Source organism: Myxocyprinus asiaticus, chromosome 15 (genome assembly GCF_019703515.2).
Source record: "Myxocyprinus asiaticus isolate MX2 ecotype Aquarium Trade chromosome 15, UBuf_Myxa_2, whole genome shotgun sequence".
NCBI classification, from domain to species: domain Eukaryota; kingdom Metazoa; phylum Chordata; class Actinopteri; order Cypriniformes; family Catostomidae; genus Myxocyprinus; species Myxocyprinus asiaticus.
Window position 1 is genome coordinate 18,756,367 of NC_059358.1, and position 144,179 is coordinate 18,900,545.

The 144,179-nt window shown below is 37.8% G+C and overlaps 7 protein-coding genes across 22 annotated transcripts in view; 5 read left to right on the top strand and 2 right to left on the bottom strand.

The window, feature by feature from the left end:
* Positions 1-647: 647 nt before the first annotated feature.
* LOC127452837 (uncharacterized) lies at positions 648-2,911 on the bottom strand. Its single transcript, XM_051718620.1, has 2 exons — positions 2,440-2,911; positions 648-842 (listed from the first exon to the last, which is right to left on the bottom strand). Exons 1-2 carry the CDS (start codon positions 2,896-2,898, stop codon positions 648-650), a joined length of 654 nt encoding a protein of 217 aa, XP_051574580.1. The 5' UTR covers positions 2,899-2,911.
* Positions 2,912-11,369: 8,458 nt separating this feature from the next.
* On the top strand, positions 11,370-32,800 carry LOC127452817 (PHD finger protein 20-like protein 1). 10 transcript variants are annotated; one of them, XM_051718567.1, is made up of 24 exons: positions 11,370-11,494; positions 12,468-12,613; positions 12,904-13,072; positions 16,966-17,061; positions 17,702-17,786; positions 18,341-18,429; positions 18,903-19,074; positions 19,672-19,806; positions 20,739-20,803; positions 20,895-21,123; positions 21,319-21,453; positions 24,110-24,292; positions 24,490-24,549; positions 24,714-25,022; positions 25,130-25,315; positions 25,401-25,460; positions 25,545-25,646; positions 25,726-25,869; positions 27,889-28,073; positions 29,404-29,503; positions 29,654-29,849; positions 30,135-30,390; positions 30,763-30,928; positions 31,445-32,800. In XM_051718567.1, the coding sequence occupies exons 2-24, from the start codon at positions 12,531-12,533 to the stop codon at positions 31,585-31,587; spliced, it is 3,348 nt and encodes a 1,115-aa protein (XP_051574527.1). In that variant the 5' UTR covers positions 11,370-11,494; positions 12,468-12,530; the 3' UTR covers positions 31,588-32,800. The 10 variants fall into 10 exon arrangements, with proteins under 10 accessions (XP_051574527.1, XP_051574530.1, XP_051574532.1 ...); XM_051718570.1 differs by having other exon boundaries at positions 25,404-25,460; XM_051718572.1 differs by having other exon boundaries at positions 24,714-25,004.
* Positions 32,801-33,248: 448 nt separating this feature from the next.
* LOC127452811 (thyroglobulin-like) lies at positions 33,249-80,609 on the top strand. The gene is made up of 48 exons (XM_051718547.1): positions 33,249-33,333; positions 33,534-33,642; positions 34,026-34,123; positions 34,415-34,603; positions 34,771-34,930; positions 36,316-36,422; positions 36,746-36,889; positions 37,091-37,273; positions 37,721-38,764; positions 39,572-40,165; positions 40,651-40,884; positions 41,352-41,489; positions 41,827-41,904; positions 42,441-42,541; positions 42,644-42,764; positions 42,841-43,044; positions 43,307-43,510; positions 43,670-43,815; positions 44,189-44,345; positions 44,667-44,831; positions 45,231-45,380; positions 46,416-46,580; positions 48,852-48,974; positions 49,098-49,213; positions 49,601-49,709; positions 50,653-50,850; positions 51,375-51,545; positions 53,200-53,286; positions 53,763-53,846; positions 54,024-54,161; positions 54,285-54,458; positions 58,496-58,607; positions 58,695-58,774; positions 58,951-59,094; positions 59,286-59,351; positions 59,626-59,760; positions 61,727-61,891; positions 62,200-62,407; positions 62,556-62,643; positions 65,493-65,631; positions 67,331-67,527; positions 74,848-75,012; positions 75,120-75,287; positions 75,989-76,176; positions 78,268-78,375; positions 79,484-79,624; positions 79,877-80,070; positions 80,322-80,609. Exons 1-48 carry the CDS (start codon positions 33,249-33,251, stop codon positions 80,456-80,458), a joined length of 8,211 nt encoding a protein of 2,736 aa, XP_051574507.1. The 3' UTR covers positions 80,459-80,609.
* On the bottom strand, positions 67,610-74,370 carry LOC127452832 (src-like-adapter). The gene is made up of 7 exons (XM_051718614.1): positions 74,079-74,370; positions 73,041-73,140; positions 72,324-72,410; positions 72,112-72,209; positions 70,286-70,417; positions 70,044-70,173; positions 67,610-69,840 (listed from the first exon to the last, which is right to left on the bottom strand). The coding sequence occupies exons 1-7, from the start codon at positions 74,155-74,157 to the stop codon at positions 69,606-69,608; spliced, it is 861 nt and encodes a 286-aa protein (XP_051574574.1). The 5' UTR covers positions 74,158-74,370; the 3' UTR covers positions 67,610-69,605.
* Positions 80,610-82,000: 1,391 nt separating the features above from the next.
* LOC127452830 (CCN family member 4-like) lies at positions 82,001-87,478 on the top strand. Its single transcript, XM_051718607.1, has 5 exons — positions 82,001-82,151; positions 83,889-84,165; positions 85,116-85,373; positions 85,521-85,714; positions 85,923-87,478. Exons 1-5 carry the CDS (start codon positions 82,104-82,106, stop codon positions 86,220-86,222), a joined length of 1,077 nt encoding a protein of 358 aa, XP_051574567.1. The 5' UTR covers positions 82,001-82,103; the 3' UTR covers positions 86,223-87,478.
* A 1,919-nt stretch (positions 87,479-89,397) lies between these two features.
* Positions 89,398-124,274, top strand: LOC127452841 (protein tyrosine phosphatase type IVA 3-like). Of its 6 annotated transcripts, XM_051718627.1 has the most exons (8): positions 89,408-89,476; positions 93,111-93,167; positions 93,312-93,622; positions 105,772-106,413; positions 106,645-106,737; positions 113,221-113,351; positions 120,315-120,389; positions 121,149-124,274. In XM_051718627.1, the coding sequence occupies exons 4-8, from the start codon at positions 106,309-106,311 to the stop codon at positions 121,264-121,266; spliced, it is 522 nt and encodes a 173-aa protein (XP_051574587.1). In that variant the 5' UTR covers positions 89,408-89,476; positions 93,111-93,167; positions 93,312-93,622; positions 105,772-106,308; the 3' UTR covers positions 121,267-124,274. The 6 variants fall into 6 exon arrangements, with proteins under 6 accessions (XP_051574586.1, XP_051574587.1, XP_051574588.1 ...); XM_051718626.1 differs by lacking the exon at positions 93,111-93,167 and having other exon boundaries at positions 89,398-89,476; XM_051718630.1 differs by lacking the exons at positions 89,408-89,476; positions 93,111-93,167; positions 93,312-93,622 and adding an exon at positions 104,932-105,128 and having other exon boundaries at positions 121,149-121,246; positions 123,386-124,274.
* A 9,392-nt stretch (positions 124,275-133,666) lies between these two features.
* The window catches only part of LOC127452825 (casein kinase II subunit alpha-like), a 14,697-nt gene continuing 4,184 nt past the window's right edge, over positions 133,667-144,179 (top strand). The window contains exons 1-12 of one of the 2 annotated variants that reach the window (XM_051718594.1): positions 133,667-133,746; positions 135,260-135,341; positions 135,426-135,504; positions 136,679-136,807; positions 138,374-138,485; positions 138,590-138,691; positions 138,906-138,956; positions 139,042-139,101; positions 139,367-139,450; positions 139,616-139,726; positions 139,839-139,940; positions 140,154-140,254. In XM_051718594.1, the coding sequence (XP_051574554.1) occupies positions 136,707-136,807; positions 138,374-138,485; positions 138,590-138,691; positions 138,906-138,956; positions 139,042-139,101; positions 139,367-139,450; positions 139,616-139,726; positions 139,839-139,940; positions 140,154-140,254 (824 nt within the window). In that variant the 5' untranslated portion in view covers positions 133,667-133,746; positions 135,260-135,341; positions 135,426-135,504; positions 136,679-136,706. Of the gene's footprint in view, positions 133,747-135,259; positions 135,342-135,425; positions 135,505-136,678; positions 136,808-138,373; positions 138,486-138,589; positions 138,713-138,905; positions 138,957-139,041; positions 139,102-139,366; positions 139,451-139,615; positions 139,727-139,838; positions 139,941-140,153; positions 140,255-144,179 lie in introns of those variants that run through there. The other variant, XM_051718595.1, reaches the window with a different exon arrangement.

The window sequence follows — 144,179 nt, forward strand, 5'->3', positions numbered from 1 at the left end:
TAACTAATAGCTGAGCCGCTGGAGCAACTTTTTTAATTTGAGAAGCCAATATTTCTTTGGTCTTTAGATGATTTCATTTAATTGAAATTGAAAGAAACTCCCTGAAATACAATTATTCGTTTAACTAATTTTTACTTTCTTAGTAGGTAACTTGGCTATAACTGGCACAACTTACCCCACTTTCCCCTGATCTATTAGAGTGTATCATTTTATGAAGTTTGTTGTCTAACAAATATTTAAGACTTTTATTAAAGTAACACCCAAGTGTGCAATTCAAAGTTGAAGTAACGTAACAGAAAGTAAAGATGTGACCTTTCTGTTGCATAAATGGCAGGATGTGGTGTGGCACTCTGAATTAAAGGTGCTAAAGGAAATACATGCAATTTGACACAGTTTCATGAGAAAGTTTCAGAATATTATTATTTTTTTTCTTAGTCAAAGTCATGCTGTACAAAAGTTTCAGTCAGCAATGCAAATACAAAAAAGACCAGGTAGACAAATTTCACACTTAAGGTTTTTAATAGCTGTAGATAAATTGTTTTGGCATGTCGAATTGGAGAATAAGAAGCACATTTTTAAATGTGAGGTTTGTGAACATGAAGGGGCATTTAAAAAGTCTTTATTTAATGCTGCTTTATTTAGAGCTGTTAAGATGAAGTTCTGTCTTGATCCACAATAAATGAGGGGCTGTCTGGAGGGGGTGTTGGGCTATTTCCAAAATCCTCCATTTCCAATTGTTCATCATCAGGTTCTTTGGTTCTTGTTGATGTGTAGTGCCACCTCTTAATTCCCATCCATATTAGGGGCAGGGAGATCAGGAGCAGTATGCACAGTCCCGCTATCTGAGGCAAAATGGTTGCATTATGTTTATAGGAACACATAATAATAACTTGAGTCCATTTAGTTTCTTTTTATTAAAGGTGAAGTATGCGATTTCTGCGACTCTAGTCACCAAATGGATTTGCAAAAATAATGACCGTGACTGAAAGCTAAGGTAACTGCTTGATGCCTCACTGCCCAGTTAGTCAATGACTTCAAAGGCAGCGATTTGCATATTAATGCACCTCGTAGCAACAGCTGTTTCAGACAGTCCATAACATCATGCCTAATAACCAAAAACTACTTCTAGTGAGCTTTAGACATACCCAAGCAAATATTTAGAAAACTAAAAGGATTAGTTCTTGCTAGAAGTGGAGTCATTAATTGAAAAATAGGAAAAACTGGACATTTGTTACTGCTTTCACCTGCTCCATCAGACACCAGTTTGAATAACTATCAAACTGCACATGGAGGATTTTGGGATAACAAAGTCAGTTAAGTCTTGATCTATGTTGACTTCAAAAGCTGACCAGATCAAGTATCTCAGAAGATAGGCTGTTATGCAAATTATGGGTTCAGACGCGCTTCGATGCCTTCCTTTTTCTGTATACAGTCTCCAAAGGCAGCAATTTTCAGCTTTTAGATGCAGCCAATGACTGTATTCAGGCAGGTTTCCTGAACACTCCCTCTATCTGCCATTGGTTTGTCAAATAGATAGTCCCACCCCAAATGTTGGTTACATTGGTTAAGCCAATGTCTCTAAGTTTCTTTTATTTTCAAACAAACAGACTATTATTTTGATAGCACCACATAGCCACAGTGTTTATGCTTTTAAGGAGAATCAGCCTATGATTTGTATTTTAACATCGAAACATGTTCACCCAAAAATGAAAATTCTCTCATCATTTACTCACACTCATGTCATCCCAGATGTGTATGAATTTCTTTCTTCTTCAGTACAGTAGAATATCTCAGCTCTGTAGGTCCATACAATGCAAGTGAATGATGACAAGAACTTTGAAGGTTCAAAAAGGATATAAAAGGCAGAATAAAAGTAATCCAAAAATGATGGTGTGGGTGAGAAACAGATCAACATTCAAGTCCTGTTTTACTGTAAATCTCCACTTAATACACATTCTCGTGTGAAAGTGACTTTCACATTCAGCCACCTATTGGTTGGGGCTGGTCAAAGGAGATTTATATTGAAAAAGGACTTTAATGTTGATCTGTTTCTCTCACTCACCTATCATATCACTTTTGAAGGCATGGATTTAACTACTGTAGTCATATGGATTAATGTTATGCTGCTTTTATGTCCTTTTGGACCTTCTGAGTTCTGGACACCATTCACTTGCATTGTATGGACCAACAGAGCTTCTAAAACTCTTTATTTGTGTTCTGTAGAAGAAAGTCGTATACATCTGGCATGGCATGAGAGTGGGTAAATGATGAGAGAGTTGCAGGAACACAGTTGACTCACAAATACAAATTAATATTGCCCACTAACTTCATTTACAGAATACTGGTTTAATTGTACCATTAATTACAACAAAAGCATCATAATTGTAGCACCCTCATCAGCAACAATACATCATAAATTCTGCATCATGATTCACTCACCTGAGAATTATTTCGATAGCTAAAAAATGCCATTTGTTTTTCTGTGATGTTATCAGGTTTATTCAGTGGCTTACACCATGTTGTTGAAGCGGATATGTCAGTGTGAACCGTCAGTCCTTCCCATGAAGTTTTTGCACAGGCAAAGTATTGTCCATCAAAGAACAGCAGCATGATCCAAAGAAGGGCTGGAGTGAGACAAACTGCTGCACAGTGCAAACAGCTTGAATATTTGCATTGTGAGCTTTGGATATAAAACAAGAGTGCAAAGGAAAATAGAGCAGGAATGACAAAATACGCAGCTGAGAACACCAGATTCAGCTTTGGATTACAAGGGCATGCAAAATCTATCTCCACAAGTTGTTCAAGTCCCAGCATCACAAAGCCAATAATAAAATTTGAATATAAAGGACTCTTATTCACCATGTGTTTCAAGTTAGCAATCCATTTCTTTTTGGTCATTTTAAGCGTTGATATGGATGAATGGTATACACGCTATAAAACTCTAAATTGATTACGGAGTAATTTTTTTGCTGTGAGGGCAAAGATGCAGATGACACATATATGCCTCTTTCACACATACATATTTATCTGAGTGAGGCAAGGTTTCTGTGTGATGGTGACATATATTCTGCGGTTATGTCATTTAGATATCTGAATCTCTAAAACAGTTTCTAAACATGGCACAGTAGTAACTTTAATGGCACTTTTATGGACAGCTCTGTAAATATAAATGAGTAGCATAACTGGGAAACTTGAAAACTGATTGTGTCATGGCACAGATAATACAATGTTTCTTTACAAAAAGTCAAACAGAGCAATATGTAACTCCACAGAACGTGTTATGGGTTCTTGTGGGCCGAGTTAAGGGCTTGTAATTCTCAATCACTCTATCAGTATAGGAAAAAAAAAATCTTTATCCAATATTTATTTAGCAATAGCTGGAACAGTTGAGAGATTGAGAAATATATAAACACACACACACACACACATACATACACACACACACACACACACACACACACACACACACACACACACACACACACACACATATATATATATATATATATATATATATATATATATATATATTAATTACACACATATACACACACACTCACTGAGCACTTTAGGACCCTAATAAAGTGCCCAATGTGGTCTTCTGCTGTTGTAGCCCATCCACCACAAGGTTTGATGTGTTGTGCATTCCGAGATACTATTCTGCTCACTACAATTGTACAGAGGGGTTATCCGAGTTACTGTAGCCTTTCTGTAATCTCGAACCACTCTAGCCATTCTCTGTTGACCTCTCTCATCAAGGCGTTTCCATCCGCAGAACTGCTGCTCACTGGATGTTTTTTGTTTTTGGCACCATTCTGAGTAAACTCTTGAGACTTTTGTGCTTGAAAATCCCAGAAGATCAGCAGTTACAGGAATAATCAAACCAGCCCATTTGGCACCAACAATCATGCCATGGTTGAAATCACTGAGATACATTTTTTTTCCCCCATTCTGATGGTTGATGTGAACATTAACTGAAGCTCCTGTTCTGTTTCTGCATGATTTTATGAATTGCACTGCTGCAACACGATTGGCTGATTGGATAATCGCATGAATAAGTAGATGAACAGGTGTACCTAATAAAGTGGTCAGTGTATATATACAGTAATACAGTATACAGTATGCTATATATTCGTGGGGAAATGGGCGGAGCCAAAAGACTCTCATGTCAGGAGAGTTGTCACAGGAAGCAGGTAAGCAGCGGCTTATATACTCCTGCTTGTGGGCTGTTTTTTTTTTGTTTTTTTTTTATCCTGTCTTTCTATGCTCCATTCGATGAAGCAGTTTATAGCACGAAGTTACTGCCGCAAACTGGCTGCTCCTGCACTTTAAAAAATGTGAAAGGGCTCTCTACTTGCTCATATGTTCTCTTATCTAAACTTTCCACCCAGAAAGCAGTGCCAGCTGCCTCTGCGAACGGGCGCCGTTCCGGCTTCATTTCATAGAATTCAATTTTATTTGAAAGCGAAAGAAACCAAGATTAACTATTCAATCCAACCACCATTTCAACCCCCAGCATTTTTAATCAGGTTCTGCCGCAAAGGTTATGCCTTTTCAGCCTCATTACCACGCCACAGCTTGTTTAGGGGGTGTGCTTTATTCAGCGATTGTTCCTCATCTTCTAACATGAATAGCACGATTGTTTCTCCCTCCAAAGTGCCCTTCGGAGCGTGATTTATTTCATTCTGAACACAGGGGCAACACAGAACTCCCTTCAATCGACCGATAATCTAATGACAAATTATTTTCAAACCAACTCAGACATTTTAACGCAAGCTCGCTGCCACGCAGCACTGGATCTGACCATTCCACAGCACATTGCAGTTATACACGGACTTTGTCAGAACAGAAACGAGCCGAATGTGGCTCCTCAAGAGGCGGATCATGCGCCGCGTAATCATCCTGCAACGTGTCTCTGAATTATTGACATATATTGACGTATATTGTACAGCAGGGGGCAGGCATACTCCTAAGGAGCGAATGACAAGTCCATTTCTCCTGCATATCTGCATGCAGTACAGAGCCAAAGCTCTTATTTCTCAGATCGTTTTATGCTGTTTTTCACATTGTTTATTAAGATGTACTGTGTTTCCCAGCAATTATCTCCTGCATTTCTGTATGCAGTGCAGAGCTGCAACTCAATGCATTCCTGTTGCTATGCAATGCATTTCCTATGCAAGAAGTATATTGTACTACATGTGACAGTTATACTCCTAAAGTGCGAATGGCCTAAAGTGAATCCTTCAATGATGATTGCAAGTCCATGCGTATCTGTATGCAGTACAGAGCCAAAGCTCTTATTTCTCAGATAATTTTATGCTATTTTGTCACATTGTTTATGAAGATGTACTGTATTCCTTAGCACATTTTTTCCTAAAGTTTCACCTAAATATAATTATTTTGTCTTTTCTACAGCAACACATGAAATTGTGCCTTCCGCAGGGTCTCACCAATATTACTTCCAGCAGGTCTCTGTGAGAGCCCATTTAAATTCCTGTCATTGGATTGTATGCAGGTTTACCTCTCACTTTCTCTATCTAGGTGTCTTTCCAAGACTTCACCATTACCTACCGAGGAGCCAAAGATGGCAACCATTTTAGTTAAGAAAGCACAACTGCGGTGCTTCTGCCTTCGGCTCAAAACATCCCTAAGCAGCACAAATGTGCTGTCCACGTGCCACAACTGCAGTGTCTTTTGGGTCATGCAACAAACCCCCACAACACCACAAAGCAGTGCAAAATTGCTGTACAGGTGCCGCAACTGCGGTGTCCTTTGGACCATGCGACAGACTTCCACCACACCGCAATCATGTTTCCTCTTAAGACTCGAGGGGCACGGGGCCTGGGTAGCTCAGTGATAAAAGATGCTGGCTATCACCCCTGGAGTTCACTAGTTCGAATCCCAGGGCATGCTGAGTGACTCCAGCTAGGTCTCCTAAGCAACCAAATTGGCCCGGTTGCTAGGGAGGGTAGAGTCACATGGGGTAACCTCCTCGTGGTCGCTATAATGTGGTATGTTCTCGGTGGGGCGCGTGGATGCCGCGGTGGATGGCGTGAAGCCTCCACACGTGCTATGTCTCCGTCGCAACGCGCTCAACAAGCCACGTGATAAGATGTGTGGGTTGATGGTCTCAGACACGGAGGCAACTGGGATTCATCCTCCGCCACCTGGATTGAGGTGAATCACTACATGACCATGATGACTTAAAAGCGCACTGGGAATTGGGCATTCCAAATTGGGTGAAAAAAATAAAATAAAAAATAAAGACTCTAGGGGCACAGCTCATAAATGTATACCCATCAAACCGCTATTCAGCAAGGTTCTTTATTCTGCGCCACCCACCATTCAAATGCAGTGTGGGCCCTCCTGTTCGAACGCTATGGAGGCTTTCCCATCGAATTGCAGTGTGGGCTCTCCCGTTCGAATGCAGTGTGAACCTCAGCGCATTGGTCGCAGGCTCTCACAGGGTGGGCTCTCCCATTTGAATGCAGTGTGAGATTTCACATCATTCATTCCATGGGCTCTCCCGTCCGAAACGCAGTATGAGCTCTCCTGTTCGAGTGTAGTGGTGGTGCAGTAATCTTAATAGCATTTTAGATTTTCCCATTAACCGTGGCATTGGCATTTCCTTTGCTCATGGTCTAAATGAGCCCGACACACAATAAGGTGTGCCTAAATGTGATAAACTATGTGTGCCCTATTTGATACTGCAGCCACAGTGCCCCACCAGATAATTTGCTGCAGCGCCCACCCACGCTTGTTACTGCCGCAGCATTGCCCGCATACTCTCAATTATGCCACAGCATCACCCCTTTTGCATTTTGATACTGCCGCAGCAGTGCCCTGCCATGACAAACGTAATAAAGTTGTATTCTTAACTAATATCTCCTAAGATGATTCGCTTATGTTTTCCTCTTTTGTAAGTCACTTTGGATAAAAGCGTCTGCCAAATGAATAAATGTAAATGTAATATTTGCTCCCTCTACAGGTAAGTACAAACTAACCTTTGCTTCCCTTACTGGTGTTGATGATTCTAATGAAGTCTTTTGTGCCCTACTTAATACTGCAGCAACAGTGCCCCACCATGACAAATGTAATAAAGTTGTATTCTTAACTAAATATTTGCTTTCCTCAAAGCTGCATATGAACATAATTGACATGTTTTCCATAACTAACATTTTGCTTCCCTTACAGACGTATATAAAGGTAATAAATTTACGTATTCCTAACTAACCATTTGCTCCACTACAGGTAAGTACAAACTAACCTTTGCTTCCATTACAGGTGTTAATAAATCTAATGAAGTCTTTTGTGCCCTACTCGATACTACAGCAACAGTGCCCCACCCATACCAATTGTGTTTACACAGTTGTTAATATTTTCTCCACAGGCGCTGTCAATGTCTAAGTTCCATATTTTCATAGAAGTGCATCTACAGCAATGGAAGCACAGCAGCGCTCCCACAGGAGCTCCTTCACTATGCCCCCAAATACTCAATCCACTGCCACTGCGGTGCTTTAATCTCTGCTTCCACAGAAGGCCCACTTTACTCTACTGCCGCAGCAGCTTTTTTACCATGCTTCCGCCTAAGCCTTTTTTTTTTTCTTCGCTTCTCGTCTGCTGCAGCTAGCATTACAGGAGATAGCGGTCACCACCTCCTCTTCTCAAAGCACCATATTTCCCTATCTATGGGTAGTCTATTGAGTGAGGCTACCCCCACAAACAAGCCCCGTTCCTCTCGTTCTCATTTTCCCCGTTCGATTGCTTGCTGGGCTAACCCGTTCGAATGCCTTGAGCGCTCTCTCTCTCTCTATAGAGCAGTCTCCCATTCGAATCGCAGTGTGAGCCCTCCCTTTCGAACACAGTGCGAGCCAACTCTCATTCTCATCTTCCCCGTTCGACTGCTTGCTGGGCTTACCCGTTCAAATGCTGTGAGCTAAACCTCTCTTTTAGAACAGTCTCCCGACTGAATCGCAGTGTGAGACCTCCCTTTCGAATGCAGCATGAGCCAGCTCTCATTTTAACCTTCCTTGTTCGCATACTGTGAGCCCACCCACTTTTATGAGGAGTGGTGGTCTCTCGGTCGAATCGCAGCATAGCCCTCTCGACCAGCAATCGTACAAGAGCGCACCTTCAAACAAATGCTTAAAGCACTCCCTCTGTACAAATTTTTTGGGGGAAAACAATTCAGAAGCATCCGCCAAGCCAATTTACCAAGTAGAATTGTTGCTGACTTGCTGTCCTAAATACTTCCTGTCATGGTACTGTTCTTTCATCTTAATGCCTTTTTGGGGGTAATCAGGAGTCTAGTCTCGAGCTCCAAGCCCTCCAGTATACAGACAGCAAGCCAAATACGTTTACTGCTTCAACACAAGATTACATTAACATACGAACTACTGAAATGACCATTTCCCTCATGTTTGTAAAATAGAAACACTGAGATAAAGACACAAGATTTTTCTCTATTACAAGTGACATTATTTTATGGTTTTGTTGCACAAAGTTTGTTTTAAATGACTATACATAGATCATGACATTACATTTGTCATACTATTGATTATCATTAGCCACATGTAACAGAACGATCAGTAAACAATATTTAATCAATATTTATTTTATGGGTGTTATCCAATCTGTTCTGGTCAAGGCAAGACATAACAGGAGAAAACATCCAGAATAATTTGCATTGCTCATAGGTTTCTCAAACTTTTATTTTGCTAACAAGCGTTTACCTATACTTAAGATAATTATTCTAAGCTCTTAAGACAGCAATACACCTACATCACACAATTTGCCAAATAGTACATTTTCTGCTCAAAACCACAATTTTGTTTATTAAATACCAACTCTACATTTCTACTCTACATCAAAATGTAAAAAAAAACTTTCTCTGCATACACTACATTTCCAAAAAGTCTGATCTGACAAAACTGTACGACTCCAAAGTTTTTAAAGCTGAGAGGATGAACAGACCTCTCTAGGGGATGTCTTTCCAAATAGGCAAACTCAGCCAATCTGGAGTCAGGTAAAATTAAGATTCAATCAACAGTTTTGTATTTGACTTAGTTTAAATAAAATATGTAGCAATATAAACAAGGCTCAAGAGTTTAAAGACATCACACTTGAAAATTGTGGAGACAGTATCTTTTGCATGTCTTATCTGCTTCTGCTTTTAGAATGACTCTGAAAGATGGCACTAAGTGGCTCGTCCACAAATGAAATCACAACGGTATCTCATCTTAGACCATTGTTGTTGATGCACGTCATATGCGCAATAATTGGGAGGAAAGTATTTCAGCTACACTGATATGAATGCAACATACTGTAGATGAAAGGCAATATTTATTGATATAAATAAATTTGATCATACATACATCATTTTATTAATACCTGATGCTTTCCCTCAGTATCTTCAATATCTTATTAATTTAGAATTATAAAGTTAGTCTTTTTTTTTTTTTTTTTTACAGATTGTTGAGATGAAACATTTTGGTGGGAGCAAAACCATGTCTGATTTTGTAAAGGCTGGAGGAACGAACTACAAACTTATCTTTGATAACTGCCATGATGCTTCTGGCCGCATGATGGAAGATTAAATTAATTTCAATGTAAATGTGTTGCATGTTGTGAATAGATCATAATTTATTAATTTGACAGTACATTGTAAATTGTGATATTTACTGTATGTTGCTTAAATAACCATGTATCATTTTTGTTTTAATGTGTTATATAAATTTTTTCCCAATTTTAAAAAGGATATATTGATATCTTTCCTAGTTTTTAAATCCAATAACCTTAATGCTACAATTTGTAAATAAAGTTGCTAAAATGTGGATGACAGAGATTAATGCATCCTTCCTTTCATTTGTAAGTCCTAACACTCTGCATTACAGTTTTTCTGAATTGCTAAAACACTAAAGCCCATTCTCTGAACCAAATGCTCAGTGACCTAAACCCATTTGTCGAATCAATCACTCTTTTGGCAAAACCTTAAACAAGTTCAGGTAGTTAGACACCATTTGCAAATCTCATCCACTCTTTTAGCAAAACTCTAAACACATTCTCACTCACTAAAACACATTTCGCACTGTGATGCACTTGTGTTGCAAAAGTTAAACACTACAACACAGTTGTCATCGTTTACACACAACTCAAAATTGTTCACATTTGTTTGTAATGATGTGATCAAACCAATTGTACAAAATACATGAAGTACAAAGACTTGATGCTGAGGCAGAATTAATCTCTTATTGACTGATTTTGCAGTTGCACAACATTTTTGAGTGTACTGTAATGTGTTTTTCATTTAGAGTCTTCTTTGGGGTTTTGCAGTTGGGCTACTGTATTTTTACAGTATGCAAGTGCTGAATATACAGACATTCGATACTGTATTACTTGCAGTACTTACAGTAAACAATATATTCATTGTACTAAGTTGTGATTAGTGCAGTTTTTCTGAATTGCTTAAACACTAAACCCCATTCTCTGAACCAAATGCTCAGGGGCCTAAACCCATTTGTCGAATCAATCACTCTTTTTGCAAAACTCAACACATTCTCAGTTACTAAAACACATTCTGCACTGTGAAAAACGGTAAACACGGGCAGCAAAAGTTAAGCACAACTACAATACAGTTGTCGTCGTTTACACACACCTCATTCTTTGGGGTTTTGCAGTTAGACTACTCTGTTTTTACAGTATGCAAGTGCTGAATATACAGACATTCAGTGCTGTATTGCAGTGCTTACAGTATACCATATATATTCACTGTACTACTGTAAGTTGTGATAACTATACTTTTTTTGACAGTAATTGCAAAATGCGCTTACTATATACGATTAAAAAAAAAATGCCTGGGATTGTGTTCTCCATTTTCTGATATAGTGTTATTGAATGCTCTGTAGTGTTTATATATTGACTTGCTTGTATGATCTGAAAGCATTGTTTGATTTTGAGCACAGATTAAATGGTTTTGAGGCGATTGTTTGATTTTGCCAGAAGAGTTAGGGGTTTTGTGAATGTAGTTTCAAGATTTGGTTTTGTGTTTAAAGTTGTGAGAAAATGGGTGAAGGATTCAAGAAATGTGAAAAACTGTAATACAAACTGCTGTGCAATAGAAATTTAGAGCTTCACTTGTATTGAACCAGGAATAGTTCTATAATCATGATATATATATATATATATATATATATATATATATATATATATATATATATATATATATATATATATATAATCACATACAGTGTGGATATTCCATATATACAACATACTAATGATTTGTTGTATAATATTTCCCTACTCCCAGTATTACCAAGTGTTGCTCACTGCAGAGCAATACAACAGCATCTGATTGGTCAGTCTGCGAAGCGCGTTCTTGTTTGTGCGTCGCGTGCGTGCGCGCGCTCGTGTAGTTTGGGTAAAAGTAACTGAGCTGGAATGAACATAAAACACTATAGGAATTAATTGCTAACCTCTCAATGAATTTGCTAAGGTAAATCTCACATGTAACTCGAATAGCGGATGTCAACAAGCAGTTGTCATTTTTCGAGTCGTCTTCCCAAAAAAAATTAAACTGGCCTGTCATTTTTTTTTTGTTTTGGAAAAATAGTTTTATCCCCTCGGAACGGTTTAGCTAGTCAGCTGGTACAGCATTAGCTGGTTGGCTAGCTCCACTGTGCTAACTGGACATTTAGAGGTTTGGCGTGACGTTTTTTTATCTTTGAGATTTTTTAAACGTTGTGGTGTCTTATTTATATTCGCCATCTTCGTAGTTTTTTTTTTTTTAGTTTTTTTAAACGTGGCAATTATTTATGAGCAGCAGAAAAAAGAGAAGAATCTCGTTCTCCAGAACTTAGCATTAGCGTACTATGATAATCCAGTGAAGAGTCAGTTATCCTGTATTTTTAATGTTATCTTTCTTTTTATTTTTCAATTTCGTGTCTGGTACTTTTAGAGGCTTTCAGTTTTCGTTAGAGGCTAACCAAATCTTAATAGAACGTTTTAAATAGTGTGCCAGGCTACCAGAAGTGGAGTATAGTAGCTGGTTAGCGGAGTTAGCCAGTCAGCTACTGTCCACCCTGCGAGCCTTTCAATATATTTTTATATATTTGCTTTGCTATTGTTTGTTGTTGACTGTATTACTTCCTGGCAAGTGTGCAAGTTTTAAGAACATATGTTAAATTTGCTGGCTGAATGTACCAAAATACTGTGGGTTAGCCAAATGCCTTGTTTAAGCTACAACTTGCCAGCTGGTTCATCTTACATGCAGCTGTACATGTTTTTGATACATTTACATATCCTGACCATGCAAATGCAATGCATGATTAAACAGACAAAGTCTGTTTGTGTTAGTATAAAGTTCTGTGTGTCCAATTCTTGTCCATGCAGGTCCTGTAGTTTTTTTTTTTATTATTATTTGCCTCCACATGTTATTTGACTTGTCTATCATTTATTTCCATTTATAGGTGCGTCCACAGGACGAGAGTGCATTTGTGTCTTGAGAGAGACCTGGGAAGAGCACCCTCAAAATGAGCAAGAAACCTCCAAATCGACCGGGGATCGCTTTTGAAGTTGGAGCCAGGGTAGAGGCCCAAGACTACCTACAGAAATGGTACAGATTTATTTTGAAAAACCATTTATAAAATGTAAGCTACAATAACTGCTGCTATCATATTTGTGTCACACAACCAATGGTTTTAGAATATCACTAATTTTATATACTCGCATGATGAATCTGTTCATGTTTATTAGTGTGTCTGTGGCCGCTTTATTGCCCTCAAGATAGTTGTTTAATGAACCTTAATCAAAGTGCATACGTATGTTCTGTGAATGTTCAGTGCTTTTGTTGTGGTGTTTGGTCCAGTTGTTCATTCATCCAAAATTCATGTTAAATGATTGCAGGTACCCTTCACGAATTGAGAAGATTGATTATGATGAGGGAAAGATGCTTGTGCATTTTGATCGTTGGAGTCATCGGTACGATGAATGGATTCTCTGGGACAGCAAGAGACTTCGGCCATTAGAGAGACCAGCACTCCGCAAAGAGGGTGTCAAAGAAGAAGAGATGTCTGTATGTTTGCAGTACTTCCTTTATACAGATCTGTTAATGAACACATAATTACAGTATGTAAGATGTATTTCTTTGTAGTCTGTAGTCTAAATAGTCTAAAACAGTGGTTCTCAACTGGTTTTGCTTCGGGACCCAGATTTTACACTGGACATCAGGTGGTGACCTACCATAGTAAAAAACGTAACCTGTATTTAATATATCCTGGGTTGGATTTTCTTTTATCTTACATCGTACGTTATACATTCAAGTATAAGGGCATGTATCAAGTGAAATTTTGTTGTTGATGTCAACAACAGATACAAGAAGTTTTCTCTCCCCCCCTTTTAAAAATTGAAGAGACTATTTATATAAGCCGATTATATTTATTATCCAGTTTATTTCCTATTTTCAAACATAATTCCAACAGAACATATATAACACAGGAGGAACACTTAATAATTTGTCCCCAAGTTTTGGAGGTCCAGAATTTAAAGCCCTTTATGTACTTGCCCTTATATTTACAGTAGGGATTCGCGGTATACCAGTACTAACGAAATATCGTGATACCAAAAAATTTAAAACGGTATGATATCATCATCTTTTTAATTTCGGTACCATATTAAAATATGCTGCCATTAGCGTAATGTAATGTGAGAGGTTTGAGATGAAATCAAAGACCATTTGAAAATAATAATAAAAAAGCCTCTATATGGCCAAGTGTGATTAAACAGCAGAAGGGTGTCATTTAATGAAATAATATACAGTCACATGCGCTACATGCCACAGTATGAATAAGAGGTGCCTCTCTGCCCTGTCATCTCCTTCACACACAGGCACGCACACAAACACTCACACAAATGCAACACACACTACTAATGCTTGATTTTCATGCAGTGTGTCCAATAGTATCCATCTTCTGCAGAGCCACAGATTAGTGTGTTGAGTGTATAAACAGCTGTGAACTCTCAAATTAACTCTTTCTCTGTTGCAGCTTGGAGATTTCAGCTCCTGAATCGTGGGAAGCTTGATATAACGAACCCTTCACAAACAGGAAGAACTTCAAAGATCTTTCAAAATAAAATTCCCGCTGAAATGAGAGCTATTCAACTGATTGCGTGAAATTGAAGACATTACGACAGAAAAATATTACTACTGTATAAAAGTGTAATATTCAAAGCAGTCACAATAATACTCATAGTAGCAATAATATAATATTAAATGGTTATATTATTAATATTATTATCTGTAAGCAATATCACATAAGCAAGTGTACAAAACATTGATAAAATGTCTGTACAAGAACATTCAGTATACAAAGAACTCCAGACAACATGAGTTGTGGAAAATCAGATGTGATCTAGGAGCTTTATACAGTTTTATTCCATTCGTGCCATTGAAGAGATGGTAAGTCTATCCCTCAAAGCCTTGTTTTAATTTCCATTAAAAATCAAAGATGGCGCTATCGTGAATAAGGTCTATATAAAACAGAACTGGATCGCTAATGATGTTATAACAGTGAAGCCACTGCGCCGCCATATTGCTATTCCCAAACATTCCAGTGTCCCTATTGACTTAATAGGAAATCATCTCATTTCAGCGAGTAAACATTAGTCATTCAGTCATGATTTTATATCTGAAATCTGCATGTACATCCCTACAATGCAGACTTCCAACACATGTAAATATTTATTAATGTCGGGAATTTTTCCTGTTTCTTGAAAGCCTGAACGAGTTATGTTTATCTGTATCAAACAGTATCCACCTCTAACAAACTTAATCGGTGAACAGATAAGCTGAATGTAAACAAGTTCACTGAAACTGAGGTAAGATACAAACAGACATTTTCAGACTTATTTATTGTGAACATTGAAGTGTTTGTTCAGCGTTACTTGTTTTTCTGTTTTCATCAAAAAGTGCCTTGTTCTCGCGGTCACTTGAATAAGAACGCGCTCTCTCCCTCTTTCACGGGCACGCAGAGAGGGAGACACGCAAAGCTGGTTAAAATTAAACTGATACACTAGGTTTAAATGGAGCTACAGGGAGCACTTCAACATGAAAACAAGCAAATCCCAGGCATTTAAGGCTATTTAGAAATCCCAGTCGGACTTTTTTTAAAGTCCCTTTCTGGGATAAGGACGTATTGTCACCCTAGACAAGCAGATATTACAGCTTTTCCTACTTACATTACAACTTGTGGACAATTTTGTCGCTTCCTTTGGTGATTGTTGTGCTGCACTGTTAGACTGAACACTGGGGCAGGTGAATGCTCTGACATCACGAGATTCACAATCCACGTATATCTTCTCCATCGTAACGAATATTATCCATAACGAGCAAATTAAACATGATTGTCACTAGAGGTCGAATTGCAGCTGTTGTATCTATAGGTCAGAGATGGAGAAACGGGGGTGTTTTCGCCTGTCAGTCATTGATGATCTATGAGAGTTTGGGCATATCAGTTAAACACTTCTGGTGGCTTCACCTCCTGCAGGCAGTTTACCGTTGTGTCAGCGATCCAGTTCTATATATATATATATATATATATATATATATATATATATATATATATATATATATATATATATATATACACACTGTTGTGCTCAAAAGTTTGCATACCCTGGCAGAAATTGTGAAATTTTGGCATTGATTTTGAAAATATGACTGATCATGCAAAAAAAAAAACTGTCTTTTATTTAAGGATATGAAAATACCAGAAAAAACCACACCGTCTTTTTCCAGAGCAGCCTGAATTTCTCCTGAGGTTACCTGTGGGTTTTTCTTTGTATCCCGAACAATTCTTCTGGCAGTTGTGGCTGAAATCTTTCTTAGTCTACCTGACCTTGGCTTGGTATCAAGAGATCCCCGAATTTTCCACTTATTAATAAGTGATTGAACAGTACTGACTGGTATTTTCAAGGCTTTGGATAACTTTTTATATCCTTTTCCATCTTTATAAAATTCCATTTCCTTGTTAGGCAGGTCTATTGACAGTTCTTTTCTGCTCCCCATGGCTCAGTATCTAGCCTGCTCAGTGCATCCACGTGAGAGCTAACAAACTCATACTTTATACACAGACACTAATTGCAATTTAAAAAGCCACAGGTGTGGGAAATTAACCTTTAATTGCCATTTAAACCTGTGTGTGTCACCTTGTGTGTCTGTAACAAGGCCAAACATTCAAGGGTATGTACACTTTTGATCAGGGCCATTTGGGTGATTTCTGTTATCATTATGATTTAAAAAGGAGTCAAACAATTATGTGATAATAAATGTCTTCATATGATCACTATCCTTAAATAAAAGACAGTTTTTTTTTTTTGCATGATCAGTCATATTTTCAAAATCAATGCCAAAATTTCACAGTTTCTGCCAGGGTATGCAAACTTTTGAGCACAACTGTATATCAGTGGTCACATCAGTTTTGAGGTCTGCGCTTTGCAAAATCGAGGGAAGCCTGGTTGTTGCGCGCGCGTGCGACAGCAGAGCAGATCACTAGCACAAGCTGGTTCTGTTACGCTCACGCAAATGCATTAATCCACCTAAAATATATCGCAGTGCAGATGTGAAGCCTTCAGCTGAGCGTGAGATTATCATAAAATTTGCATCAGCAGCCGTAAATTTCACTTGGGCTGCCGCAGAAGAGAATTTCAATGGGAGAACCATGGCATTGTTCTTTCCCTGCTATCTGCGACCCACCGGTTGAGAAACACTGGTCTAAAATGTCTAGGATGGCTTCACTAGAATGAGAAATTCAGGGAACTTTGTTGGCTGCCAGTGATGCTTGTATAACTTTTTCAGTTTAGTAAAATAAAGTTTTCAGCCACACAAATGAAATAAAAGAAAATCTCGTTAACCACTTGTTAATGAGATGAATGATTGATTAATTCTTGTCTTGCAAACATTTCTGCCAGGAGAGACTCAGCGAGATGAGAGCATCTCGCCTTCGTGAGCTCCCTGGAAGTTCAGAGAGTACAGAGGACCAAAAAGACTTATCCCAGCAGAGACAAGTACATACCTCAGTTGCCTGTCTACCTTGATATGGCTCTCTTAACTGGTTGTCTCATCATTGTTTGGTTTTTTTCCCTATCCACATAGGCAAAACCTTATAATGTTCTGTTGGGGATCAACCAACCAGTCATTTTCAAAATGTATTTATTTTGAAACCTTTGTAAAGAGGTGTACAACACGGTCTGTAGAGCCTTTATTGCATGCTCTACAATTACACCTTATGTCCCGTGTTGTTACACTTATTTAGAGATGGCTTTCCTTTGTACTACACAGATCTTAAGAAAACAAAATAGAAAACTATCATTGAAATGTAATGCGAACCATGCAATGGTTTGATAACACAATTAAGAATCTGTAAATGAAGTTATTCTAATGTGGTGTACTTGAATTGGATTTTAATTTGTATTTTTGGGGTTGTTTAACTGCTGTAATCAGCTTTATAGGTTTTTAATGAAATAATCAGAGTTTTGCCTCATGTTCATCACAGTTTGTTCTGCTCTAACCATTCACTTCTATGATCACAGCCATAGCTTCAATATAAGCTTTTTTTTTTTTTTTTTTTTTTTACTGTTGATCACTGATGAAAGCTTATTCATTATACTTAATTGCTTTTCTGTTTTGTTTATTTCACACCTGTAGGAATTGAGAGATGGTGAGGAAGTGCTTGCTCGATGGACAGATTGCCGCTATTACCCTGCCAAGATTGAAAGTATCAACAAGGAAGGTATGATACATCATGCACCATAATCCTCAGCCACGCCTGCCCTCTATGCATACTTCTGCTGTTTAGTATCTATTTTACAAGAAAAAATGGAGTTGAAGGATGAGGTGTTACAGTTTATTATATGATTAAATTAATCTGACACCAGATTGGCCTGCGTGACTGTATTGATTATTCCAAATAGATGAGGAAAAGTTTTCTTCTCAAATACTATATTGGAAAGGATTGCATTTACCCAAAGCATAGATCTGGCTGGAAGCCTGAAAAAATCTTGTTCAAAATAATCAGAGCTGCTATATAAAATAACTCTGCATTCATACACAACTACATAATAGCAACTGAAGTAGAAAATGTCAAAATGTGCACTGTTAGTTTGACATATTTCCAGAGGTAAAGGTAGAAGTAAAAAAAAAAAAAAAAATACAAACATCCTTCATCTTAAAAACAAAACACAAATCCATCAAAAAAAATTCTGATTACAGAATATAATTCAAATAATAAAATTTGGTGGAGATGATTTGCTGTATATTTTTGTTATTTATTTATTTTTGCTGTAGGCACTTACACTGTACAGTTTTATGATGGAGTCATACGCTGTGTGAAAAGAATCCATATCAAGTCCATGCCTGAAGATGCAAAAGGACAAGTAAGTTTTTCAAGGGTTTTCTGAGTCTCAGAGACTTTACAGGGTCCACTTCTGTTCCTTTTATTTATCAGATAGGCTGTCTGAAGTTCCATAGAATGTTCTAGACATGCATTGCTACACAGCATTGTAACTATTGTATGACCTGCAGCAATCAAATCTTAACATGCTATAGAGTTGAGTGTATATTTAAGTATGGCACCTTGACCTCTTCCTCTCTTTCAGAAGGTAAAATGCATGGGGTCAATCCTGAATAATATTTGAAGACACAAGCAGCTGGTCCACACAGCTTACAGTTGCTTGATGCCAGTCAGGCAGCCCAGGGATGCCAAATCACTTTATTCTACCTCCTCAGTTCCCTTTACTACATTAATAATAGCTTGAAAAGCTATTTTTTGCATGCTAGCCATGGCCAGCTGTTTGTTTGTGTCCAATCATTGTCAGTTGTGACTGATAGTGTATTGTTATTGTTCAAGCAGGACTGGATTGCTCTGGTGAAGGCAGCCACAGCTGCAGCTAAGAGTAAAGGAGGGAGCCGGCCTCGCACAAGCGCCAACAGCAACAAGGACAGAGAGGACAGGAAGGAACAGCGGTCGGATGAAGAGCTTGATAACGAGGAGGATGAGGATTCTGAATCAGAGAAACTCGGTAATTGATTTGTTAGGATTTTTTGCTCTTTCCTTTTAAGCAGAAAAAACTCCCCAGAAGATTAATGGATAAGGAATTGGGAGTATCTTCTGTATTGGTGCTGCCCTCCCTGTAAGTAGAACTGCTTATAACAAAAGGCATTAAATCCCTGTATTCACATTTTTCTCAATATGTTGATGGACAGCCCTGTGTTTGCATTTACTGTATATCTTTTATTGGGGTCACTGATAGAGTGCAGGTCTTCCAGCAAATCTTTACAAAAATCTAGAAAGTGTAGCACGTCGCACATACTTTTGCTTCTAACAAAAGTCTTGAGGCAGTTATGAATCTTCAGCAATCTAGAAAGTTAAACTGACACAGAAACTGTTCCTTTGCGCCTGCTTGATGAATTTTAGTTTCTGGACAGGTCTGTCTTACGTGGTGATGTTCTTGCCTACTGATCTGTATTGAGTTACAATTTCCTACATTAACCTGTACATTTAATCAAGTGGTTGAAGACTTCTCTTAAATCATTACTTAAATCAGCACAATGTCCACCTTGAGCAGTTTCATAACTTTGTGAGCCATATTAATCATGTGTCTGTTTCTTGCTTTAAGCAGCAGACCTGGAGTCAGAAGAAGAGGACAGTAAACCAGCTGCTAAGGATGTTGAATCTACTGCGATGAAGAGGAGAAGCAAAAGACAAGGCAACATGTGTAGCAGGAAAAGGACTCGCCTTAGCAAAGGGACAGGTAAGCGTTGGCAAAATGTAACTACTCACAGCAAGGGTGTGTTTCTAAATTTTATGACAAGAAATGGGTTACTAACAGGGTCGGATTTGAGAGACTATATTTATCAATAGATATCAAATGTATTCTATTATTATTATTATTGATTGATTTATATTTGGTTTTCATAGGATATGTTGCACATAAATAGAACAGATCGACCCATCCTATGACCCAGTGACTGATGTTATTGACGACTCATTGAAATTGTTATAATACACAAAGTACAACCTCATTTACTCTTGGGTGCTTATCTTTATGCAGTTGGATGATAAATAGGCGAATAGCAATAATGAAAATATCTTGCCTTTAAGTAAATGGTCATCATAGAAGAACACTGGGATCCAGTTGATCAACAGTGTTTTTTGTGCAAACCTTCCTTCACATGCCACTTAGGCAATGCCTAGTCTTCTGCATTCTGCGCTGCGTCTAGCTTTTTTGTAGCACAAGGTCATGTTTGATGTGAACAGCCCATTTGTCTTTCTTCGATCCTCTTTGATCTAGATAATTAGATTGTGTCCAATCAAGCTACTGTATTTTTGTCCAAATTTATCATTCAGTTAGGAGAAGCTAACTGAATTAGGCAGAAGCCAACACTTAACAGATTTTTTGGCAAGCCTACTTCCCTAAAAACCATTGCATTGCAGATCATTGTAATAGTAATACATCCATATTTGTTTTGAAAAGACGTTTTTATTTGCTTTTGTACAATAAGCAATTTTGGTACTGTGTTGGCTCGCCACTTGTCCAATGTAAAATCTCTGTGTTGAAGCAAAACCATTTGAGCACCACAGTTTAATAGCACTGATCTTGAGTCATCATGCCTGTTATATTTCCAATATACTGTGACATCGATTCTAATGTTTTGTGTGCATTTTTCTTTTCTAATCATCCAGGATGTCCTGACACTGAGTCTGAAAGCAAAACGGAGCCAAAAGAGCTTCCAGTGACCACACAGCAGGTACAGATGAAACTGACATACCATGATTAATGTCGTGATTATTAGCACATCGCCTAGTAAACTGTGTCTTCTTTACCTTTCCACTCCTCAGAAAATGTCAGGAGAAGCTAGTCTAGCAGAGGAGAGACCCCAGTCTGCCAGTGACCAGAGAGCCCCAGCACCCCTTTCTACTCCTGCTCCTTCCCCGTGCAAGTCTCGCTCCAGGAGGTTTAAGCATGACTCGGGAGAGTCCACTTCCAGCAGTCAGAACATAACCACAGCTCCTGAACCCAGTCCTTCACCCAGCTCGACACAAACCCTCCCAGACAGCGCACACACTGGTGGGTCACCTGGGGTTTAGATAATCTCTGTTAAGTGTTTGTATGGTTTGAATGTGTTTGGAGCCGTCAGCAGAAGTGAAGTTATAATTAAACTTGTAAAACATATGAAGATATTTCATATTCATATACTGTAAATCTAAAGATATCTATGTAATATAAAACACATGTTACAGAAATATGTCTGTCTTTGTGTAGCCCCTCTCAACTCCCCCCAGAGAAGGAGACGATCTCAGCGTTTAGTGACAAGCTCTGACCAGACCTCCCCTAACTCACCGCACATGAGGGATTCCATCTCCCACCCTCCACCCACAGACAGCTCTCAGAAAACTAGTGAGGACACAAGCTTACATAAGTGGAGTTTTGCTTCAGGTTTTTTTTCTATGTTCAGTCTTTGTTTTGAAACTTTGTGGCAGTAGTAGAGCACTTCATACTCAGGGAAGTTAGATGCATACACTACTGTTCAAAACTTTTGAAACACTTGACTAAAATGTTTCTCATGATCTTAAAAATCTTTTGATCTGAGGGCATATGCTTTAATGTTTGAAATTAGTTTTGTAGACAAAAATATAATTGTGCCAACATATTAATTTATTTCATTATAAAACTACAATTTAATTAAAAAAAAAAGTTTTTGAAATCGATGACTTGGACCAAATAATAAAGAAAAGCAGCCAATAAGTGCCCAACATAGATGGGAATTCCTTCAATACTGTTTAAAAAGCATCCCAGGGTGATACCTCAAGAAGTTGAGAAAATATCAAGAGTACATGTCTGCAAATTCTAGGCAAAGGGTGACTACTTTGAAGATGCTAAAACAGTTTTGATTTATTTTGGATTTTGTTTAGTCACAACATAATTCCCATAGTTCCATTTATGTTATTCCATAGTTTTGATGACTTTACTATTATTCTAAAATGTGAAGAAAAAAAAATATATATATATATATATACAGGTGCATCTCAATAAATTAGAATGTCGTGGAAAAGTTCATTTATTTCAGTAATTCAACTCAAATTGTGAAACTCGTGTATTAAATAAATTCAATGCACACAGACTGAAGTAGTTTAAGTCTTTGGTTCTTTTAATTGTGATGATTTTGGCTCACATTTAACAAAAACCCACCAATTCACTATCTCAAAAAATTAGAATATGGTGACATGCCAATCAGCTAATCAACTCAAAACACCTGCAAAGGTTTCCTGAGCCTTCAAAATGGTCTCTCAGTTTGGTTCACTAGGCTACACAATCATGGGGAAGACTGCTGATCTGACAGTTGTCCAGAAGACAATCATTGACACCCTTCACAAGGAGGGTGAGCCACAAACATTCATTGCCAAAGAAGCTGGCTGTTCACAGAGTGCTGTATCCAAGCATGTTAACAGAAAGTTGAGTGGAAGGAAAAAGTGTGGAAGAAAAAGATGCACAACCAACCGAGAGAACCGCAGCCTTACGATTGTCCAGCAAAATCGATTCAAGAATTTGGGTGAACTTCACAAGGAATGGACTGAGGCTGGGGTCAAGGCATCAAGAGCCACCACACACAGACACTACAGTTGTCGTATTCCTCTTGTTAAGCCACTCCTGAACCACAGACAACGTCAGAGGCATCTTACCTGGGCTAAGGAGAAGAAGAACTGGACTGTTGCCCAGTGGTCCAAAGTCCTCTTTTCAGATGAGAGCAAGTTTTGTATTTCATTTGGAAACCAAGGTCCTAGAGTCTGGAGGAAGGGTGGAGAAGCTCATAGCCCAAGTTGCTTGAAGTCCAGTGTTAAGTTTCCACAGTCTGTGATGATTTGAGGTACAATGTCATCTGCTGGTGTTGGTCCATTGTGTTTTTTGAAAACCAAAGTCACTGCACCCATTTACCAAGAAATTTTGGAGCACTTCATGCTTCCTTCTGCTGACCAGCTTTTTAAAGATGCTGATTTCATTTTCCAGCAGGATTTGGCACCTGCCCACACTGCCAAAAGCACCAAAAGTTGGTTAAATGACCATGGTGTTGATGTGCTTGACTGGCCAGCAAACTCACCAGACCTGAACCCCATAGAGAATCTATGGGGTATTGTCAAGAGGAAAATGAGAAACAAGAGACCAAAAAATGCAGATGAGCTGAAGGCCACTGTCAAAGAAACCTGGGCTTCCATACCACCTCAGCAGTGCCACAAACTGATCACCTCCATGCCACGCTGAATTGAGGCAGTAATTAAAGCAAAAAGGAGCCCCTACCAAGTATTGAGTACATATACAGTAAATGAACATACTTTCCAGAAGGCCAACAATTCACTAAAAATGTTTTTTTTGTTGGTCTTATGATGTATTCTAATTTTTTGAGATAGTGAATTGGTGGGTTTTTGTTAAATGTGAGCCAAAATCATCACAATTAAAAGAACCAAAGACTTAAACTACTTCAGTCTGTGTGCATTGAATTTATTTAATACACGAGTTTCACAATTTGAGTTGAATTACTGAAATAAATGAACTTTTCCACGACATTCTAATTTATTGAGATGCACCTGTATATATATATATATAATAAAGAATAAGTGTTTCAAAACTTTTGACCAGTAGTGTACATACTGCATATTTTCATTAGCAACAGTATATAATTTTGTTTTATACAATTATAGCATCGTATTGTTTTTTTTTGTTTTTTTTTACTGGGCATAATATTTTGGGCAGAAAGTGGACTCAGGCCAGCCTGAATCCTCTCTGTAAACATGGTTTGTATATTCTGGTATTAATATAGAGCCACAAACACTACCATCCTGGGTAAAAGGGTTTGCATTAGTGCAATTTAGAATAAAACCAAGGGTTTCATAAGCTGGAAATGCAATCTGATGTTCCAAATTTGCTCAAATCTTTCATATGTTTTATAAAGTATTTAAGTCAACCTCCTTTTTGAGTTTGCTTAATAATAGGTCAGTTTTCTGGTCTCTATCCCTGTCCTATCAAATTTGAATCAGACATGTTAAAATGCTCACTTTAGATGAAGACTGCTGCACTGCAGTCAAAACAGAAGCTTCTTCACAAAAGCCAGTTTCAGGAAGCACATCATCAGCCCCACCCGCTGGCAGTGCTCATTCACCAATCGCTGAGAAGGACAAGATGACTGACATGTTGCCTAGTAATCAAACAGCACTTGGAGAGAACTCTCCTTCTATAGTGATAGGTATGTTGATTGTGTAACCATACTAACGATGTGAAGCTTTTCCATGAAGGACCCTTTTGGGTTTAGTTGATTCAGTAAACATACCAAGTTACCAACATAAAGTACATAACACTTACCAGGATAGCAAAATACTGTATCAACAGCAGATTTTTAACTAATGTTTATTTAAATTCTATTTAATTTTATTTTATGTCCAGCTGCTGGTCAGAAACTTCCTTCCAGGATGCCTAAAACCAACAAACATACCAGAGAGCCAAGTATGAATCGTTGCCTGTCTTCCATTCACCTGATTCAGATGTTGCATTTTAAAATTGACAAAATAATTTTTTTTTTGTGCCATCTACATGTCTTTTGAAGCTACAAGCATCAATATCTTTATATAAAATGAATGTGCAAGCTTTTTCTTCTCTTCCTTCCTCAGTTATAAATACCAAGAAGTCTGATGACCCCACTGCTCCCAATGAGTCTCTAATAGATCTGGACCATAATAAATTTAAGTGTAAAGTCCCTGGCTGCTCTAAAGCATTCCGGAAAGCAAAGCTGCTGGACTATCACCTGAAGTACTATCATAACACAGAAAAGGAAATGGATGGCAAGGTCTGCTCACCAGAGAGGATGGGCCGCACCAGGGCCACATCTGCTTCCATGCCTACAAGCACCCTGTCCGATACCCCAGAAAACAAGAGACGCAGGACCGTCTCCACTTCTTCCTGTAGGTTTCCCTATGGATGTATGTTTGTGCTTTTATCAGAATAATTTCAATCAAATGGCTGTGAAATTTTGAGCAACTTGTTACACAAACAGAATTACAGAGTGCTCTTCTATGTTGCATTTCAGCTCTGTCGTCTCAGGGCTTCATGCTTCAAATGGACAGCACTGGCTATGTGCGGCCTCCTAAGTTTTGTAAAAAGAAACGTTCTTCTGCCTCTATCAGTTCAGACAGTACAGAGGTGTCTCTACCACCTCCACCCTTTGATAACCACCATGACAGGTTTCTCAAGAAGGACAAGCACCTAGATGCAGGTGAGTTAATTCTGCTGATTGGAAAGATGGTGGATGGAGTAACCTTACATTGTACTTTACCTGCTCTAATGGTTTATGTTCTCAGCAGGACTATGTATAAAGACAGAGCGAAAATTCAAACTAGAGGAAAAATGTCAGTTGTTTGGTGAGTTTAATGAACGTGTTTTCTCAAAGTTCCATTTCCTTAACCAGAAAGTTGCCATATCTTGAATTTCTTTCTCTTCCATAGCGAAAAAGAGAGATAAAGACAGGCGGGACAGAAAAGAGAAGGACCTTTTCAGAATTAAACAGAAGAAAAAGAAAAAAAAGAAGAAGAAATCGAAACAACACTGTAAGTTCTTTTTTCTGGTCCCTTGTGTATTTGCTCCAATGAATTGAGATGGTGATTGTTTTCTCAACTGTGTGCTCAGGTTATTCAGACCTGGAAGAGATGTCATTGGCTTACCTGGATAGACAGTCTTCCCCGCTACATCATTCTTCCTCCAGTGCCTTTTCAAAGCACAGCACCTTCCAATACCCTCGTGCCATACTGTCTGTCGACCTTACTGGGGAGAGTGAGTCAGCAGTCCTCTCAATATGATTAAAGGTGCTGTGAGCGAGTTTAGCCGTTCTGGAACTTCCACCAGATCAGCCACTGAATTAGCCACGCCCCCTCTTTCCAAAACCTGCACTCCAAAGACGCGCGCGCACAGACATACTAGTGACTAGGGATGTCCCGATACCATGCTCATGTACTGGTACTTGTACTCATAAAAATGCTCCTATACCAAAAAACAATTTCATCTGACGTATGAATGTCATTACTTAAACATTCAGCCTACTAACTAAAATCACATCATGTCCTAGTGAGATTAACCTCAAAAGCTGTGATTTAATTAGATAAATATATAGTTTGTATGCAATTCAAATTGAGCGCTTGTGAATGTGTGGAGACAGTGTTGTGCTGACGCCGGCTGCTCATACCTTTTAAGGCTCCTCCAAGGCTCATACAGGGAAAACACCATCATGAGCGTCACACACACTGTTTGTAGCAGATGACAGTAAACGGAGTGCAAATTCACGTTGTAGCGCGAGGCACATTGAGAGTGCATACTTATTTCATTATATAGCAGCCTTTTGCAGTTGTAATAATCACTTGGAATCACGTAACGACAGGCTTTTCCAGAGAGGGAATCTGCCGTCATAACCTCAGAGCTCCTTGGTCAAAACAACACAGAAACACTTCAAAATAAAAGCTCAGTCAAAATAAAAGCTACATTTATAGGAAGTATGACAGAAATATATCACTACTGTAAAGTTATGTAATATTCACTGTAATACTACTACTAATAAATCAGTAGTAATTATATTATACTGGAGCATTATCTTACATCTGTGAATTCTGTTATGCAGCACTTTATTTGACACAATATATTCATCCAATGTTGTATTTTGGTTTGTGCTGTGAGGTTCTGTATATAAGCACTTTATTTGATAAAAAAATAATACACTTATGTTAAAAATTTATTATATTTTCATTTGATTTAAGTGTGGGGTGGGGTGCTCGAGTGTTATGTCATCTGATGGGAGGCAGGCTTCTGTCAAACTCCCCCCCGCCCCCCCAGAGCCGCCACTGGTGCTAGAGGAAAATATTCAAAGATATAGCGCTGAAAGATCAGTACTATCTACGCCCCAGAGCGCTTGCTGTGTACACAGCTCCGTTTTGTCGCGCTGCTAACCTAAAGTATAGAAACGGTGAGATGGGGCAACCGTTGTCATGATGTGTTGCGGCCCAGATGGAACAGATCTGGGGTCCTGACCACGGTCCACTAATTGGTGACCACCTTCAGTATCTGCATTCTTAACTTTGAAAACAGCTTGTCCTCTCAGTGATTTATCTTTCTCTTGCTGTTTTCTCTTTCCCACCTTTCCCCCACGAATTTGGAGTACAGTGTTTATTGGCCATTTACTCGTGACATATAACCAATCCGTTAATACTGTGGGTGGCACATTGAGCCAGACTACAAGCAGTGACATTTCAGAGAGAGGTGGCATCAGAGCCAACGGAGCGTATTTTAAAATATATCGGCAATCAGACCAGACAAAATAACGATTTCAATAATAATAGAAATGATGAATATTGGCTCAGATTATCAGCCAGGCCTGTAATCAGGCAACTCCAAATGTGGAAGCAGGACACCATATCGGCAATTATTCAAGCATATATGGGCTGTCCTGTGAATGTGCATAATGAATGACAGGCAAAAAAAATCTTGTGATTGGCTAAACAAAGGATCTGACTGTGGCCCGCTGACTTTTTTTAAACCCCGCTGTTGAGCCTAGGGTTTTCACAGAGGCAGGTGTGATATGTCATGACACCTATTTCAGTGAAATCTAACAGGTAATAGGGATGTTTTCTACATGTCATTTCATAAAAAATTTCCTTACAGCACCTTTAAGTCGTCATAATCATTTAATTAACCATAAATACTGCAGTGACAATCAGTAATAAATATGTTTTAGTAAATAAAAGTTTAGCATTGATGTCTGATCCTCACCTCATATACTATAGTGGTTTCCTTCTCCTATCTCAGACCTGTCAGACATTGACTTCCTGGAGGACTCGACCACTGAGAGTTTGCTGTTCAGTGGAGATGAGTATAACCAGGATTTAGACTCTATCGCCATGGAGGACTTCCAGGATGAGGATGATGATGGTGATGATGAGATTGTCCGCTGTATCTGTGAGATGGATGAAGAAAACGGCTTCATGATTCAGGTAGGGTTATTCTTCGCAATGACACTTAAAGTACTCTTAAAGGTGGAGTAAATCATTTTAATCCAATATACTTTGTCAAATTCTGCAAATATCTCTTCACGGTCCGCTAGCTTTCCGTTCTGTGTGTGCGCGGAAAAATAAATCTGGTGTTTGTATACAACCCTGGCTCTGTAAATGGGAAAATAAGCAAAGTGGATTGGACTGATCCACACAACACTATTTCAGCCAACCAGCAACAGGGGGTGGTTCGTGCTCGTGCACAGGATGGGGGTTGAAGGGGAGGGGAGATGGGGGAAATGGGGCAGTGACCGAGAGGGAAATTCATTAGAAGAAGAAGAGGGATGGTAAATCTGGCTAATGCTAACTTGCTAAACTCTAAGCAGGAGAGATGGCTGAGAAACAGCCCAAGAGAAAAAGGTCAGATGAATTTAAAATGAAAAAGAAGGGGTATGATCAGGCAAGGGCTAGGAGCTGCATAAACATCAGAGAGGCTTTCCGATGGTGGACAGACCTGCGACAGCTGAAAGGCCTGAAGACAGATGTGGAGGTTGCTCTGTTTCTGCTAGATAGGTGGGTAACTTTAGTTTTGCTATGTTACACATAACAGCAACTGTAGCAACAGTTTGCTAACCAACTACCTAGCTAACGTTATTTACATTACTTGCTGTGTTGTTTTCGCTCTATATCATGGTATTTGTCCATACGATATTTGCAAAGGTTTTTATAGCCACGACGGCCTAAAAACACAAGTTTGCTAGGACAGTGGGATTAATTTGAGTTACTAGCGATAATGTTATCGACACATTGGCTAAGTTTGTCCTCGGCTTAGACTTTGGCTAAGATAAGTATTTTGCTTCCACACCTATTCACAGGGTTATTGTCACACTTTTTGCCACCTGAATTTTCATAGCGATTAAAAATTGCTTCCACTTATTGAGGCTAACTTACCCTCGGACAGCAGATGCACCGGATTCCACAATATTTGTCTTTTGGTCAGCTAGCCCAGTTGTTAATGTCATTGCCTTGGCAATGCGTATGTATGAATTTGGGGGGCGGAGCTTCTGAAGGAGCACTGAAGGGAGGGGTGTGTTTGACTGACTGTTGAGTTCAAATATCAACGCTCTTTCACAGGAATCGCCTACTCCATCTTTACATTCATTTTTATTCTGTCTGTACAGAAGCTTTCTCATGCAGGAGACATCTTAAGCCACATTACTACTTCCTCAGTCTGCATCAATCAGAGTTGCTTTCCAGTGTCTATATCTTTTTGTTCTGAAGTGCAGTATTGTGTATAATAGATTCTGATACACAGCTCTTTTTTTACCCCTAGTGTGAGGAGTGTATGTGCTGGCAGCACAGTGTGTGTATGGGACTTTTGGAGGACAGCATCCCCGAACAATACATCTGTTACATCTGCAGAGACCCTCCAGGTACATTTATCCATCTTTCATGGTTTGACCTTCATCTTTATGCTTCCTAATGCATGGATGTCTGATGCCTGTTACCGAAATCCCTTCAGTGCAATATATTTTTGCTCCAATGTTGTTACCAGGCTGACATTTTTTTTGTATTTTTCACAGGTCAGAGGTGGAGTGCTAAATACCGTCATGATAAAGACTGGCTCCAAAAGGGCCACATGTATGGGCTATCCTTCCTCACAGAGAACTACTCGCATCAGAATGCCAAGAAGATTGTTTCCACTCACCAGCTTCTGGCTGATGTTTACAGTGTTAAAAACCTGCTCCATGGCCTTCAGCTCAAGATGGACATCTTACAGTAAGAACAACCAAGCCCTTCCAAAGGCGTACCAAATTTTGAATATTCCACCAACAGGTCTTTCCCTCTTCATACATACCCCTTGAGGTGACATTATGAAAAAAAAAAATCTTGCCTTTCACCTCACTTTTTTAATATAACTTCTGATTTGTGTAGCAATGGTTGTGCTTTCAATTGTGTTTTATGGTTTCCAGTGCTGTCAGACTTTAAATTTAAACTTTGAATTGGCAACTGTAGAGGAAAGATGCAAGAATAATGCAAAACAGACATCTCATGTTTTCTCAGGAACAAACATAACCCAAGTTTGCACTTATGGGCTCGGTCTTGGGTGAACTCTGATGAAGACCAGCCTATGGGGGGCATTCCAGACTGCTTACATTTCAAAGAGCACCTCAACCAGGACTCAAACCCTGAAACCTATATCACTAGCGAGCACAGCTACCAGAAACCTCCCGGAACAAGCCTTGAACACACTCAAAGGGATGAGCAGGGGACCCAAACAGCCTTGCACACCACACCATTTAATATAAATGAAGAAGAGGTAAACAAAGAACAAATCTCTATCAAATCTGGGTTAGTATCAGTATAGTTAGTGTTACAGTTAGTGAGCAGTGGTGGCTCAACGGTTAAGGCTCTGGGTTACTGATCAGAAGGTTGGGGGTTCAAGCCCAGCACTGCCAAGATGCCACTGTTGGGCCCTTGAGCAAGGCCTTTGACCCTATCTGCTCCAGGGGCGCCGTATCATGGCTGACCCTGCACTCTGACCCCAGCTTAGCTGGGATATGTGAAAAAAATGTCACTGTATATGTGCAAATGTATAATGTGTGATAAATAAAATTATTATAAATTATAAAATTAATTATCTCAGTGGATACAGAGAGTTTGGAATGAATTATGTGATTGTTTTTTGTAGGTAAGCAGTGCCATTGCACTGTCTAGCTGTGGAAATGACAGCAACCTGGGGTCCATGGAACAGGCCAGGAACTGCCTGCAGTGGCAGATGAACCTGCTTACACACATAGAAGACATTCAGAACCAGCTCTCAGGCCGCATGGACCTCATCGAGAAAGAGCTTGATGGTAGGGTGGTGGTTTCTAGAATGGTTGCATGTCATTACATTGACATGTTTGATGAATGTGTTTTCCTGAATAGAGCTTGGCAATGTTTGTTATTTCTTTAGAAAACTTGCATCTGTTGGAGCCATGGTTCTAGACATTTTGAGCCATGGTGCTTGTGGAAGATGCAGGGTCAAATCTGACCCATATTGTGTCCCGTATTTCACCTTCTTTTATTGTGTCCCGTATTTCACCTTCTCCCCATTTCCTGTCATCTCATATCTTTTGGTATCAGTAAAATGGCATAAGCTGCCCACCCCAAAAAAAAAATAAAAAATGTTTAACTGCTCTGAAAACTGTCAGTGTCAACAGAGAACATTTGAGAGACCCCATTATTTCATTTTGTCATGGCTACTCTAGAACAGTCACATGAGATCCACATCTTTAGAGACACACAGTATTTTTATTTGATAATTTAGTAGGTGATAAAGTTTCATTCTTGAACTCTGTCTTCTCCCCTGTCTGTGTTTGTGTATGAAGTGCTGGAGAGTTGGTTGGACTTCACGGGTGAATTGGAGCCTCCTGATCCCTTGGCCCGACTTCCACAGCTCAAGTGCCGAATCAAACAACTTCTGACGGACCTGGGAAAAGTACAGCAGATGAGCACCCTCTGCTCTGTGTGATACAACACACACATTAGAGTGTGTTGCCTGTGCTTCTAACACCATCTCGTGTTTCTACACACACATGCTCTACATGTTTGAGGAGGTGCATTCAAAATAATGCTCATATTCAGAAGATGTGTGAGTAACGCTGGACTTGGAAGAGAACAAAAGAGGAAAATTATGTGCTTGGCAATGGACTATTTTACAATGCTTGTCACCACAAAGTATGAGATAAAGGAACATTCACAATTTGTGAAGGTGTGGAACAGGAAGATGCCGGTGCATACATGCCGAGTCTAAAAATAACCACATATCTGATTAGTTTTTCCACCGAAATATGAAGAGGTCACTATGGCAAATGAATTATTTTACATGTAAGGACTGAAGAGATTGCATCACACTCATAGCAAGTTATTTAAGAGTACAGTTTTGGTGTAAAAATTGAATCATAAAGGCTTCTCCCATTCAAAAGGTGAATGGCCCCAATAGTGCCAAAAAAAAAAAAAAAAAAAACACCACTGTGGTCTGTTTTTTCAGACACATACAATTTTGTTAAATGTTTTTTAAATGGATGGTACGTTTTAGGCCTGGTTTAGGTTCATTTGCAGTCTGATTCACTGGTACTAAAGGTTCACAATTCCAACAGACTTTTATTAGACAAACACAAGTAGTTTTCATACAATTCATGTCTAATACTTGCTTTCGCATGTTTCTCTACAGTCTTGATGGATGTTGTAGTGAGTGACAAGACTAGCTTCTCTAACAGCAGGTTATCCAGTTAGTCCAAAGATAGGGGACTCTTCTCACCAAGGTCTGTTTATCATGTTGATACTTTGTGAGTTGCTACCGTTGAGTAAGCTAATCCTAAAATGGATGTAAATGCATATAACAATGGAACCCTTTAGTTCAGTTTTTGTTTTGTTTTTTTTTGGGGGGGATGTATATACAGTTTTTATAACAGTAAGGAAAACAACACAAAAACTAAGGCATACGAGGACAATATTTGAAAATGCCTGTTTAATCTCAGTTTCTATTAAACTGTAAAGAAGTGTTTTAGATTTAGATTTAAAACTTGAAGTTTCTTTTGATGAGATACCAGCTGTACATTAAAGAGTTTATTTAAAGACCTGATGTAAGTATCTGTATGTACAACTTCATTAAAATATTCTCTACATTTTGTGTATGTGATACATTTTTAAATAAATCTCACTCTTTGGAGTTTTTAAAAGCAGATAGCATAGAATTAATTTATATATGAATTATTTACAGAAAGAGCACAAATTTAACTGCCTTTATTATTGAAAACTTTCAGGCTGCATTACCTTTTATTATTCTTTAAAGTAAAAGGGCAGCAACATGTACTAAAATTAATTAACCATGGGTAATGCTTACCTGCAGTTGAAAGGGGTTTTGAGAAGCTGCCAGGTTAGTTGCTGAAGCTCCTTTTCACAGAAGCACTCTCAAAAGTTCAGGCTTGGCTGCTCACTTCACAGTGTCTAAAATGTTCTTATTCATCACCAGATTCTCTAACCAGGTTGGAGAGGTTTGTGTTTTGATAGTAAAAAACCTAAAACAACACACAGTGCTGAACAGGTATGACTGTGCACATCTTGGACATGGTATATAAGACACTTGAGTCTTGTGGTGCTTTTTAGGAGAGTTCTTGCATCCTAGAGAAGATGCAGAAAATGGGACAGAGGAAGCTCCTTTGTGTATCTGCCACACTGCTTAACATACTCTGTTTAACATGTGGCAAGATTTCAGGTAAGAGGATCTTTAGCCTGTTCAGAGGATACATGTGAGGATAGCCTACAATTTCTCAGTGGATTTTCAATAGGATATCACCATTAAACTTAATCTATGTTCTGAATCTAACACCTATTTGTTCGACTGTAAGTCTCACTGGGAGCTGTGTATGAGTTTGTATAGATTTGAGAACTCATTCAGTTGTTTCTTTCCATCAGAGTACCAGCTGGATTCCGAGAGTCTGAGTCAGTGTGAAAAGCTCAGGGCTGTTGCCGCAGCCCAGGAACATGAGCACATTCCTCAGTGTTCTGAGGATGGCCGCTTTAGGTGCAGTTACTTCACTATTACAGTATATTTTCTAACACAAAGGTACCTTGGTATTACCACCACAGAAGGGGCAAAAAACTTGGGGCTTTCCAGCCCAAATAGTATCCTTTCACTGACACAATGTTTATTAATCACCTTGAACAAAACTAAATATCCTAAATCTTTTGTCTCAAAATATGTGTGATGGATTTAGAGATTCATATTCGCTACATAAATCTGCAACAATTAAAAAACAGTTTTGTTCAAATTACCTCAAAAATGATCATTCATTGCAAGCAATCTCATGAATAGATGTAGGCCATGTAGGGATTTTACTTTGTAAAATTATTATGTTTGTAACTAAAAACATAAATGTTGCATAATGTAAATTATTTTCGTTTTAGCCATGCTCAGTGTAATCGTGGAGGTGGGGAATGTTGGTGTGTGAATGCACAGGGACTGGAGATACCTGGGAGTCGACAAAACAGATCCACAGTTCATTGTAAGCCACTCTACATAAGAAAACAGTTCAATGTAATGAATCATCTAAACAATATTTCAGAGCTATGCACACCATGGTTCACTGTACACAGTAAGCCCAGTGTGCTACTTAAAATGGCTTTTAATGAAGGATTGCTATTCATGCCCAGATTTAATCTGTGGTAAGGCTTAAACCTTAGGGGGGAAATATTTAATCAAAATCACAGTTTACTGAATTAACAGCATGCATTGAATAAACTGTATTGAATTCAAATGAACTGACCACACTCTGTCCGCTGTTCTCTCTTTGTAGGTTTGACCTCATGCCAGCTCCAGAGACAGAGGGCACTGCGAAGTGGAGACAGTACATTGGTGCCTGTGTGCTTGGACTCAGGTGAGTACGAGCAGGTGCAGTGTGATGCATCCCTTGGCCAGTGCTGGTGTGTGGATCAAGAGGGCATGGAGATCTATGGAACCAGGCAGAATGGAAGACCCTCAAAGTGTGAGTGCATTCTGTGTAATAGTAATTAGCTTTGTAGGAGGCATTACATGAACTGTTAAAGAGTTCATGCTTTCTTGAAACCTGAATCAAGAACCTGAATTCGGATCCTGAATAGGATGCTCATTATACAAGTGTTTTTATTAGAAAATCTTGACTTTTGACCCTAGGTCCTGGTGTTTGTGAGGTGAGACAGCGGCGACTTCTTCATGGTATCGGAGAGCCCTCTCCCCCACAGTGCTCGGATGATGGAGGCTTCTTACCTGTGCAGTGCAAGTTTGTTAACACCACTGACAGAATGGTCTTTGATCTGCTACACACCTTCAACAAGTGAGACACACCCACAACTAGTTTAGAAATGTTTTATTTGTATTAGCAATTTAATAAAGGGTAATATGCAGTGTATGTCTGAAATTATTGGTAATAATTTTTAAATCTGTAATGATGGTTCTTTAAACCGTCAAACCTGTCCTTTAATTTTGCAGAATTTTTTTTAATTAGCAAATTGGAAAGTAAGGGTAATTTTGTCAGATTAAATTATTTTTATTACAATATTGCATAGTCCAGGAGTTTTCCCCAGGGGGTGCTAGGGGCTATGTGAAAAATTTCAAAGAAACAATGTCAAATGATGTTTAAAAAAAAGTTAAAAGGTTAACTTTTGACCAAAGTGCTGTTTCATTCTGCTTTCTAAAGACTGGTCGAAAATCATGTGGTTAACCATGATTACTTAAAAAAGAAAAAAGCATTTCTAAAAAAATATTGAAAAATGTGTTCATCTCCCTTTCCTTGCAACATACATACTTTTGAGCATAGATTATACTTGTATCTTTCTAGGGAGTTTCTCCTCGACACTGTCACCTTTAGCTTGCTCACAGGGGATGTAAAGCATTATTCTCTGTAAAGCTGCTTTGGAACAATATTTATTGTGATAAGTACTAAAAAATGCATTTGAATTGAATTGTAAATGTTTCTGTTTAGGTTTTTCCTTCTAACATTAATATTGTGTAGAAAAATTATACACTGTCAGCTGTAATACAAAGTAAATATTTTCTAAATATTTTAATTAAGATTACATTTTACTGATTTATTTTTGTCTTTAGTGCAATAACAATATAAAAGGCAATTGTTTAATTTTTAAACAACATGTTGTGCTTATAATATCACACCTACTATTTTTTTCACACAATATTAATGGGATTTATTTATTTATTTATTTATTTATTTTTTACAATTAAATGAATAGCTGGCTTTATATTTTAGGAAGGGGATCTTATTTGGGGGTCATTGATGCCAAAAAGTTGACAAGCCCCTTGCATAGTCAATAGATTTCCTTCCAAAAGATTTCTTAGTGTAGGTCTAGACCTCCAAACCAGCCCAGTCTGTTTATTTTTAACCACTAGACAGCAGTACAGCGTCACATAGAAGGATCAGGTTGATGTGCACTCTTCCCCAGTTTTGTATACTTGTAGACTATATAATACGGCTTACTAGGATGTGTAGTGTTTCTGTTTACACATGGAAAATCATAAAGGTTTAACATTGCACATGTGAAACATCAGTTGTAAACTGAGGTACATTTTTTAATCATTCAAAGGAACATTTCCAGCCATAGAAAATAGAGCAATGGATGGCTTTTTAACAGGAGTCACTCTCATGATGTGCTCATCATACACTGAATGTCATACATCTTAACTTAAGTTCATTTTCTATAACAGAGACCCAGAGGTATTTCAGACTTTCAGTGGTTTTAGAAAGGCCTTCCCAGAGCTGTCTAGTTATTGTTTCTGTGCAGACAGTCGTGGAAGAGAGATGCCACACACAGGTAAGACAAACCTCAACAGCTACACGCACAGGCTTTATCTCAAAGTGCCTTACTAGAACAAAGACCTTCAGTTTAATGGGGTGGAGTGTCCCTGAAATAAGTGTATTATGGAGAAAAGCATTAGCTAATTGCAAAATTAGTAGACTAATTAGTAAAGCACCACTTTAGTTCTAAGCTTTCTTAGAGAAATCAAAGTAATTTACATAGATTTATAAATGTTTCACTACATTAAAGCTTACTTAATGTTACATAACCTGTGTTTGACAGGTTGTGGAAAATTTGTCCTGATCTAGCTCTGACAGTTTTGTTTTTCTATTGTCTAGGTGTGGAGCTGTTGTTAGATGAGGTGTATGACACTGCATTTTCAGACCAGACTGCAGGAAGCACATTCTCACAGTCAAACATGTATCGAATCCTACAGCGCCGCTACCTTGCTGTCCAGCTGGCCGTGAGCGGGAGATTTAGATGTATGTGCGCAACTTTTTGTTGAAAAGAAACATCACTAAAATGATCATAAATGTAAAATTAGATCCATATACCTGTAAGGGAAAGTATATGGGGGAAAATATATAATATTGGGGTGTTGGACTATAATCCACCTTTCAACATTTAGCTGTTAAATCTGAATAATAATATAGGTACTTGCTTAACTCTCATTGTTTTATAAGGTCCCACCCAATGTGAGAGTGAACGGGCTGCAGCTACTCAGGCTGGTAATTTTGTTGTGCCCTCCTGTACTGATAATGGAGGGTATGTGCCAACCCAGTGTCAGTCTGGTGGGCAGTGTTGGTGTGTGGACACTGATGGCAAAGAGATCTTTGGCACACGGCAGTATGGCGTGCCACAGTGTAGTGAGTATGACATTAATTGCATTTTTATATGGAGTAAAAGTAGTATATGTATTTTATAAAATATTCCATAAACAGCTTATGACTTATTATTTGCAATGATGCCTCCTCTTTAATGTTTTTTGTAAAAGTAAAACTTAATTGTATCAATCAATGACATACACAAATAATGTACATGTAGTCAAATATAATCTATAAAACAATATTTACATTATTAACTAATGTAAATAATCCAATCTAACAGTAGTTTTCTATGTTTACCATGCTTTAATTTTTCCTAATGTTTAATTTTTCTCATTAGCTGAAGTCACTGATTTATTGCACAGTCATTGTGGTCTTAAGCTTATTTGAGTGATTTTGCTTGCCCAAGGACCAGTAAACCAAAAACACTTGAAACTAATTCTAATGTGTGTATGCACTGACTAATGTTGTGCTTCCTGTTTTTTTTAGGCACTGGAGTGAAAGACTGCCTGTCTGAGAGGAGACAAGCCATCTCCAGGCTCTTTTATGGTCCAGCTGGAGACTTCAGCAAGTCCAACGTGTTCTCAGCTTCCAAAGACAGCCTCTTTCGTCTAAGTCCTTGCAGCCCAGAATTCCAGGAGCTTTTGGCCAACTCTGGTCTTCTGCAGTCCTTGCCAGAGTTGGAACGTCCAAATGTCGGAGACATCCTAGCAGAGTTCCTCCAAGGAATGTTCCCTTCTGGGGCTCTTGCCCTAAAAGCACTTGCTCTTGCACCTAATCCCAAGAGACTCCAGGAGAATCTCTTTGGAGGAAAATTCCTCAAGAATGCTGGCAATTTCAACTTCAGTGGCACTCTTGGAACCAGTGGTACATTGAGTTTCAGTCAAGTCTTCAGTCAAGTCGGTCTGACACAGGGTGCAAATGAATTTATGCAGTTAGCCAAGATGTTCTCAAATGGCTCTGCCAGTCTTAATCTAGACCAAGAGATCTCTGATGCCTTTGGCCGTTCTGTGAACCTGAAAAACAACCAAGATATGATTAAAATTGTTTCCATGACTCTTGAGAACCAGCAGTTTCTCACTACCCTTCTTGAAGCCATCAAACAGCTGAAGGCCGAAGAAAGCACCCAGTTGGGTCAACTGTTCAGAGCCATTTTCCTGAAGTCCCAATCAGATGTTTGTAAATCAGTGACTTCCACCTCAACTCTGTACATGCCCCAATGTACTGAGGATGGACGATATGAGGAAGTGCAATGCCAAGGCTCAGAGTGTTGGTGTGTGGACTCTCGTGGTCTGGAAATAATGGGTTCTCGCTCCACTGGGTTGAGACCGAGATGCCCCTCCCAATGTGAGAAGGAACGTCAAACAGCAATTGCAGTGAAAGCCAGCAGTTCTGCAGGCTCTGAAGTTTTCATCCCGAAATGTGAGGTTGATGGTGCTTATGTAGCACGTCAGTGCCTTGGCAAAAGCTGCTTCTGCGTGGACCGATCTGGGGCAAAACTCAACATTCAGAGTTCAGGAAGCTCTCTTCAATGTGAGTCAGGCACACAAGCCCAGATGCTGAATTGCAGATCCATAAAGTTGCTGGATTCATGTATTCAACACATTTAAATGATCATACATTTAACAGGCAATCTATCAGATTTAAATGCCACGATTATACTTTATAGTGATTTTGCAACATTGTAGCCATTATGGAGCTTTATTTCTTTCTAATTTTGAGATGCTAGCCATTAAATGTTAGCTACTTCCTTATTCATTTGTAGTATATTCAAAATGGTTTAGAATAATGTCAAAAGGCAAATACATATGTCCACCTTGCATTGCTTTCCGAAAGCCACCAGGTGGAAATGGACCCATGGTGCTTGGGCCCATCATCGCTGCTTGCATCTATATTTTTATATATAAAACTGTCATTTTACATTTTCTGAAACCCAGCATAGCACATACCTGTATAACTCCTATGGCATCTTATAGTCAGGCTAATATGAGCTTCTGTGCTTTCAATTTTGCGAGGCTACCCAATAAAGGTTTGTTTTACGCTTTGTATTTACTTTGTACATAAAACTGTAGTTTTACTTTACATTTTCTAGCTTAGTATAGCACATATAACACACATCTTATGATCAGTCTTCCTGTGTGTGAGCAGCCCCAGTTCAATGACTGCAAAAGCTTTTCTCAATGCTAAAATGACATAATTACACACAGTAATTATACAAGTCTGCTGGAAATCAACTAATGTAAAGTTAGCTAATGCCATTGTAATATTTGCTCAGAGATTTTAATTTGCCTGAATAATGTTCTGACTTTATATAAAATAATTATTGGTCTTCTTATAAAGGTCCAACAAGCTGCCAAGCCACAGCAACCCAGCAATTCCTGTCCACAGTCCACTCCATTCTGTCTGATCCATCTTCTGTAATCCAGTTCTCTGAAGTTTACATCCCTCATTGTGCCTCTGACGGCAGCTGGCACCAGATCCAGTGTGATGGACCTTCAGAACAAGCGATTGAGTTCTACCATGAGTGGATCCAGATCATCAGTGCCGGAAAAGACCTGCCTGTTTCAGAAGTTCTTGGAATTCTGCAAGCATATGCAAGAAATACAGATGCAATGATATCATTCCGAGCCTTTGCCTCTGAATTATTCAAAGCTGGGCACCATAAAGTATTTCCTGCCCTGGCAAAGTTTGAAAAGTTCTCTGATCTTCCAGCTGACATTTTAGGTGGGAATTTTGAGGCCATTTCTGGACCATCGGTTTTCCTGAACCCATTATCTCTATGGAGACTGATCAGAGGAGAAGATTCTTATCCAGGCGTGCTGTCAGACTTCAGTGCTCCTATTGGGAGTTTTCACCTGCGTCAGTGCTGGTGTGTTAACCCTCAAGGAGACATCCTAGCAGCCAGTAAGGCACCTGTCGGACAAATACCCAAATGTGAGTCATACACAACACCTTTTTAAATATTTCTTTATAGTTTATTTAACCCTCTGATGCATGGTGTCTACAGTTGACAGACATTTAAAAAACATGTTTAATCAATCATGTAACACGTGATGTTACATCCAAACCACCATGGATGAATACCTTTGACCCTTACCTAGAATTCTGTATTATGCAATTGTATTTTTTTTATTTAATAATATAAATTCAACATGGCTTACGAAAGTGGTAATGCACCAAGTACCGCACATATATCTGTTAGAGTCTTTTATTGCAGTGGATAGATGTGTATTTCATATTTTATTTTTTTAAAGATTGTAAATTAGATGATGATTCTTTGGCAGCAAAAAGAAACATGCACATATATATAGAATCACAAAGAAAACGTTTTTTGTTTTTTTTTTGTGATTTAATAAATAATGCGTCAGAGGGTTAAATCCTTTTCATAAGAGTTCTGACTCAACCCTGTATCTCTTCAGGTCCAGGCCCATGCACTGTGGTTCACAGCCAGGTTTCTCAGTTCCTGAAGCAGGCAGAGGAGCTGATCTCTGCTTCAAACAGCTCGCATATCCCTGTGGGTTACTCTTTCCTCCAGGCTAACAGTATTTATCTGACTCCTGAGGAGTTGGAGCAGACACGCTCCTCAGAGTTCGCCATCACTCAGGCTCTGTTGAGCAGCACTGACTCAGCGCTGAGACTTGCTGCTCATTCCAGTAAAGTGTCTTATTTTTGTGTTCTTTTCTGGTTTTGTAAGGTTGCTTCCTTCCTGTGATCACAGACAACAGATATCTTTTGTTTTGGTCTCTATCTAGATCTATTGCCATGCTAAACATGGACTTCTCTCTTTCTCTCCTAACTATTTATCATGTCTCCTTTTCTTTGTTACGATCAACTAAAAGCCTTGATAGAATGATCAATGGCTTACTATAACATCGGTTTATTAATTTGACTCCAGAAAAGTGTTTTTACTCAAAAAATATAGTGAAAATATTTGTAACTTTGTTATTAAATCTTTGGGGCTTTTGGATGGTGACTTTTTTTCATTGCCTGTTTCTTAACTCTGTCTACTCATTATTGATAGTAGCTGTAATGATGGGATAGGATAAATCTGAGATGTTACTGAATGAACTGACATGATGTACCCACACTAAGAATCGAATATGCTTTAACTTCTCAACAGCCCTACATTTCTACTGGCAGAGCAGGCTGATGGTCATTGAGAAAGACAGACAGAGTTTAGTTCTGGGGTACCAGCCCTATATTCCACAATGTGATGCTTATGGTCAGTGGCTGCCCAGCCAGTGTCACCCCAGCACAGGTGAGAACGCACTTTACCTCATTTATCATCATCACCTGGCGTTTACTCATGGTACTGTACATGAGAGGCATCATAAGCATCTTGTGTTGAAGCATTTTTTCATTTAAATTTTAGTTTAAATTAAATTGATTTTTTATAATTGTATTTATTTATTATTTTAAATTGAATTTTTAAGTCATGTTTGTGTGACCATTGCTTTAAGAAATAGTCTGACATAAACATAAGTGCAAAATGTATTTGTAGATCATTTACTCATCAAACTGGGTTCTATGTTTAAGTCTAAGTCTTTTTTTTTTTTTTCATTTTTTTTTTTTTTTTGGTCTATATGATATCGTAGGACACTGTTGGTGTGTTGATGGGAAGGGCACATACATCATGGACTCTCTGACCACTCGTTCTACGCCCCCTCAGCAGTGTAAGAATTAAATCTCTTGTTTAAGTATCAACATTATTCCTTTTTTGTTAGTCCATGATTTAGCAAGGGCTAATGTTGGTGTCTTTAAAGTTGAAGTATGTAATTTCTGTGCCACTAGCGCTACCAAATGGAATCGCAAAAAAACCTTTGTTTTCAAAACAGCTTTCCGAAATAAGCCCCCCGTCTGCCGTAGGTCAAACAAAGAGATCCCGTCCTCAACTCATGCCATTGGTCAAGTCAATGTTATTGTGTTTGTATAGACGGGTCACATTGTGTTGTTCATTGCGCCACAGAGACAAAGTGCTTACAGTTTTAGAGAAAATTAACCTATGAATTGCTTACTTATAGTTGTCTCTGCATTTTAAGGTTGGATAGGAGAAAGTATTTTAACAGAAAAAGTTACATACTTCAGCTTTAAGGTTTGTCTCTACTGTGCAATAGTTTGATATTGTTGGGTAATTAAAATAGCTAAAATATGTCATTTAATTCTGTATTTTTAATAATTATGTAATGATTTGTAATATTTTGTCTTTTAGGTCAAACTACATGCCAAAGGCTCCAAAGTCACTTCCTGCTCTCTGATTGGACACAAACAAACTCTAATAACACTCACACATACAGCCCATCATGTAATGAGGTGAGGCTTTTTCTTGTTTATTTGGTCTGTAGGCACATTATATTTTAACTAATGGAGGCATGCATTTCAAGTATGTCTGTTTATTTATTTGCATGTTTGTAGGATGGTGAGTTTTCATTACTCCAGAAGCCCAGTGCAGGCCATTCGTTAGGATTGTGTGTGAGTCCAGTAACAGGCCAAGTAGTCCAACCTGCCATCTTCAGTCCCTCTGGAGATTTACAATGTAATCCATCCATCCATCCATCCATCCATCCATCCTTCCATCCATCCATCCATCCATCCATCCTTTTGTGTCTTAGGTCCAGGTTGGTGTGCTCTACAGAAGACTCTGGCTCTGCAGAGAGAGGTGGGTGTGGGGTATGAGCCTGAGTGTGTGCAGGACGGACATCGGTTCTCTCCCCTGCAGTGTGACCTGTCTGACTGTTGGTGTGTATCTCAAAGTGGAAAGGAGCTGCCAGCCACACGAACCCCTCGCAACACAGGAAAAATCCCAGCCTGTGACAGTACGTGAATGGAAGTCCATAAAAGTTGTAAAATATATCTAAAGTTTAACCCATGAACCAGCCCACCCAGCTTTCATACAAACTCTTTCCTGTATGTAAGAGAACTTATTTAAGAGCAAATTAAGTTCAATGACACTTAAATGTATTAAAAAGCATCAAAATATGGCAACATGAATTTTTGTTTTTCTTTAAAGCTGTGGCATGTGCTTGGTTGTGTACTGACGGATGTGGCAGAATATCATCTCTCTTTATTTGTGTACAGTTCCTGAGTGTTCCAACCCATTTGGCAAAATTTCCCATGGTACTGTTCTCTGTGGCACTGAGAACATGGCAGGTCAGCAGAGGCAGCGCTGTAAGCTGTACTGTGACCAAGGTTACATCAATGCCCTTTCTGTCACCAAATTCCTGTGTGATCCCCAAGCAAAAAACTGGCTGAATGATGCTCCACTATCTTATGCCTGTCAAAGTAAGGCCACACATACACATTTTCCTCTTTACCCGTTTTACCGTAAACACTCACACAGTATATTAAGTGTGTTATGTTCATTTTGGTTTTGTTTTTCTATGAAGGACTATTGCTCTAATTACTGAGCTATTGGGTATGTATGTGTGTTTGATGTATCAGGGCCTCAGGCATTACAGACAGTGCAGGTATCCTTACAACTGCAGCTGTCTCTGGCTGAGGGTCAACAAGGTTGCAGCACCCAGATCATTGATTTACAGACTGCATTGCTGCGAGACATGAAAGCTACAGGCCTCTGCAGCCTGCAGGTAAAATACACTGCGGTCTGAAGGTATACTACAGCTCAGGTGCTGTTATATATACCACTGGCACAAAATAGCACAATGTAAAAATACACTACAATATTTGTAATTTGCTCTGATACGTTGTAGGATAATTAACAAGTACACAACAATGTACAAGTGTTATTTAGCCTGCATGTACAATATAGGACAGACTGCAAGTATATTGTTCAATGTACAGGTGTTATTGGCCTATAGTACAGCATTAAACACAGAAAACAAGTAGATTAGCTCACTTTTCTAACCTGTCTTAATCTTAATGCCATTTCTTGAAATGGCACATTAACACAAGTTTGTTTGTTTTTTTGCATACTTGTTTGTGTGTCTGCATTTATGTTAGCTGTCCTCATCCGGCAAGATCGACTCTGTTGTAGTGTGTGATGAGTCGTCTGTGTCTCTTGAGTGTTTAAATGACAAAGAGGTCACTGCACACATCACCTTTAGGGCCCGCCTCTCTGATATGCCAATGAAATCACTCCCTGATCTCCATGACATTGGTGAGAGCAGCCTTTATAAAGTCAGTGCCAGATGCTCTACAGTACATCTAGTGCACTGAAACTCTTGACTTTATACTTACAATTTAATTCATGCTCAACATATCTAATGCACTTCACTGCACACATGTACAGTATATTCACATTAAACTGATAAATAATAGTTCATGAAAACAAGAATATACACAAGAGATTACATCAATTTACAATTGGTTTGAAGTCAATTTAACACAATTGTGACAATGCTTTGCTGATTGTGTAATATTTTTCATGGACTCTTCTATCCAATTATATGGATGTTTTTTTTTTATTTTTTTTTTTTAGATAAGGCACTTAGTGAGGAAAGGTTGTTGAAAGGTGTGAAGAAATTAATCCGAAATGGATCGTACCAGTCCATCTTCATCTCCGACGGTTCTCTCGCTCTCTCCAGTCCTCCTTCATTTAGCTGCTTGGCTGGCTATAAGCAGCTGCCGCAATACACTGGGTGTGGTAGGTTGGCTTTTACACCCACTGGCCATCTTAATAACAGACTGGAATATATACCATAAAGGAAGATTTGTTTACTTGTGCTTCATGCTTCTGAAATATGCGCATATAAAGTTTTTTTTAGCTGATGCATTTAGTTTACTTGCATGTGCAAAACTTTTGTGTTTGATAAGTGTGACAAACATATTTTAACTACCTTCTTCTTTTAAAAACCTTTCTTGTTAATCTTCACTTGCATATCTCTAATTCTTTCTTCCCTTTTTCCATTCCATGTCATCAACAGCCATGCTCAGTCACTATCTCTCTGTATTTTATCAACATTCTTTATTAACCACCTCTCTCTCTCTCTCTCTCTCTCTCTCTCTCTCTCTCTCTCTCTCTCTCACTCTCACACACACACAGTGTTGTGTCCAGCTGGTTCCTTCTCTAGTGATGGTGTGTGTACTCCATGTCCTCATGATACGTTCCAAGCAGAGGAAGGGCAGATCTTCTGCACTCCCTGCCCCTCCGGCACCTCCACTGTGGCCCAGGGAGCCTTAAATCCTTCTCACTGTGAGTAAAGACCAAATTAAGCCAGCCCAGCTCAACTGTTTCAAAAAAACAAACAATCAGTAAAAGAGAAAACATTTTGGTTCAAATAGATCTAGAATCAACTCAAGAATAGAGGGAGTGGATGCTTTTGGTTTTGAAATAATACATGGAAGCACCGTCAAGGTTTCAGAGGCCCATGTGGTTTTGATGGTTTCATAAAAGCTGCCGACATTCACTAGAGTGAATAATAGTGCATCTGTTATTTTTGAAAACCTGAACTGGACCCATCATTTTTCAGGCTTTATATTTGTATCGCAGTCCAACCCTCTCTGTGCTTCCCTTAAAGGAATAGTTCACCCAAAAATGTAAATTCTCTCATTATTAACTCACCCTCATGTTGTCCCAGATGTGTACAGTATGACTTTCTTTCATCTGCTGAACTCAAATGAAGTATTTTAGAAGATTTTCTCAGCTCTTTTGGTCCATACAATGTAAGTGCACGGGTGCCAAAATGTTGACGCTCCAAAAACACAAATAGGTATCACAAAAGTAATCCATTTTACTCCAGTGGTTTAATCAATATCTTCAGAAGTGATAAGATAGGTGTGAGTGAGAAACAGATCACTTTCACATTCTTCTTCTTGTGTTTTTGGATATTCACATTCTTCATGCATTTCGCCCCCTACTGGGCAGGGAGAAGAATTTCAAGCAAAAAAGGACTTAAATATTGATCTGTCTCTCAACCACACCTATCATATCACTTCTGAAGATAAGGATTAAAACACTGGAGTCGTATGGATTACTTTTATGATACTTTTATGTGTTTTTGGAGCACCACAATTTTGGCACCCATTCACTTGCATTGTATGGACCTACAGAGCTGAAATATTCTTCTAAAAATCTTAATTTGTGTTCTGCAGAAGAAAGAGTCATACACATTTGGGATGGCATGAGGGCGAGTAAATGATGAGAGAATTTTCATTTTTGGGTGAATTATACTTTTAAGTCTGTCAGTTTCTCTCTTTCCTCATTCTACTCTCCATCTTTATACTAAAGGTCTTACTAAGTGCCAGCAGAGTAATCTGAGTTGTACGGAGAAAGGGGATTTCCTGTTGGCCCAGAAACACCCCCTGTTTGGCAAATGGTTATGTGTCACTCCACAGGGGGAGGAACTTTCCTGGACATCTTCTGATGGACCAATGACAGTTGAAGAATGTGAAGGTATGTGCTGCAAGTTTAAAGTCTGTCAACTCAGAACAGTGCTTAATAAATGCTTATCAGGTAAATTGTTATCAGTATGATTACTGCCAACTACCAGCCAGACAGCAAAGGACAAATCAATAACCCATGCCTGCATCGTCTTAGTGTCTTAGGATGGACTTGACAGACAATAAACTACTACCTACTGTGGCCCATGCCAATCGGACACAAATTGATGGTCAAATGACTACTGCCTGCATCTCTTTTGTCTTTTAAAATAGAAGTCACACACAATAAACTATTCCCAATTAAAGCCTGCCATCCAGCCCGACAGCAAAAAACACTTTTGCACGAACCACTGCTTACATCCCTGCTGTTCATTTTGAATGGACTAACTGATTAAGACTTTTAATCTATAGCATTACAATATAATCGTTCATTACAGTATTAAAAACTGCCTTACTGTCATATAAAACAATTCGATCCTTTAAATCTATTCAATGAATACATGACTTACTATGTGTGTATACATATACTGTGTGTGTGTATGTGTGTGTATATATATATATATATATATATATATATATATATATATATATATATATATATATATATATATATATACACAGTACTGTGCAACATTTTTAGGCACTTAAGATTTTTCACAAAAACATTTGTCTTAAGATGGTTATTTTATCTTCAGCTTTAGTGTGTCAATAGGAAAAATACAGTAATTTTTCACTCTAAATAAATTTTTTTTTTTTTTTTTTAAATCAATTTTAAAAATGCAGAAAAACTCATGTCAGCTAAATTTCAGTAGGACTTGACAAGGTACATTAGAATTAAGCGTTTAAAAAAAAAATATTTAAAAACATTTAGGTGTTTAATTTTTACAGTAAGTGTATTTTCGGGGTTAGATTGGGGGATATGTGCCACCCAATAAAAAAAGAACATATAAACTGCTATTTTTAAAGATTTGTAAAGTTATTACATAAATTATTTCTATTGTCTCTGTTAGAACCAGTGTTGTGTGTAATGCATTTCTAAGTACAGTACTGTGCAACAGTTTTAGGCACTTAAGATGTTTCACAAAAACAATTGTCTTAAGATGGTTATTTATATCTTCAGCTTTAGTGTGTCAATAGGAAAAATACATTTTAGACTCCCAAACATTACATTTGCAAATAGAAAAGATTAGAATATAAGAACAGGGTGCTCTGCAAGAGATGGCATTGCCCCCACAGAGCCCCCCACTGAACAACGAGACAGTCTGAGTTTACATGAAGAGACAGAAGTAATTGAGACAGCCTAAACAGATAGAGGAACTGTGGTGAATTCTCCAAGAAGCTTGGTACATGCTATCTGCCGACAACAAAGAAAAACTGTCCAGGTGTACCTAGGAGAATTGAGGCTGTTTTAAAGGCAAAGGTGGCCACACCAAATATTGATTTAGCTTTTTTATGCTTACTGGACTTTGTATGATGTTAATTGATAAATGAAAACTATTTATGGCATTATTTTTGAAGACATCCTCACTATGCAACATTTTTCACAAGTGGCTAAAACTTTTGCACATTACTGTATGTATATATATATTTAACATAAAGCCAGAGGAGAGCTGAGTCTGGTTCCTCATAAGGTTTTTTCTCTCTGCATACAAAATATCTTATGGAGTTTTACAATGGAAGTCAATGGGGCTAATTTTTGGAGGGTTTAAAGGCAGAAATATGAAGCTTATAGATTTATAACTCTTCTGTTAAAACTTGTGTATTATTTGAGTTGTTTAACTTGTCATTTTTACAGTTGTTTTAGGGTTTATGGCATTATGTTGTCATGGCAAAGAAGTTGTAACATTGGATATAATGTAACTTTACACAGAAAAGATTAGTAAGCGTTTTTATCACACTAAAATCATGTTAACACACTTATTGTTTACATCTTGTGGCTATACTTTTGAAAAAGTGAGTATTTTAACGTTTATGGATTAGCCCCATTAATTCCATTGTAAGTGCCTCACTGTAACACAGATCTTTGCTTTTTTTAAAGGACAAGTTGAAATGAATTTTTGTTGTAATCAACATTATGCCACTAATGCTGCCATTTGAGCTTAACTTGAATTAAACCTGGGCTATTCCTTGAAGGCATGACTGTGAAGCGCTACACAAATAAAATTGACTTGACTTGAGTATGAACGCACAAACAACACTTCTTAATTTCTTCAGAATATGACTGACTCTGTGTGTGTGTGTGTGTGTGTGTGTGTGTGTGTGTGTGTGTATGTGGCCTGTGCAGTAATGGAAAAGTTTGCAGCTTTAGCCCCATCATCCCTACTGCTGAACTCCGAGAATGCTGATGTACTGAGCTCTGATTCCTCAACCCTACCAATGGAAACACAGCTTAGGAAATGTTTGCTTGGTGAGTTACACTGTTACTGCAGCTGTCCACCTGTACTTCAATTAGTGTCAGATTGTACACTCACATTCTTCATGGATATAGTAATTTAAATAGATCACATATGTCTCCCCTGCTCTCTGTTAGACTGTGCCCTGGAAGACTCATGCCAGCATGTGGCCATTTTCACTGATAAAGAGAAAACTCACTGTGAGCTGTACAGCACGAGTGTGGAAAATGTTGAATGCAAGACCGCTGAGCAAGTACGACGAAGAAGCATGTATACTTTGCCCCCTTCTGAATTGCATATTGCATGCATTGTATTTGCAAAAGATCCACAGATTATATGAAAACATCTAGTCAGCTTATCTCAAAATAATAGTTTTACCACATTTCAGTTTGTAGCCTAATAAATTCAGCACTGATTTGTATATACTTTTGACCACTGTCTTGAGTTATTGTCTGGATTATACTGTATGAATAGGATCACCTTTTTTAAAAAAATTTCTTAGTACACATTCTTCATTGGAGAAGTAGTAAATAATCATATTTAAGTGTTAATTCTCTGCATAATTTTTTCTCTTGGTCTCGATTCCCAAAAGTGACGTGATTATTGCAAAAAAAAAATTGTGGTTTGTTTGGCATTACAGAGTAAAGGGTTTCTGGGAAATGATGGTGCTGAGATGTTCCAGACTCTCAACTGTGTTCTGAAAATAAGAGGAGGAGATAAACCCAATCTGATAGTACTGAGAAAGAAAGGTAAGACCTTCAGCTAAAATCATTAGTTATATCACATGTTCTCAGTTTAGATTTTATTGTGAGTGACATTGATTCTTAGTTTATTACACATAATTCATGAGTAGTGATCCACAGTTTGATTCAGAGTTTGAGTCAATCCGAATTTAGAGAAAGTACTTTCCTAAGGGGACCAAGAGCAAATTACAATAAAAGCCTAAACTATACTGTATAATTAACATGGATTCGACAACATTCAGATATGGTCCTCAAATCTGACTGGACAAGCAGCATTCCAAGAGAGCTGATTTTAGTATAACAGCATTTGGACGCATCTCTGTTTGTATCACTCTACTTGTCTGCTTTTGGACCATTCCAGATGGGCTCTCAGTCTGTGCATTGCTTGCTGCCACTTAAAGATTGCTCCTGCTTGGAATTTGTTTTAAACTATTTTCATTAGTCGAGCAAAAACGGACAAAATATATCTAGAATGTAACTTCTTGTTTATAGAAATGTTATATAAAAGCAACATCACACTCACAATCATGCGATTGTACTGAATATCATCATGGTTTGTGATTACCTGTGGCCTTTTGATATTCAGTACAGCAGCTCTGTTATTCATCTAATATTGTGTAAATACCATAATAAACTAAATAAATTGTAATCCCAAAGATTACATTGTGGTTAATGTGTGATGAGTTTAAAATATAGTTTTTTGTACTGCGGACAAAAAAAAACTGCGGAGATAAATTGCTGTTAAAAACATTCCCCAGACTTGTTCTATTAAGAGAGAAATTAAACGACTTCAGAAATGGAGGGAGATTTAACTTGTCTGTAGCTCCCAGTTTCCAGTTGTTTTTGGCGACCCAAAAGCATTTAGATGCACTTGTGTTTCTTGGCCAAGACGTAAAGAGTATCTGTTCCTCTCTTCCTTTCTCTTTCTTGTTTTCTCTCTGCCCAAAAGGTCATGAATTCAGCACAGCAGGCCAGAAGAGTTTCAAGAGGCTGAGTTTCCGTAAGGCCAGTTCTGGAGTGTATCGGACACTTGTGTTTGATGCACGTAGAACCACTCTGGCTGATGTCCATCGCTTCTGTGTTAACTCCTGCAGCAGTGAAGACTGCTGTGATGGATTCATCCTTAACCAGAATGTCCTCAGTGGTGGTCAGAATCGCTTACACTCCTTACATGCAGATGTAGCTCCTTTCCATTGTTAAAAAACTCAAAAATGCTGAAAGCTAAAACCACTGATGTCAAATTAGTGGCAATTGACATACAGTTGCAGGAGGATGTATGTAAACCCTTGGATTGCTGCATACATTTGTTTTAAAATGGAATCTGATCTTCAAATAAGTCACAACAGTAGACAACACACAATTTTTGTCTATGAGATGCTCTGGCAGGACCAGAAGACATCCCAAGAATATTACTGAACTGAAACGTCAGTTGTGGGACAGATTAAAATTATGAACAGTTTATGCAGAAAATCAAGATACTTACACTTTTCCTGCAACTGTACCTCTTGTACCATTCTCTGGTCCATTCTCTGAGATTCCACAATAATTGCACTGTATATTAATCATTAGAAAAGCTGTTATTCAGGTATATTGTTAAGAAAGAGTAAGGAAGTACATCTGTGTATTGTGCTGTTTTTATTTGTTATTGAGAGTTTGTGTCCTGTGTTGCAGGTTCTATAATGTGTGGGCTTCTGAGCTCTCCTTCAGTGCTACAGTGTAGTGAGAAAGACTGGGATGTGAGCGGCATGGCCTCGTCCAATCGGATCTGTGGGGCTGGCGTCCAGTACAACAAACAGCAGAAACGTTTCACTTTCAACTTTGGGGAACAGAATTTCACCATCAGTATGTCCAAACACCAAATGTGTTTAATTGTTGTTTAAAGCTTGCACAACTTTGTTTAGTTGTTACTTAAAGTTTATCGACGCTGTATGTTTTGGATGGTTTTAACTTAATTGCATCATTCTGGTCTTATTTCCCTCTAGGTAAAAATGTGAAAACACTATCATTGTAATTTACATTGTTCATAATGTATGATTTATAATGTCTTGCAGAACCCCCACTGATTGAGAATCTTTGGGGTTTTATATAATTTTTAATTAATACATATAAATAAGTATTTTATTATAATTTTTTTAAACATACAGTGTATTATAATTATTACATGTCCTGTATACTATTATTGTATATACAGTGAGTGCGTGTGTGTGTGTATATATATATATATATATATATATAACCTGAACATACACATACACTGGCAGCCAAAAGTTTGGAAAAATGTACAGATTTTGCTCTTACGTAAAGAAGATTGGTACTTTTATTCACCAAAGTGGCATTCAGCTGATCACAATGTATAGTCAGGACATTCATGATGTGAAATATTACTATTACAATTTCAAAAAAATGTTCAGAACTTCTTAAACTACTTCAAAGAGTTCTCATCAAAAAATCCTTCACATGCAGCAATGACAGCTTTGCATATCCTTGGCATTCTAGCTGTCAGTTTGTCCAGATACTCAGGTGACATTTCACCCCACGCTTCCTGTAGCACTTGCCATAGATGTGGCTGTCTTGTCGGGAAATTCTCACACACCTTACAGTCTAGCTGATCCCACAAAAGCTCAATGGGGTTAAGATCCATAACACTCTTTTCCAATTATCTGTTGTCCAATGTCTGTGTTTCTTTGCCCACTCTAAACTTTTCTAACTATTTCTGTTTCAAAAGTGGCTTTTTCTTTGCAATTCTTCCCATAAGGCCTGCACTCCTGAGTCTTCTCTTTACTGTTGTACATGAAACTGGTGTTGAGCGGGTAGAATTCAATGAAGCTGTCAGCTGAGGACATGTGAGGCGTCTATTTCTCAAACTAGAGACTCTGATGTACTTATCCTCTTGTTTAGTTGTACATCTGGCCTTCCACATCTCTTTCTGTCCTTGTTAGAGCCAGTTGTCCTTTGTCTTTGAAGACTGTAGTGTACACCTTTGTATGAAATCTTCAGGGTTTTTTTTGGCAATTTCAAGCATTGTATAGCCTTCATTCCACAAAACAATGACTGACTGACGAGTTTCTAGAGAAAGCTGTTTCTTTTTTGCCATTTTTGACATAATATTGACCTAAAGACATGCCAGTCTATTGCATACTGTGGCAACTCAAAAACAAACACAAAGACAATGTTAAGCTTCATTTAATGAACCAAATAGCTTTCAACTGTGTTTGATATAATGGCAAGTGAATTTCTAGTACCAAATGATCAATTTAGCATGATTACTCAAGGATAAGGTGTTGGAGTGATGGCTGCTGGAAATGGGACCTGTCTAGATATATATATATATAATTATTATTATAGAATATATAATTTATTTTTGGTTTTGTTTAATGATTTAGCACACAATTATTTTTCATATCTATGAAGATTTATGAATTTATGATTTCATTATGACGATGGACATTATAAAGAAAATAAGCATTTTTTTTTTTTTTTTTTTTTTTTTTTGCAGCTGATGCAGCCTTACCAGCATCCAGTAAAAACACAACGGGTTACCAGGAAACTCTCATCAGCTTCCAACGTGTCTACCTCTGGAAAGGTACTAACATTGTTAACGCACAACAGCCCTCATATAACACAACTGCATTTCCTCCTCAAATTATATCACACAGCAATCATTATGTAAAAATATAATCTATAAATAATTAATATTTAAGTAATATTTGTTTGACAGTGCAAGAAAATTCTCTCCTGATACAAAATCTATATCAAACTGTATAATATAACAATGCCTTTCACAAAACCCTTACTGAAATGTAATAAACAAAGAAAGAAAGAAATTGTGATGAATTGTAATCTATCTTGTATTCATTTGAGTGATGTACATAAGTCAGCCTAAGTGGTCGTTCACAAAGGACACAATCTTTTGTTTGTCTGCGCAATTATTTTGTTGTTTATGAGTTAAGAGGACTTCTAAAAACATTATGTTCCATTTTCCTGCATGGTGTCTAGCTGTTGCACACAAGAGCACAATCTGTGAGAACGGCCCCTAACAGTTACAATTTATATCCTTAGAGTCTGATATGAGCAAACGTCCAAAAATTCCCTCCGCTTGCAGTGGATCAGCTTTACTGGAGGATTCCCGAATTCCTCTTTCTGGTAAGAATGAGTCAGATGTACCAACACCTACTTAAGTTTTAAATTGTGTTCATATTTACCACAGCTTTTTTGTCGTCTTGTGCTTGAAAGCACCCTCATAATCAAAGCTGTGACTGCCTCTGGATACTGCTGTGTTATTTTGTTTTAATAAACTTTTCTACTAAATTGTCCTCTTAGACTCCGTTAAAGAGGCTTTTGGTGTTCTGGAGATTGACAATGTAAATGTTGACCCAGAGAGGAATCTTCCCAGCCAGCTGTACTGGATCTTTAAACACCAGTACACCTTCCAACAGGCTCAGCTATGGTGTCTGAAACGTAAGACGCAAAACTGAGAAGACAAATGGAGCCATTTGTTCACACCATGGCAGCTTAAAGTGTCTTTATGCCACAATAATGATTTAGCTTCTGATGTGTCTATCTGCATGACTGGTGTTTCAGGTTGCGAGGAAGAAGAACTGTGTCACGTGTCTGATATTCGTGATGAAGGCCCTCTGCATTTTGTGTGTGTGTTGTATCCTGACACACAAGTGTGTGGAGCATATGACAAACCTCTAAGGCAAGCCTGCAGTCTAGTGTTGGCACAGAGCCCTCAAACTGCATACCAGAAAAAAGGTTAGTCATCCACACACACACATACATCGATAATTGCTTGAAGAGGTCAAGTTTCCAAATGTGCTTAAGAATTAAGTGACTAGATTTAGTTTCATGTCACAAGCATACAATTTGAATGTACCGATGTACATTGAATGCACTGATGTACTTTGAAATGTATCTTAATAATTCTGCACGAGCAGAGACATTATCATCCATAATAATTTTCCCTCTAAAATTTAACATTTTTGCAAACAAATTTACAATATTATATTTTCATATTTCTCAGTATAGGCTCTCTATTTATAAAGATTTTCTCTGTGATGGGATGGATGGGTTTTACATTAACTTACACAAGATTCATGATTCATTTTTGTCTGCTGAAATTCTGATGTCAGAATCTTCTGTCCCTACAATTGAGTCTTTTGGTCTTCACTAGCTCAGTTGAAATGCTTCTGCGATATGCCAGATAATTTAAATATACATTATATTCAAATATACACACATTCTGTGTAGTCTCTCAATGGATATGGTCATAAAAAGTGCAAACATAGTAGGTTTAAAAGTAAATGAGCAGAATTTGCTGTTTAATGTAGTTGTAGATGGAGTGTAGCACTTCGCACCGCAGGTAAACTACTGCGTCAACAGCTGCTACAACTGCCCATATTTGTAAGTGCTGTGTAATGCTTGCTTTATGATGCTTAATAAAATGGAAGATTTAGTTCTGCATCTTTTTTGCGCAGCTCTTCAGTGAAACTGAAATGGCTTTTATACTTTTGGTTCTTTTATGAAATAAAAAGCCTTAAAGGTTTAGATCACCCAAAAATTACAATTCTCATCATTTACTCACCCTCATGCCATCTCAGATGTGTCTGACTTTATTTCATCTGCTGAACACAAACAAAGATTTTTAGAAGAATATTTCAGCACTGCAGGTCCATACAATCAAGTGAATGGGTCCCAAAATGTTGAAGCTCCAAAATCCACATAAGGGCAACATAAAAATAATCCAGATGACTCCAGTGGTTAAATACATATCTTCTGAAGCCATATGAAATGTTTGGGTGAGAAACAGATCAATATTTAAGTCTTTTTTTTTTTTTTTTTTTTTTTGCTCAATCAATTTCCACTTCACTTTTACATTCTCCTCCTGTTTTTGGTGATTCACATTCTTTGTGGATATCACCCCCTACTGGGCAGGGAGGAAAATTTATGATCAAAAAGACTCAAATTTTGTTGTGTTTCTCCACACCTATCATATAGCTTCTGAAGACATGGATTTAACCACTGGAGTCATATGGAATACTTTCATGTTCCCTTTATGTGGATTTTGAAACTTCAAAATTTTTACACCCATTCACTTGCATTGTGAAGACCTACAGAGCTGAAATATTCTTAAATCTTAATTTGTGTTCTGCAGAAGAAAGAAAGTCATACACATCTGGGATGCCAAGAGGGTAAATCATGAGAGAATTTTCATTTTTGGGTGAACTATCCCTTTAAAGCACTACAAGTCATTTCAGACTGTTTTCCCAGAGGTTTTTTTGTTTTGTTTTGTTTTGTTTTGTTTTTTAAAGTTAATTGTAGTTGTATGTACCGATACAGTGCTTGTACCTTCACATGTTTTAGGACTGTTAAGGTAGTTGTAACTGCTCTATACAACTTTATCATTATCTCAATTTCTCTCAGTCTCTCTCCTCTGTCTTAGTGCCTTGGTAACCATACATATTTATCATTACACATTTTTTGAGCTAGAGGTAACAGGAATTGGGTTTGTTCTTAGTAATCCAGACATTTCAGTGAGTTGATGTGGCAACACCACCTCACCCATCATGTGGCGTGCAGACAGCACTGAATCCTGAACTGACTGACCTGTAGAATCAACAAACTTTATATATCTATATATATATATTATAAATAATGTTCTTCATGTAAGGTTGGTTTATACTTACAGAAACCCTGTGTAACATGTACGCAGTGACGTTCTGTCATTTGACATCTGCTGTCTGCTGCTGCTACTGCCAACAAAAGAAAGTGTAAATCAGCCTTAAGTGTGAAATCTACAGGACTTTCTAGTACTAGAATTGTGCAAAAGTGAATCCTGAAAGTAGAGTTCTCACTTATTTTTGTTTAATAAACCTCTAATGCAAAGATCATGCAAAGTTCTAACACTTCAGGTTAATGGATTTTAAGGTCCTCTATTTTGGCTGTGGTCGATACACTACAAATAAATAAAAAATTATAATTTTCTTATGTATTTTTGACTTGTTTTGCAATAAAATAATTGACATTTTCTTAAAACATGATACATTTACTTGAGAAGCAAAATGTCAAGATATTACGTCTTGTTTTCAGAGAAATCTTACTAAATGTAGTAATGTTTATGCTTATAACAAGAAAAAAAATATTTGCTTATGGGGTAAGAAATACATTTGATTCAAAGTGAAAAGTTTATTTTTCTTACTCCATTGGCAAATACTTTTTTTCTTGTTAAGAATAAAGCACACAAAATTTTGCTATATTCCTCTGAAAACAGGACATTCTGCTTCAAGTAATTTTATTATTTTTTAAATTCATATTTTAACATTATTCCAGGAAAATAAGACAAAAAATGCAATAAGAAAAATATTTTTTGCAGTGTTATCTTTACGTTTGTGATTAATATTGCACTTTGAGTTGGAGTAGTCATTTCTGACTTATTCAATCATTGTGTTTTTTTTTTTGTTTTTTTTTTCCCAACAGAGTTTGGCTTCATTTCACCATCTGCTCTACTCGTTTCTCTACCGTCTTCACCATTTCCCATTTGTAATGTTCCTATAGGTGTCAGAACTAATTGTCTGGGAATCCTAGGAAAATTCCTTTGAAAGAAATGCGAATGACAGAGAGCCTTCATTTAGTAATGATTTATACATAGTTTGCCTGCAGTTTAGATTTTCTTTAAAGTTGGTGAAGAGAAGAAATGGAAAAGAACTGTTACATAAGTCTTGGTTAAGTGAGTGAGTGGCCACACTGTAAAGTGGTTATTCTAGATGTCTGTTGAAACTGCTGTACAGCTCCAGGATTTATTCTAACCTGAGTGGACAGAAGAAGTCACTCTCAGATTACTTAAGTCATTCATTCCTCTGGCAAAGACTCTGTCCACTCTTTAGTTCCTCAGCATTTTAATGCTCAACCCTGATTTCCCTTTAAAAACTCATGGACTATTTAGGAATTGACATGGAGACAATTTTAGTCTGATTTAGTTTGATACTGGCCTCTGGTTTTGGGTGGTGTCTCTATGGCAATTAAAACATGTTAATGAAATAACTTTTCTATAAATAGCTAAAAGGCAATAAATTACTATCTGACTGCAAAAAAAAAATATTTTACAATTTAAAAAAAAAAAATGTAATGTGTTGGATTTAAATGTATCTTTAAAATACCAAATCATGAATATTTTAGTTTGATAGTCCTATGTTCTAGGCATAAAAATACAGCTATTTTAGTCAAAATAGAGGATCACAGAGGGGACTGTGTCTTTCATGGCCTATAAAATAATCCACTACAAAAAAAAGGGGGTGATCATAAACTCTTAACATGTGGTCCATCTGCTGTAGACACTGAAGGGTGGAAAATAGTGCTACCTAGGTGGACATCTGCCATTAGGGTGTTCTCTTGGTGCTATATATGAGAGTTTCCTTTCTTTTTTTTGTCTGTCTTTTCTTTTTTGTTTTTTTGTTTTTTACCTTTGAGGAAATATTTCCCATTTTTCCCATTGAGAGAATCAAAGAGCCTTTCATAGTTAGCAAACAGTTTGATTTTGCCCTAAAAATACGTATGACTTGAAAGTTTCCATCTGTCTCAAAAGTCAGGTGAAAAACTAATCACAGCATATTTGTTTTCAAGTGATATGCTTCTTTTTTTTTTTTTTTTTGGCTCAGATGTTAGATTTATGTTCTACACATCAAGAAATGTCCTAAACATCAAGAGAACAGTGCTCTGTTTGTCTTTGAGGAACTAACAAAATCACTTCTTTTTATTGTTATAATGTGTTCATAACTTTGTTTTTTCTTGGGCAGTTTCTTTGACGGGCAGTGTGAAGAGCTTCTATAGTCGTATTCCATTTAAAAAAATGGTCTCCTACTCTGTACGCAGCAGAGTCAGTTTGTCCAGAAAATCCATCACAGAAGGGTGAGAGCAAAGGCAACAAAAAATGGTCTCTATCTCAGTTTATTTGTTTCCCTCATCCAAAATTGTGTGTTTGAATCACTTGAGCAGGTTCTTTGAGTGTGAGAGACGATGTGACAAAGACCCATGCTGTCGTGGCATAGGATATGTCCGAGATTCAGGCGTACCTGGTACGAGACAGACTTTACACCCAGGCAAAGATGCAGTATTTACATTTAAAAAGAGCCTGTTACAAACTTAGCCATATCTTCTTGCTAAAGCAAGGCATGTGATCTATTCAGAATTGATAAACATAAACCCAGGAATGGAAGTACCTAAAAGCTTTTTATGTTTTGTCTTTGTACAGGTTCAGATGTATTGTGTCTGACTTTAAATAGTCTGGGTATCCAGACATGTGGTGAGAATGACAGCACTAACTGGAGGACACAGGACTGCTCACCATCCAAAGTGCAGACTGAAGTTTACCCATTCGGCTGGTACGAAAAGCCAGGTACTATACTGGTGCATGAGCTCTGAATTCCTGGTTTGTGTGTGTGCATATAGTGCATTTTCAAACACAAGAGACTGAAACTCTCATTTGAGAATTTCTATAATGTGAATTGTTGGGGTGATTGACTTGCGACAATCATGGATTAATTTCTGAAGAATTTTAATGAATCAGGTTTGCATCTGTCTCTGTAGTGAACCAATGGACAACGACTCCCAGTGTCTGTCCACGATTCAGTCTCCGCTCTCCCTCAAAGAATAGTAAGCGACTCTTAAACATGTTTAAACGTTCAATTACTGCACAAGAGATTGTGCATAGCTTTACACATACAGTTTATCATAAAACAATGTTAAGTACTTCTAGAAGAGTAAATACAATTACAGCTAGGACTTATAAGCCAATATAGAATATCAGATGAAAGGTTATTAGTGTGTAATCTTTATAATCAGTTTTCACAAAAGAAATCTGCATGCATACATACAGTATGGCATGGGTAAATTCTTTGTTGATCTCATATTGCTTGTTATTAAACAGCTGACATGAAGAACTGGAAACAGTTAGATGCCACCACTGTCCAGGTGGATTCCTCCGTGGCTGCTTTTGACATTGTCCACATAAGCAGAGACATAGCAGAGGATCAGGACAAAGTCAGAGAGTGGTGTCTTTCTGGTAACAACTCATTCTATCTCTGTATCTCTCTTCTTACAGTTTTAAGGAACTGACTATTTTTTTTTTTTTTCACAGGAAGCTGATGTGATAGGGCCACGTTACATGCCAAACACATGTGACCATTACAAAATTTATATTTGAATAGAATAGAATTATTACTTTGATAATATTACAAAATAAAAATTTGTGTAATGTTATCATAAAATATAATAACTCATTAATATGACTGGTCTTAATTTCAGATTACAAATCAAAGTTTTTGCTATTTACAATACAATAGTTCAGGGGTGTAAAAAGTACCCGGAAATTATACTTAAGTGAAAGTATGGATACTGAGTGAAAATTTAACTCAATTAAAAAATCTAGCCAGAAACATATTTGAGTGAAAGTTAAAAGTACCACATTAAATTGTATTTAAGTATTAAAAAGTAAAAGTAACATAGCAAGAATGAAAACAGATTTGATGGCAAATTTTCGAAAATGTCCTTGGTGAGTGGGAGACAAAGGAGACATTGAATCCTTACTAACTCCACTTAAAGAAAATATTTCTCTAAGGTAGGGCCTAGGGCTGGGTATTGATATAGATTTCCCGATTCGATTCCGATTCAGGAGCTCTCGGTTCGATTTCAATTCGATATTGATTCATATGGGTATATTTCAGTTATAATGTACCTTTTGCTTACATATGAAATAAATAATCTCTCAGATAATGCTGTGAATTATACAGGGGACCTTCTAACTAGGTACAAAACAAAAATATATATTTTTTCTAATTATATTTTATTAGTTTTTCATCATTTGTCACATTTTAGCTTTTTAAAACTGAACAAATCAATGTTTTAATCAATAAATACGATACTATATTGCATATATTTTGTTACATGTTTATTGTTTACTTGCATAATTTGTAGTATTCACAGGTATTTACATTGAGTTTTTGAACATGTTAAAACCGGTACTGTCTCTTTAAGGAAACCCGGCATTTCTGTAAACAGCGTCTTTAAATGAACACAAGTTAACGAGACATGGAAGGCTTTATCTCATCTGTGCTATGCCTGATTAGAATTAAATGTTTATTTATTTATTTTTTTTGATCAACAACTGACTATAAAGAACAGAAAGAGTATTAAAAGAGACATTATTCATTGACAAATATATGCGTGGATTTAATCTTTGGAGACACATTACACAGAACAACCTTTACTCTCAACACGCAGTGAAAGGATCTCACAGCTGAATACTCCACCACTATACAATACAATTTTTCACTGGTGAGTGAAATCTAAACATTTACCAGCCAGTTGCCATATATATACATTTTTAATCATATAGCGTGAAATTTGGTTGCAAATGTGAGTGATTTCCTCTCATTGTAGTGGAGGGATGCACATAGTAAAAGATCGATCCATGGCTTTTAACAATCGATATCAAATCGACAAAATAAAAATAAACTAAATTAATAAATTAATTGATGAGCCTTGACATCGCTTCTCAGTGACCAATGACCACGTTGTGGCCAATTACATTGAATGTTAAAACAGATCTAATTGGTGGACTAAATAATATTTAACTTAAACTGGTCATCAGTGCAATTTGATTGGTTTGTTAGTTTAAAGGTAAGAAAATGATCTACAAAAATGTAACGAGTACTTTTCAAGTCTAAACAAAATCGTAAGGAGTAAAAAAGTACTATGTTTTCTTTGAAAATGTAATTAAGTACAAGTACAATTATTAAGTTTAAATTGCACTCAAGTACAAATCCCCAAAAATAATACTTAAGTATAGTAATGAAGTATAATTACTCAAGTACTTTACACCCCTGCAATAGCCTTATTACTGCCTGCGTGGCAATTTAGTCATTTAGCCTACAGTATATTTAGATAGAAACAACATGTATTGTTGTGTAGGTGCAGATGTATATAGTTACTGGTTATCCATGTGTTCTCATAACTCTTGCCTCTTACAGCATGTGAGGAGAGTGAGTCCTGTTCAGCAGTGTCTATTGATAACAGAGAGTCTGCCATGAGATGTGTAATGTATCCAGACACACACACCTGCATTCCTACAACCAGTGGCCAGCGCTGCTTGCTAATCATCAAAGAGCCGGCTCAATCAGTGTACATAAGGACAGGTGAGCGTTTCAAACTCCCACTCCACCAAGCATTATTTTCGGTTCACTAAGGGTCTCAAGCAGGGCAAGGTGTTTCTGATCTCTCTTCACCCCAGCAACAGATGATCTTTATTTAACTTACACTTAACAGCTATTTGCGACAGTTATTATTAAAGAGAGAGCATCTTTTTATTTGAGGCCCACAGTGTATATTATTTGTAATTAACATTCTTACCCTTTAAGGACAAGAACAACACTTTTAAATAAATGTAAGAATTCAGCTGAAGTTGTCATAACATTAGCCTATGGCCACAATTGTTGTGTTTAAGGTTTAAAGACACATCTGACATCCGTTTCCATTCCTGATCATGGAACACTCTTTGGAGAGAGTGAAATGAAATCGATATCTGGCTCCGATAGCAAGCGTGTGACCTACTTCCTAGGTGTCCCGTATGCTCGTCCACCAATTGGAGAGCTGCGTTTTAGCCCTCCACAGCCAGCTAACTGGACTGGTACCTGGAATGCCACGTTTTACCGGTGTGTATATGCCTGTGTGACTTTGACTGCATGCTTGTGAGGGTATAAAGTTTATGTTATTAAACAATGCCAGTCCAAAATTGTCAAAGGTCACTTTTTAAAGGCTAATCAGTAAGAGTTCTGATTCATTTGATCAAAACCTTTTCAGATTCAGTTGTCTTCAGCCTGGCGACACCACTGAGTCGAGCTCTAGTGAAGACTGTCTCTATCTCAATGTATTTGTTCCTAGTAGTGTGGTAAGACCTCATTAAATATCAGAGAGCTCAAACATTTACAACCCCAACTCTGAAAAAAAGTTGGGACAGTATGAAAAATGCTAATAAAATAAAAAAGGAGTGATTTGTAAATTATATTTACCCTTTGCTATATTGAAAGCACTACAACTAAACATTATATGATGTTTTACCTTGTGAATTTCATTGTTTTTTTTTAATGTATAGTAATTTCAAATCAGATGATTGCAATACACTCCAAAAAAGTCTAGACTGGCAATTTAAGATTGTGAACTGGCAAGGTAATGTGAAACAGGAGATAGTAAACAGGTGAGGCAATCTTGAAATAGTGTACAAGGAGCCTCCAAAAGCAGCCTAGTCCTTCAAGAGCAAGGATTATTCGAGATTTGTCAATTTGCCAACAGATGCTTCAGCAAATAATCCAGCACTTTGAAAACAATGTTCCCCAAAGACAAATTGGAAGGATTTTGGCCATTTCACCCTCTACTTTGCACAATATATTTAAAAGATTCAAGGAATCTGGTCAAATCTCGGTGCGTAAAGAGCAAGACAAAAACCACTTCTGAATGCGTGTGATCTCTGATCCCTCAGACTCTCAGTCTTAACCCCTTAAACTCTGTTGCATTTTTGGACTGCCGCCCACAAATTTCGCACTCAAATTTGAAAGCTTACCATTCACACATACTGTGGACTAATTCCAAAAAATTGGTCTAATTTTTTAGAGAACAGCCCAAATAAAATAAAAAAAGACTCCAATTATTCATAAATATTATTGTATGTGTTTATAATCTTATTATAAACAGAATATTAAAAAAAAAAAAAAAAAATTGTAAACATGTAATTCTGGCTCTGTTCACTCAATCTCACTTTGAAAAGTCTCATTTTATTCCACTAGGTGGCAGAAAGCTTTAGAACAAATATTTTTTTTCACATTCCATCACAATATACAGATCTGAAATGTAGGTGGAGCTCTAATGCATTTTAGCCCTCAAATATGGCTTGGCCATAGACATTCAGCCTAATTTTCAGTTCAAGCACCACCCTTGTTGTTTTATTGAATATCTTAGCTTCTGAGTGGACTAGAAGCTCATTCTAGAAGTCATTTGAAAGCTAAGATCCTCCCCTTTGCGATGATATAAAACTGAATGGCATATTTTGTTCTGGTCAACTAAGATATAACATTAGATTATTTAGCCAAGCAAGCTCACAGGCATGTAAACAATGGCAAATTTTTTTGAGATCTTCCTAAGGTAAAAGCAGATATAAAGTTTTTGGGTATTTGGGGCTTACAGCAGCAGTTTTTGGATCCTAAAGAGACGTTTGTATTTGATGAGTTACAAAAATCATATTTCACTTTGATTCTTTTGAAAATCTTTTGAACTGTGGTATTAGGGCAACACAATTTACTGTAAAGTCACATTCCTGAGAGAGAGAGCTTTCATTTGCTATATGACTTGTCCATTAATGTGCTATGTGAAGGACTTTATATAAATATTTCTACCTCATTACCTCTGGGGGGTGCTAATTTTCAATGCAAATGTTTTGAGGCCTTATTTTGTTATTTTAAATAACATAAATGCACAAGTTATCTCTGAAAAGTTCAGATTCTAAGCTTTCCAATAATACCTCATATGCCTGACTTATGTATTCAGAGACTTTAAAATTTTAAGCGTAAACTTTTTTTAGTGATATAGCACCCCCCCTTTTGACCCGCCGACGGGTCGACTGAGTAAAAAAACATCATTCATCTGTAATGGATATCATGAACATGGGCTTGGGATTACTTTAGTAAACCTATGTTAGTCAACACCATTCGCCGCTGCATCCACAGATGCAAGTTAAGACTTTACTATGCAAAGTAGAAGCACTAAATCAACACTGTCCAGAAACGCTGCCGACTTCTCTGGTCTCGGTCTCATCTTAGATGGAAAGTAGAACAGTGGAACTGTGTTTTTTGGTCCGATGAGTCCACATTTCAAATAGTTTTTGAAAAACAGCCGCCATGTTCTCTGGGCCAAAGAGGAAAATGACCATCCAAGCTGTTATCAGCATCAGGTCCAGGGGTGTGTCAGTACCCATGGAATGGGTAACTTGCACATCTGAGAGGGCACCATTAATACAGACAGATATGTAAAAATTTTGGAGCAGCATATGCTGCCATCCAGCACAGTCTTTTCCAGGGACGTCCCGGAATTTTCAGCAGGACAACTTCAAACCACATACTGGCCGAATAGTGTGTGTGTGTGGGTGCTAGATTGGCCTGCCTGCAGTCCTGACCATCTCCAATTGAGAATGTGTGGTGCATTATGAAGCGCACAATACAGCAATGAAGACCCCGTACAATTGTGCAGCTGAAGACCTGCGTAATGGATGAATGGGGGAAAATTCCACTTTTTAAACTTTTTCTTCAGTATCTAAATGCTTATTAAGTGTTATTAGACATGGTGATGTTTCACAGTGGTAAACACTTGACTGTTCCAAACTTTTTTGGAGTGTGTTGCAATCATCTGACTTGAAATTACTGTACATAAAAACAATTTAAAAAATGAAATTCACTAGGTAAAACTTCATATAATGTGTAGTTGTGGTGCTTTCAATATAGCAAAGGGTGAATATAATTTACAAATCACTCCTTTTTGTTTTTATTAGCATTTTTCATACTGTCCCAACTTTTTTGGAATTGGGGTTGTATTAACACACTCTCCATAATTCTAAATTTATTATTTATTTATTTTTCCTCTCTCACTTGCTTTTTCATGTACTGTTGTCTATATTGCATTCATAAACCGGCTGACGGTAGTGTTAATGAAATTATTACCATTGATAATGTAATTTTTATTGTGTTGTCACAGGGAAAGGATGCATCAGTTCTGTTGTTCTTCCATAACTCTGGATCAGGTGTTTTAGATGGTTCTTACCTCGCAGCTGTTGGGAACATAATTGTAGTGAAAGCCAGTTTCAGAGTGGCTGCTTTCGGATTCCTCAGTGCAGGTACACACACACACACACACACACTTGTAAGCATACATGAACTTATTCAGATTTGCATTCTTGATCAAATTCCTTGAATCAGTTCTCATTACTTAGCCTTGTCAGCTAAGAAACAAAAAGTACTAAAGTTGTAATCTCAGTCATAATGCTGGCTAAATTTCCTGATGTGTAACAGCTACTTTGCTGTATAGCTTTTGTAGTGCAACTTATACAGTTTATTCCTACTACAAATGTAAAACTGTCCTTTATTTACAATAACCTCTGAGATCTCTTGTGGAAAGTTGTTTTAAAGTTAAAATAAAAAAGTGTTTAAAGTGTTTTGCATCATCTTACATTTTATTATGTTGCTACAAAGGATAACTGTTGTATATAGCAGTAGACAATATGTGGTGAATGACATGAGTCTTCGCCATTATGAGCTCTGAATACATTCATTACCTCAAGAACTTTCATAGTATAAATGGTTTTTCCTTCATTTTTCCTTTTTTTAGTGAAGAAATATCTGAAGGAAAAATATCAGTGTTACGAAGACAATTATATGGTATCCTACACTGGTGTTAAATTGTCTAGGAAGCTGCATTAGGTTAGAACAAAATGACGTACTGCAAAAATATTATAATTGTTCCCATATACTGGAATTCAAAAGAATGGAATATGGTTACATAAGGTCCAATGTTCCATTCTAAATTGCAGTGGTTGTGAAAATAATCAGGTTCTTTTCCCCTTTGCCATCATTGGCTGAATACATTTGAAGAAGGGCCTTAGAGTCTAACTGTTTTTCTAGTGGTCTGCTAAAATCCCTCAGATCCCAAGATGAGCTTTTTGCTGTCCAGTCAAAAACAGCACAGAGTAAATGCCTGTTTGGCTTCCTGTAACTGCTCATGTAAATGGCATTTCCATACTTGTGGAGCTTTGAGGGGTTTTTTTTTATAAACATTTTAAAATTCTCATTATAATTTTTTGGACTTTCCCATGCTGGTTGGTGTTACAAAGTATAGAACTGAAACATTAGGTGATTTGGTCTGTTATGTAAGATCAATCATTCAAAGATGGGTCAATTGAATGCCATTTTTAGCCAAGTTTCTTCACTACAAATTATCTACAGTCTCTAATCTATTTTAAAGGGATAGCTCACCTAAAACATTTATTATTATATATTATAAATATCTGTCATTATTTAAAAACTCTCATATCATTCCAAACCGCTGTGCCTTTCTTTTGTCCATGGACCAAAGAAGTTTAGAAGAAGGTCTGAGCTGCTCTCTTACATACAGTGAAAGTGAATTAGGACCAGGGGCTGTCAAAAAGCACAGTAAAATTTTATGTAAAAATAGTTCTTATGACATATCTACTATATTCAAAGTTTTCCGTTGCCATATAGAGCTTTGTGTGAGGAATAGACCGAAATTGAAGTCATTCACTGAAAATTTGCCTTAAAAATAAACAACTATTTCTGTGTTCCATGAAAGAAAGTCATAGGTTTTGAAAGACATGAGAGTGAGTAAATAATTTAATTTGGGGGTGAATAATTCCTTTAACAAATGTGAAAAGTTAATTAAATTTACGGTCTGTCTTCACTGGACACAAGCATCACGTCAAAAGCAAAAAAATAATCCTGATGTGGTGCGGCGCATCACATCAGTTAAAGCGCCCGGTGTAGACAGGATGTTACGTAGCCCTCTCTGTTGATTCTGTGCAGGTTCCACTGTTCTGCCTGGGAATTATGGGCTGCAGGATCAGGCAGCTGTACTGGGTTGGGTTCAGAAGAACATTGCTCTTTTTGGAGGAGATCCCACTAAAGTCACCTTGGGGGCAGAGAGAAACGGAGCCGACATTGCAAGCCTTCATCTCACCTCACCATCAGCTTCATCACTCTTTCGAAGAGCTTTACTAATGGTAAGAACAGAAGGCTTTTTTCTAAATCAGTTACACATCACTATTATATTGTTTAATATGTCTGGTTTGTGAGGTCACTTTTACAGTTAGATCATACTAATCCTTCTCCATCTGTAAGTCCAACAATAATGAAACAGGGTTGCACTGGGATCTTTAAGCTCTCTCATACTAAAAGCTTCAAAAGCTTGGAATTGGAATACTCTGGAGGAACTATTTTAAAGGGATAGTTCACCCAGAAATTAAAATTCTGTCCTCATTTATTTACCCACTTGTCTTTTGAAACCCGGATGACTTTCATTCTTTTGTAAAACATCAACATCAATTGTATACACTGCATGCCCAATTATTAGGCAAATTGTATTCCTCAGGATTAATTTTATTGTTGAACAAACACAATGCTCTCAGTCAATCCAAAATGTTACTGAACCTCAAACCTGAATGTTTAACAAAGAAAAAGTGAGTTTTGTCTTTCTTAGGGGAATATATCAAGTGTGTACAATTATTAGGCAACTGTTAGTGTGCACAATTATTAGGCAACTAAATTACAAAAATAATTTCTCCCAACTCAATTGTTTATTCTCAATTTTTAGAGTAGGTGCAACAAATAAGTAACACAAAATGACAAATATAATTTTTGGCCTTTCAAAAATATTCAGTGACCAATATAGCCACTCTTCAATAACTGCCATCCATGGAGTCTGTCAGTTTCTTGATCTGTTCACGATCAACTTTTCGCTGAAGCAGCAACCACAGCCTCCCAAATGCTGTTCAAAGAGGTGTATTGTCTTCCCTCACTGTAAATCTCACATTTGAAAAGGGCCCACAAGTTCTCAGTAGGATTTAAGTCAGGGGAGGAAGGGGGCCAAGTCATTATTTGGGCATCTTTGAGGCCCTTGCTGGCTAGCCAAGCAGTGGAGTGCTTGGATGCATGTGATGGAGCATTGTCCTGCATAAAGATCATGGCCTTCTTGAATGCTGAGATGACTTCTTCCTGCACCACTGCTTGAAGAAAGTACTTTCCAGAAACTGGCAGAAGGTTTGAGAGTTGAGTTTCAGTCCATCTTCAACTCGAAAAGGTCCAACTACCTCATCCTTAATGATAGCAGCCCTTACCATTACCCCTCCTCCACCTTGCTGGCACCTGACTCGAAGTGGTGCCCTGTGTCCATTAATGATCCAGCCATGGGCCCATCCATCTGGTCCATCCAGAGTCACTCTCATTTCATCTGTCCATAAAACCTTTGAAAAATCTGTCTTCATGTATTTCCAATTTTGACACTTCAGCTTGTGAATATATTCAGTAGTGGTCGTGTTTCAGCCTTCTTGACCTTGGCCATGTCTCTGAGCAGTTGGCACCTTGTACTTCTGGACACTCCAAGTAGGTTGCAGTTCTGGAATATGGTAGCATTGGAGGATAATGGGTTCCTGGTAGCTTTACGTTTAATTCTTCTGAAGTCTTTTGCAGTTAATTTGTGCCTTCTCCATGCGTTTTTTGTGCCCCCAGTTGACTATTCGCAACAAAATGTTTGATTATGGTCACGCCTCAATAGTTTTTCAAGAGTGTTGCATCCGTCTGAAAGGCATTTTACAATATTTTACTTTTCAGTTAAATCTCTTTTTTGGCCCATTTTACCTGAGGTAATGAAGCTGCCTAATATTTATGCACACCTTGATATAAGGTGTTAGTCACTTTCGCCACATCCTCCCTCATTACACAAATAAATACCACCTAAAAATGATTGAATCCAATAAGCATTCTAGTTTATATGGTTTGGAGTTGGAAAATGTGCATGGAAATAATGATAAGATCAGAACACTCACTTGCCTAATAATTGGGCATGCAGTGTGTGTGTGTGTGTGTGTGTGTGTGTGTGTGTGTGTATGTGTATATATCTATATATATATATATATATATATATATATATATATATATATATTTTGTATGTATCTGTAGCAGAATGTCCAAGCTGCTCTTTTCCATCCAATGCAAGTCTATGGTGACCACGACTGTCAAGCAAAATTTTCTGTAAATCATTATTTTAGTAATTAATCTCCACCAGTGAACCTGCATTGATTTGTCAATGCACCTCCTCATAGCCGTCTTCCACAGTGGCCAAACTGTCAAGCCGATGGTCAGGCAGCGTATAGACAGACCTCCACCTCTTTTTCTTGAAGCTAAATTTTTTTCTCTCTGGTTTCTCCTGCTCTCCCAGCAAGGACATGTAGGAGGAGACACTATTCTGAACCCCGTAGCTGAGTGCTGAATCTTGGTTGGCAGAGGAAGGGCTTGTACTCTGGTGCATTAGCTCAGAGCTAAAAGGGATAGAGATTTCAAACAAAACAGAAACTCAGTTTTTACAGTTTTCAGGGCAAATCAGCCTATGAATGGCTTACTTATAGTTGTTTCTGCATATAGAATTATTTTTTAGAGAAAATGGTACACAGCTTTAAAGGATATTCCCTTATGTTTTTTTTATGCTATGTCTACAGTAATACAATTTTATATTTTATCTTACCTGTTCACTGCTTTCCAGTCAAAGGAACGTTTTTGCCCATCAGATGCAGTTGGAGAGAGCTGATTAAGAGTTGTTTCACAAACAGTCAAGCACGGGCCTGTTAGAACACAACACAACCCATCTGCTATGTCTGTAAGAGAGCGGCAGAAAAAATAATCAGCATTACACAGATAAAGTGGCCAAATATTTTACACTAAAACAGCACAAATGAATATTGATTGTTGTGGTAATGTATGGTTTACCAGAGTAGTGGCTGACCAGGTCTTCCAGGCATTGGAAAGTGAGGCGTGGTGAGATGAAGTACCAATTGTTTGGCATCCGAACTATTCGATAATGCTTAATGGATCTGTGGCGCACAGACAAGGTGTACATACCTACAAAGATAGAAGCAAAATAATTGAACTTCGGAGATATGATTGTAACTTCAGCTATTAAAGGAGTATTCTGGGTTCAATACAAGTTAAGCTTAGTTGACAGAATTTATGTCAAAGTTTATAATCACAAACATTTATTTTGACTCATCCCTCCTTTTCTTTAAAAAAGGCAAAAATTTATGTTACAGTGAGGCACTTAAAATGGAAGTGAAAGGGTGCCTATTTTTGGAGGGTTTACAGTAGAGGTGGGGAAAAATATCATTATGTTAGAGTATCCTAATATTTTTCCGAGTAATATTGTATCGAGATTTGCATGCAAAATATCAATATTATTATTTACATTTTTCTACATTAATATTGTGGTGATGGTAAAAATGTTGTCTTTGCCAAATCAATCTTGTAATTCAACAACAGTCCCTTAGAATATGCAGTTTTTATGCTTTACACATAATCGCCCTACCTTACTAAAATTTATTACAATTTTACAGTAGTAACATTAACTGAGGTATGCTGACAAAAATGTTAGTATCATATAAAATAGGCTAACCTTTTAGGTGAAAACTATTATACATTATTTGTATTGAAACTGTTGTAATAAATAATGGTTTTAAAATGTTCAGGCTACTACTGTATTCATAAATACTATAATTTATTTTTAGAAAGACTAGATACATTGACCTAACCACAGAAATAGGGAGCCATTATGGTGTTATTTGCTCATGGTTTTGCATTGTACATTGATATTAGGAAATAAACTGGCACTTTTATTTTAATTTAACAATGCATTTGGTGATTTGGTAACAGTTCTCTTAAGTCCGAAGAAGACGAATGAGAAACATTGAGTGAAATATCGCAATATATCATAGTTTTGAATCACACTACTCCCAAAGTAAAGAATCGCAATAATATTGTATCATGACATATCGATATAATTTCCATATCACCAGTTACTTGTGATTCCCACCCCTAGTTTACAGGCAGAAATGTGAAGCTTATATTTTTATAATAAACTTACAACAAGCACTCACTTTAATTCTTCTGTAAAACCTTGTATGTTATTTGAGCTGTGAAGTTGTTTAAATAATCGTTTTTATTGTCATTTTAGTGTTTACGTCATTATGGCAACCAAGTTGTAAAATTGTGTATAACTTTACACAGAAAAGGTTTGTAAGCGATTTTATCACACTAAAATCATGTTAACATGCATAATGTTTATATCTTGTGGCTATACTTTTGAAACAGTGAGTATTTTAAAGATTACGGATTAGCCTCATTCACTTCCATTGCAAGTGCCTCACTGTAACCCAGAGTTGCCTGCTCCCACAAAGTGTGGTTTGACGACCACGTCTGTAGCAGCTGGCACTAGGCTGGTTTTGGAATCGCATTACGGTGGTACTTCAAGCTTGAAGTGCTGAAATGGTAGGAAATTCCTTTATTACAGAATTTACAAACTGGACAGTTATAAGTTAAGTGTGCAATTTTTTTAAGCATTATTTTGGAACTAACAAATTTTAATAAATTAACATGTTAAATTGACAACTTGAAGATACATATGAATGACCATACTAACAACCTGTAACCTATAATAGGTATTATCATCGTTATTTTTGGCACTTCATTGGACAAAAAAGAAAGGCAAATGTCAGAGTGGAGGTGATATGAGTATAATGTTTGTCTTAAATATGTATACAGACCTTTTGTGCTCTCTCTGATCAAGAATGACCCAACTCGGTTTCCTGGGAGACGAAGCAGCTCTTCAGCCTTTGGTCTGGTCACATTTTCATACAGCCAGCTGAGACAGTCGAGAATGTTGCCATTAGCACTTAGCAGACACAACCGTTGAACAGCTAGCCATCATTGATGCTAGCTGGCTAGTTACTAGTTTAGTCAGTAATTTCAAACTTACCCATGGTAGACTTTTGCTGCATGACAGTGTGGTATATAGTTCACTTCTTTAGTTTGGACTGAGTAGACCTTCCACCAGTACCCTTCCCTGAGAGAGAGGGAGAATTTTTTTTAATGGACCTTTAATTACCACTATATCCAACAAAAAACATTATTTCACACTTGGTGCCATGTTGATCAAATAATAATGAGAGATTGGAAAGAGAATAAAAAATGAGCTTGTGAAGTGGAGTGCCATTTTATAGAAGACTACGTGTAAAAATGTGAGGTGGATGGATGCTTCTAGTTGGTTGTTTTAAAGTGCTAAATGTCAAACAACAACCTATGTTCTTTGTTTTCATATTCAGTGAAAAGTTGTTTTTTGTCTGTGTAACATGTTCTGCACAAGATAGTGTTCCGGCGGCCAATAATGGCTGCAGGGGTGGTTTGGATTTGTGGTCAGTTGTTCACTCACACATTGAGTCCAGCAGCATTCAGTGTTATTACTGTGTAAAATATAGTAAGACTACACTTCAAAACCTATAAGTTAACTCAAATGGTTCAGATAATTGGTTGCATTGCCCTAGTTTTCATGTCTCTGTGCTGAGTGAGCAATGAGAGACTTGGTGGACAGCAGGGGTGTAATAATCATGTCTTGTAAAGCATGACTGAGACTAAGATTTTTTTGTACAACATGCAGGCTAATGCTCTTTTAGAAAGATGAGATTTTAATGCTTACTCAGACACTACTTTCAGCCACTCTCCCATATGAAATATGGGCTCACAGATATCAGGAGGAGGGTAATTATCCAACACTACTGCTGTGTCATTGTCATGCACTGCAAAAGAGAGAATATCACGTCATTATCTTGACAAAAATTACTTTAATATATTTTATGTATTGTACTTGGTGTTCTTTGCTATCAAGGAGTCTTGAGGTAGTAGGTGTAGGTGATACCACTTTATTTTATTTTCATTGCAATACCAAGTATCAAGACCAAGATTGCCAATATCTATGCTATACTATAGTATAGTAAAATACTACAATATTATACCTATATACTTTCTATTGAATGGAATTTGTTTTTTTTTAAATTGGTAATTATAACCATTAACATTTTATTAACAAATTATCAGACTTCTGTTTTTGTTTATTATTTAGTAACAACAATTACAGAACATGGTCACATTTGTTGCTTCATCGTTATTTAGTGTGAACGTACTCCAGATGATGTTTCTTTGGCTTTACTCATTATTCCTTCCTCAATTGATTGACTATGGCTTATTAATGGATCTCTTTTTGTTCTCAAATGTTTTGGTGTTAGGAAGTAATTATATAGTCATTATTTAGTATGCGAGTTACAATGCCAGGAAGCAGCTAATGGTTCCTGCCAAGCTTTAAGCTAGCTTGATCTTTTAAGTCAAGATTGAGTTCCAAACAGGATAACAAACTTCCCTGTCTTTCATTTCTAGGTTATAACACGTCTGTTTCTGCTACTTTTAGTTGCTTTTGTGTGAATAGAGCAACAGTTCAACTTTAGACATCCCTGGAGGCTTTTAAAAATATTGTTTCAAGGATAGACCTTAGCTAAAACTACACATTTTTCTCATGTCTATAGGTAATCCTACAGTACAGTTTGAGTCTCTTCACACACCACAACATCTGTAAAATATATAAATGGTGTGGCATTTGTCTACAGTGATTGCACATAGAGAAAACATCACTTGACAATAGACATATGTTCAGTCACTTATAAACACTGCTTAGTTTTTATACCTCTTGGTAGAAGGTCTTCATTACTGTGAGTTTGTCTGAAATCCTCTGGGGTTCTTTGGCTTGTCAGAACACCTCCCATTGCCAGTCTTCACATATGTACAGTGCTATTCCTATGGGTTTGCCTCATCCAACCAGCCATGCAGATGAATATGGCTGCTTGTTGCTCTCCTCTGTCTGCATTCATAGTGTGTCATTAGTCTCTACTGTTATTTGTTTTGCGACTTCCCACTGATAAGCATTTACAAAGAGCCTGGTCTGCATAAACGTGGAAGCTGTCACCACACTTTCCACTTCGTCTAGAAGCAAAAATAGGAAGCGCTGAAAAGAAAAAGTGTTATCACATGCAAATACAATGCACTATAAATGCAAACAGTGCACTTCTTCTGGTAAGTAGGTGTATAAATAGCATATGCAAAGAAAACCATTCACTGTTTCATTATTTTCTCTTTTGAATACACACTACTTTATTCTGAAGATTGCTGCATGACTATCATGGCCCCAAGAAGTATTTGGGCATTTTTGGACCCTTAAGCCACACTTACTGTAAAATGTCTGAATTCCATTATATTAAATAACAGAACAAAAGCAAGTGAGACAAATTTTGTGATTGAAAAAGAGCCTTAAATTCTCTCTTCAGATCAAACTGAGTAACAAATGAAATTTGAAATAGCTGGTCCAGTTGAAAATATATTATCATGACTAATGACTAAAGGTCCAGATACTTTTTTAAGCACATGCAATGCTTAACATTTCTCTTGTGTATGCTTAGGGTGGATCAGTGTTCTCGCCAGCTGTTATGATGAGTACATCTAAAGCCCAGGCTCAAGCTGCATCTCTAGCCAGAGAACTTGACTGCTCTCCCTCTGACATTGCAAAGCTACTGATCTGTCTGCGGAGCAAACCAGCTCAGAGCATTAATGCTGCCCAGACAAAGGTATGATGAATCTCCTAAGATGGAAATACTATATGAAAATCAGTCATTCTTTTTATTAAATTGTGGTTTAATATTCTGTGTATGTGCATGTGTGCATGTGAGTGCAGTTGTTAGCAGTTAGTGGTCCCCTACAGGCCTGGTTACCAGTGGTTGATGGAACAGTACTTCGGGAAAAGCCTGTTGTGTCCCTTCAGTCTGGACGCTTCCACAGAACAGATTTACTTCTGGGGTCATCAGTTGAAGATGGCCTCATAAGCAGAGCCAAACACATCAAGGTCAGGACATTTACAAAACGCACAAGAATAAGAAAGGGGAGGATGACCAAGAGAACAAAAAACACCTTAAGGATAGTGATTGGATAAAGCTGGGGGAAAACAAAGAAATGTGTGAATGGTGGGTGTGATTAAAATAAAATTAGTTTCTTTGAATAGGGCAGACCAGGGCTAGTCACCACACTTTGTACTCAACTGAATATTTCTCATGGTAGGTTTAGTTTTTGAAGTCTTGGCTACAAAATAAATGATTGAACATTTCCACTGTTTTTCCCAGGAAAAACAAAAAGATACAGTTCATTGAACACTGACTTTTGTGACAACATGCATGCCCCAATAGTGGGGCATGTTGTCACTGGTTATGGAGTAAGTTGTCACAATGGAACTTGACATTATAGAAACTTTATTGTAGGTTTTTCAGTCAAATTTAAACAATTCAATTCATGAAACAGCGAAACATTGTTTTGGGCTACAGATATTGTCATTAATAAATTGTATACATTTATAACATTTAAAACATGTTACAACTTGCCCCAATCTGACATTTAGGAAAAACACCCCAATTGTGAGAACACAGCATTTCGTTAAAGATCTACCTTTATTATATTAGTTGATCTACAACTATTACCATGTAATTGAGAATCCTGTGTAATATTCTTACTGACACTTTTCTGTTTCTTTTCTATTTATTTCTACTTGAAAAGAATTTTGAGCAGCTTCAGGGAAGGGCTGACAGTAAGACGGCTTTCTACGAGGCCCTGTCGAACTCTCTGGGTGGAGATGATGCTAATGCATTTGTGAAGGAGGCAGCAACCTGGTTCTACTCTTTGCAACACTCCCCCTCACCCTCAGGATACAATGTTTTCTCTCGAGCTCTGGAAAATGCTACAAGGTAAGTGAAAGTCAAATGCCAGTGTACGTATATAACATATACTGTATATTGCTTTGCCATTATGAGAATGTTGCATACAAAAACATGTGCTTCCGTGGCTCAAGTTGCCTTCCAAATCTGTACTGTAGGGTAAACTCAGTGGTTTGAAAGTGGCTTAAATATTTTATTAGTGCAGTAAGAGTTACTGTATTTCAATGCTTGCCAAAAGCTCAGTGCTTAAAAGACACCTTTACATTTTTAGGTATACATTTATAAGCTCCCTGACACAGCAAGTTTATAAGAAAAGGGTAACCCTTAACTCTTATTATTCTGACATCTTTTGTTTATGTTAGATGTTGGTGTCATCATATATTCATTCAGCTTATTGTTTGTCATTGTAAAGCTTATAATGGTAGTCAAAACTATTTTGTTAGATGCCAAAATGAACAATCCAAATCTGTTTTTCTCTCTTGCTGTGTTCACAGCTGACCTCCTGTAAGTGAATGATTATGCTTGTCCAGAAACCTCAAAAGAACGTTAAGTAGTCTGGAATGCTTAAACAGCCTATAAAAATAATTTTGTGCCTTAGGGTAGTACTCTCTACTTGAACCGCGACTTTCTAAACAGCCTGTCTTGCAGTTGCCACCATAGCATTCGCTTAGGGTGGGGAGACTGTAGTGTTTGTGGCAAAGAGGAAGGAAATAGCATAACTGGGCCTGACTGAAATAAACCCAAGAGGCAATAAGTGTTAGAAGAAACTACTACTTACTGATCTGATAACAGTTTTATATCACTAAAATAACAGCTTTAATTAAATACTGGGTTAGGGTTGCTGATATAGGAACATATCTTGACCAGCCACTGAGCATGTGTACACCTTTGTGTATGTAAAAACTGTGCCATCACAGGTAAAGGATGACATTTTTAATAACATTTTAATGGTTTTTAATGACAGCTAAAGCCTGCTTTTTAAGGAAAATGTTTATTTTGAATCTGTTTGAGCTATTTTACTTTTAGCTAGTCCCAGTTCTGAATGATAGTTGAAGATGGATGCAAACACAACTTCCTTTTCAGAAAACTCACTCTGTCAAAACTGATAGCTGAAGAGGTGAGATTTTATTCAAGTGTGCCTGGAAAAGCACCTTGTGTTGGGTAACAAGTACATGAAACAAACAGCTTTTTCTTTCCCCTTTGATTTATTACTGGTTGTGATGTCTAGATACGTCTAAAAAATAAATAAACTTACTGTTGTACAGCTGTTTTTTTTTTGTTTTTTTTTGGTAGATAATTCTAATTCCTCTATGATGTAGATTTAGTGTGATTTTTGAAGTCAAAAAGTCACTGATGCTACCTCACATGATCTAAAAATTCTTGATCTTTTATCGATAATCACATAACAATCTGTTTTAACTGGTCTTTAAAAGGAAAATAAAATTTCACACTTTGTTTTTGGAATTTTGTGTCCTGAAGGGCACTAGGTTCTTTTTACTGAATTATATTCCAAAGTTTGTCAGTAGCTCTAAATGTAGTTCAGAATAAGAGTGAGTTGAGCTGACCATATAATCACTAGTGTCAGATATAGTACAGTCCAGTCCTGACCGACACACATGACACACCCCTCTGACCTGCTACTACATACAGTACACAGCAGTATAGCAGCCCAAACAGTCATGGGACATAAGGGGAAACAAGGGAAACTCAATCTATTTGTCCAAAATATGAATATAGGTGACTGTGTATGTAATATTTAATTCAAGATTTCCTCTCATATTCTTGTACTGAATCTGGCTGAGCCCAGCTACTGTTTAGTCTCTAATATACAGCAACATAGAAACTCTTGGCTGTTGTTGCTCCAAATTAAGTCACTCTATGTAAATACTCAACATTCCCACTTAGAAATGTAACAACATTTTTTTAAATGAACTCAAGGTGGTTCCATTTTGAAATGTTCTGTTCTTTTTCTTTCTTTCTTTCTTTTTTCTCCCATTCCATTCGGTTTGGCATACTCTTATGGGTAACCAAAGCATTTCTATTGATAGTTAATACCAGAATCCTAGGAAAAGAATATTCTTTGCCACGCATGCATCATAACAAAGACCTTTATTTCTGCAGAGACCTTTTCATCATCTGTCCAGCTGTGGACATGGCTGAATTCTGGGCAACCAATACCCAGTCCAGTGTTTACCTGTACCACCTTCCTGAGGACACCGCTCACAACAGGTGCCCTTCAGTTTATTATTTTATTATAATTTATTTATATCACACCAGTGCTGGACTATAACCATTCATAAGAACACCTATTAGATCCAACAAGCACCGATGTACACTAAATGTTTTTCGTGTCAGAGCTGTTGCCTAGCAATTAGTGCATGTGCTCCGACAATATTGAGCTGTAGTGCTCATGCGAGTTTGTGTGTTTAAAAATGGCAGTAGGCCAGAAAAAAAAATAGTTTGCTGCCTGGGGCCTAATCATTTTCACAGACAACATGTCGTTATGAGCATCTTGTGTTATTTAGAAATGATAAAATAGGGGGGCCTGGGTAGCTCAGCAAGTAAAGTCGCTGACTGGAGTCACAAGTTCGAATCCAGGGCATGCTGAGCAACCAATTGGCCCGGTTGCTAGGATGGGTAGCGTCACGTTGGGTTAACCTCCTTGTGATCGCTATAATGTGGTTCTCGCTCTCGGTGGGGCACGTAGTGAGTTGTGCGTGGAAGCACACTGTGAAGCCTCCACACGCACTAGGTCTCCGCGGTAACACGCTCAACAAGCCACGTGATAAGATGCACGGATTGACTGTCTCAGACTCGGAGGCAACTGAGATTCGTCCTCCGCCACCCGGATTGAGGGGAGTCACTACGCCACCATGAGGACTTAGAGCGCATTCGGAATTGGGCATTCCAAATTGGGGAGAAAAAAAAAAAAAAAGAAATGACAAAATCAAAATGTTCTGTAAGCTTATATAAATTGTTTACGTATACATAAACATAACGAGTTTGAGAGCTTAATGGCTGTTTTCCAGGTGTTTTTGAAACAGTGAATGAATGTTTAAAGAATGGTTTACTTGCTAGGAATGTCTCTAAACAGCAACAGAAGCCTTAATTCTAAACAACATACTTCATTGTCTTTCAAACACAGTCTGAAAAATTGTACAAGGACAAGCTTGAACTATGACTTGTTCCAACCTTTCACGAAATTGTTGAAGTAGTGATTTTTTATGATGAATAGAGCAGCAGACCATCACAATACTCTAATCCCATTGCAAGCAACACTCATAAACTTCTGTTGCTCTACCCTCTTTCTCTCGTTCTGTCTATCCCCTCCTCTCAGTGTTGATCTGTCAACTCCTATGGATGTGCTATTCCTCTTTGGAGTTCCTCTTGCCCCAGAAATGCGTGACCTCTTCAGCTCCAAAGAAAGGACACTGACCCTGCAGATCATGAACTACATGGCAAACTTCATAAAGTCTGGGTATTTATCATGAACTGTTTGCATGTTGTGCGCACTCTTTTGTACAACAATGATGATTTATACGTTCTCTTCTCAAATATTCTCTTTTCGTCAGTGCCGTAGCACAGTGGGTAGTGCTCATGACATATAAGATCCATTATATCCTCCCCCCACAACTGACCTATACAAATAAAGACTAAAAAGCCCTAAAAATAAAAAAAAATAAAAATTTCATCTCAGATATTCACAAATATTCTGTTCCTGTCTTGACAGAAACCCCAACCTGCCTCTTGCTGTGTCTAGGACATCCTTCAGTAAGTTTTTGCCCCCGTGGCCTCAGTTCATGCCTCACTCAGGTGGGCGGGGCTATAAGGAGCTGTCTCTTATGCTCAGTAACCGCAAGAATCTCCAGAGCCCTCAGTGTTCATTTTGGTCTCAATACGTGCGTGCTCTGATCACTTCCACTGGTTAGTACTACTCAACGCTTCCACACAAGTTCCTGATGATCTTTGCCGTTTATAGATTGGGAGATACCGAATATAAATACCAAAGAGATGTAACTTAACTAAATGTATACCTAATCACAGTTTGTTTTTTGGCCAATAACCACTGTATATGCTTAAACATGTACTAAATATTTGTACACTTGTGTACCTGTTATTACATAGTAATACTTGTACATCTGCAAACCTGAATTTTTGTTAATCTGACTTTACAGCCAAACTGTCTTGTGGGACATCAGTGGGAGATGCTGGAGGTATTCAAACTCCAACCCAAGGACCGATATCGCTCCCAAAAACCAGCTTCTTTCTGACTCCAAGCAAACCTAAATCTGAGAAAGATGCTTACAGTTAGAGTCACAAAGATTTACAGATTTCCTTCTAATTTCTATTCCAGAGCCAATCTCAGCAGTCTGACGTGTCATTTCTGTAGTTCTGTCTCATGTAAATGTATTGTGATTATGAATCAATGAATAATCATAGAAGAATTTAAGCAATAAACTGCATTTAAAACACTTCCTGTTTATTTGTCACTGTGTTATTTATTATGTCCAACATGGTAAGAAACTTCGCACACTATCTTTAGTGCATTGAAAATTATTCATTAATAATTAAGCTAGTGTTTGAATGTTAAAATGATGGCATCAGAAAGCCTGTGGAATAAAGTCAGACCCAAGTGCAGTAAGTGAGTAATCCTGATCATGTAGCTTTTTGCAAGTTTCCAGATGTTGTTACAGGATTGTATGCCACTTACTGAGGGCTATTCTGAAATGCTAATTATCACTTTATTCCTGGAGATTATAAGAGTCCTTTCCTCTTTGTCTAGACATTTTTTTAATCACTTCCACAACAAAGTTGCACACTCAGGAATAAGGGCTAAAATACAAATGATTTTTCCACTGAAAGATCTTTTTCTTTGTGGCATAGGAGATTAGTTTAGATTCTTGTCTTAGTGTAGGTTCTTCTGTTTAGTGTATCAGTGGCTAGCTGCCCTGCTGTCGGTTTCAGCTGAAACCAAACGTCAGTCAGTTTCAATGATCATCTCATACAAACCTTCCAAAATGATGGATATTTGCACTACTGAAACGTTTTAAATATGACCATATAGGTGATCTTAATAATCTGTTATACAGTTTTCCCAAAATAAAACAATAGTTAATCACAAACTAAAACACACCAAATTATTTGTGAATATATTTCAGTTGGCTAATTCTTTATATTTTATCAGTGAAATAGAATTGAAAAGTAGGAAACAGCAACATCTTTTTGTTTACACATGCCAGTTCTGCAAGAGGAAACGGTCTCACTGGACACAAAGTTCTCTGTCATTGTCTAAAGTGCTTTTATCTTGAATTCTTGGCACTCCTTGGTATGGTTTCTGTTTTCATGCACACTGTCAGGCAATTAGAACAATATGAATAATGTAAGAAATATTTGCATTTAAATAATGCATTTCAGGTCTTAATACACACTTGTATATTAAAGTGAAAGCACTTTTTGTATTGCTTTATTTTCTCAAGAAATACATAGAATTTAAAAATGAATGGCTTGGTTGGGTCATACTACATCACTTGACATGTAGTACAATAATTATGTCATTGCCAAGACATAGGGATTAAGGAGATGAAAGGATTTCGTCATAAGTGTCAGTTGTCGATACTGTTTGTAATCATTTCAAAATGATGGTTTGTGTAGGAAAAATATTAAGCAGTTGGACAAGTCAATTTCTTGGCAATGCAGATGTTTTATTTATATTCTCCTTTTTCCACTTGAAGAGTGAACAGGAATGAATTGAAGGAAAACTTCCAGCAGGGGAAAAAAAAAAACAAAAAAAAACGAATCTGACACGCTGACGTAAAGCAAGACACAAGTAGCACAGACAGACATCTGCAAGTGTGGCATTGAACGCACTGACTGTGAGGGAAACAAAGTGCGCTGTGGATTGCTGCTGTAACAAACAACATTTCTTGTTTCAATGTATTTCTCTCAGGAATATAGTGATGTGGACACTACTGTCGTGGATTTTTGTGACGGCCAGTTTGCATCAGGTGAGCGGTCTTATATTGTTATGAATTAATCACTAGTTACTAATTGAGACCCAATTGAGGGCGATTTTTCATAGTAAAAGGAAATAAGAATATTTCTAGAAATATAAAGTGTTTTATGTTGCTGCTTCAGTCAGTTTAAAAAGTAAGCTATGTTCATCACTGCACGAGACACCAGGAGGTCGCTGATTCTTGGAAATCGTTAAGGGCTGTTCACACCGAACTCGTTTTTATGTCCCTATAAAATGTCCGTCACCCACTGTTTTTCTATGCAAACATGCGCTAGGCCTAACGGACGTCTTTGACCGTTGCGGCGCCTCCAGCTTTTTAAAAAAAAAAAAAAAAAAAAAAAAATTTAATTTTTTTTTATCCCCTTTAATCCCAATTTGGAATGCCCAATTCCCACTATTTAGTAGGTCCTCGTTGTTGCGCGGTTACTCACCTCAATCCGGGTGGCGGAGGACAAGTCTGTTGCCTCCAATTCTGTGACCATCAATCCCTGCATCTTATCATGTGGCTCGCTGTGCATGACACCATGGAGACTCCCAGCATGTGGAGGCTCATGCTACTCTCCTCGATCCACGCACAATTTCCACGCGCCCCACTGAGAGCGAGAACCACTAATCGCGACCACGAGGAGGTTACCCCATGTGACTCTACCCTCCCTAGTAACCGGGCCAATTTGGTTGCTTAAGAGACCTGGCTGGAGTCATTCAGCACGCCCTGGATTCGAACTCACGACTTAAGGGGTGGTAGGCAGCGTCAATACTCGCTGAGCTACCTAGGTCCTCAAAAACGTCACCTTTTAAAAATGCGAGACACCTGCGTTGTGTTCTATTAGTTGCGTCTAGTTTTTTAACGCACTAATGAACGGCCCCTCAAACTGCATGCTGTGCTAAATTCATTAAGCCCATCAAATGCTCACCTGAAGGGGTTGGTAAATAATGAAATTTGCTTAATTTCATAAATTTCAACTTAATACATGACTGTTTAATCATTTTAGACCAAAGGACTGGTTGTGGACGTGTAGATTTGGCTTGAAAATTGGGGGGTTACAGTGGGAAGAATTTCCATATTTCCATTGATCATGGTATAAATATTGGGGGGGTGGGGTTGTACTTGCTTGTTTTAATAATTGGGGGGTTACCTAACCCATCCCCCCTGGAATCTATACCCCTAGTCCTAGGATACATCAGGTGTGTGAAAGTTGTTTGCAAATGTTGTATTATACAGTAAAATAATTAGTATGAAGTATTTCTTTGTAATAAATGGGTAGGTAAATAATTTCTAATAGAATATATATCAGCTATTAAACTTTCTTTTTTTAATCTTATTTTAAACATGATTATTTGTGACATTTTTATTAATTATGATAACATAGTGTTTTCTTTATAAAGCAAAATACCATGTGTGAAACATATTGCATGGATATCTATTTGTATATCTGTCCAAATTAACCCATTTATTGTACTGGTATCAAGTAATACTTTTTTTTTTTTTTTTACTTTGGCTAAATGTAAATGTATTCCAGTTTAGTTACAATGTAATGTGTCATATTTAAAACTGATCCAAAGCTTCCTTTCCAATGAAGTTCTTGGGAATCTATTAAAAAAAATAGATTAAATAAAAAAAATGTAAGGACCCAAATTTACTATAGATTCAAAGCAAAGCCTGTGCTGCCCCATATTGGCTGAAGTTGGCATGTCTTCTTTATGTTCCTTCCTCTTCTCTCCCACACAGGCCAGTTCCCAGAACTCCACAGACTCTCCTCTTATGACCACAGACTTGGACCCTTATAACCGGAATCGATACTGCAAATGGCCCTGTAAGTGCCCCAAGAGTGCCCCTGTGTGTCCACCTGGGGTCAGCCTGCTGACAGATGGGTGTGACTGCTGCAAGGCCTGTGCCAAACAGGTGGGGGAGACCTGTAATGAGAGAGATACCTGTGACTATCATAAAGGACTTTACTGTGACTACAGCGCTGACAAGCCAAGATATGAAAAAGGAGTGTGTGCATGTAAGTGACCCCATGTATTCTTTTACTTGTTCAGTTTCATGTAATATGAGCATGATGCAGCATCTACCTACATACTGAAACCTACAGTAAAATAGTGTGTACATACAGTATCATTCAAACATTAATTTTTACATGTTAGAATTTTAACATGTAATACATCAGGTGGCTTGAAACATCACCAAGGAGGGAATATATAAAAATTATATTTTTTGAGCTGTGGTGTGCCGACTTTTTCTTTTGAAGCTTTTCTTTTTTTTTACTTTTCTTTTGGACCCCTTTTTTTTGCCCGAGCACTTACACTGAGCACTTTCACCATTGGATGTATGTGCTTTTGCTTATTGCTTTGCTTTTTAATATTTTTATATCTCTTTTTTTTTTTTTTTGCTTTAATAACAGCATGCACTTGAGCTGGCATGGACTCACAAGTTTGTGCCAAATCAGATGGTCCATGTTATCCCAGCATGATTTCAGAATGTTACAAAAAGCATCTTATATGTTTCAATGGAAGCAAGGATATCTAACCTATTGTACATTGGAGTACACTTGGTCAGTGTCACAGATTTGCTTATTTAATGACCTTAGAGATAGTACAGATTCTGAAATATTTTACTTAAGTATTTTTAAATGTTCTGTTTATTTTCAGATTTAAATTATATTTCTCATTTCAGATTTTCAACGTGATCTCTAGCTTTTAGACCCACTTTACACATTAATAATAAAGTTGAGTGTAGCATGAATATAAAAGATCACACAGTGCTTGGAATCAGTATATTTGTGAATAACGTCAGATTGTGCTAATCTGTGTAGCTATGACATAAGGCTTGATTCCATAGAAAAGATTAAAGATGATCCACATTTAATGTATCATTTTGTCTACAAGCATGGTCTGTATAACAAATCACTCATTGCTATATAAAGAGAGGACAAGTCTTCTCTGTTCTGTGTTTCAGATGTTATGGGAACAGGCTGTGAATATAACGGTGTAATCTATCGTAATGGCCAGAGCTTCCAACCCAATTGTAAGTACCGCTGTCTCTGTGTGAATGGGGCGATTGGGTGTGTGCCCCTTTGTACTGAGTCCCAGCCACCCCGGGTGTGGTGTCAAAGACCCAAGCGAGTGAAGATTCCAGGTCAGTGCTGCGATAAATGGATCTGTGAAGAGTCCCGTAAACCACGCAAGACTAACCCAAGACACGCCCCTGAAGAGGGTGAGTAATGCATTAGTGTTACGTCTATCAAAAGTCTATACAAATTTTTCTGTTGCATTTGCATTGTTTTGAGTTATTCATTATATTGCGACTGCCACCACCACTATTGATGTTTGTATGAATGAACCCATTTTTTGTCTGTTTCAGTGTCTCTCACCAGCAACAATATTTGGCATAAAAATTGCATTACCCAGACTACCCCATGGAGTCCCTGTTCAAAAACTTGTGGACGGGGCATATCCATGCGCATTTCTAATGACAATGCTGAGTGTGTGATGGAAAAAGACAGTCGACTATGTAATCTCCGACCCTGTGAGGTGGACATCACCAAGCACTTTAGAGTAAGAAAGCTATTCATTCACTCATTTCATCTTGACACATCACTGTTGCTGGGAGCGCTCATCACTTTCTCATCTAAGATGAATTAATTCATTTACTCACATCAATATTTAATTTATTTGCTTGCTCATTGATTGACTGATTGATCGATTAAGTATTATTAGAAGTTTAAAGTTCAGTCTTTAATTCATTGTCATAACTGTGGCTCAGCCAGGTAAAAAATGCCTGAACATCTACCGTGAACCAGAGTTTCAGAACTTCACCATCTCAGGTTGCATCAGTAAGAAGCCTTATTGGCCCAAGTACTGTGGAGTCTGTACTGACGAGCGCTGCTGCATCCCCTACAAGTCAAAGACCATTGAGGTGGAGTTTCAGTGTCCTAATGGATCTGTCTTTACCTGGAAATACATGTGGATCAATGCCTGCTTCTGCAACCTCTCCTGCAGGAATCCAAATGATATCTTTGCAGATCTGGAGCAATACTATGATTTCAATGAGGTTATTAACTAATACATTAACAAAGAGCCAGATGCAATGTTAAAAGTTGAGATGGAGTCTATCAAAAGGGCATTCATGCTCAAACTGTGACAGTAACTATGATTCTTTGCTTCACTAAATTCATATGCTGAATGGTACAGAAAATAATAATTAATGATATATGAACGAACATCAACACAGTCACACTTATTGAAATGGCTTGTAAGAGGAATGTTTGTCCAAACAGGGACATTATGGTACAAGATGATTCCTTATGGATGTACAAAGGTGTTAAATTTAAGAAAAGTCCTGCGACTTTCATAATGTTGAATGGCCATGTTGCTACAAGTCTATGCAAAGACTATGCAAGGACTCTTTAATGATTTTATAATCTTCAAAGAATTTTTACAGACTCTCCACAATAAATTACATTTTTGTGACATTTAATTTATTTTTGCTAGGACAAATATGTCACTAATATTTTATTCTAATGGTATTTATGACTCACGTCATGTACATTTGTATAAAAATATAGTAGAGAAAAGACATTGATCTTTTGTTACTCAGCTACTTAATTGCCAAATGTTTTATGAAGTCTCAGTTGTTGGTATTCATACTTAATTATGGAAATATTGCAAGAAATATATCTTTTTGATAAAAGCCTTATGCTTTACTTTATGCTTTAGTTTGTATTTATTTTTGTTGTATTTATTTCCTGTTGGTACTTGGGATAGATTTACATAATTTCTGTGAAAGAGCAGTGAGAATTCATGACACCTCTGTACAGATTTGATGTTACTTTCTCAAGGAAAAGCTTTCGGTTTGCTTTGGTACCAGTATAACATAGTTTATCATAATATGCTTACCATATTGTATGTATTTTAACTATACTATGTTGTATTTTAATATTATGGAGAACAGCACCACACTCACATCATGGGAGATTCTCCACTATTCAGATAAGAAATAATGATGTGTCAAAATATTTGAATTTATGGATTATAGAGATATAAACATCATGCAACAATGAGACATACAGTTTAGTCATGGTTTTTATTTCCTTAATACTTTTGTTAGATACACAGTCATCACCAACTTTCAAAGACATTTATAGTAGTCTTGCTTAGGTCAGTAGTTGTAACGGATTACCTCAAATGTTTAGCACATACTCCCTGTTTATTCTGAATAGACAAATCTAAGCAATACTGTCAGAAGTATAGTTGGCATAACATGTATTAAAATGATATGCAAATAACTAATGTATAATAAAATAAAAATAAAAAATAAATCCCAGGAAAATTCAGTCACCTTAATGCTCACAATCATATATGTACTTATATACATAATAAAGAACCTTCTTAACCTATATAAATATATATTATTATTACAAAGTATTGTACATTATATGAAATACAATGCTAGTTTAAAACCCTGGTTCAGATATTTTAAACTAGCTCAATGCATAGTCTATTGTGTATAAGTAACATATGTATACTCTGCAGGTCTGAAACTGCAGAAATCTCTAATCTTCCTTGCGATGTACATCAATGATCTTTACAATGAGACACTGCAGGCAGTATTTTGTTGAACATTTTAGAATCAGAGGAGCACCAGTGTTGAGATGGTTCAAATGCGGCAGTTCCATCCCATTTTAAACCGCCTGCTGAGTTTGATTCTGATATTTGCACAAGTTGTGTTATCTCATCAGTATTCAGCAGGACAGCTCAACAGAAAGTGTGGGACCTGAGAAACTGCTCTCCGTGGCTCTACACCATGCAACAACTATTTAAATGTGTTCCCTTTGACCAAGGAAACATAAATACATAATTCATGTGCAAGGCATTGTGGGTATGTGCCGTAGCCTTTTTTTTTTATTATATATATATATATATATATATATATATATATATATATATATATATATATATATACTCATTAGTTTTAATAACACTTAAAATCTTAATTCTATGGATTTTTAAGAAAAATACGTTTTAGTTATGAGCCCAAAACTTGACATTTCAAATAATGTTTAATTAAGAAAACTTTTTCCCAGTTAGGACAACTGTAGGGTTTACAGTGGTCCATGAGACAGGTGTTCTTTGCTCTGTAAAGCCCAATTGTTGAGTAAGTCAGATATTGCAGAAAAAACTTTGCTAGACACATTTGCCTGTTATTTTTCAAGATCAGGGTTCAGTTTTCCATGTAATCATTCTGACATTTGATTATGAGGGATCCAGGCTGTCTGTTTCTTTAAATTCATAAAACAATTGCGCATAAATAAATAAAGTGCAATTGTTAATCGAGTGATTGTTAACATTCCATTGATACTTGTTTTCCAATTTCCTCCCAGCAGTGTTCAAATCCAACCAGTTTTTGGACAAATGCCCATTAGGTTACTAAATTATATTTTCAGGGTACTGGAAAGCCAGTAAAAAAGAAAATGCTTTTTGTGGTTTTGTTCGTTTATTTATAAATGCTTTGCCAACTGTTATTAAATTTTAACACAATTTGAACATGCTCTGCAGATATTCACCGTTGTCGTTGACTTCCCATCTGTGGTGGATATGTGTTGGCCAGATCTTTTATTGGGTATAATGACCTGCATAAATTCTAACCAAACGGAGGATTTAACCTATAAAGGTTTTATTAATTACAGATTTGTAATGATGGATAAACCAAACCTAATGAAATTATACAATTATTAAGTTAATCTGGTACAATATAATGTTGCTAAATACGTGAATACTACTACTTTCTGACTTTTGGAATTCCAATATCATTATAAAAGAGTAATCTAGCTTATCTATAGATATCTGCATCTTGGCTCGTTGACCTACTGACATGCTCCATTTTGCACACTAGATGGCGCAACAGTGTTGAAGTGCAACATGTACATACAGTTTGCCTTGACATGAGAACTAAAAGGCAATATAATCTTGTTGCGAATGTAAATGCCCTAATTTAAAGGAATATTCCAGGTTCAGTACAAGTTAAGATCAGCTGACGGCATTTGTGGCATAATGATGATTACCGCAAAATTATTTCGACTTGTCCCTCCATTATCTCTGTATCAATGTAACTCTTAAAATTGTATTTTATTGACGTTAATTCATCAGGTATGAATCAATGCAATTAGAGAAATTAAATTCCATTCTAATTTTACACTTTCATTTGTTCTTCTCTGTTGCTGTGGGTGACGCGGCGTCTCCATGGTTGCAGCAGAAGGGAATCGCGGACACACGCGCACAGATACACGTTGAATCACATGGAGCAAGTCTGACAAATCTGTGAGTATGAAAAGCAATATTAAAAACACAATTAACTCATATTCTGGTCTTAAACGGTGTCTTTAACATATCTTTGTGAAATCGCGCCGCGCGTGTTGTTTCTGAGGGCGGGGAGCTCGCGTTTGGTGATTTTTTTGTGTGTAGTTTTCGGGCTGTTATAGTCAATAAACAGTTACATATTTCCCACATGTCATTAATTCCATTGAAATGTCGTTGTATTATGTTATAAACATGGTTTGCAAAAGATGTGGGAAGTTTCTTCGTGACGAAAGCGATCGTGTGTGACCGGCGTTTTCATAACAAAAGCGATGAGGGACTGCTAATGCTAACTGTCTCTATGTGTGCAGGCATTTCCATCACATAACGCCAATTATAAATCTTTTATTTTCATACTTATTTTCGGAATTATAGAGCCGCGGAATAATATGTGTAACTTTATTGTTCTGTGTTCAGTAACTCAACTCGCTCTGTGTGTTGTTGGAATTGGAAACAGCTGGACGCATAACAGCATCAGGCATCCAGCGCATGTCGATGGAGAAAGTCAAACAAAAACCTCGTTAACACTGATGTAAGTCAGATTTGGACCTTTGTTGATTTGGTCCGTTTAACATAGTTGTACATAAGAGCAACAGATCGTGATCAAGCTCGGTTCGTGTGTCTGACCCAGGGAGAGAGTGAGAGAGAGTGTGTGTTTGTGTGTGGTCTCTTTGTCTGGATGCATACCCATTTATGGGCGCAGAAGTATTTAAACCTTCGCTAATGATGCACCGGTGCATTATTTGCGTGTACGCTGTTATGCTTTTGTCGCTTGAACAGCCTGATGGTTCAGTTTTGCTTAAGATGTGGTTTGTGTTCTCAGGAAGAGATGCTCCCATAGAAGAGCTTTCTTGAACATGGATATCTCAAGTTCATGGTTCAGTTTTTCTTCACAGCTGCACATGGCTGTTTCAATTGAATGATGGTGTAAGAAGCGGACATAAAGCTGTCGTTGTTGAGAAATAATCAGTGTGAACCATTAGCACAAGTTTTCGAGCTCGAGTTCTATTGTATACTATTGGCGTTGACACTCAAGCAGTTTTTCAGATGGTTTTGTCCTCTGCTGGTTAATCTATTATGTCAAGTTGCTTTGAAATCTTACACTACCAAAGCATATTTAATTGTATCAGTTGCATTGTTTTCATTGTGGAAAATGTTTGGTTTACATTCCTCATTACTGATAGACTGTTCACTGGAATTCAGTTGCAACGATGGATATTTAAATGTATCTTTTATCAGCTTTTGTCCAAAGCAACTTGCAAATGCAAGTGACACGCTTAAAAGATTTTGGTTATTTAATATGCTTGACTTAGGCTAAATTAATGTTCTGGGTTCAATACAATTAAAGCTTAATCAACAGCATTTGTGGCATAATGCTGATCACAACATAAAATAATTCAGACTCGTCCCTCCTTTGTTTTTGTTTTTTTTAAAGCAAAAATGTAGGTTACAGTGAGGCACTTACGATGGAAGTGAATGGGGCCAATTTTTGGAGGGATTAAATGCAGAGATTAGAAGCTTATAATTTTGTAAAAAGCACTTACATAAATTCTTCTGTTAAAATTTGTGTATTATTTAACTGTAAAGTGGTTTAAATCATTGTTACATGGTCATTTTAGGGTTTTCGCATTATGTTGTCATGGCAACGAAGTTGTAAAATTGGATTTAACTTTACACAGAAAAGGTAAGTAAGCTATTTTTATCACACCAAAGCTGTTAACATGCATGTTGTTTATGTGGCGAGTATGGGCTGGCCCCATTCACTTCCACTGTAAGTGCCTCACTGTAACCCACATTTTTTTCTTTATTTAAAGGTGAATTGTGTAACTTTTTTGATGACAAAATACGTTCTACTTTCCCAGTTAATTGTTCATTGACTACGATAAGTAAGCCAATTATGGGTTTACCTCGCCCAAAAGTATAACCACTGAGCCTCCTAGGCACTATCAAAACATTGATGTTTATATTTTGAGCGGCCTGTTCAGCTCCACCCATACCTTTCTAGCTCAACCTATTGACCTGTTTCATGTTTTGTCACTGTATGACCAACCTGCTATGTTTGTGACCAAACTTCCATATACCTTCATTGTGCTGCGCTGTGGGACGTGACAAAAGCCTTCTTCGGGAGTTAAAAGCAGCTCTTACATTAATACAGACAGGATCATCACAGAAGTTTTGTAATATTGTGACCACATCAGACCTGAAAACAACTCAAAACATTTGTATGAGAGGTGTTTACGGTGATGTGCCAGTGGGCGTGTGTACTCATTTGTCACACATCAGACTCATGAATCATGGATAAAATATATTTAAATGTCCTCGAATGTCCCATTTGGCAATATTTGTACTGTCTTCAGACCTGTATGAACCTTTCCTGGAACTTGCCATGGATCAAAAACAATTTTTGATGTTATTCTTGATATCGTTTCATGGGTGTTTTTCCATTCACCGCCATTGTTTCCTCCAGCTGATGGTCACAAATATGGCAGCTGCAAGGAAAAAGTGACATCACTGAAACAGGTCAGTGGTTTGGGTTTGGGGCGTGGCTACTTGGTTGAGTCGGCGGAATACGAACAACCATGGTAGACATGTACAGAGGAAAATAAATTGAGACCAGAGTGAACATTGTCCCATTTACAAGGTGGAGGACACACACACCACAAATGTTGAGATCGCTCTGGAAAAAAGATAACAGCAATAACGAGATCGCCGTGCAAGTTGCTAATGGTGCGTTCAAGTCCTCCTGGGAAGTTCGTACTTAAGAGGTTGGAGATTGTATATACGATGTGATGTGCGTTCAAGTGATTGTAGTCGGAAAGAATGGACCCGTTTTGCAATTTCATCTTTCTCTTTTTCTCACACTGGCGAAGCCAGAAAGCGTTCTCAGCACCAGTGCAACAAAATGAAATGGAAGCCGTACATTAGGCGTGTAATTAATGCTTTATCTATGTAGTTTATCATATAATGGTGGGAGATGTAGTTTTATTGCACAAGCCTGTCGCTGCATAAACCGGCAAAAATTAGTTTTATTTTCTGGCAAGCTTTATTGTTATTCTTCACGAACAGTACAAAAATGCATACAGACTGCACTCCTTGAACTGCATCAAAATACACAAGCAAAAAGGAACAAATTACCTGTAACAATTTGCTTCCTCCATGATTCTTAAATTGGCATGCCCCCAACTCGAAAAGTTGAGTTTTCGAGTTGGTATTAAATTGGCATATTCCTTTAAAGAAAAGGAGGGACAAGCCAAAATTAATTTTTGTGGTAATCATTATGCCAGTTATATAATCATTAAATATTATGCCACAAATGCTGTCGATTGAGTTTAACTATTGAACCTGGACTATTCCTTTTAAGCACTGGAGTAGAAATAAGTCCACACTCGTATCACTTCCAGAGAACTGAAGTTAGTAGGAAATGTCAACACATGGGGTCTGGTATTTAGCTGCACGTGTTATAAGAATACTGTCCTCTGAGCTCTCTGTTAAACTTATTATTCTTTTTTGTGGACAACAGTTTCAATAACCTATATACAAACAAAAACACACTATAACAAAACCTTTTCCTCTCTGTTGTTTTGCCTTGATACACAAGTAAACACTTCTCCAATTCGAGTTGGACCTTACAATATGTAAATGGACCTTTTAACTCGTAAGTAAGCCATACAGCTGGCCTTTCATAGCTAATATGTTATGTTGATGATTTGCTACCATTGCCACTAACTGTCCATCTGAGGACATAAACATTGCATTGTCCTCGCAACTCACATTGTATTTGTCATATTTGCAACCACAGACCCAGCACAACTTCTACTGCCGTGGAAATGCCCTAGGTGCAGGCCAGGAGGGTAAAGCCTAGTGCACACTACACGACTCAAGCTCATCTCCTTTGATGTTTTGAGTTGGCGACTGGTCTGCGACAAGAAGTCTCAGAACTGTGCGCAATCCTGCGACATGCCCCAGCAAGTTGCAGAAGCTACTATGGATTTCAAACAAGCTAGAAATCTAGACGTCTTGTCGTCAGTTGTGTGCACTGCCCCGATGAGCAAGAGACCAACAGTGAGCCACAGCCAATGAAATATAGAGAGATTGCAAGAGGAGAGCAAGGTATTGGGAAGCAGGAGACAAATAATAATAAATAGTAAATAAAACATCTCCCTACCCTTTGTCTTTTTTATTTTCAGCTATTCTTCATATTATTTGTGTATAACTAAGTTAAACTGTGCTCTGTTTTTTTTTAGTGCATTCTCTTTTACTTTTTTGCGCTTTATAATCATTCAGTATTACACAGAAGAAATGATTGATGTATGTCCTTATGATATCAAAGACTCTCCCCTCTGAACACAAGTGGTCAAAAGGGACTTGATGTGTCTCAGTTAGGGACGAATGGTCGTGTAGTTGATACACCCAGTCTGCGATCAGTTCTTAAGTGTGTGCACCAACATGATGGAAAACAAGACTGAGCCGCAGGCCGCCAACTGAAAGTCTTGTAGTGTGTGCTTGGTTAAAGCTCACCTCTGTCAGTAAGACAGGAAGCGTTTAGGCAGGGATGGGTGTCCTCCTATGCGGTGCACTCCACACTGCAGGTCTCCCACCCACCCTGCAGTCCCCCCCCCAACCCCATCCACTGTTTGGAATGGTATGTTGGAAGAGTTTCTCTTGGCTCTGTACACTGAAGTCTAACCAATGACGTAAGCTGCCACTATGGGGCATGGGGTGGCTTCCTCCACAGCAAGTGAGTACTCTCCTTTTATTAGGAAAAAGTGAGCAAAGCTGGAAGATCAGTAAGGATGAAGGGGTGGGGGTGTGAATGTTTTCTTTGATTTCATTCTTTTTCTAACGTTACATTTCCATGTATTTTACCACCTCTGATTTTTTTTTATTTTATATGAGGGTTAGCTCTGTTATGCGTCCAGAGACACAGCGAGCCTAATCAAAGCAAGCGCCTTCATTTGAGGAAAGTCAGCCCAAAGGGGATGTGACATTTACCCAGCATGCACTGATCTGAAGCCTACTGCTGTGAATTCCTCCCTGAGAGCGAAGTCTTCCGGGGCCCAGAGTCTTAGAAACCTGTTACTTACTGCTACATAGTAGTAGTTTTTTCATAGAAGATGTAAGCTGCAGGGCCCTCCCACTGCATTTCTGCCTGTCAGTCAGTGTGGCCTCATTTGACATTACCAATGCTTGACAGTTCCTGGCTGCCTGCCAGCCACATACAGAGGCAAAAAAGGGGAAGAAAGTAGTAAAGGTTTCTGAAGTGCACTTTTGCCAAATAAAGGGTTATGCTTTTATTCTTAGTGGAACAGCTCTCCCAGATCCCTCAAACTGGCATTTAAGGTCACTAATTGGATGCAGATAGCACAATACACTCATGGTCGGTGACGTACATGGTTAGTAAGAACATTATTTTAAAATAACCTTTTACAATAGTGTAGAAGAGATGCTGGACCATTTGGACTCTTGATCTCCCACTGCTTGTCTGGCAGTGTCTGCAGCATCCTACTTTCAGATGTAAAATACTTTTTTGATGATTTCAGAAAGAAAAAACTTTTGAAGTAGGTCACATTCATGGGAAACAAAGCTTGAACTTTGTCAGCTACATAGCTGCAAAGGAGGTCAGAGCAGATGACAGCAGTTTGGTTGAAAGGGTAAGTATTTATGTGTTTACTGTTTATATTTAAGAATGACATTTTATTTAGCATCCGGTGTGTTTGTCATGTTTAATTTTTGCTCTTTTACAAGTAGTTTGTGAATGTGCTGTTGCCTCAGAGCAATTTCCTTCCTTTTTATGTTAAATGAAGAATACATTTTTGTTTAGTTAGATTTGCTAGTTTTTAGATTGCATGACACTTTTTTTTTTTTTATCTGTTTCTCTAAAGCAGAGTTATTCAATTTGCAGCCCGCAGGCCAAATGCTGCCCGCAAATCATTTTTATCTGAACCCTTCGTTTAATTTTGATAAAATCCCCCTCCCAGTCTAATCATCTCTGTGCAAAACTCTTTGGTAATTTAACTTGTGCACCGGCATTCGCCAGTGAATTTAACACAATTCAGTGGCGCGTACAACAGCATTCAGCTGTCGTCAGAGCACAGATTTGGACCGGAGAGCGCTTGTTTAAGTTTCTCTGGCTTCTTCTCATTCAGTGACACTGCTTTCCAAAACATGAACCAGCACAGATGAGCATATTAGATTGCATCTTATTCAATCAAATGCATTTATGCAAATTACTTTGCTGTGGTGCTAGACGTAAAAAAAACCTCATGAAAATCCAGCATTTTCTTCCTGTGGAGTGCTCATATAATATGTGTCCATCAGCCAGGATCAAAACTCAGTTCCTCTGGTTTACAAATGTTACATGATGGTCTGTCTGTGACAATCCAAGCAGGTGATCCATGTAAACTGTTTGTGGCTTGCTGGATCAGCACAAGCAACTTCAAAGTAAAAACCCTTCACTTGCACTATGAGTAAACATCATATTCACTGTGCACTGTATTTAAAATTGGTTTGATTCGAACTTTTGTGAGAAAATATGATTGCTAATGCACACATGCCATCTGTGGTTGCTTGGACTTTGCACGCTGTTGTTATTTACTTCCTTATACAGTATATTAACAGTTTCTTTGTGCAAATAAATTACTAAAATTGGATGACTAAACAGAAATCAGAAGAAACTGTTATCTACCATTTAAAATACATTCTTATTTTTTAAGATAATTTTTTACAAAGTTAAAGTTTTGTGTGACTTTTTTGTAAAAGTGGTAAACAAGAGGGTTTTTTTTTGTGTGTGTGTGCAATTTTATGTATATGTTATTTCTTATATTAAATTGTGTGATAAATCGCCATTATATCAGCCACCCTGCTTTCTGGATAACATCGTCGGCCATTAAAAAACCCATATCAGTCAACCACTAGTACAGAGTCATGGTGGCAAGCACAGGCTGGTGGCCATACTTTATCTGGGGATTCCCTGTGGCGGGAGTGGAGAGGCACAATGAGGGGAAATGCTTCCTGTGGGGATCCCATGGAGTTCTGCTACAACTGTATCTTTCTATTGTGGGAATTGATCTGTGCAAGCACCATTTGCATTCATCCTAGTGAAGGGCTTGCAACCCTGTCACAAAAACAAACAGTTGTCCGTAGGGCCATTAGAAAGCACCTGAGCTCCTGAATAAACTGGAGTTATGATATCTTTGGGGATTCTGAGATGATGCAATGTCATGAGCGATACCCCAGGAGAGAATGCTCTCTCTGCAGTTGATACAGGGTTAGGCATGTGTCATGTTAGGCATTTTGGACAGTTGATTGCAGTAAACACAAAATACAGCGTATTTCTGCATTCAAACTGTTTAGATAGGAATCAGTTTGAAATCTAAACAAATAAATGATTATGTACCAACAGCTGTGGCCTAAAATGGCTGACCTGGAATCATGTGTGACCCGTGCTAGAGGCAGTGTTTATACTGGTCCATACAGAATGTTCGTATGCACGTAGATATGTCATGTGAATGAGTGTGTGAGTCATGAGATGTTTTTAGATTGTAAGATGCTGTGATCTTTGCTATTGCTAGGTGAACAAGACAAATTGTTTCAAAACTGATTCCTGTGGTTTGTGTGCCTGATCCTGATAGCAACTTTAAGACATATTCTAGTTTCTGACCTTTTGGTGTGTGTGTTCCTGACTCTGGCGCATCTGGTGTCTTTCACACTGGTCAGGAGTAATGAGTGATTAAGTGAAATGTTTCAGTACAGGCTGAGTGGCAGCAGACAGATGGGGCTGTTACTGGACTCTTGCTCTGTGAAGGAGATGGACCTAAAGAAGTAGGACATGTTCTTAAAGGCACACCCAAAGGGGCTCGTTAAGACCCATCTGGAAGATAAAAGTTATTTTCTGTCTTCCTTTGGAGAATGCATGAGAACGTCCAGTGATTTCTCAGAGACATGAAGTGATTGACACATCTTCAGCAACTGGTTTTAGGGTTCAGCTTGATAGGATGTTGGTAGGTTGTTCCTTGATGGGAAATGGCTATTGCAGCTTTCAATGTAAGTAGATATGGGAAGATAATAATGGAGCTATTTGTTTGGTTTTCCTAGAAAAGGAGATTGATGTGGATGTGGTTTATCGCTAGCATCTTGGTGTTCTCTTTTTCAGAATTTTCTTCTAAAGCTTTATGGCAAGAACTGTAATGGGTCAAACAGGGCTGGTTATGGCCCTAGGTCTGAGAAATAAAATAACTTTTCTAGGAGAGCAACAGAGTTTACATTTAGAAACTGGACAAAGAAATTCCCTGGCAACATGCCACTGGAGTGGCTTCATTACAGTGATTCCATTCCAAGTGTTTACATGCTTTGAACTCTGCTAATCCGATGCTGCACTGATGCTGGCAGGTTTTGAATGAGGCCTCTTCATTTGTGTACCATGCGCATCTGACTGCCATCCCAGACTAAACAAAAATATCACAGACTCTGGGCTAAACTCTGTATATGATGAGCTGGCACTCAGAGGTTGTTTATGATGATTTGACATTTGACTGGTTTATGGAATGTCACCTGGCATGTTGTTCAATGTCAGTCAGTATCTTTATGACAATTCCCAACCAGCACTTGTCAGATGAGCATGCTAAGGCTATAGTGTAAACCACTTTTGTTCTCCAATGCATTTCACATTTCTGTCAGCTGCAGGGGTGAAAACCAGGCATGAAGGAATCTCCACAGAAACTCTGCCTTTTGTTAAGCTGTGGCCTGGCAGCTAGAAGACAGAGTTGAGTTTCAATAGATGGTGGTCAGGGAGCCTCCAGTAACACGTACAACTTGGCTGCTCTCTCATTATCTCTGTCTCTCTTCCCTTTAAGTTCACTCTCCCTTTAACCCACCACAACTTTTAGAATCTCTCATTTTCGTAACAGGTCTGTATTCGAACAGAAAATCAATTTAGAGAGCACCACATTAAGAGGAGTCACCCTACTGAAAAAAGTAAATGTCTTGCTGCATTGATTTTTCTTTGCCTGAACTTATTTAGGGCTGAGAAGACACTGAAGAGATTGTTAAATTCTACACACTCACTCCTGACACATACGTTCATAAAATCTATGTTTTGGACAGTGATACTTAAGAATGGATGCAGTCTCTTTTTCTCAGGAAGAATGATCTGTACCAGAACTTGCTTGGAATGAGCTGATTTGTGTTTGGATGGGTCATGTGACTAGAAAGGAGATGATGATCTCAGTGTTGTTAGGGATTACTGCACTGCTCAAATCTCTTCTGTTATGAGGGACACTGGGTCCTGCTGGTCAGAAAGGATAAGGATAAAACCCCAGATCTTTTCTGACATCACAAGGGCTGTTACTATAGAAACTGAACACCAAAGCACACACACAAAACCTACAGTCAGCACGACCAAGTTAATTTTTTTGATGTCTGAGCTGTGTAACAAAGTATTTAAGTCAAAAGTTTGTTTCAAACTTCTGATGGAGAGATAAATGTACCGTTGAAGTCCAGAAGATGTCATTGAAGATCATGGAGATTTTTATCTGATCTAATAGTCACAAAAGTTGACCTTAAGTCAGTATGCCCACTCTGATTTAGGTGCCACTCATTGACTATCTCAGAATTTGATTTGTAGATATTTGTAGATTAAATTTTAAATTAAATTAGATTTTATCAGCGTTTGTTTTGCCTTAGTCCTGCAGTGCTATCATTGAGTTTTACATCCTGATCTTCCTGTCATTTTCTTCTGCCATTTGCTAGCATTATTTCTGTTGAATGTGACAGCATTGAGCTCTATTCAAGTAGGTCCTTAAACACTTCCTTATGCCTGGTAACAAATTGCACACCACCAACATGGGGAGCAACACGTGGGCTTACCCTGCACATGTTTAACATGCAACAGTCTCTGAGTGAAAGAATTAGCCACATTTATAGGCTGATGTGGTGGTGGGGGCGTGGCTAAGCGCCGGCGCCTTTTTCAGTTGAATTTCGCCGACTCCTGCTCCGTGCGCAGCTCGAGGAGGGTCTGATGCTGTTACTGGTGGATGCTGGCGAGGATCTTAAACATTTCCTCCAGAGGTGAGGCCTCCATGGCGGTGTTCTTCCTCCTTTAAATCCCGGTTTTCGGCACCAGTGTAACAACGTTCGTGATGGGGTGCAACGAGGAAGCAGGAGTCTGCGAAATTCAACTCAAAAAGGTAATTTATTTTATAACACAAAATTGTCTTTTCAGCGCCTCACCCAACAAAAACTTGCTTTTCAGCGGAGGGTCAGCACACGCTCTGTGTGTGTGGGTGGGTAGCTCTTCCCTCACTGGCGTCTGGCTCACTCTTAATACCCATCTCCTCTCTCACTGCAATGACAAACAGCTGTTAGAGACAATCATTGCCAGGTGATGATCCTTAACATTCTCATCTCCTGATCTCGCTGTCCCTCCACAAGCTGGTGCTCAACCACGCCCCCACCACCACAGCTGATCAGGTTTTAAAGGTGTCTTAAACCTCATTCACACTGGGCTCTGATCAATGCCAGGGAGCCTTCTGTGTGAACACGAGCCGAAATACCAGAAAATTTGTTCCCGGGATCAGACCCTAGTAACATTGCCAGAATCAACCCTGGAATGTGTCTGTGTGAACAAAAGGCAGAGCCGATACCGTGGAGGGTGCGTGTTGTAGTGATGATGTATTTATCATGTGAAGAACCAAGTTTGTATGCAGAAAAGAGATCGGTTTCACAGTGTACCATGGTAAAAAAAAACTAAACAGACAGCTGTCATACCGTTGGCATTTTGTCATTCACGGCATTGTGAATATAAAGTCAGGATATTTTCTGTTTTTTTTTTCCTTCCCAAATCCAAGTAAAGAAATTATTGTTTCCATTGTAAATATCAGTTCTATTAAGAAACAGTCGGTTAAATTTACAGCATCACAAACCTGATGTGATAAAATAGATACATTTTTCATTCAAAGCGCAGCACACCGAATGTCGGAGCCAAAACTTTATTTCCCCCTCTCAAATGGTGCGGTTGAGGTCCTCAATGAAGTCCGCAGTACTTTGGGTATTTAAAATGTTGAAGAAAAAAAAGTGCCGTCTCATGCAGGGAATACTCCAAACCTGAAGTACAGTCTCTGTGAGGTGTGACCATCATCCCAAAATACAACAACACTGGTATTGGATAGGAATCTCTATCGGCCGATACTGAGATTCCAGGTTTTGGAGTCGGATTGGAAGAGAAAAAGTGGTATCGGTGCATCCCTGCTGTACATTAGACATGACATTGTGATGCCACTTTTGTCTTTACAGGATTTTTTCAGGAATGTGTGTGAATGCTAGCACTGATTACAGGAAAGCTGGGGCAGTGTTAATGAACAAAGTTTTGCAATGCCAGAACAGTTGCTGGAACGACTTTTCTGGGATTCAACCCTGGTTTTCTTGGTGAAAGAGAGTTTATTTTTGTATGAAGGGGGTTTGGATACTTAGTAGTGCAGGAAACTGTTCCCAACTGCCACTGGAGTGTCTTGCTTTAACTACCATGCATGATTGTTTTGATCATGGTGACCTTATCTTTGCGCAATATGATCTGTGCATGCTTTTAAAGGTAGTAATTATCACTTATTTTTACAACTTGCAGTTTTTTTAAATAACTTGGCACATTGTAGGGTTCTCACTCAAACTCCTTGTAGTTCAACTGCTAGAACATGGCCTTAGCCAAGGACATGGGGTTAGATTTCAAGGAGAACACACATACTGATAAAATTTATACCTTGAATTTACTGTAAGTTGCTTTGGATAAAAACATATGGTTACATTTTATTTCAATATTCAAGTGTCCTTGTTACAGTGTAATTACACAAGTAATTACTGATTATTACTTATTATACGTTTAGGGTTTGGTAAGGGTTTGGTTTATGGTTAATTGCTGGTAAATACTCAATTCTATAGTTATTACTATAGTAAATACATGCAATATGAGATGTAAAAGTTTCATAAAGCTTTTGAGTTTTGAAATTTCCAAGAAGAAGACACAAATTCTAAGAAGAAAACAATAAATTGACTGGGCAATCGTTGATATAAAATCTGTTTTTGGAGATTCTGGTTCTGCTGCCCTATATACTACGTTGGCTGCCCTGTCAGGGCATAAGTTGCTTGCACATTGTAAAGTTTATTGCATTTCTTATTTTATACAAAACACCTCTGCCCTCAGGACATCTTTGAAGCAATCACTTGTATGCAAAATGTCCTGGTTTTCAGTTTGCCAAGAGAAAGAATTTGATATCTCACTGCAAAGGTCAGCATTTGCAGTCTTAAATGATTTTGTCTTTAGAATATCTGAATGTCAGAGATTTACACCAGATGTGTTTTCAGCTGGGAAAGTTGTTTGCTGAAAAGTTATTGTCACTGTCTATATATTGGCGTAACTAATCTTTACATCCATGATCTCTCATTTTAGGAGGCTTTCATATCTGGGCATGAGACCTGGTATCTCAGCTCTTAGGAATCTGTGCTCAAATATTCAACCTTATAAAGATACATGGCAATGAAATGCATGTATGATTAATTATCTTCTTCTAGCTAATTATTTCATCCTGTTGTAAAAGGTGAGAGTTCTTCTGAGTAGTTAAAAGTTTTTTTTTTTTTTTTTTTGTTGAGGAAACTCGTGTTTCAAAACAAGTTCCAGTCGTCTAAAACTCTCTGACCCACTTCATTTCGGATCTAGCTAAATTTATTAGATGGCAGCTGGTGGGGGTATATTTAGAACACAGGTGGCCATGAGAGCCTTAGTGCCCTGCAGTTCCTCTCCAGTCAAGTGCAGAACCGAGACCGAACAAAGACAAACCCAATCTACAACTCTCACCTGTCAAACACAGGTTCAGTCCCACCAACAGGGAGACACCTGGCCGTCACAACAAACTTACACCTGCTTTTTGCCCGCTTTCTCAAGTAGTTGTCATGCCATTCACAAAATTAATGTCTCTGATACTTTTAAATAAAAACTCAAATAGCTGTCCTGTCTAAAAGTAGAGTTTAATAAATTATACAGAAGTTTGTCACAAGGCTAGTCTAGTGAGCTAGTGACTATGTCAGAGGAGCCCTTGCACAGAGGTTACTTGAGCACAGCTGATTAGGATAGAGGGGACATTTTCCACATCACATCTTACCTTCAATAAACATTGACCTTATTCATCTGAAGTTCAGTTCATAGTTTCTTATGTTCAAAGTTCATTAGAATCTTCTAGGGTGTACATGTAATCAAATGGAAATTTAAAATCTCCAGACTCGTTTGGATGAGACTCTTTTTGCTTGAGTAGGGTGATTAGATCATACAAATTAATTGGCTCAGAGTGGTGGAAGACTTTTGATTTAATTTTGATTTGATTTAATTAGAGAAAAGTCATCCAGAGTGTTCCAGATTGTTCACTGTGGCTGTGAATTGATGTCCATATCAACACAGATTATAGCACAGGGCACTTAAAACCACTTTCGTGCAAGTATCCCCTCAACAGCCCAAAGATGTTTTTAGTATCAGTGTAAGCATGTTTGTTTACACATGAAATTTCTTTCAATTTCAGCTGTTCAGTAATTGCCCAGAGTGAAATTTATGTGTCTAGTAAGGTGTTTTTATAATTTATTTCCCCTTAGTTTACCCTTCTAGAAATATAAAGTAGATTTCTTTATTACTTCAGTCATTAAAAAAAACAGCTGTCTCTGCCATATTCTGCGTTGTGGCCTAGATGAGTCATGTTTTCTTTGTTTGATCACTTGGGTCACCTGCCCTTGATGATGTCATTTGCATGTAATACTACAGTTGATAGGACTTTTTGAAGCCAAGCTAGGACTTCTGGGGAAAAAAATTAAAACTTTGCAGGGTTCCTATTGTGTACACCTGTTTACAAACATGCCTTGTTGATGACTGACTCTGGTTAATTCAGAAACAGACTGATGAGAGCTGGATGAGTGCTAGTGCTTTTACTACAGAGGGGTTGTTATCTTTATCTATAAGGCTCAGAGTTGGACAGTATTTTATTCTGCCTTTTGGTTTCTTAAACTTCTTATCTAGACACAGCAATACTAAAACATCTTAACTTAAGAAGGCACAAAGATTACCAAGAAAATAAACAACTGAGAGTACCAGCAGTCCAGATTAGTGTACATTCTTAGGTCCGAGTGTCTGTATTTACCTCGGAGCCAACAGAGCACCTGAAAACACACTGCACTATTGGCCTATCCCACCTTCCAGCTTTATGTAAAAGGATTAGGCTCAAGATGTGCTAAGACCTCGATGAGAATGGCAGGACATCCAAAGGGGTGGCATTCTGGACTTTGTTTTCTTATCTGTGTGGGTGTTGTAGGGTAACACAATTTATGTGGTTTAGGCATCAGAATGATAAACTCACATAAAATGAGATTCAAATATATATATATATGTAATGAGGTAAATACATGGTTACGTCACATGCAAGGTGGCATTTTTTTAATCTGAAAGTGAATGAAATTTCAGACCTTAGGTGGAGGGGGAAGATTATTAGCTTTTTATGTAAAGTATGGCTCCAGAATACTGGTGCAAAAGTCAAATGGACTACCTACTGATATCATTCCTTTAAAGGAATATTCTGGGTTTAATACAAGGTAAGGTCAATCGACAGCATTTGTGGCATAATATTGATTAGCACAAAAGTACATTTTTGCCTTGCCCCTCTTTTTCTTAAAAAAATAAAATAAAATAAAAAAGCAAAAATCTGGGTGACAGTGAGGCACTTGCAATGGATTTTAGTGGGCCAATCTGTAAATGTTAAACTACTCTGTTTCAAAAGTTTAGCCACAAGATGTAAACAATATGTGTGTAAACATAATTCTAGTGTGATAAAATCACTTACTAACCTTTTCTGTGTAAAGTTATATCCAATTTTACAACTCTGTTGCCATGATGATGTAATGTCAACAAACCCTTAAGCCCTAAAAAGACTTTACAGCTCAAATAATACATGCGATTTAACAGTGTGTGTGTGTGTATATACTGTTACTTTACTAGATGAAATGTTGATGTGATAAACTGTGTACATGCTTTGTCTTTGGAAATGTATCATGAATTCGGATTCGATTTTAACAGAGAAATTCTGCTTTTATTTAATTTGATCATGAAGACGTCAGTCCCCTCAGTTGATTGACGCTGAAGACCGTGGCTTTGATTAATAGACCATTCTAGGAGTTGAATGTTCACATGACATTTATTTATGCTTTCTTGCTTAAGCCGTGCGCCTCTCACGGGAGTGGTTTCTTTACATTCTTGTTATAGTGCGGAATTAAGTGTCTATAAAATATCAACCTGCTTTGAGAAAAAAAAAGAGGGAAGTGCGAACTTGTTGATACCTATTAGGTTCATTGGCCGTGCTATTTTTATGTTCGGATGCAGAGAGCGAGAAAAAAGGTGGGGGTGGGCAGGTCTCAACTCCTCCTAAGAGCATTATGAGTGCCTTTTGTTTGTGACATTAGCGGAGTGTGCAATCACTGTCATATGGCAAGCCAAGGCAGTCTCGACTGGTTTAGAGCAGAGACTGTTATTACGGATCGCGTCTGTTCACCCTCCGCTAGTCCCGCCAGTGCACCCAGCGGAACACAGTCTATCGCCGAGGTAAGCGGGACAAATCTCTAGAGTCACTGGGTTTAGACAGATCCGAGCTCGTTCCGCCCGACTTTCTCACGCGTTATTAGAGAAATTGCGTTTAACTGAAGTCTTGTGTTTTACTCGACTTCTGTCTCTCACTGCTGTGTATATGCATGTTTATGCGTTACTGGAGCCGGCGATGGTTCCTGTTTTCTTTTTTTTTCTTTTTTCTGTTTAAAAGTCACGTTGTTTGAGCAGTTGGCACAGGTGATACTTTCGCCTCTCGTCGCGCGCCGCTGTCAAAGTCTCTGCTAGCGCGTGAGTCGTACCTGTTGCTCACCATTAATTGCGACTCCATGGAGTTTGTTTCAGGTTCTGCTGTTTTATGTCTGTTGTATGTTGTCTTGTTTATTGAATTGCTTTAAGATTTCGGAGCGTATTTGTGTTATGCTGACCTGGGCTGATAGAAAAATGATTGTGCACTTGATAAATCCATGTCTGCTCTGCATTAGTCATCTTTCTGTCTGTAGCCATGCCATTTTTTACTTGAAACATTTTCTCTAAGACTCCACAAGGTACACAAGTAAATTAAAATTGGTATCTGATTTTTTAAAATGTGGTATTTGTATCCTTTTTGGTAATTCGTCTTTCTTGTTCTCTTATTTACCAGCTTTCTCCAACAACCTCTTGCTCGTTAATGGAGTTCCGGCAGGGCAGCGGTGATTACTGCCACGCCCAACATTGCAACGCTTGATCTCTGGTGGATTCGCCCGGATCCACCCCTGGATGTCCAGAGAAATGCCTTCCCTGCTTTTCTCTTTCTGGTCTTTTTGACTGACCACCTCTCTGTGCGCCAAATGGGTTAACTAGCATCGCTGCACCTGGCATTTGGCTACTGGACACTGTTCCACCCATCTAGTTGCCCCTCAGAGCGCCCCTAACAAGCGAAAGAGGCAGAACCGTTAGAAGAAGAAGATTCTTGTGGCCTACAAAATCCCAGGCAGCTGTATTTTTTTTGTGTGTACTGATTAGTAGTTTATATACTTTTATCAGAGGATCCTGTGAATCCCTGACACTTTTCACTGTGATAGTGCATCTGCTGTAGCACTGCTCTGTAGACCAGAGTAGTGCAGTACTGTGAGTTGACTGCTGAGGATCCTGGCCCGGATTGGGTGTTTTGTTTTCTGCAGAGTGCAGGGACACCAGCATGGTCAGGATGAACCGTCCGGCTCCTGTTGAGGTCTGCTACAAAAACATGCGCTTCCTGATCACGCACAACCCCACCAATGCAACATTAAGCAGCTTCATAGAGGTGAGAGACTATTCAAATACACAAACACAACACCAGACCCCTGTTAAAGAGGTGATAGACAATAACATCACAAACACCTTGCTCTAGAGGAGTCTGTAATTACTGTCATGTGAAACTCATGTAATTGGCTCATTTAGATTGACGACAGTTTATAAAATTAATTATTTGCAATTGACTTTTTTGTCCCTGGGTAACAATCTTCATAGAATTTACTCAATCTTGTTTTTTCAGGATTTGAAGAAGTACGGGGCAACAACAGTGGTGCGTGTATGTGAAATTACCTATGATAAGACACCACTGGAGAAGGATGGAATTACCGTCATGGTGAGATATATTCCTTTGTCAGACTGTAAATAAATATTCATATCTACAAAGTATCTCCCAAATTACCGTTACCTTCTCATGTGCAGTTCTTTAGTTTTTTGTATAATAACAGACAAAAGCTTGTTAAGACTAATGTATTTGTGTTAGTTAAAACATAGATTGGGGCCTGGGTAGCTCAGTGAGTAAAGACGCTGACTACCATCCCTGGAGTTTGCGAGTTGGAATCCCAGGGTGTGCTGAGTGACTCCAGCCTGGTCTCCTAAGCAACCAAATTGGCCCGGTTGCTAGGGAGGGTAGAGTCACATGGGGTAACCTCCTCGTGGTCACTATAATGTGGTTCGCTCTGGTGGGGTGCGTGGTGAGTTGTGGATGGGGTGAAGCCTCCACATGCGCTATGTCTCCGCGGTAACGTGCTCAACAAGCCACGTGATAAGATGCACGTGAACAGATTGACTGTCTAAAAAAAAAAGACAAAGTAAAGGGTTCTCTCAATACGTTTACATGCACTTTGAAAGTCATTGCACCAGTCGTTAATCGGACCACGATTGGTCTTGGCGTGTGTTCTTGCTCCCAAAGACAGATGTACGACATGTTTACGACACGTCACTTCCTCAGCTGACGTCCTTCCTTCAAATATTCGATTTCGCATTATTTCATCTATCTGTCCAAGTATACATGAAGACTGTAGCTCGACTACATCAACCTGCTGTAGCTCAATTATAACTGTGCAAGTAAACGTACTGAGTGTAGTACTTGCATTTAAACATTGACCTATAGTCAGGTTCTTGGCTCTTTCATCTTTTACTTACTGTCGTTTCACCCATTGTGAACTCACACCTTCTGTTCTGAAACATTCATTTGTGTCCATCTGCACACACTCACAATGTCACTTGAATGTTATAATCGTGGACCTTACTGCAGTCGTACCACTCCATGACACCCTTCCTTTAATTAACACCCCTGCTATACTGCAGTGATCTGCTCCTGACAGCGAGTGAAGCTGCTACATAGATTTATACAACAACAGCTAATTTAAGATGAGGTTTGTCCCAGTCAGCACTGACCAGATCCATACAGTCCTTCTATGCTTATCTTATCTTGGAACACAAATGCTTGGCCTCATACTCATGTTATATAATGTTAAATGGAGTGAGAGGAGGTTGCTTTTGTTCTGGTCCTCCGAAGGGAACTCAGGGCTGGACCTGCAGGCATGTGCGTTTGAGGATAAAATCCTATAACTCCCTGCTTTTTGCCAAACATTAGAGCTTTCTCTGCTTTCACCTCACTTTTTCGTGCTGGAATCCAACATCCACATGTGTTTTCAGTTTGGCTCGTCAACATTTCACCATTACCATGGCAGCAGGAGGGGAGCTTGGTCTCCCTCCCTCTGTGCTTTTTATTAAGACTTATTACAGTCTAATTCCCTTACGTTCTATTCATCTTCTCAATAAATGATAAGACATATACATGGTTTACAGTCTGTTGTATGGATCTTTAAATCTGCTTTGTTTTATAGAATTTTTCCTTGGCTAAGAATTCTAGAAATGTATATGTCTAAGCCTCCTACATTGACCTGAGGTCATTCTTGACTTATTCAGCAAGCTGGTGTATCCCGGGCTTTACATTTTAAAAAAGTATTAAGAAGTGTATGTGAAGCATGCAGCATAACAGACACACAGTTATGTAAATTAATTATTCCTTAGTGCCATTAGGAGAACACTCTGCCGAAGAGAAACACTCTATATGTACTCTAGAAGAGGGAGCCTGTTTGAAACATTGCTGTTATATGTTTATGCCCAGGTGGATTAGATTGAATGCTTTTAGTCTGATCGCAGCTTCCATGGCTCTTCATCAAAGAAACACAGAGCTTGTTACAAACATTGCTGTTATACAGTTTCATACTTTGTATGAAACTATTTCACTTTTAATGGACTATATCACAACTCCAGTGGGTCAGAAGTTTACATACACATTAACTGTGCCTTTAAACAGCTTGGAAAATTCCAGAAAATGATGTCAAGCTTTAGGCAATTAGCCAATTAGCTTTTGATACGCTAATTGGAGTCAGTTGAAGGTGTACCTGTGGATATATTTTAAGGCCTACCTTCAAACTCAGTGCCTCTTTGCTTGACATCATGGGAAAATCAAAAGAAATCAGCCAAGACCTCAAAAAAAAAAAATTGTGGACCTCCACAAGTCTGGTTCATCCTTGGGAGCAATTTCCAAACACCTGAAGGTACCACGTTCATCTGAACAAACAATAGTACGCAAGTATAAACACGCAGCCATCATACCACTCAGGAAGGAGATGCATTCTGTCTCCTAGAGATGAATGTAGTTTTGTAAGAAAAGTGCAAATCAATCCCAGAACAACAGCAAAGGACCTTGTGAAGATGCTGGAGGAAACAGGTAGACAAGAGTCTATATCCACAGTAAAATGAGTCCTATATAGACATAACCTGAAAGGCTACTCAGCAAGGAAGAAGCCACTGCTCCAAAACCGCCATAAAAAAGCCAGACTACAGTTTGCAAGTGCACATGGGGACAAAGATCTTACTTTTTGGAGAAATGTCATCTGGTCTGATGAAACAAAAATGTAACTCTTTAGCCATAATGACCATCGTTATGTTTGGTGGGAAAAGGGTGAGGCTTGCAAGCCGAAGAACACCATCCCAACCGTGAAGCATGGGGGTGGCAGCATCATGTTGTGGGGGTGCTCTGCTGCAGGAGGGACTGGTGCACTTCACAAAATAGATGGCATCATGAGGAAGGAAAATTATGTGGATATATAATGTCAAAATGGCTTAAGGACAACAAAGTCAAGGTATTAGAGTGGCCATCACAAAGCGATGACCTCAATCCGATAGAAAATTTGTGGGCAGAACTGAAAAAGCGTGTGTGAGCATGGAGGCCTACAAACCTGACTCAGGTCCTTGACTCAAGCCAAAATTCCAGCAACTTATTTTGAGAAGCTTGTGGAAGGCTACCCAAAGTTAAGCAATTTAAAGGCAATGCTACCAAATACTAACAAAGTGTATGTAAACTTCTGACCCACCGGGAATGTGATAAAATAAATAAAAGCTGAAATAATCATTCTCTCTGCTATTATTCTGACATTTCACATTCTTAAAATAAAGTAGTGATCCTAACTGACCTAAGACAAGGAATGTTTTCTACAATTAAATGTCAGGAACTGTAAAAAACTGAGTTTAAATGTATTTGGCTAAGGTATATGTAAACTTCTGACTTCAACTGTATATTTGCACTCAGCTAGACAAGATTCAGTTCCTTTATTTGGTTTGCGAATAACTTCCATAGCTGTTCCTTCAAAAGAGTCATTTTAATCACACTCTTTGGAGGCTACTTGAATAGGATACTGTGTGAAGTGTGCAGTTTTTGTCCTTGTCTTCCATTATTCAAGCAAACATGCAGTCCTGCCCCAGACTCGCACCACTGGTTGAGCCAGAATTTGACAAGTCAGACCACAGATAAATGTTTTGTAGCCGCTTTTACACTATCGGGCCAGTGCGAGCTAGGGCCATAAAATAGTCCGCTGGGGCCAATAGCCTCGGACCTTGAGTAGCAGAACGAAATTGCTCTGCATTCCCACCAATCGGGCCAAAAGCCCCGCATCGTTGCCCTAAAACCTTCTCTTAATACGGCACCCAGTTGCAAACGACACACACCGCGCCCATTTCAAAAGCCAAACATGCATGTTATCTAGAATATCAAGTTTATATTGTATGTAAACGTTAGCTAGCTAGCAAGACAAGTTAACATTGACTGTAACTGCCATGGTGTCCCAAGTGGTCTCTCCATTAACACAGCTATGTCCATGAACCATGAAACCATGGAAAGTTCTTTGGGCACCGTTTATCCATTGTGCGCCTTAACATATTTGTAATGTGTCCACAATTTTTTTTCATAGAGATGCAGGTGCGTGACGTCACACAAACCTGTCAGCAACCAGGGAGATGTACAAAGTTAGTGATAAACATTCACTTTTATTAAATGATATCGATCAATGAGTCAAAGTTCCTACATTACAAGATCTTAAAGCTTGTTCAATAAACGTTTGCAGAGACAGCTGTACAAAACACAGTAAATTAAACTTTCTTTTGATGATCGTACACCTTTAGCACAAAAGCTGGCGTAGCAGCATTGTTTATCGTTTGGGAGATGTCTCTGGTGACAGTCAAACCCCTGTTAAGCAAATGGGAGCGTTGCAGTTTTGGTTGTTTAAAGATAATTTTCAGAGCATATGGCAATGCAATTCCTTTATGGTCGGATATTGGAGAATTAAAGTAGGAATATCCCACATCCGAATTGAATGGAGCGCAGCATGAGTATCTCGCTAAACTCCGCCTTTGACATTGACCCCGCCTCAATCCCCAGTTGGCCTTCTTTGGCCCAAGGGTAATCGGCAGGCCATTGGCCCAAGGAGGCATGATTAAGTCCCGGAAGTAGCACTCTTCAGGGAAGTTAACATACGGATAACTTGGTTTTAGTTTTTTTCAGCACTTTAAACTGGAAAAGGAGAAAATGTTGAAAATATATCATTTCACACAGAGTGTTTACACTACTCAGGAAAGTCAACTTCTGAATGGCTTTTTTATAGTTGTCTCTGCACATTAAACTGGAATAGAGAAAATGTTTTAACAAAAATTACACTCTTCACCTTTGCTCTATGCTCACTCTCTCTCTCTCTCTCACTCTCACTCTCACTCACTCACTCACAAACACACACACTCTCTCTGTCTGTTTTTGTGATATAAACTCAATTTCTGCTCTTCCTAAGAGGAGATAAGGTAATGGCTTTGCAGGGGGTCAGAGCATGGAATGGGATTTCCTCTCCATTTCAATCAACTCCAGATGGATTTAAAATGTCGTCCTCCCTATTTTTACATGTTGCACCAGTGTTTCAACAGTTCAGTGAACTTGCAACAAACCGATGATGAAAAGCAGAGTCACTGTTTCACTGTATGATTAATCTTTGTATTTATGCATTACAGCTGCTATTTAAAACTGAGACAGGCTTCGTAGAAGCAGTCTATAAAGGCAAACAGTGTGAACGCTGTATAATACAATATCTGTTCAAATCTTTGTATGAGTCTGACTCTGCATGCCTCTTTTTGACTTGTGGCAGGATCAGTGAGAGGACACAAACCTAGTGACATTCCACTGTGCGTGCACTTTGGCAGTATCTCGCTTTTTTAAAAACAAGAAAATTCCTATAGCTCAATTGGTTGAGCATAGTGTTGGTCATCGATTTGATTTCCAGGGAGCACATACAGTGTAGCTAGATTGCACTGTAAGACACTTTGGATGAAAGTGTCTTCAAAGTGTATAAATGTAAAATGTAAATGTAAGAACCCCTTTGATGGAATGGATGGCAACAACGCATTTGTTGACAGCAAACAGGTGCCTCAAATCTCTACCACTCTCTTGTAAGCAGAGGGTCGAGTTGCTGAAGGAATAGCAGGTATGCGATTCGAGGAAAATGCCAGGGCATTTTCCACAGTTAGGCCCACACTGCTGGTTCTGGAGTCGGTGCGCCCTGGCAAGAGTACAGAGCACTCCCATCTTGGTATGGATTCCTGGAATTAATAGCCTACTGTTGACATACCAGACAAGGAGGGGCCTATTAACCTCTTAGTGGATTAAAATGTTATTTTTAAACTGGGAGAATCTCATAGATGGTCCTCGTAGAAAATAGTCTCTATAAGTGTCCCCTTTTACAGAGAAATCACTGTGGACTCTTCGTTGATGTATTTAGGTCCAGCACAATTGTGTTTATAAAGTGTCAATCAGATTCAGTCTTCCTTGAAAAATTGCTGAGTCTGATTGTGCCCAGATTATGTGTCATTCTTCCCTACTGAAGTTCTGATATGCTGAAGCAATTATCATAACCCAAAATATTTCTCTGAAGCGTAGAGAGCAAGAGTGGATGTGGTTGGCTGAGCAGCTCCAACCATTGATCAAGTCACGAGAAATTTAGAAGTTTTATATATAAAGACTTTGTTGATCTAGACATTTTTGTGTCTTTGCCTCTGTTTGCTCGGTTCCTTAATCAAATGACATTTCTGATGATTCAGCTCTTGCACATGGTGCTGAATTGAGCTGTTCATGACAGATCTGATTGAACTGGCAAAGTCGAAAGGACAAGTGGACTTGCCATGTTTGCTGTTGCAGAACTTGTGAAAATCACACAGGAATCATCAAAGGGTTTCGCAGGCTGCCGTGAATCTGAGAAAGAGCAAAGATGCTGTTTAATGTGGTCCTGTACAGCACAACCTGCTTTTGATGATTGGAATGATTCTTCACTTCCTTAACATTTCATTTTTACTTTCTGTGCTTTCTTCTTCTTTTTTTCCCTCTCCTTTTTCCCTCTCTGTTTCCTTTTCAATACAGACACAGTAATCCATACTTATAAACACCCTTTGTTCACAGATGTGAGCTCATCCTACTGTTTGTCTCACCCAGGACTGGCCGTTTGATGATGGTGCACCACCTCCCACGAAGATCGTGGATGACTGGCTCAGTCTGCTGAGGAATAAGTTCTGTGAGGATCCAGGGTGCTGTGTGGCTGTGCACTGTGTGGCTGGTCTAGGACGGTAAGTGGTAGGGAAGCAGCAATATGTCACATAACTCAAATACAAAACATCACAACTCTTATTGGACAAAGTAGCACTGGGTATTGATACAGATTTCCTGATTTAATTTGAATCTGATTCACAAGCTTATGATTCTGATTTCAATATGATTTTATTCTATTCTGATACATTTGGGGGATATTCAGTTATAATGCCTATTTTGTTTACATTTAAATTTTCTCTCAGATAATGCTGTAAATCTACAGGAAACCTTCTACCCTTGTACATTATGAAAATAGTAATTACAAAAATCAATAACAGGGCACAATCTGTGCAATCAAATTGCTATGTATTTAACAGATATAATAATCAGCACAACCTAAACTGAAGTCAACTTTAAACGATCAGTCTCGGGATTTTAAGAATTTAAATCGGGATTGTTCAAATAAAGATCGCGATTAATCTGAACATTTATATTTTTACGTAGTCCTTACTGAAAAACATTAATTCAAAACTGTTTTGAGAGGCAGTTTTAATAAGAAAAAGTATATAAACACAGAAGGTTGGGGGATATATAGAGGGGAATCTATATATATATATATATATATATATATATATATATATATATATATATATATATATATATATATATATATATATATTTTTTTTTTGTTTTTTTTTTTTTTTTTTTTTTTACAGAATTCTGAGGGCACAGATTGCATGCAGGTCTAATTAAAAATGTTCAGCCTGGTGTGCGGTGTTTTAGAACATGTAGACCAGAGTATGTGAGTTGAGAGGAGCGTCAGCGATTTCCACTCTCCGAGTCATGCAATTACTCCACTCGAACTCCACTCCAGGTTTTACGTTTCCTGCTCATTGCTCTCTCCCATCTCAATGATGAGAGAAACCCTGCTCCAAGTTTGCTCCATAGCACAATTTGCACCCAGTTACAGCTCCTCTTTAACATGAATTGGTCCTGACATTGGTCCTCTTAGCAGCATAGTGAATAGAGCTGTTCAGCCATGACGTCGATTTGTAGGCGAACCCAGAAGTCTTAATTCACCATGGGTTCCCTCAGTATTTTCCTATAGGGCTTTATAATACAGTTTTTCAACTTGTGAGTAAAATAAAATCTGTGGTAAACATTACTTCATGATAAATGGACATTTTGTTCTACAACAAACAGTTGTGCTCAAAAGTTTGCATACCCTTGGATAATTGGTAATATATGTACCATTTTTAAAGAAAACATGAGTGAGTAGGCAAAACACATTTCTTTTATTTCTTATGGGATTCATATTCAACTGTAGATTATAACAGAATGGCACAATCATAAAACAAAACATGGCAACAAAGAAAAAAAATTAATTGACCCCTGTTCAAAAGTCTGCAATCCCTTAGTTCTTAATACTGTGTATTGCCCCCTTTAGCATCAATGACAGCGTGCAGTCTTTTGTAATAGTTGTCTATGAGGCCCCAAATTCTTGCAGGTGGTATAGCTGCCCATTCGTCTTGGCAAAATGCCTCCAGGTCATGCAAAGTCTTTGGTCGTCTTGCATGAACCACACGTTTGAGATCTCCCCAGAGTGGCTCGATGATATTATGGTCAGGAGACTGTGATGGCCACTCCAGAACCTTCACCTTTTTCTGCTGTAACCACTGGAGGGTCAACTTGGCCTTGTGCTTAGGGTCATTGTCATGCTGGAAAGTCCAAGAGCGTCCCATGCGCAGCTTTCATGCCGAAGAATGCAAATTGTCTGGCAGTATTTTCTGATTAACATGGTGCATTCATCTTCCCATTAATTTTCACAAGATGAATGCAGCATGTTATCAGAAAATACTGCCAGACAATTTGCATTTGCAAGTCAGTGAGCCACCACCATGCTTCACAGTGGGGATGGTATTCTTTTCACTTTAGGCCTTGTTGACCCCTCTCCAAACATAACGCTTATGGTTGTGACCATAGAGCTCTATTTTAGTCTCATCATTCCAAATTACAGTGTGCCAGAAGTTGAGGCGTTGTCGGGCATATTGTAACCGGGCTTTTTTGTGGCATTGGCGCAGTAAAGGCTTCTTTCTGGCAACTCAACCATGCAGCTCATTTTTGTATCGTCATATTGTGCTCCTTGAAACAACCACACTGTCTTTTTCCAGAGCAGCCTGTATTTCTCCTGAGGTTACCTGTGGGTTTTTCTTTGTATCCCGAACAATTCTTCTGGCAGTTGTGGCTGAAATCTTTCTTGGTCTACCTGACCTTGGCTTGGTATCAAGAGATCCCTGAATTTTCCACTTCTTAATAAGTGATTGAACAATACTGACTGGCATTTTCAAGGCTTTGGATATATTTTTATATCCTTTTCCAAACTTTATAAAGTTCCATTACCTTGTTACGCAGGTCTTTTGACAGTTCTTTTCTGCTCCCCATGGCTCAGTATCTAGCCTGCTCAGTGCATCTACGTGAGAGCTAGCAAACTCATTGACAGTTTATACACAGACACTAATTGCAATTTAAAAAGCCACAGGTGTGGGAAATTAACCTTTAATTGCCATTTCAAATCAAATCAAATAACTTTTATTGTCACACAACCGTATACACAAGTGCAATAGTGTGTGAAATTCTTGGGTGCAGTTCCGAGCAACATAGTTGTCGTGACAGTGATGAGACATATACCAATTTACAATAAACATCAGATTTACACAACACAATTTAAAATCTAATATACACATAATTACACACAACACAATATACAAATAATAACATACAATGTACAGTATACAATACACACAATATAGAATACACATTATACAGTTTTGTTTTTTAAATAGTATATATATATATATATATATATATATATATATATATATATATATATATTAGTATATATAAAATATACAGTAGGTTGTATTGTACTGTATTGACATTCAGGCTGTCGGTTGATAGTAAGTTGCCAGTGTTTTGTTAAGAGAGAATATAATTTATGACAGTCCGGTGTGAGATAATAAGATTAATAAAGTGCAGTGCTGATTTGTTTGATTGTGAGAGGTCAAGAGTTCAAAAGTCTGTTTGCTTGGAGGAAGAAGCTGTCATATAGTCGGCTGGTGCATGTCCTGATGCTGCGATACCGCCTGCCTGATGGTAGCAGTGAGAGCAGCCCATGGCTTGGGTGGCTGGAGTCTCTGATGATCCTCTGAGCTTTTTTCACACACCGCCCGGTATATTTGTCCTGGAGGGAGGGAAGCTCACCTCCGATGATGTGTCTGGCAGTTCGCACCACCCTTTGCAGGGCTCTGCGGTTCTGGGCAGTGCTATTGCCGTACCAGGTTGAGATGCAGCCAGTCAGGATGCTCTCTACAGTGCTGGTGTAGAACCGTGTGAGGATGTGGCGGTTCATTCCAAACTTCCTCAGCCGTCTCAGGAAGAAGAGGCGCTGATGAGCCTTCACAACGGCCTCAGTGTGGACTGACCATGTGAGTTCCTCAGTGATGTGGACACCCAGGAACTTGAAGCTTACTGACTCTCTCCACTGGTGCTTCATTGATGCTGATGGGGCTGTGTTCTCTTTCTCTTCTCCTGAAGTCCACCATAAGCTCCTTTGTCTTACTGACGTTGAGAGAGAGGTTGTGCTCCTGACACCAGTGTGTCAGAGTGTGCACCTCCTCTCTGTTTCATCATTGTCAGTGATCAGACCTACCACCGTCGTATCATCAGCAAACTAAATGATGGCATTGGAGCTGTGTCTTGCCACACAGTCATGTGTGTACAGGGAATACAGGAGTGGGCTGATAACACAGCCCTGCAGGGCTCCAGTGTTGAGGGTCAGTGATGAGGAGATGTTGCTGCCCATTCTAACCACCTGGCGTCTGCTTGATAGGAAGTCCAGGATCCAGCTGCACAGCGAGCTGTTTAAGCCCAGAGCCCGGAGTTTCACATAAAGCTTGGAGGGCACTATGGTGTTGAATGCTGAGCTGTAGTCTACAAACAGCATTCTCACATAAGTGTTCCTTTTTTCCAGGTGGGAGAGAGCAGTGTGTATTGTAGATGCAATGGCATCATCAGTGGAGCGGTTGTTGCGGTAAGCAAACTGCAGCGGGTCCAATGATGGAGGCAGCACAGAGCAGATGTAATCTCTGATTAGTCTCTCAAAGCATTTGCTGATGATGGGAGTCAGAGCAACAGGACGCCAGTCATTTAAGCAAATGATTTTGGATTGCTTTGGAACAGGCACAATGGTGGACGTTTTAAAGCATGTGGGGACTACAGACAAAGAGAGGGAAAGGTTGAATAATGTCTGTAAAAACGCTCTGATGACGCAGCCCAGAATGGCTTGTGGTGGGATGTACACAGCAGTGATAATGACCGCTGTGATTGCCCTCGGCAGCCAGAATGGTCGACACAGAAGCATGAGAAATTCCAGATCAGGAGAGCAGAAAGACTTGATAGAATGTACATTCCTCTGATCACACCAGGATTTGTTGATCATAAAACATGCACCACCACCTCTGCATTTAAACCTGTGTTTGTCACCTTGTGTGTCTGTAACAAGGCCAAACATTCAAGGGTATGTAAACTTTTAATCAAGGCCATTTGGGTGATTTCTGTTATCATTATGATTTAAAAAGGAGCCAAACAACTATGTGATTAATAAATGGCTTCATATTATCACTATCCTTAAATAAAAGACAGAAATCTTTTTTTGCATGATCAGTCATATTTTCAAAATCAGTGCCAAAATTTCACAATTTCTGCCAGGGTATACAAACGTTTGAGCACAACTGTATGTAAATTGCTGTAATGTAAATTGCTTATATATACATATAATATGTGTATGTGTGTGTATATATATATATATATATATATATATATATATGTATGCAGTTCAATTCGGCTTCAAATTTCACATTTGACGTATAAAAGTGTGTAATATATGTTGTAGAACAAAACCTCCACGTATTGTCAAGTAATTTTTACCACAGACCTTATTTTACTCATAAATCCAAAACTCCCATTTTAAAACCCCATAGGAAAATCCCAAGGGAACCCATGCCGAATTCTCTTCCGGGTTTGTGGACTACAAACTGAATAACTCTATTCTATTCTTGCTGACTTGGGTGGTAATATGTGTTTTGGTCGTGATGGAGCGATCTTGGAGCATGATAGAACACAGACGCTCCGTGCTTCAGGCAAAATCACGCAACTCCGCTTCCTGCTCCACTTCCACTCCGTATCGTTCACATACTCTTATGTAGACATTTAAATGCTCATCTTACCTCTCCTGCTCATGGTGGGCAAGCTTAGTTGTTGAGCTTTATCAAACATGGCATGCCTGTTAGACAGCCTTTCCCTGGATCTGTTGCTCTTTTTCCCCATCACAATGCAATCAAGGATTGTGTGCAATATCTCTGCAAGAGCTTTAAGATTTTGGTTTTTCATCATACTTTTTTGCATTACCCCAAATACCCCCTAGCGAAAGGCCTCAGTCTTGGCCTGTGTCCTCTCCAGGTCAAACTCATTCTCCCTGCCTGACCACTCTTTGACAAAACCTACTGTCCACATGGAAGCACAATATGAATCCAAGTTTATTACTTGAGGCACAAAGGTTAACATCCAAAGACGAAACTGGAAGCGGTTGATAAGCAGCTCTCTTAATTGCTCCTCTGTGTTCCCCATATCTCTTCAGCGGAGGATCCTAGTGTAGTCACTGTATTCCCCTTTTATCTGGCCAGCTGTCAAAACACGCACAGAATTTAATTAAGCTGTGGCGCTTAAACCGTTGAGCCAGACGGTCAAATGCAGGAGTTCTGCAGGAGTGGTCGGTTAATGGCACTCCGGTTAACCCTGCCTGCCCTCATCCCACTTTGACCTCTGACCGCTTTTGCCGACAAGTTAAGCACCAGCCTCTCTGACGCAGGTTGCCGCTCCTGTGGGAGCCCTCAGCAGTTTTTGACAGGGAGCCAATGTTTGCTTTACTAGGCCCAGTTTGTTTTATTACGCATTGGAAAGGGGCGCACTCAGTGGAGACTTCTAAGCTGTCAGTATCCTGAGCTTAACTGGTAAAAATAGATGAGGTACCTGATGGGGAGTGACACGCTCTTTAATTCAAAATGCTTGTTATTGTTGTAAATCTGGGATGATCGTATCATGCCATTAGTTTAATATTAAAAAATAGATGTATGGCCTAACTAGTCTGGTTTTAAAATGTGAAGTATTGATTTTAGGGCTGCACAATTATTACAAAAAAACTAATCGTTCAAATTCCTTGATAATTGTAGGTAGCGCAATTACTTTTCGATATAATAGAATTTACATTAGCAAACATATTTTGTGTGGGCCATATGTGTGCCATATTTTTATGTAGGTTACGCATCCAAAATAAGTTCATAGCTCTGTCACTGAATTAATTTATGTACGGTCTTCATTTACTGATGTGTACAACAACAATAATGCATGAGTTTCACATTGGTCCTCTTAGCAGCATGAAACAAACAAACCAAAAAAAATTCAAATGTTGAAAAAATTATACACAGAAAACAAGCAACAGACATGTCTGTGATTGATTACAATGCTCAACCACTGCAAAAAAAAAAAAAAAAAAAAACACAAGTAAACAAAATATTACAGGAGTAGACTTGAATGGGATGCTGTAATGGACACTTTTCATGATTAGTTAATTGTGTATTTATTTTTTTTTTTTTTTTGAGTGTGCAGCCCTGTTATCTCTTCATCAAGGCATATGTGTTTTGAAGATCCCCTATATTTGTGATAGCCTCCTTTGTAGTACAATAATGTGTCTTACCTTTCACAAAACGTACACTACATCAACTGAAAACTTGTCGTCACATGCACTAGGTGGTTTCCATGCTCAGAGTTGAATGGTTCACAAGGAGCCATTTTCCTAGAAATGCCTGATGCTTTTGGGGGCTGCACACACAATCTGTTTGAGCAGTTGACATTTCCTGGTAGTAAATGCTGCGTCTATGTTGCAGGGCTCCAGTGCTGGTGGCTTTGGCACTTATAGAGAGTGGGATGAAATATGAGGATGCCATTCAGTTCATCAGACAGTGAGTATACATTACAGCATACAATACATCTCCAACACCTTACAGTAAACGATACAACACCCAGTCATAAAAACAAGCGACATCACAGTAAATGGTTGTGCTTTATTTTGAAGTAAGTGTACTTTCAGTATACTAAGTGTATTTACCCAAGAAAGTACTGAGTAATATTGGGTAACTACATGTACTTAATATGGGTTAAGGTTGGGGTTAGGTTTAAGGTTAGGGTTAGTACCTAGTAATTACTGTAGTTGTTGTAATTATATAGTAGGTAAATGTAGAACAGTACTGTAAAATAAAGTGCTAGCCAGTAAATTATGCAGGACTAGGGCATATTAACGAATTATGCAGCACTAACACAACACAGGGGTTATGCAGCATTAACATGTTACAAGTAATTGTGTGGCACAAATTATGCAGCTGACAAATTATGTGCATAACGAATTATGACATGGAGTATAGCAAAATTGATTTTAAACATCTTATATACTGTAGGTGTTTAGTTGTTTTACCTATTATATTTTAACCTGTATTTTGCCATAAAAATAGCCATAGAAGCTGACGTGGTGGTGCAAACAAACAAGCATATAGTATAGCATTAACACACATTATATAGGATTAATACGTTACAGAAATAATAACATGGTAATAACAGATTATGGAAAAATTGTCCTATATTAATGACTTTGTTTTCAAAAAAATTAAATATCCCAAATTCTCAATTACACGTTTGATGGCTACATGTACATATTTTTTCCGCAGGAAGCGCAGAGGCGCCATCAACAGTAAGCAGCTGACATACCTGGAGAAGTACCGCCCCAAACAGAGACTGCGTTTCAAAGACCCACATAACCACAAAAGCAAGTGCTGCCTCATGTGATTCAGTCTCACCAGCCTGCCACTGAAGCACCCATTCACTAATGGACTAAACCGGACTAAAATTACCAATCCAGTGCATTTGAACTCTTGTTACTTTTCAGGAGGGGAATTTAACCCCCTTTGGTGTATATATATATATATATATGAGACCCCTTCACACAGGGTCTTAACCAGCTCAGGGCTGTAAAAGACGAGCCTCTTGAATTTTGTCTTAAAACACAAACCCCCATCGTAAGTGTTTTCACAAATATATTGTGAACACCCACACATACACTAATGCATACTCTTCTACACACTCACAGCCATCATTCTGTACCAACAGCACACAGTCCAAAGATAATCATGGCCAGCCACCTGCTCCTCTGGCAGGGTGAACCACAATGAGGTCATAGAACAAAATCACTGTTTGTGACTACCCTAATATCTCTCCCTTTTATAATGGAGTTTCAGAATGCACGTCACTCCAGTGAATCACTACCATAAATGTTCTTAGGGATTAGAGTTTTACACCACTGGCTGCTTACTGATAGAACTGTGGGAGTCACTGAAAGCTGGAATGATTACATAGCACACATTCACATTGTTACTAAGTTTTGGGATGTTTTAGCTGCCTTTGAGCTGTTTTGAGGGCAAAGTGAAGGTCAGAACTCTTTTGTGATCTTGTTCATAGCATAGCTTTGCTCATAGAAAAGTCCAGCTAATCTGATACACTAAGTGTCCCAGAATTGCAACAATGAACTGAGGAATCCATGCTTAATTTAATATATCCACAAGAGTGAGTTGTTAAACTACATTCAAAGTAATAATCCAGAATCGCAGAGTCATGGAAAATTGTAGAATGTTTATTTATGGGGGGGTTGGGGGTTGTGCACACTCATGGCTGTTTTTCGCTTGACACTGTTGTACTATGGACACTGCAGAATTTCAGAATCAGTGAAATTTAAGAGTGGAGCTTAAAGGGCTAGTTTACCCAAAAAAGAATTGATCCATGATTTACTCACCCTCATGTTGTTGCAAACCCCATATGACTTTATTTTATCCATGGAACACAAAAGGAGATGTTAGGCAGAACGTTAGTTTTAGGCAGGGACTAAAAACAAAATGTTTTTCATTTTGGTTCGTTCTGAGCAAAAACAGTATTTTTTCGTTCCGGTTCAGAAGTTCCGCAGTCTCCTTTCCAAAAGGTCACCGGTTAGAACAAAATAAAAGAGGTGGGTGAAATACTAATTGTAGTGTTGCCGTATCTTCAAGAGAAACAAGCAACATGGTCTAGAAAAATAAGCCCAAAATGTGCCAATTGCTTCTCCCAAATAAGCAAAAATAAGCTAAAAGAATTTTTCCCTGTGTGGTGGATATTTTGGCATAGAAATCATAAGCAGTTAGTTAACAGTTAAGTATAATTTTATTTATTTATACAGATCTGCATCTCAGTCAAATCCCAGCAGCATCAAATCTGTATTAATGCATCATATCTAACAATAATCCAGTGAAGACTTGGAAACAACTGAGAAATTTACTTTCTACTTCTAATAATGTTTTCCTTGTATCTGGATTAACCGTGCATGTATATGTAGTAATTATACATAGTTGTTAAAAAGGTCTTCATTCACAGAATGTGACATCCACAATGGGCAGTTAGGCAAAGAAATGTGTGATGCAGCAGTTTCCTATAGGTTCAAAGCACGTTTCATTTTTCAGGCAACATGAAGTGGTGTAATTCCAAAACCCTTTAGCCTTTAGTTTCATGAAAAAATGATCTGAACAATATTAACTGTTTATACCCAGTTACCAGCATTTTCAAATAAAGTTTTCACTCTGGAACAATTGAAAATCACTTTGTTCCGGTTTTCAGTTACGTTCTGCACAAAATGTAGTTCATTTTCGTTCCTTGAACAGTTTTTAGTCCCTGGTCTTGGGTACTATTCACTTTCATTGCATCTTTTTTCCTTACGATGCAAGTTGATGATGAGTGAGGCTGTCATTCTGCTTAACATCTCCTTTTGTGTGCCACAGAAGATAGTCATAAGGGTTTGGAACAACTTAAGGGGGAGTGATGAGAGAATTTTCATTTTTGAGTGAACTATCCCTTTAGTGTATATTTTTTTTTTTTTTTTTTTCAGAATGAGAAATGAAAAGGGATCAGGATCTCTGTTGAACTAGTGGTCATGTAGGCACCAGGGAAGCAAGCGTGTAAATGAATGTGTACTCTCACTCATGCTTCAACTATATGATCATTAATCTGCTTCCTCTCATTGTCAGATTCATTTGGATATGAATGATTAGTATTCTAAATGTGGCATCTAATGTGTATGACCCTAGGTCTCGATTAATGTCACATTTCTCTGCAAATCAGTTTGCTCAATGAAGCAAATATTAAAGACATTTCCAATAAAAGTGTATTTTTGCAGTTACATCCAGAAGAAGGACTATGGTGAGCCTAAGCAAATACCACTGCACATAATTTTTCATTCTGTATTTTATGGAATAGTACATTTAGCTTAAGTTTGATAAATACAGTACATTCATTTACCCTCCAATATTCCTCTACAAAAGTAGTTACAGGAGCCATTTCTAACTCACTGTAATTGAGATCAGGTCTTAAGTTTACACCTCTGACCTTACTAACTAGACACAATTTTGATACTTGAGGAAGTTATGTCGAGCAGGAGAAAGCTGCACTGACAAACTAGCTTTAATCTATTCTCTGGATTCAATAGTCTCCCTTTTATTTTATTTTTATGAGAGATCTTTAAATCTAGTCATGTCGAAAGTGTTTTTATAGTTAAAAGTAAATAAAGCAGCCTTATGTTGCTCTAATATAAGGGCTTTTCTCCAATATATACAGAGATTACAGGGAATTTCATTCATTTTGTGGTTTTGATCTTTTGTACAACTCCACCACCTGTTTGGTGTTTGCCTTTGTGAACCTAACATAATATGTAATGTTAAGAGTTAACATTGACACATGAAAATGTGATGCCATCAGCAAATAAAAAAAAATAAATCAAAGCACTGAATATATTTTAATATCATCACTGGCACCACCTTCAACACTGCCATATTTTATTTGGATTTTTCCTGATGAAGGATGGAGCAGGTCACATTTATCTTGACCTCATTCACTCAGCGTCCTGAAGATATTTTCATTGTTCACTGACAAGCCTGAATCCAGACCTTTTTTTTTTTTTTTCTTCTTCCTGATATTCAGAGTCGGAGCCCCATCAGTTTTTAATTAGTGAGTTCTCAGAGCTTGACTCATTACCCTCACCTTGGGTGGCATATAGTAGTATCTGTCTTAAAAAGTGTGTAGGAGGCAAGAGATAATGTGATCTGGGTGTAGAAACCACTGTTACATCACAGCAAGGCTAATTAAGCCATCATTCATTGTTTCCCTGATCATATCTACACTGCTTGGCCAAAAAAATAAATTAAAAAAAATTGCCGTTTGGATTTAAATAAGCAGATCCTTAAGAGCATACGATTGGATCATTATTGCAGTGATTAATATGTTTCAGCTGGCAACAATTCTTTTAATCCTAACTGATGCAGTGTGTAGCTTCTCATTTCTTAAACAGCCATGTCAGAAACCTATCCTGTGGTCATGGAAAAGATGTCACTGTGTTTCAGAAGGGGCAAAATATTGGCCTGCTTCAAGCAAAGAAAAAAAACTAAGGAGATTGCTGAAATAACTGGAATTGGGTTAAGAACTGACCAACACATTATTAAAACGTGGAAGGATAGTGGTGAACCATCAGCTTCACAGAAGAAATGTGGTCAGAAAAAAATCTTGAATGATTGTAATCGGAGATCACTAAAATGCTTGAAGTCACAAAATGGACAGTAGAACTCACAGCTATGTTTAATAGTGAAAGTAAAAGCATTTCCACATGCACAATGCGACGAGAACTTACAGGATTGAGACTGAACAGCTGTGTGGCCACAAGAAAGCCACTTATTAGTTAAGCTAATTGGAAAAAACTACTTCAGTTTGCTAGGGAGCATAAAGATTGGACTGTGGAGCAATTAAAAAAGGTCATGTGGTCTAATGAGTCCATATTCCAGGACGACAATGTTAAGATTCATCGGGCTGAGATTGTGAAAGAGTTTTAATTAATGCAACTCTAGACAGAAATAAATGTTGTGACGTCGCATAAGGTTGTTGAAACAATGTTACCACAAATGCGCGCCATAATCAAAGCTAAAGGCGGTCCAACGAAATATTAGAGTATTCGATTTCTTTTTTTTTTTTTTTTTGTCCAGGCAGTGTATCTGGTCTATTTGATAAGAATATGTGATTGATAAAGTTTTTCTTAAAGTTTTTCTCAATGGCTTTGGCACAATTCTCGAATGAGAATAATGTTTTTAAAACAATAAGTTCAAATCTCTGAACAATTAGTTTCTTGTTCACACCAGATTTGAATTTCTTGTGCAATTTGCTTAAATGAATGTTTTTTTGGCACGTGTGCAAAAGCGTAAGTACAACTGTCTACAATCTGCACATGGCTTGCTGATCAAAACTGATCAGTGAAACTGTCATACTCTTCACAATTATTATTATTATTTTTTTTAATTTTATTTATTTTTTAAACAGGACAACCGCAGGTTTTTTCATTTTCATTTATTTATTTATTTATTTTTTTCATGGATGTCATTTTGTGGCAATTTTCTGTTCACTATATATGATTTTACATGTAAGAAATGTGTAAAAATGGACATGCAAATGTGAATTTTCTGTTTACGTGTAGCCTAACACAGTTTTACAAAAATACATTTACTGTACACTGTAAAACATTTTAAGTTGGTTAAACTTGGAAACGAAAGTTCTCAACTTGAAGATAACCCTTGTTTCAACTCAAATAGTTACGTTTTAAAAGTTGTTTAACTAATGATCATTTGTTGTTTCAACTTGATACTCTGAGTTAACCTGTTGATGTACACCTGTTGTATTTCCCACTCAGTATCACCCCTCCTCCTCCCCCTTCCCCTTTTTCAACTTCTAACTTACAGACATAAGTTAAATACACATTGAAAACTTAGACAAAACTCACAAGTAGACAATGGATTACTTTAAGTATACTTTTTTTGAAAACTTAAATACTTGAGTTCAATATCTAACACTTGCCATGACAATTAGTTAAAGATAAGAAATAGGTTAACAAATTAATGGGGCTATTATGTTTTACAGTGTATACATACAAATGTACATATCCTTTTTCTGTGTACTACAGTATTGTACAGTATTGACTTTTCCCAGTAAACTTTTACCTACTGTTGAAATCGTGTTCAGTGTGATACACAATGTCATTCAGTTAGACAAAACTGACATTCTTGTATAGCACAGTAAGCAGTCAGTGTCAACAAAAAAGAACAAAAATTAAATTTGTATATAACAAACATTTCCAGGGTTGACTGCCATGGTGAAAAAACATCTAAACATTTTGACCAGTACAGCTCACATGATGACAAAAAAAACTTTTCATTTTGGTGGCTTTGGCCAATTTACTGATACAATAACTAGGTTTTGAAGCATGAATTAAATGTTTTGGGTGAGTTACTAAATTTAGCAGACATGCAATAGAGTTGTGATGTCCCATAAAACAGTTGTGACAATTGCACTTACAGTTTAGAGAATGTTAAGACTGTTTCAAAAAATGAGCCAAAGCGACTGAGAAAAACTGTAATACCACAACACCGAAAGTTGAAAATGCTGTACATCTTTCTCTTTTTTTGTAAAATTTGATCAATTGTTAAATCTGAAATCTGGGATCAATAATAACAACAAATCAATTAAAACTGAAAATTGGTAGATGAGTTTTGCTCTGTACCAGACAGTGTTGTCTCGTTGGACAGGACAAACGTAAACCACATACACCACCTAATGGTCATTCTAGTTTTCATCATCTCTTCCTGTTATTAAGTGTATGAAACTAAACGCCGTTGCTGGTCTGAACAGAAGTCCTCCAAAAGACATTTAAGGTGTATACCCAGGGCCGTAGCATGGTATTCTGGGCCCCCTGACTGAATATTGCTCTGGGCCCCTTTCCTATTAAAATTACAATTTATTGTGGGGCCCCCTGGAACTGTGGGCCCCAAGGATCATTACCACCTTTCACCCCACTAGCTACGGCCCTGTGTTCACCTTTTATGTTGGAAAAAGGTCTACAACATGTATTTGACACTACCATTCTGAATGCTAAATACTTTCTTTTGAGTGCATGTGAACACTTGGCAACATAATTTTTACACCATGTTATACAGGTGCATCTCAATAAATTAGAATGTCATGGAAAAGTTCATTTATTTCAGTAATTCAACTCAAATTGTGAAACTCGTGTATTAAATAAATTCAATGCACACAGACTGAAGTAGTTTAAGTCTTTGGTTCTTTTAATTGTGATGATTTTGGCTCACATTTAACAAAAACCCACCAATTCACTATCTCAAAAAATTAGAATACATCATAAGACCAATAAAAAAAACATTTTTAGTGAATTGTTGGCCTTCTGGAAAGTATGTTCATTTACTGTATATGTACTCAATACTTGGTAGGGGCTCCTTTTGCTTTAATTACTGCCTCAATTCGGCGTGGCATGGAGGTGATCAGTTTGTGGCACTGCTGAGGTGGTATGGAAGCCCAGGTTTCTTTGACAGTGGCCTTCATCTCATCTGCATTGTTTGGTCTCTTGTTTCTCATTTTCCTCTTGACAATACCCCATAGATTCTCTATGGGGTTCAGGTCTGGTGAGTTTGCTGGCCAGTCAAGCACACCAACACCATGGTCATTTAACCAACTTTTGGTGCTTTTGGCAGTGTGGGCAGGTGCCAAATCCTGCTGGAAAATGAAATCAGCATCTTTAAAAAGCTGGTCAGCAGAAGGAAGCATGAAGTGCTCCAAAATGTCTTGGTAAACGGGTGCAGTGACTTTGGTTTTCAAAAAACACAATGGACCAACACCAGCAGATGACATTGCACCCCAGATCATCACAGACTGTGGAAACTTAACACTGGACTTCAAGCAACTTGGGCTATGAGCTTCTCCACCCTTCCTCCAGACTCTAGGACCTTGGTTTCCAAATGAAATACAAAACTTGCTCTCATCTGAAAAGAGGACTTTGGACCACTGGGCAACAGTCCAGTTCTTCTTCTCCTTAGCCCAGGTAAGACGCCTCTGACGTTGTCTGTGGTTCAGGAGTGGCTTAACAAGAGGAATACGACAACTGTAGCCAAATTCCTTGACATGTCTGTGTGTGGTGGCTCTTGATGCCTTGACCCCAGCCTCAGTCCATTCCTTGTGAAGTTCACCCAAATTCTTGAATCAATTTTGCTTGACAACCATAAGGCTGCGGTTCTCTCGGTTGGTTGTGCATCTTTTTCTTCCACACTTTTTCCTTCCACTCAACTTTCTGTTAACATGCTTGGATATAGCACTCTGTGAACAGCCAGCTTCTTTGGCAATGAATGTTTGTGGCTTCCCTCCTTATGAAGGGTGTCAATGATTGTCTTCTGGACAACTGTCAGATCAGCAGTCTTCCCCATGATTGTGTAGCCTAGTGAACCAAACTGAGAGACCATTTTGAAGGCTCAGGAAATCTTTGCATGTGTTTTGAGTTGATTAGCTGATTGGCATGTCACCATATTCTAATTTTTTGAGATAGTGAATTGGTGGGTTTTTGTTAAATGTGAGCCAAAATCATCACAATTAAAAGAACCAAAGACTTAAACTACTTCAGTCTGTGTGCATTGAATTTATTTAATACACGAGTTTCACAATTTGAGTTGAATTACTGAAATAAATGAACTTTTCCACGACATTCTAATTTATTGAGATGCACCTGTACTTTTATTTTATTTATTTTTATAAAATAATTTATTACAGTTAAAGTCTCAAAACATATTTATTATTTTGAAAGAAATGTTACATAAGTTTGTGAAAGCAAATACAATGTAAAATTCTGTCAAATTAGGCATGTCCTTGGAGGCTACACTAAATGCAGTATTATGAATCTGTACCAGTGAATTCAGAATTTCTCTAAACAATCTTCTTAACTTCTGATCAGAAGTGTGTTAAAGGAATGTTCCAGGTTCAACACAAGTTAAGCTCAGTCGACAGCATTTGTGGCATTATATTGATTACCACAAAAATTTATTTTGACTCGTTCCTCCTTTTCTTTAAAAAGAGCAAAAAAACAGTGAGGTACAATGAAAGTGAATGGGACCAGTTTTTGGAGGGCTTAAACACAGAAATGTGAAGTTTATAATTTTATAAAAGCACTTGCATTAATTCTTCTGTGAAAACTTGTGTATTATTTGAGCTGTAACGTTGTTTAAACTTTCATTTTTACAGTCGTTTTAGGGTTTTAGGTTTTGTTGACATTACATCGTCATGGTAATGAAGTTGTAAAACTGGATATAACTTTACAAAGAAAATGTTTCTAAGTGATTTTATCACACTAAAATCATGTTTAAACACATAGTGTTTACGTCTTGTGGCTAAACTTTTGAAACAGTGAGTATTTTAACGTTCAAAAATTGGCCCCCATTCACTTCCATTGGAAGTGCCTCAATGTAACCCAGATTTTTGCTTTTTTTAAAGGAAAGGAGGAATGGGTCGAAATTAATTTTGGTGGTAATCAATATTATGCCACAAATGCTGTCAATTGAGCTTAACTTGTATTGAACCTGGAACATTCCTTTAATTGGGGTGAACTTCGGGATTATAAAGGACAGATGTAACAAGATCTATTGGAAAGCATTACCGAGCAACCAGTGTTTCTGTGGAAGAACTGAAATATATTTTATTTTTAATGGGCATGTGTTGTCAGTCTTGCAGCTAGTTATGGATTTTATATTTCCTTTTTAAAGGTGCTTGTATGTGCAACAATTTTAGTAGTTACATAGTTTCTTAAATTCCTCCACCTAAAAAGCAAACTCAAATGCTTCCATCACCATGTTTCCTAGTGAAGATGTTTGCCTTTGGTTTGTGCCAAACACAACACATAACTTTCATAGAGTTATAGAGCTCAAATTTAGTCTCATTAGACCTCAACTTTTTTTTCAAGCAAACTAAACTTCCATTTTCTTCCATGAACTCTCGTTGTGACCCAAAGCATGGCATTTCTCAGAAATGGATTCCTTCCAGTCCCTCCCATGAACAAACAGAACATGTGAAGTGATGGTCGATATCTGGATTGTTACTGCCTTGCAACCAAAGAACTCTGCAACAATGTTGTAGCTGGCCTCAGTTTTCTAGTCATTTACCTTGTTGGTAGGAAAGCCTTATCTGGGTTGTGCAATGTATTTCAGAGTTCCACAGGCACCTCTTTGGTCCGCTGTTTCACATTTGGGAAAAAATAATGTCAATGATGTTTATGTGCAATTAACCACAGATTAATTTGAAATGAACACAGCAACCGACTGACCAGAATTTTTTATTATTATTATTATTTAACCCTTAGACCAGCATTGCAGACTTGCAACATTTGTTTAAAGCTACACTATGTAACTTTTGGCCCTATGGCGGTTAAAAAATAAAACTGCATGTGTCTTGCAGAAGAACATTGTTTTGGTTGTGCTTCGGCTCTGCTCCTCTGCGCGGATGAATGTGGTTCGAGGCACTGGTGTACATAAGGATACAGGACATCTTATCAGAGCGAATGGACAAATAAATAACGAAAGAAAGGAAAAGACGGATATCTGAAAACATGTCATCTGAGCAGGTAAGTGCCATATCTTATGCTGTTGTTTTGACTTATTGGAAACACTGATATTTTGAAATAAATGATGTTACAAAAGTTCGTTAACATTAGACACAATGATTGCTAGTCTGATAAAGTCAAACATTGTAAAGTTTTTATAACCACATGATATTCTGGCCAGACAGACCACGGTAGTAACTAATTTATAGATTGTCATTGTTACCAACCAGTGGTCAACATCATTTCAAGACTCACATGTGACTAAAGGATTTATTTGTATCAATTATTGCTGTTATAAAGAAAAATACACACATGTGCTAGCAAGTGAAAAGTTCTGCACCACAGTATAATTATTGTATTTCACTACACACACACAGACTTGCGTGTGTGATTAAACAACTATACATAAACCATATCAATAAAATATCTTACCTGTTGAGTAAGAAAAAAGTCATCTCTGGGTCGCTTTTAAATCCTTTCAGATCTCGGGGTTGTCGCCACCTCTGAAAAGCCAAACCGATGCTGATTCGTGTTTTATTATGGAACCTGTCGCTTTCCCTTTTTGCTTGTAGACTCTGCTCTGTTCTGGGTTTCTTTGTTTTTTTTTTACAACCGGTGATTCCCCGGAGGTTTGCCGTTTTGAATGATCCATGGTAAATTTTTCTCATTCGTTGTGACAACAAACTTTCAGCTTCAGCTACTCCCACACACGCACTACTGTAGCCAAAGCTTATTTTCTCTGTGTACGGATATGACGTGACACGCATGGGCATATGACGTATGTATGCAATTTCCCGCGAAATCCGTCCCAACAGCAAAAAAAAATAAAAATAAAATAAAAATTACATAGTGTAGCTTTAAAGCAGTATTCTATTTTTTGAATAAAAACAGATAACAATTGCTAAACTGTATCACAACAAAAGTTAGGGAAAAGAATGGCATTTTAAATATCACAGCTTGCTAAAGTCACACAAAATTCAGCCTAACACAAAATATGCTTAAAAAAATATGGCTTCCTAAAAACACTTTCAAGGAGGAAAAAAGAAGTGCCGTGAATGTTCAGATCAAAGTTCAATTATTTTTTCTTTGTTTACAGTATATATATATATATATATATATATATATATATATATATATATATATATATATATATATATATATATATATATATATATATATATATATATATATATATATATACACACACACACACACAAATTGGAAAGGGAAAATACAAATGGGTTGAATTCTTTCTGAAGATACGACATAGGTAAACTACACAGCAAAAATAAAGATAATTCATTAATTCATTAAAAGTAAATCTGATAGATTATAATATTTGAGAATAGACTAGACTAGAACTCGTACAGTTGAATCACTGTGAATATTTCCTTTCTAATGTAAGTTTGAACTTTCATTTTCAGTATGCATATTCACAGTAGCAACCATTCTCTGTGTGAAAACTGTGAAGAACATAGTCCACACTGATGTGAAATCATCAGAGAGCATCAGTTTTTTGGGGGTACATTTTTCATTTTCTTGCTCCTCTTTCATTGTGAATAAATCATTATTTCTGAATGACCACGAAAGGAAACTTTGCTTGTTGTAATTACTGATTTTTCTACCTTCAGTTAATGTATTTTGGGACATCCTAATATGTAAGGTCACTGAGAAATTCAGGCAAACATGCAGGGTGATCAGCGGGTGGCAGATGTAACACTGTGTTACAACTGCACCCAATACATAAGAAACTTGGAAGCAAATGCTCCTTCTAGAGTTTTGTTAGCTTTTATTCAGTCAGAAAGCTTATAGATAAGTAAGCAAAACAAATCAATGAATTAAGATAGATAGATAGATAGATAGATAGATAGATAGATAGATAGATAGATAGATAATATTATTGTAAATGTGTACTTTGGTTTGATGGCATGTATGTGTGCATGTCACAGGATGCCTCATCTCAGGGTGAGGAAAACTAATAGAGTATTTCCAGTTGTGGTGTTAAAAAATTATACATATGCAAGCATTAGAAATATTTGAAAACAATCATGGAGTATAAAATGTGTCAATATATTTTACTTTAGTTAGGCTTAATGCCTTATTTAGCACATTACAGCTGTCCCTGGGTATAATGTTACAACTGTATCTAATATGGCACTCCTTGTTTTCAAGCACTAATTGTAGAAAATAGGAACAATGTATTATTTTTTATTTTTTATTTTTATTTGTTGGTATTTATTTTGTTAGTAGACAGACAAAGGTATCTGATGTGAAAAAAACTGCCATGTTTATTCTGCTCTGTATTTGTGCTGTACAGCAACAGCAAAAGCAAAAAGTGTCACAACTGTACTCGGTCTACGTCTACCCCTATTTGAATAGATACTCTTAACTATTTCTCGATCTCTTTCTCTGTGTATGTGTCTCAGATTCAAGAAGCTTAATAGGCATGGTAAAAAATAAATTGAGGAAGCATAAATAAATATATAGGTCTATACATAGCCCTACACGTTTATACACATATCAAGAAATGTGTAATACAAAAAAAAAAAAAAAAAAAAAAAAAAAAAAAACATCAAGGAAACCGGTGTCTCTGTCTGTGAATGTGTCTGCGCGTTCTCTCTCTCTCAGGCTGTGTCTCAACCCGTAGTGGGTCACCTACTTAGACAGCATTGTTAGGCATCACATGCGCGTTTCGATAGTCTTTTTCGAGCAGCTCATTGGGTTTCGAGACGCAGCCTCATTCCAGTGCAGCATCCGCCATATTGTCTATCAGGAGACGCCGAGAGGTAATGCTGTGTGCATACACAGCCTACTGACACATGTATTCCTACATGAGCAGTTTAACTATTTATTTCAGATACGGATAGGCACGTAAGACACTGTACTACTAAAATCTATTTGTGTGGAATTTGTTAATTACACAGCGCTTGCCATTGCTAGACGCTAACCACTAAAACCCGCCGCTCATGTTATTAAATCAATCTGAAACTCAATATTTGGCCCCAGATCCGGTTTAAATGCAGATATTAACTTCTTATATGGTTTAATATTTTTGCGAATAGAGTCTTGTGTTTTTATTTGTACATATTTTTGAGTAAATCCTTTGTGCGAATGCAGCTAGCGGCGTTAGCTTTGATGTAGCGTGTCGCGCCACGTTCAGCCAGCAGCGTTTGAGCGTTAAAACATCGCAACATTTGTCTTTCTGCTAAAGTATTTGGTAACTTATGATTTTATCATTTGTGTTATATTCGTATAAGCTTTTTGGAGTGTGAATGTGGGTTAAATGAGTCGGGAAAGGGTTTAGAAATGGCTTAGGCGTGGCAAACGATAGCTAGTTAAAGGTTACCTGGCAAATTAGAAACTGTTTTGAAGCTGATTGTTAGATTCTGAGAAATTGATTAATCATACAGTTTTATTCGATATATATTTTTTTATTTTTATGAATTAGTAACGTCGCTTATAAACAGATAAACTGGGAAATACATAAAAGCTGTCAAGTGAGTATGACTGGCTTATTTGGCTGTGTCATTAGGCCTGTGTGGATCAGTCTCAATAACAAGATACTGATTTTAGGGAATATGTGCATATTTTGTATGAATATTTCAGGTTTACTAGTGTTTCTTTCTTTAGTCCAGTGTATAGTGCTCAAGTAATCCTTGTTATGATTTAATGTATTCCATGCTTTCCTGTCCCCGCTTTTAATTAACCTTTGGATTTGTCATTCGTATTATTCTAATGATTAGTAAGTCATTCAACTTGCCACAAACAAGTCATTTTTATTTGTATATCGCCTTTCAACAACACATCATTTCAAAGCAGCTTTACAGAAAATCATGCATTAACAGAAGATAAAACTGTAATATCTGTAAAGTCTTAGAGTCATCATTGTGTATTTTGGTTAAATATGATTATGAAATGTGTATAAAAATACACATAAATATAATTGAATTTAGAAACCCAGCGAACAAGCCGTAGGTGACTGTGGCAAGGAACACAAAACTCCATAAGATGAGAATAATAACCTTGGGAGATACCAGGCTCACTGTGGGGGCCAGTTCCCCTCTGGCTAACAGCATGAATATAATGCCAGATTACTTATTTATGTGCAGTGCAAGTCATGGTTTAAAATGATTAAACAAGCAATGGCTAATGACTGTATGGCTGTACAGCAAGCAACCTGGTTCATTGTTAATGGACGTTGGTCCATAAATCAGTACTTTGATACTCCGGCTGATGTTGCAGATTCAGATTGGTGTTTTTTAAAGTTTACTACAACCTTGTGTTTTTCATCTTCTACAGGGGCCGTGAGGAATGACGTTTAGGATTGCTGTGTCTCCTGATTAAGTTTCTGGATGTCCTCTTTCATCAGAATTACAATCAGGTTTGTTGTTCATGTTGCAATGCTTAAATGTAGTAAACCTCAGCTTATGGTGACTCGGAAATCTTACCAGATGTTTCTTTGCAGCCTGTGCTCCACCATAAAGTCATCACATCTGCCTTCATCAGCCCCCCCTGTCATTTGCTGCTTGGAGGAACCCTCCAAGGTAATCTGCAACCTATATAAATATTATGTATTAATTTGTGTTTAGAAACACAAATAATTCACAAATAATCGTAAGAAGAAAAAAAAGTTCTTAGGATAAATAATACGTTCGTAAGAATGTTCCTAAGTGCAATTCTTGAAAAATTTCTTCAGAAGTTCTCAAATGTTTTCTTAAGAACATCCTAATTTTTTTTTCTTAAGAATAAAATGACAGGCTTTGACATGATCTGATTATAATATCCTGCTTATGAGATTGCATCTATCTGTTAAACTTTTATTAAAGCACCAAGCTGCTCTGTCATTTTTTTTAAATGTAAAGTGCGTGAGATGTGTTAGTTTAGCGACATTATCTGTAATATACTTTCAGTGTAGCTATTTTAATGTTGTAATACTTAATATTTGTCACCCTCCGTCATTTTGAATCGCTTTGACCCAGAAACACATTCTGAGTTTTATTCTGAGTAAAAAGGACAGTCAGTTAATTGAAATAATTATGTATATGGTCTCTAAAGATCATGGAGAGCACTACATGCAGCGCATCTGTTTGAATTGACTAGCATGATTGGTCACCACATTAAGAAGCTTCAAAACAACATTTATTGTTTGAATGTCTTGATAACATTTTCATGATTTGGAAGCGGGGAGACAGTCAAAATGTGTTCTGTCCTAAAATCACATTTCTACATAAACAGCCCATTGAGACTTCCGACTCGACATGAGAGAACGCGTCACATTTCAAACAATGCAGTAAATTCATTAAACATCTTACCTTTTGTGATCTAAGACAACTGTGAGGTCATCCTAACTTTAAGAAGTTATTGAAGATTTTTAAGAACAATTGCTTGTTTTTTTCTTAAGAACAATGTTAAGAAAAACATAAGAACTTTCTTAGGAAGTTTTTTTCGGGAATACAAGAAATTAAGTAAAAAATGGTATTTAAGAAGAATTTTCTTAAAGTTTTGTGAATCCGGACCCTGGACTATTCTCAGGAGTATTCTCAGACAGTAGCTTCAGAACTTCATTTGATTTTTAAAATGAGCCATGTCTTAGCTAATTTTTGTTCTGTTCAGAGCTGTTCTGTGTGTAGAACCTTTTACTATGTTGTTCGAAGGTGTTTGCCACACATCTTCCTGATGGTCCATTTAATCTCTCATTATTGTATTCTGTCTTTTCAGGTGTTTCAGGGAATACCGTGTATCGAATATGTCTGGCCCTGTTCCAAGTCGCTCTCGAGTTTACCCTGATGTAAACACACAGCGACCCAGAGAGTACTGGGACTATGAATCCCATGTGGTAGACTGGGGGTATGTTCTTTTGAATTTTTTATAAACGTAAAACATAATGCAGTCGGGATTAGTGGTCAACCGATAAATCATCAAGGCAGATAAATCAGCCGATATTTGGTATTTTCAAATTATCGGCATCAAGCGATACATTTTCCCGTTTGCCAGATTTATTTCTTAAGCCGCGACGGTGCCGAGATCTGCCTGCTTTGCATGTGAAGGAGCCATCTGAGTTGCGTTAATGTCTGTTCTTTTTGCTGTTATGTGCCATTGTGTTTCCACCAAAATAGACCGGTGTTCAAGTCTCATACAAGCAGTCCTAGTCCCTGAGCAGACCTCAGAAAACCTGTGCAAATCCAGCGATTTCTTCCTGTGAAGCATGTAGTCCTGTGAAGCGCTCATATTTCTTCATCTGACACTTGTATTATATAAGTCTGAATCAAAACTGTGTGCCTCAGTTTCACAAATTTTGCTTATCACTCAGAGGAGGCTATCCATGTCAGCGTCTCAGAGCAGTTCCTGTGCATTGTAAAAACGAAGTACTGCAGGTTCACTTAACACAATTCCAAACATCTGTATCGCTGCAATTTATTATACAAATCTAAAAACTCCACACTGTATGTCTATCACAGAAAAGGAGGTAATGACAGCGTTTCAAAAAACTTGTAATGAGGAAAACTGTGAAATGTCATTCACACTGCACATTTTCCATCAAAATAAAAGCTCCAGGTGAAGGTTAATATGACAGAAACATATTGAATAAAACAAATCTAATCCTCAAAATAATAATAATTCAGTGTTATATCATATTAAGAAACTTGACTGGGTCCCACATTAATAATTCAGTATTATAACAACATTCAACTGTCTTTCAAAAAGTGAAGTTGTAAAATTTGCACACTATGCTCATTCACAAAAAGTGTTTGTTAAAATATATGTTGTAAATAATGATTAAAGATCATTCTCCCTTATGTTCATATAGTGTACAACTGTGGAAAACATGGCTTCAATATTTCTGACTAGATTTTTTCTTCATGCATTAAACATTTTGAATATATTTATAGGCTTAAAAAATATAAATATATAATTTTTTTAGCCATATTGCACAGCCCTATATGACTAAACAAACCATTTTATTTTATTTTACAAAGTTGAGGTTTTGAGTGAAATATGAGTAAAAATAATGGTAAATAAAAGTGAATTGGATTTTTATCCATTTTCTGTATATGTAAATTACTATCATTTTAAATTGTGTGATATCATATTTATCAGCATAACATCGACCTAACGGCCTCTCTTCTCTCAAGAAACCGGCATTGGCCATTAAAAAAAAACCTATATCGGTTGATCACTTATCTATATAGCTAATATTGACTGTTAATTAAATACAATGTTACATTATCCCTGTGGATATTTTTTGTTGAAATGCTCTTTCACTACTGTTGATAAATAAGCAGCTTTTTATTACTAATTTAATCTCTTATGCGTTAATATTTACATTTATGCATTCTATGTTTGGTGCATTCAGTGTTGCTGAGTTGTAGTTCAAACTCACAGAATATGTACTGTGGTGTTTTTGTTCTACAGAAATCAGGATGACTATCAGTTAGTGCGAAAGCTCGGCCGGGGGAAATACAGTGAAGTGTTTGAAGCCATAAACATCACTAACAATGAGAAAGTAGTCGTCAAAATACTCAAGGTATCATATTGTTTGCATTCACTGAACTGCAGTTTGTTGTGGAAAAGCTTTGTAAAGAAGTATCTCAGTTTGTCACTTTTTCCTTTTTTTTCTTGCTTGTTTAGCCAGTGAAGAAGAAGAAAATTAAACGAGAAATAAAAATTCTGGAGAACTTGAGAGGAGGCCCAAACATCATAACACTTTTAGACATCGTAAAGGATCCTGTGGTGGGTTTATTCAAATGATTTGTGAGTTTACATTTCATTGTCTTCTTGACCTTAGGTAAGACAGAGTCAGTTTATTTTTAACTGTGACGCATTTTATGATGGCATGCAGGTTTTATTTTCTTGAAGAATGGTGTTGATATAATGACACTGGAATATGTGAGGGTTTGTTTGTGTGCCCTTGAGTTTAAAATCCATTCTGCCTTGTTTTCCACAGTCACGAACGCCAGCACTGGTTTTTGAGCATGTAAACAATACAGACTTCAAAGTAAGAGTTTTTTTCTTCCTCCTTTTAGTATGATTTATGTAAATTTAGTTTATTGAATATACTGTTTCTTTCTGCCTTTTCACAGCAACTTTATCAAACATTATCAGACTATGACATCCGCTTCTACATGTATGAAATTCTGAAGGTGAGACAGTCATTATGGTTCTCGTACAAAAGCTTGAACCTTACCGTTATTAAAGCCCATGTTAAGTGTGGGTTGCAAGACCGAAATCATGGAGCATAATAACCAACCAATATCTGCTCATTTTGCAAAATCATAAAGGTTTCATTTTTGCTCATAGCTTTAGAAAGAATGTTCTGCAGCTGTGGAAACTTTCCACAGTACAGTACTACACTCAGATTGCACTGATGTTGGGTCTAATGATTAGCTACACGGTATTCCTCCCCAGGCTCTGGACTACTGCCACAGTATGGGGATAATGCACAGAGACGTAAAACCACACAATGTCATGATTGACCACGAGCACAGAAAGGTAACTCAGCCTCACCCAGGTTAAGAATGTGCTCAACCTTATAAGCACACATTTTCTTTATCTGTGTTAAATATCTGCTGTACACAAATTTCTGGATTGAGGTCCTGGTGAATTCTTCTGGATTTATTGAATGACTCTGTGAGAGAATCTCTTTTCCTCTTAAAGCTTCGTCTGATTGATTGGGGCTTGGCAGAGTTTTACCACCCAAACCAGGAGTACAACGTACGTGTGGCTTCCCGATATTTTAAAGGGCCTGAACTCCTTGTGGACTACCAGGTACATTTTTTTGTTATTTTGGCTTATTGATGCAGTATAATTGAAAAACATTTACATTTTCAGTTGACATTTCAGAGTTGTCAATTATATTTAAAAATTTGATGCCATTTAGATGTATGACTACAGTCTGGATATGTGGAGTCTTGGATGCATGCTAGCAAGTATGATCTTCAGGAAGGAACCGTTTTTTCATGGACATGACAACTATGACCAGGTTCATCTCTTTCTTTTGCCTGAACACAAAAACAAATCGCAGTGATTTTTTTCTTAGTTATTGTAATTTTAATGTAAGTCATGGATCTACTATGCAGATAAAAAAAGTTCTGTTTTTTTTTTTTTTTGCTCTTAGCTGCTTTAATTTAGTATCATGGTCATAAAGCATTTACAGTTGTTTTCAGTGCATTGATTATGCTGTTTTTCTTAATAGCTGGTTCGGATTGCAAAGGTTCTGGGTACGGAGGACCTGTATGATTACATTGACAAATACAACATTGAACTGGACCCACGTTTTAATGACATTTTGGGCAGGTATGAATTGAGTATAAAGTTAATGTTGATCAGGACATATTGATGTTTCTTTCTGCCAGGTTTATTAAAATACAGGGATGTAAACTCCTCACCTTTCTGCGTAATTTGCCATTTTGAAACCAAAATTGGTCACTTCTGTGATTCATGCAGATCCGAAGAGTTTTTATTTTGGGGTAGGGGTGGTCGGACTCCTGCGTGATTGATTAGAGCAGTGGCCAATCGTGTGCTTGGCAATCGCAGTCCTACTGAGGCAGATGGCTTGATTGGTAACAGCTACGGCCAATGCGTGCTTGGCTACAGCAGCACGTGCACTGTGATTCTCATCTGACAGGAATGATGTGTGAAGCGGCACTCGTGAAACTTCTCATTCATAAACAAACTGAATGACCTGGTACATGTATCGATCGACTGAATGAGAGGGGAATGTTGTTCATTCACTTCGGCATCGGCAAGTGAGTCAACCTTATTCATCAAGGAGAGAAAAGGGCAGAAGCGCTTTAATGTGTAAAATTGGCTGATGTTTATACAAATCAAGGAGCTTTCACATGACTCGTGTCAGTGCTGTCGAATACATTAAAGTCTATAGAGTGAAGCGTGAGCGCAACCACTGCTCCAGCTTTACACCAAAGTGTTTTTCACACACGTTTTTGCCTAAAATTAAGTCTTAGAGAGTACAAAGCAACGAGAAAAAAACTGTCCAATTTATGAAGAGATAATGAATGTCTCACAATTCCTGGAATTATAAAACATTCAATATCTCTTCATAAATTAAATTATCAAATATTACCTTATCGCTTCTGAGTATGCCCCTGTTATTTAACTACAGTTTTTACATTCACCAAGAAAACGCTCAGACCGAAACATAGATGAGTCCTCTTTTAACTTTCTGCAATCAAAGTAATTTCCATTTCTTCCCCCCAATGTTTACCGTTTACATCTCCCACTTTCTTGCATGACAAATTCATAAAATCGCCCCTCCTTGATGCTTTCTGCAACTCTTGCCATGTGGAGGCCAAAGCGCCACTTGATGCAGGCGTTGAACAGAGCGTTGACGCCTCGACACAACTCATGTGAAATGCGCTTTACACTGACGAAAGGCCATCATTGAAACTCATAATTATTATTATTTGGCTATTATTGTTGTCTTTTTTGATAAGTCATGCTCAGTAGTTTACTGTAGGAAAATGATAGATCTGCTTTGTTGCTATAATGCTTAAACTAGGGCTGTCACGATTACTTGATTTAATTCGATTACTCGATTAAAAAAATTCCTCTTACAAAATTGCAGAATCGACAAATCAAAAATAAGGCAGAAGTAATGGATGAGGGTGTGAACACATAACGACACAGGGTGTTAGTTGTGTGAGAGCACTTCACTTTAGATTTGAAAACCAATGCAGAACCTAAAAAAAACCCATAATAACACTTCAGCAATGCAACAGCACTTGAAAAGATGATATCCAGTTTTCACAGACCCGCTGAACACAGCACGGTAAGTTCACACTGCATGCAAATTGCGGTGCTTTGTCCAGATGCGCGAGAGAAGTTGAGCTCTTCGTTGCTGCGCGGGACACTCTGAACTCAGCAAAAAAACACATTTGAATTCAATCTAAATCTATCAACACAATTGTTTGCAATATAGGCTTTTATGAAGCAACATAAAATGTCATGAAAAAGATGTCCTTGTGAATTGATTAAAGTTTCACACACAGTTACAGATGCAAAAACACATTCTGTTCAAAATATCTGACCGAATCCAGACAATCTAAGAAGATTATTTTCAGCAAATTATCTTTTGAGTTCTGTGTAAATGAATTACCATTTGAATATAATTGCAGTCTTTCTCATGTAAATTAAATTTCTTGATGATTGTTTAAAAAATAGATCGCAATACCCCACTTCCGATAAATATTATGTAGTTTATGGCCATTATTACAGGTAAAACTCAATGTGGGAACTTTATTTACTGAATAAAACCGCAGGTCTGTCTGTATGCTGTCAGTCAAAGCTCAAAATGATTCTGCTGTTAAAGACGCAATATAAAGCTTTGGCTTACCTGAGGGAGAAATTGCTAGTCTTCGCATGTGGAAATTATTAAGTGTTTCTTTGATAAGGATCTGAATGTCCAGATGCTTAAGGGCATTTTACACGGTATGTGGCAAGCATCAAGCTTTTGCGATCTGCAGTTTGTAGCACAAGTGCAACAATGCCCGCAACTGCTGCAGCTCAACGCAAGAGTGAAAACTTTTCTCGTGCAATTACTGTGAATACTGTAGTCCGTTTTGCATGCAAGTACAGTGCTGTGAAAAAGTATTTAATGATTTCTTCCATTTTTGTGTACTTCTCACACTAAATTGTTTTAGATCTTTAAATGAGATATAACATAAAACAAAGGCAACCTGAGTAAACACAAAATACATTTTTCAAATATATATATTTTTTATTGAAGCTAAAAAAGTTATCCAACACCTATACCACCCATGTGAAAATCTAACTGTCCCTTTAAACTTAATAGCTGGTTTTGACCGTAGGTATCATGATTTTTTTTTGTGGAATTCTATGTTTGATTTACATCAGATGTAATGGGACCCCTGTCTTCCAAATAGTTCCACTTTCGACTCATCAGACCACAGAACATTCTACCAAAAGGTTTGAGGATCATCAAGGTGTGTTTTGGCAAAATTCAGACAAGCCTTAATGTGTTTCTGGGTTAGCAATGGTTTTCACTTCACCACTTTTCCATGGATGGCATTTTTGTCCAGTGTCTTTCTGATAGTGGAGTCATGAACGGAGACCTTTATTGATGCGACAGAGGCCTGCAGTTCCTTGGATGTTGTCCTTGGCTTTTTTGTGACTTCCTGGATGAGTCATCGCTGTGCTCTTGGAGGAATTTTGGAAGGTTGGCCACTTCTGGGAAGGTTACCTACTGTGCCAAATTTTCTTCATTTGGAGATAATGGTGCTCACTGTGGTTCTTTGGAGTCCCAGAGCCTTTGAAATAGCTTTGTAACTCTTCCCAGAACGATGTATTTCAATCACCTTTTTCCTCCTCATTTCTGGAATTTCTTTCGACCTTGGCATAGTGCTACTAAGTGAGACCTTTTAGCCAACTTCATGTTGCTGAAAAAGTTTTATTTAGGTGTTGATTTGATTGAACAGGGCTGACAGTAATCAGGCCTGGGTGTGTCTAGTCCAGCTGAACCCCATTATGAATGCAGTTTCATAGATTTGGGGATTTAGTAACTAATTTAGAAAGTAAATACTTTTTCACACAGGCCCAGTTGGTATTGTATTGGATTGGATTTTGCTTCAGTAACATTATTTAAAAACTGTATTTTGTGTTTACTCAGATTGCCTTTGTTTTATGTTAAGCAAATACTTTTTAACATCACTGTATAATTGTTTTTTTAACTATCACATAAAATGGCTTTTATCTCTATGAAATAGTTAAACTATGTTTATAACTCAATAAACAAGATTGGTGGGCAGACATTGTTTCTGAAAAGATAAAATATTTTATTTCCATGGCCTGTTTTCCCATATTTGAGTTCTAAACTAAAATGAGTGATCATGTTGAACTAGTTAAAGGAAAAAAGTAGATTGTGCATTGAAAAAAAAAAAAAAGTTGGGCACTCCTGGAGAAGCCAGTCTCTGTCAGCTTGAATTATATACATTTTTGATATTATAGGTTTGCTTTGGGTGACTGTTGGCTTTAGATATTGTTTGCACAATTGTTTTGTTGTTATTCAATCATAAAATACATCAAAACTTAGGATAATGGATGCATTTTAGTCAATTGTAACGTCACCTCAACAACATTATACAATCTTTATATAAACAAGTGACCTTGATGCAAACTATACTAAGTTATAAAAAAATTAAAAAATAAAATTACTTGATTACCAAAATAATCGATAATGACAGCC

Excerpts from the sequence above, each read along its gene's own strand:
- LOC127452832 (XM_051718614.1), bottom strand. The coding sequence starts at position 74,157 with ATGGGAGGTGTTCTGACAAGCCAAAGAACCCCAGAGGATTTCAGACAA. Across the intron at positions 72,411-73,040 it reads TGGCTGAAAGTAGTGTCTGA|GGAAGGGTACTGGTGGAAGG; the intron begins GTAAGCATTAAA and ends CCTCTCTCTCAG. Across the intron at positions 69,841-70,043 it reads GACTGGAAAGCAGTGAACAG|CTCTGAGCTAATGCACCAGA; the intron begins GTAAGATAAAAT and ends TATCCCTTTTAG.
- LOC127452837 (XM_051718620.1), bottom strand. The coding sequence starts at position 2,898 with ATGACCAAAAAGAAATGGATTGCTAACTTGAAACACATGGTGAATAAG. Across the intron at positions 843-2,439 it reads GCTATCGAAATAATTCTCAG|ATAGCGGGACTGTGCATACT; the intron begins GTGAGTGAATCA and ends ATTTTGCCTCAG.
- LOC127452817 (XM_051718567.1), top strand. The coding sequence starts at position 12,531 with ATGAGCAAGAAACCTCCAAATCGACCGGGGATCGCTTTTGAAGTTGGA. Across the intron at positions 19,807-20,738 it reads TCGCCTTAGCAAAGGGACAG|GATGTCCTGACACTGAGTCT; the intron begins GTAAGCGTTGGC and ends CTAATCATCCAG. Across the intron at positions 29,504-29,653 it reads CATCTGCAGAGACCCTCCAG|GTCAGAGGTGGAGTGCTAAA; the intron begins GTACATTTATCC and ends TATTTTTCACAG.
- LOC127452811 (XM_051718547.1), top strand. The coding sequence starts at position 33,249 with ATGCAGAAAATGGGACAGAGGAAGCTCCTTTGTGTATCTGCCACACTG. Across the intron at positions 33,334-33,533 it reads AACATGTGGCAAGATTTCAG|AGTACCAGCTGGATTCCGAG; the intron begins GTAAGAGGATCT and ends TCTTTCCATCAG. Across the intron at positions 50,851-51,374 it reads CCAGAATGTCCTCAGTGGTG|GTTCTATAATGTGTGGGCTT; the intron begins GTCAGAATCGCT and ends CCTGTGTTGCAG.
- LOC127452841 (XM_051718626.1), top strand. The coding sequence starts at position 106,309 with ATGGTCAGGATGAACCGTCCGGCTCCTGTTGAGGTCTGCTACAAAAAC. Across the intron at positions 106,414-106,644 it reads CATTAAGCAGCTTCATAGAG|GATTTGAAGAAGTACGGGGC; the intron begins GTGAGAGACTAT and ends TTGTTTTTTCAG. Across the intron at positions 113,352-120,314 it reads TGTGTGGCTGGTCTAGGACG|GGCTCCAGTGCTGGTGGCTT; the intron begins GTAAGTGGTAGG and ends TCTATGTTGCAG.
- LOC127452830 (XM_051718607.1), top strand. The coding sequence starts at position 82,104 with ATGTGGACACTACTGTCGTGGATTTTTGTGACGGCCAGTTTGCATCAG. Across the intron at positions 84,166-85,115 it reads TGAAAAAGGAGTGTGTGCAT|ATGTTATGGGAACAGGCTGT; the intron begins GTAAGTGACCCC and ends TCTGTGTTTCAG. Across the intron at positions 85,374-85,520 it reads AAGACACGCCCCTGAAGAGG|TGTCTCTCACCAGCAACAAT; the intron begins GTGAGTAATGCA and ends TGTCTGTTTCAG.